Genomic DNA, 144179 nt, shown 5'->3' on the forward strand with positions numbered 1-144179 from the left:
TGGCCCAGAAGTTGTAGTTTATATGCCGTTTGAGCACGTTTTCCATATCTTTCAACTTTCTGGTTTAAAAGCCCACATTTGCACTTGTTTCCCACATTTCCTATAACTAGTCTAATCCGGAATCAGATTTGCTGTATCCAAGACTGTTTGTAAGCTTCTGAGCCCCCCAAGCCTCTCTGTGTCAGAGGGAAGCCTTCTAGCTTGTCAGTGGGAGTGATAAGCACTAGGTAGCCTATCACAAGAGGAGCAGTTTCTGGCCCAGAAATTGTAGTTTATTGGCCGTTTGGGCAGTTTTTTCCATCTTCTTCAACTTTCTGGACTAAAAGCCCATGTTTGCACTTTTCCCACCTTTCCTGTAACTAGTCTAGTCCAGATACAGATTTGCTGTATCCAGGACTGTATGTAAGTGTCTGAGTCCCTCAAGCCTTTCTGTGTTGAGGGAAGCCTTCTAGCTTATCAGTGGGAGTGGTAAGAACTAGGTAGCCTATCTACCACAAGAGGAGTGGTTTCTGGCCCAGAAATTGTAGATGTTCTTCATGTTTCACTGTTGCAGTCATCACACTTGGGTTATCTGCCTGCAAGTAGCCCTCAGTCAGCCTGAATACCAGAGTCTTAGTATTTCTGTGTCAGATGATGTCACTTCTTCCATGATGTCAGGTCATCAGAGGGTATAAAACAGGCAGCCTTTCTTGCCAAGTTAACAATTGTCTTGCCTGTGGAAAGCAAATACCTCACAGAGATGTTCATTCTTACTGCGTCACCTGCTTAGGCCCAGACCACGACTTCCCTCGCTGTCAGTTTTGTGCCTTGTTTAATGCCTGAACCATTCGTCGTCAGGCTATCTTTGTTGCTAAATTCTTTTGCTCTCATTCTCCGTATTCTGAAATGGCTTCAATAAGCTATCTGACTACCGATTTTCCAAAAAACATAACGATAAAGATAGAGACAGACCGCATAGGTCCAAAACTATCGATGATGCTTCCGTTAAGCTAGTCACCAGTCCGCCGGTACTTAGTGAAGCACCTTTGCAGTCCCTGATGCCCACTTCTTTAGATTCGCAGGCCTCTGCTGAGACCCATTCGGAGTCCAGTATGCAGCGAGATGCTTCTTCGACTATCGAACCTGTGGATGTCTCTACCTTGGATGGGTCTGGAGCCGCTGTGCAGGCACCGGCTTCTGAGGGTGTATTCTGTCCTACTGATGTTCAAATCAATCCGATGACTTCATTTTTAGCTAAAACTACCGAATTTCTTAGGCCAAGAGTACGCACTACGCCTAGAAAACCGATGACCAAAGCACATGCTCAAGCTCCCATGCCACAAAAATAAATGCTTATAATGGCTGAAGACCTTATCATCCTAATTAGAGGAAGCCAGCCTTCCCCTGCTAAAAGATAAATAACTGAGTTTCCTCCTGTTTCTACAGACCAGGAGTCTGATGACTCTGACCCTTCTGATTATCAGGACATGCCCTTACCAGCCTATGAGGATTCAGATGCAGAGGAATCCACTCCCTCTGCCTCCCCTCCAGAGGATTTTTCTTTTGGCGAAACCTTGCATACTTTAAGACAGCATTTCCACTGGGAATGCCAAGACTACCCTCAGTTCAAAAAGAGACTCAGAGAATTTTTAGAGTTGCCTCAGCAAAGGCCTGTAGCTATACCCCCTGTCCTGGATGTTGTAGATGATGTTTTTATGGAATCCAGTCTTACTCCAGATACATTGCCCTCCACCCCTAGGAAACCTGACAGGTATTACAGAGTACCTGATTCCCACAAATTTCTCTTCAAGAATCCTACTGTGGATAGAGACCATTTCTCAGTGACCTAAAGATGTTAAGGCTACTACAGTCAAAAATCCTACCCCTTCAAACAGGGATTCCAGAGCTTTAGACAGATGGGGTAAGAAGGTATATACCTCTGTAACTCTTGCCATCAGGTTATTGAATTGCCAGTTTCACATGTTGAAGTACCTGCAACATATTATGGAACTAATTAAACAAAAAAATGGTATTATTTCCAGATTGTGCAGGAAATAAAGATTTACAAGAGCTAATGCATTCTGCAAACCAAGTTAGTAGGCATAATATGCAGTGTGGCTTTGATGCCCTAGAAGCATCATGCAGGGCTGCAGTCACTGGGTCTGTATTGAGAAGATATGTTTGCCTGAAGGAACAAATCTTGCCAGATCATGTCAAATCAAATCAAAATTACTAGATGCTCCTTTAAATAAGGACTGTTTGTTTGGCAACAAAGCAGAAGAAGTTCTTAAAAATATGGAAGAAAAAGCTAGATTCAGTAGGCATTGGCCTTCAAAAAATTGGTCCTTTCCAGCCCCTTTCAGGCCTTCCCAGACCAGACCCAGGGGAAACAGACCACCCAGACTACAGTCTCAGGGTACGCAGAGATCTAAACAATGGAGTGCCCCCACCTCTAAAACATTGAGTGGTAAACAACCCCCTTATGGAAAAAGTTCACAATGACTTTTCAATTATCCTTCCCAGCCCTGCCAAATTACTTGTGCCCCTAGGAGGAAAACTTGCCCTTCATGCAAAAAACTGGATGTCCATTACTCAGGACCGATGGGTCCTAAACATTGTATCTCAGGGGTTCAAATTCTGCTTCCATTCACTGCCAACCCCAAGCGGGTTTCCAGACCTTCCTTCAAACCAGTGGGCAGAGGCACAAAAGCAAGTACTTTCACTGCTCAATATCAGAGCTGTTCAACCTGTTAAAGTAGAACAAAGGGGTCGGGGTTTCTACTCCAGACTGTTCCTGGTGCCCAGAAAAGAGGGCTCTTGGTGCCCAATCCTGGATCTTTCAATTCTCAACACCTTTCTGGTGATCCCAAAATTCAAGATGCTTACCCTGCAACAGCTTCTCCCTATGCTGCCAAGGATGCCTGGTTAGTCATGCTAGACTTAAAAGAAGCTTATCTGCACATCCTCATAAGGGAGTCATGCAGGAAATATCTACATTTCAGGGCAGGTTCTATGCACTATCAGTTCTCTGCCCTTCCCTTTGGCTTATCTACTGCGCCCAGAGTAATCACAAAGTGTCTGGCTCCAGCCATTGCATACTGCAGGCAGAGAAATATCCAAATTTTTCCATACTTGGATGACTGCCTGATTCAGGTGGACAGTCAGGAATTGCTACTTCAGCAACTGGCATTTGTAAAAAGCCTTCTCACTTCATTGGGGTACACCATCAATGAAAATAAATCACAACTGGTACCCAGTCAAAAGATTGTATTCCTGGGAGCAAGCTTGGACACAACTTCCCAGATGGCATTTCTCACTTCAGAAAAACAGGTCTATCTGACAAACTACTTCAAACAAATGGCCACCAGAACCCAGCTATCTGCAAGAAAAATACTGCAAGCCCTAGGGTTCATGGCCTCATGCATTCTGCTAATTCCATATGCAAGACTGCATATGAGGAAACGTCAATGGTACTTAAAAAGTCTTTGGTGCCAACGTTCTCAGGACCTGGAAACTGTAATTCCTATCATACCTTGTCTAAGGGCAGTTTCTTTGGTGGGCAGAAGCATGCAACCACAACAAGGGACTGCCTTTCACTCAACCCCTCACCACCCAAACCCTGACAACAGATGCATCAGACTATGCATGGGGGGCTCACATGGCAGGCAAATGCATTCAGGGCCACTGGAGCCCAGGACAGATTCTCCTGCACATCAATCAAAAAGAGATGCTAGCTGTACAGAATGCTCTGACAACCTTCAAACACCATAGTTATGTGGTACATAAACAAGCAGGGGGGAACCCATTCTTACCCACTCTGCAGGTTTGCCATGGCCCTGTGGAACACAGCCTTGAGCAACCAAGTGCATCTACAAGCTCAGTTCCTGCCAGGCAAACAAAATTCACTGGCAGACGACTTAAGCAGAAATCTCCTAGACCCACATGAGTGGAAATTGGAGCCCAGCACCTTCAACCTTCTGATCCAGAGGTGGGGGACACAGGAGGTGGACCTCTTTGCCTCCCCCGAGAACCACCAGTGGAGCAAATACTGCACCAGGAACCCTCACAGCAGGGCCTAAAAGGTGGATGCCCTATCCTTTCAATGGGAAAGCCTCTCAATTTATGCCTTTCCACCTCTGCCCTTCTCTCAAGGGTACTACTCAAGATAAAACAGGACAGGCCAAGGGCAATTCTTATTGCACCAGACTGGCCATACCAGCACTGATACCCACTCTAACGCAGCCTGACAACAATGCCACCCTGGCATCTTCACCAGACTCCTACCCCGCTGTCTCAGCAGGAGGGACAGATTTTGCATCCACAATTGCAAACCCTAAACCTTGCAGCCTGGCTTATCCCTTGAATACCCCACCAGCAACCCTCAGCAAACAGGTGCTGGGCATCATTCTTGAAGCCAGAAGGCCTAGTACTAGGAAATCCTATGCTGAAAAGTGGAAAAGATATTGTTCTTGGAATCAGACTCAAGGGAAGGACACAGCAGTGCCATCCTTACCTCTAATCCTAGATTACCTAGCAGAGCTACTCCATAGAGACCTATCCTTCTCCTCCATAAAGATTTATACCTCTGCCATCTCAGCTCATTATAATACTGAGCCACTTCTATTTCCTCATCCTCTCATCAAACAGTTCCTGAGAGGGGCTAACAACTTAAGGCCCCCTAGGATAGCACCCACCCCTGCCTGGCACCTTATCTTTGTACTGGAAAAGCTCACGGTTCCCCCTTTTGAACCTGCTGCCTCAGCAGAGTTAAAATTCCTCTCTTGGAAAACATCCTTGCTTTTAACCATAACTTCAGCAAGAAGAGTGTCTGAGTTACAGGCACTAATTGATGTGGAACCCTTCATTATTTTCTATGCTGACAGGGTTTCCCTCAGGACTAACCCATCCTTTATGGCTAAGGTGGTGTCCAGTGTGGCCCTAAACCAATCCATCCATTTGCCAACTTTCTTCCCTAACCCTCAACATAAAGGGGAAAGGATCCTGCACTCCCTGGACATGCACAGACAGCTCAGGTTCTACCTTGACAGGACTAAGCCTTTCAGAAAATCTGACCAGCTGCTAGTCAGCTTTGTTACAGGGGCAGAGGGTAAGGCCATTTCAAAACAAACCATTTCCAAATGGATACCACACTGCATCCATTTCTCCTACAAGCACCATGGAAAACCTACCCCACACGGGATCAGACCACATTCCACTAGGGCTACTTCCACCTCTACAGCATTTCTTAGGGGAGTCCCTACCAGGGATATTCTGGAAGTTGCAACCTGGAGTTCTGTACACACCTTTACCAAGCATTACCACTTGCCTATCTTTTCTAAATCCAGGGCTGGATTTGCTACAGCAGTCTTGCAAGACCTACTAGCCAGCCCTAACACTTCTTGACTGCCTCCACCCTTACTCAACTTTGGGAATCAACCCAAATGTGATGACTGCAACAGTGAAACACGAAGAACATAGTATAGTTGTGTACACCTACCATAAATGTAGATGCTCGAGTGTATTCACTGTTGTAGTCCTGGTTTCCCTCCCTCCAGCCCCCTGGCTTTCTCTATCTTTCTACCTCTCCTCTCTATGGCCATTACTAATGGCATTTGGTATTTACTTTTTACAGGTGATGTTTCCCACCATATACTACCTCCCTGTTTGGGGGCTCCTGACATTTGGGGCAAGAAAAACTGATGTAATGGCATTGGTTGCCTATTTTATATCCCTGACAACCTGACGTTATGGAAGAAGCGACAGCATCTGACACAGAAATACTAAGACTCTGGTATTCAGGCCGACTGAGGGCTACCTGCAGGCAGATAACCCAAGTGTGATGACTGCAACAGTGAATACACTTGAACATCTACATTTATGGTAAGTGTACACAACTGTACTTTTATTGGCTGTTTGAGCACTTTTTTCCATCTCCTTCAACTTTCTAGTTTAAAAGCCCACATTTGCACTTGTTTCCCACTTTTCCTATAACTAGTCTAGTCCAGAAACAGATTTGCTGTATCCAAGACTGTTTGTAAGCTTCTGAACTCCCCAAGCCTCTCTGTGTTGCTGGAAGCCTTCTAGCTTATCAGCAGGAGTGGTAAGCACTAGGTAGCCTATCTACCACAAGAGGAATGGCTTCTGGCCCAGAATTTGTAGTTTATTGACCGTTTGGGCATTTTTTTCCATCTCTTTCAACTTTCTGGCTTAAAAGCCTGTGTTGAGCTTGTTTCTCACCTTTCCTGTAACTAGTCTACTCCAGATACAGATTTACTGTATCCAGGGCTGTTTGTAAGCTTCGGAGAGGTGTGAAAGTCTGCTCTTCAATTTTTTTCCTTAGATCTGCTAGTTCTCTCTTCTCCTGCACTTTTACTAGCTTATTAGTCATGCACTTTACCATACAGGCTTCTTGTAGCAATTATTGTAGCACACAAAAGTGCTACCAGCACTAAACGGTCTACAAGGAAACAGCTCCAGTACTTATTATTAATGCCCACCTCTCCAGGCATGTCTAAAGGTCAGTTCCCTGTGCTTTCTCCTGTTAAACTGGTGAACTTGAGTATCCTGAGGCAATATAGCAACTGCCTTATCTACACCAACAACCCTCTCCTCTTACCTCCCAACACTCAGACTTGCGAGAGATGCACTTATATATCTAAATTGGAAGCCTCGCACTCTCCAGCCAGGACCAGAATAGCTGGTCAAGAGGAGAAGGTCAACACTTGCACCACATCACATGGAACACATAGCCCTCCAGAACACACACCAGCACTGCCTTCACTTAAAAACACAAACCACACACCCACTTTCGTGGAGGCTCTCAATAAAAATCTACCCAAACAGCAGAGACCTCCAATGCAGAAATGCACTCTACCACCACAGCACAACACTAATCACGAGACACATAACTCTTTTGAACAGTGGGCCACTCAACCAAAGCCCCTAAGGCAGAACAGCATGCCCTGCACACTAGTCATAGTTGACTCGATAGTGGGGCACACTGATGCGCCACACACTAGGCTGAATAAGGAAAAAGTAACAGTCAGCTTCCTGTCAGGTGCCAGGATCTGCCATATAATGCACTCACTCAGGTCCCTCAACAACAGGTACAAATATGACTCTGTCATTGTACATGTGGGTGTGAATGATCTGAGATGTACCTCCCTTGACTACATGAGAAGAGACATGGAGGAGCTCTCAGATTATGTAGCCCTGGCAGGTACAACCCTAGCCCTGAGCAGCATCCTACCATCACTCAGAATGATACCACAGTACAAGCAGAAATGATTGATTTCAACAATTGGCTAAGTTTCTGGTGTCATTCTAAGGGGCTCCAGTATCTGTCTGCCTGGGATGATATGATTGACAGACCTCGATGCTTTGCCAGAGATAGCCTGCATCTGTCACCCCCTGGGCTTCTGGATACTGGCCAAGGTTCTTGCCACCTCTATAGTGCCATTTTAGGCAGTGTTCCAAAGACCAAATTACCACCATAACAGCTACAAACAAATGCAATCTGAGGGTCATGCTGCTCAGTGCTAGAAGTCTAAATCTCAAAATGCACTCACGTGAAGCACTCCTTAAAATGGACAACATTGACATTTGTGCTGTAACAGAAACCTGGTTCAAGGCAGCAGAAAACAGCCCTGCACTACCAAGCTATAACTCATTCCACCCCCTTCGTCCCCAGAACTTGGATTTTGAAGTCTGATAGGGAGAAGGGATATGTGACTGTATATTTATTTTTATTTATTTATTTATTTATTTTACATTTGTTGACAAGTAAAATCAGACTGGATGCATGTCCATTTAGCGGAGGCCCGGACAGAAAATCTCCACAGTTAAATTCAAGCAGCATTATAAGGTATACAGAAGCTTTCAAATTACATAGAAAGTAACAGACTTAAAATTGACAAGTAATATATTATTCAAGCTTAGTTCAGGTTAACATAGCTAGTACTAAACTTAACACAGATCAGTGTCAAGGCAAAAGAAGCTTCAGGTTTAACATACTTACAGAGACTGTACACAAAGTTTCAGTTTTAGGTTTAGGCATTCCAGAATGATAAACACTGAGTAGAATAGAATAGTGAACGAGTTTGCCAAGTAGGTAAGTAGGGGGTACAGTAATGGGGGAGACAGAGTAGGTTGATTGGATATCAGGTTAGGTATGAGAAGCAGGAAAGTGAAGTAGCTAAGTATGTAGTAAGAGTAGAGGTATAGGGTGAGAGTAGTAGCTAGTGGGTAGATAGCATAGTGATCTGGCAGTGATATATGAGTTAAACTAAGGGGATGTATTAGAGTTGTAACTGGGAGGAAACTAGAAAGGCTGCATTCACTGGAGATGACATCCTAGTGTCATTCAAAAGATTCTAAACTGCCCTTTAGTATTAATGTCTGATTGGCACAGCAATTCATTCTCCTTTATTTTCCTGTTTAACAACCATTTGAGAAATTCCACATAGTTCAGTTAAACCTAAAAGTTCTTCATTAAATTATCATACTAATATATTTTTGAAAAGCTAATGTTCCTTATTTCAGATTTAGAAAATGAACAATGATAAAGTAGGAAACGGGATGGGTAGAACTAGATATGAAAAGCAAAATATCTCTCTTATTTTTTTTAACACCTTTATTGAATTATCACTTGTGACAGGAAATTTACATTTATACAAAAGTAAGCAAACTGTATTAACAAATTAACATCAACAAACACTGTACTTCACATATATTGATATATGTCATATAACCTAAGCAACATTACACAAATTATTCAGTTCTTGCCCCTTTTTTAAACAAGAAACATCTTTATTAAACCATCACTTATGACATAAGCAATCATACATTTATATATACCATTAGTAAATGTTTCTGATTCCACCTACATGCCATTCCTTGTGATTCCACGATGAACAATCTTGGCTCTTGAAACAAACTTCTCACAAATCCAATGCAATCAAAACATTTTGTCATCTACATCCTTACTATCTCTCCTTCTTTTAATGGAATGAGTGGTTTGCTGGTCTTATCATAGTAGGACTTCTGGGACAAATGCTTTTTCAACAATTAGGCTTTCACTGCTTTGTTGTTTTTAGCACATGGAACCAATAAATCGTTACTGACTGGTAATGTGGTTCTGGTTTGTCTCAACATAAGTCTCTGGGCAGGTGAACTAAGATGACCATTGCAAGGAGTGTTTCTGAGATTAAGCAAGTTTGGAAAAATATCAGTATTATTACATTTGGATTTCTCTAACAGCTGTTTTGCACTTTGAACTACATATTCAGCCAAGCCGTTTGACTGTAGTTACTCAGGACTTCTCGTAATTTGAACAAAGTTCCACATTTCAGCAAATTTCTTGAACTGCTGACTTGTAAACTGTACACCATTGTCAGAAATGACTGTGTGCGAACTACCATGGACAGAAAAATGTCTCTTTAACTTAGTAATGACAGTATTGGAAGTTAGGTTAGGAAGTAGGTCAATCTCAAACCAATTTGAATAAGAGTCTACTAACCCCAAGTAATGCTGACCATTCCACTCAAAGATATCTGTGGCCACTGTTGACCATGGATTCTGGCTTAACTGAAGTGGTTCTTTTTGATGCAGTTTTGTACTGTTATATATAGAATAAGATGATAGTACATTCTCAATATCTTTTGACATAGATGGCCAAAGTATTAGACTTCTCACCCTTCTTTTAGTAGAATCAGTTCCTGGGTGGCCACATTGTAAGATCTTAATGTACTCTTGTCGCAATGATTTTGGAACAATCACTTTTAGACCTTTCATGGTGATACCATTTTCCATCAAAATCTCGTCTCTGTAGGGAAATACTGCTGTACATCTACTGGTAAACAAGTTTGCTTTGAAAGTCATCTCTGACGAATAAAGAGATTGAGCTTTTGAAGAACTGGATCTGAAGCTGTGTGACTTCTAAGTTGATCAAGATGTGTGGAAGAAAAACTTTGCACTTCCATGACTTCAAAATCAGATTGCCCATTGTCATGCTGTTCTGTGTTTTTTCTGGGTGATCGGGATAAAGTATCGGCAAGATAAAGAAGTTTGCCTTTTGTGTAAACAAGATTGAACTTGTACTTTTGCAATATGAGCATCATGCATTGCAATCTCACAGGAGCTGCGTGCATAGGCTTTCTCAAAATAGTGAGTAGAGGTTGGTGGTCAGTTTTGATCTGGATAGGTCTGCCATAAATATAATCATGGAACTTCAAACATGCAAACACAATTGCCAAGACTTCTTTCTCAATCTGGGCATGCTCCATCTCAGTTTGTGCTAGAGTTCTCAATGCATAGGCTACTGGTCTACCCTCTTGAAGAATTACTGCACCAAGACCAAACTTAGAAGCATCACAGTAAGGAATAACTGGACTGTGAACATCATAGTGTCTTAAAGTAGGTGGACTAGCAATTTTCTGTTTCAGGGCATCAAATAATCTTTGGTGTTGTTCTGATCAGGACCAGGTAACATCTTTGCATGTCAGCTCTCTTAGTGATAATGAAAGTTGACTCAAATATGGAATGAACTTGCCTAGATAGTTTACCATGCCAAGAAAATGTTGTAGTGCTTGGACATTATCTGGAGCTGGCATCCCGAGAATTGCTGTCTGCTTGGAAGGATCTGATAATAAGCCTAAACTGGTAAACAAATGACCAACATAAGTAACTTCTTATAGTCTGAATTTGCACTTCTGAGGATTCAGCTTAAGATTCACTTCACAAGCTCTTTCCACAACTATTTTGAGGTTTCTATCATGTACGACTTCACCACTGCCTCCTACTAGAATAGCAAACATTTGTTCCATCGCACACTGAAAGACTTCACTGGCAGAATTTATTCCAAATGGCATTCTCAGAAGTCTGCACCTTCCAAATGGCATACTGAATGTGGTTAGCAATGAAGATTTTTGATCAAGCAAAATTTGCCAAAATGAACTCTTTGCATCTAAGACAGAAAAAACAGTGGCATTTGGCATGAGGTCAGCAACTTCCTCGACTGTGCACATAGGATGATGAGGCCTTTTTAATGCTATATTCAAGTCTCTTGGATCAATACATATTCTGACATCATCTGAGCTTTTCTTATGAGCTACTACCATGGAGGATACGCATTCAGTTGGTTCTTCTACTGGACAAATTACTCCTAGCTGCACCATTCTGTTAAGCTCGGTTTTGAATCTGTTCTGCACAGCTACTGAATGTTTCCATACTGGTCTGATAACTAGGCTGAACTCTGGGTCTAACTTCATGGAGTACACAACTGGAAGTTTGCCTAGTTTGTCTGCATAAATATCAGCATACTCAGAAAAAATAGTTTGGGTGAATTTGATCTGTTCTCATTCATGCTTTCATGGTGGACTTCCTTGTTAAATGAAACCAGTCCCATTTTCAAACTGTCTTTAAGGCCTAGTAATGACTGCACATGTCTCCTGACTATGTAAAACTGCAAGTCATAGCTGTTCTCAGCAGAGTAACATGAAAGCACTACTGAGCCTTCAGTTTGAATCTCTTCACCACCATAAGCAACAAGCTTCACAAACTTTGTCAAATTAAGTTGTTCACCAGCTTTTACTCTAACAAATGTTTCTGCTGACATAATATTGCACTTTGAACCAGTATCTACTTTGAGCTCTACAGGACTCCCATTAATCCGAACAGTGCAAAATATTTCAGTTTTTGCCCATAAATCTACTGCATTGATTGTTTCACCAAACACAGACACACTATCAGCATAAAAAGTAAGGTTGCAGCTTTCTAACTGATCAACTTGCCTCTTTGAATGCTTTCTTTTAATAAAAGAATGTGCCTTATTTTATTTGCAAAACTTTTTGAAATTATTCCACTTTTTGCAAGAATGGCACTGCTGACCAAAAACTAAGCATTTTTCTCATTTCAGTTCATGGTTTCCACCACAATTATGACAGTTGACTATAGTCACCCCTGTGATTTGCTGTGTGTGCCCTATGCCTTACTGAAGCTGCTCTGGGTTTCATAGGAACCACACCCTTAGGCCTGCATCTTTTAACCTCATGCTGGATAGTATCTACATTAGCTTTGGAAGGTACTTGGAAGCAAACATTTCTCATTTGTAAGCATATTGATGTGGTTTTCTGTAAGCTTGTATATCTGACAAATCTCAGTGGCCTTGTTTAACATTAAATTACTGTCTCAAAACAAAATCTGTCTTACTGTGTCATTATTAATACCACACACAAACCTGTCTGTTATCAACTTATCTCTTAAATCACCAAATCAGCACGTTTTAGCCTTATTTCGCAATTTGGTTATATATGCTGCAAAAGTTTGACCAGGCTTTTGATCTCTTATGTAAAACCCCCATTCATTTGAGGGTTACACATTTCTCTAAATTTACATTTTAAGCATTCAGTGTCTTTCCCACGTTTCAGCCTGTACCACGATATGGTGGTCTTCCCTCTCCCCTGCAAACACAGCAGGTGCATACACAAATGATATTTCTATGGCTGCAGAACCAGCTAAATTAAGCAGAATAAATGCCTTTGTATTTGTGTCTGTCAGAAAAAGCAACCTGTATGAAAATATTGTATTCCTGCTCAAACACTCTTCAATTTCCTGCAGTATTGTTATCAAATAGAAGCGGTGTGGGTTGGTGAAATCCATCTGCCATGCCAACAAACTATAGTACAACACAATGCAGTCTTGGTCCTTGCAATTATGTATGAATATGCACACACACTAAATACTTGTATTAATAATCAAATGCACAGAAAACTCTTTGAAAGACTGTACTTTGCAAATTATTCTTTGAAATGACTGTACTTTGTGAAATTACTGTACTGTAATACTGCACACAGTTGCCAACACTTTGCACACTTCGGATATTTCAAATAGCTTTAGTTAATGTGAAAAAGTAGTACATAGACAAAATACAGTAATTTCCTTTCTTTTATACATTTTGTGCAATTCAGATATTGTTTCAAACATTTTCATAATTATTTTAAATATTTTTATCAACATCTCGCAGTTTTGGACATTTCATTTGATTAGAAATTCATTTTGAGTGTTCTGAGTGCTTTGCTTTATATTCATTGGGAGAAAAATCATTTAAGTGAGTTTTAGTACCTGGAAATTGTTTCTGACCTGCTTACAAGTCATTTGAACAGTAGGTATGATCCACTGCTGTATATTCCTCCATTTGTAACTGCTTGCCTCATGGTTTTGACTCTGGATCCCATTCTGACACCATGTCACTTGTTTTGTATATCTGAATAAGACAAAGAGGCTTGGATGTTCATTTAATAGTTTATTACATACAAGCACACCAGGATGGACAGTACAGGAACATTAAGTTTAAATGAATTGAATGACTACTACACACATGCATGCTATCACTTTGGCTGCTCACTCAAAATGGCACTCTTGGTTGCACGTGCTCAGTACTTATATGCACGTGACCACTGACTGGAGTGCTTCTTAAAAGTATATCACACACTGTGATCTACACTGCCCACCCAGCATCTCTGAAAGTGCATCCTGCAGGGAATTCTTAAAATCCACCAACCCACTGCACTCCCAGAAAATATGTTCCCAAGTACCTCTTTCTTCCCCATCACACCTCCAACATTTACTGTCTACCTGAGGAAAAATTCTCTAGAGTGTACTTGTGGCATAGAAATATCTATGTAAACATTTCCAAGCATAAATCCTAAATCTTCTAGATTTTGTTGCATATTTGGGAGACATGCATATATCTTCCCATTGTTTCTTTGTGAATTGCTTGTCCAATCTCTCAATACCCAATCCATTCTAACCTTCTCTAATTGATTATTATAGTTATCATGCAATATTTTATATGCTCTATGAATTATTCCTTTTGTAATGGCCACTTCTGTTCTAGATTCTACTAAAAATTCTACCAGTGCTGGTCTTTCATTTAGGACCCCCCCATTTCTTTCTATTTGTCTACACTCAGATATCAATCCTTGATAGGGAAGGCAATCGCTAACCTGCAGTTCAAATAAATTATTGCCCTCTTCCCATTCTTTTACCTTTCCCTTTCTAGTTATTTTCTCCCAATACCTTGGTTCCTTTGCCAGTTTTCACCAATAAATTCTAGACTCTCTTGCCTATTGTCTATATCCTTAATTGCAGTTATCCTTGTTGGCAGAATCTCCTTTCTGCATTCTCATGTCGGGTTAATTCATAGAATACTTTCTTCTACTTTATGGATATAATATTCTGTATGATTATTTTTATTCTCCTTAAAAGCCTGCATCCAAAATCCCAGTTTCTCCTTGTTTCTTGAGCTTCTGCCCTGTTTCATCATCATCCCTTTCCACTTTGAATTATAGTTTTCTGCTTATGCTATGTATAGGAGCCCTAGCTGTGTAGTTCTGAAATACCCCTTCAAATTAGGTAATCCCAGTCTGCCCCATTCTACTGGAAAAATCATCTTATCCCAGTTGACTCTTGCCATCTTCCCCTCCCAGATAAAGTCCTTCAGCTCTTTATTAATTGCTCTCCACAACTTCTCCTCTGGTTGATAAAATATGCCTGACCCGTGTATAAGACTAAATGGACTAAAAACATTTTGACTGCTTGTATCATAGGTTCATAGGCTCATAGGTGTTTACTAGTCTAACAACCACAAGGGCCTTTTTAAGACTAGTCATGCATCCCAAATCTGACAAGTTCTGATACCCTTGATAAGTGTAAGCATGGGCCTGGGAGATGAACAATGTACAGGTTACCTGTGTCCATTAGAGACATAGGTGCCAAACCAGGGATGAATTTTCGATTTCCCATCCAGTTGTCCAGGTTGCACTTGAAATAGATTAGGGAAGAACTCTGCTTCACATGGATGGGGAGCCTGTTCCATAGATGTGGTAGTTTCTGGAATACATACCTATCTCTCCAGCAGGTCCTGTTTATATCACAGGCAAGGTTTAAGTCTTTAGAATGGGTAATTCTGGTGCTGTTTGTTTTGAGGATATGCAGGAGATCTATCAGAGTGGGGTCTGATAGTGCCCTGTATGCCAGGGATAGATCTCCCGTCAAAAGCCTGTAGGAGACAGAATGCAAGGATAGGGCCTTGAGGCAGCCTGCATAGGCCATGTTACTTATGCCTTGTATTCTTTTAGTAAGGAACCTCTGTGGACATTCCATTTGCTGGATATTCTTGGTTAGGTACATACCAAAGTTATAGGTCTGATGAATGACAAATACAGTGGAACAATGACTTCCTTGGACTTAAATGCCATACCTTTGTTTATAGGTTGGGCAACATAAAATCATTTCCTCACCACTGTAGACACATGATGGTCAAAGGCTAGATTACTATCTATGTGTGTCCTTAAGTCCCTGACTACTGGGTCAACTCTAAGGAGTATGTTGTCAATATGATAGTTACCAGAGATGGATGACTTTCCAAAGAATACTATTATGCATTTCTTGGCATTTAGTTTTAGACCATGGCTGTGACACCAGTTGTTTGTTTGTTTGTGTCAGCCCCTCTTGGAAAACATTTGTGTCAGTGTGAGATTCAATGACAGTTCCTAATTTGCAATCATCTGCAAATTTATTCAGCCAGAGACCACTGACATTGGCTTTGACTTCTGAGAAGTAAATGCCAAAAAGGAGCGGTTCAAGGACTGATCCCTGAGGGACTCTATTTGTGACTGGCCACTTTGTAGAGGTAGACTCCCCAATTCTAACTTCCTGGATCCTGTCTTTGAGCCAGCTGGCTATCTACCAGGTGACATACAGATTTGTACCTAATGTCTTGAGTTTGTCAACAATGCCGGAGCGGGGTATTGTGTCAAATGCCTTGGCCAGGTCAAGGTAAGCAGTGTGAACAATTTTGTCCTCATCCACTGCTTTGGTGACCTTCTCAAAGAAGTCTACCAGGTTGAGTAGGCATGATCTGCCCTTGACGAAATCAAACTGGGTTTGGTCCAGTGTCTGTAGGTTTACTATATCTCTACTGATCACCTCCATGATAATTCTTTCCATGGTATTACATATAAGACTAGTGAGACTTATGGGTCTGTAGTGTCCAGGGTCTGTAGCTAGCCCACCTTTGTGCAGACGGATGATTGCTGGCTTTCTCCATTCATGAGGCATGAAAGCTGTTTAGTGACTACAGTTAAATAGTAATTCCAGAGGCCCTGCTAGATCATGTTTCATGCTATTTTGAAGGCATCCTGGGATATTGTATGGGCCCATTGATGCAGTGTTCTTGGTCTTAGAGAGAACATTAAGGATCTGTACTTGAGTGATAGTAGGGGGAGTTATATTTGATGATATTTTCTGATGGAAGTTTGGGGGGCAGAGAAAGGGGTAAAGTTGGAATTGAATTTATCAGCCAGGAGGTTTGATATGCCTTTTGGCTCAGGATAGGTGGCTCCATTTACAATGACTTCTGCACACAATTGTGTATTACCTTTGAGGTTGTGGACATAGCTAAAGAATGCCTTGTAGTTGTCCTTGTCCTGGGAGATCAAACTTACCTCAAATTTGGCTTTGGAGACTTTATTAGTTCTCAGAGTTGTTTGCTTAGTTTAATGAGAGTGCTTTTATCCTTCTGGATGCTGCACTTCCTAATTTTTGCCATGAATTTCTTCAACCTGTTGTACAGCCGATTAATTTTGTGATTCCACCAAGGTGACTAGTTTTTTTGAAATAGTTCTGTACTTCTTCCTGGGGCGGTACAGCTGCCTCTATGTAGCTATTAACATGATTGTACAGGGTTTATGTGAACAGTTCTGCATAGGCAGCAGTGTTCTCAGGGTTTATGGGAGCTTGAAATTTAGCCAGGTTATCACTTAATAGCAGGAGGTTAGCCTTAGAATAGTTCCTGAATATTCCAGGTTTAGCTGGGGGTCCAGGTTTTATTTTTACTTCAAAGGGGACAATTTTGTGGTTTGACCTTACCAGGGAAGGCATCACAGTAGGGGGTGTGCAGCACTGTCTCATATTAGTGAGGACCAGATCCAGTATGGTTGCACCCTTGGTTGGTGTATTGACTATCTTGTCCAGAGAGTTTGTGTTTACAAAATCCAGGAATCTCTGGGAATGTAAGTTTGGTGTCATATAGGAGTCCCAGTTAATAGTGGGGTAATTAAAGTCACCTATGAATATGGTATTGGGTTGGATGGTTAGTGTTTCTAATAAGTTTAAATACATGGTATGGGTTTCCTGGATCATAGAGCGGGAGCTATAGCTTGCAAGGAAGTGGTACTGGATTTTGCCTATGGTGATTTGAACATGGAGTGGCTCAAGTGCATTGTTCTGTTTGACCAACCTTGAAGTATATTTATCTTTAATGTAAATAGAGACAACTATACCTTTAGTCCCTGCCTGTAAAGTAGCTGGCCTAAATCCATGGAAGGCATTATAACCTTGCACTGTTGGTGTGCTCTCTCTGGCTTTAAACCATGTCTCAGTCACCACGCAGACGTCATCATTCTCTAGGATAAAGAGAGCTTCTAGGAAGTGGAGTTTTTTGTTTAGACTCCTGACATTAAGCTGCAATACCTTTAGATTTTCTTGGTTTTGATTTGCTATGTCGGAAGTACTTTCAGTTTGGCATTGCCTAAAAAAGACACTATGGGGGAAGACAGTGTTTTAGCTAATATTTGAAAGCTTAGAGGGGTGAGGTGCAGACCATCCCTGGCAAAGCAGCATGGTCTGTTGACCATCTTCTTCCATGCTGACAAATATTGCACTCCTTAGAATGACACCAGAAACTAAGTCAATTATTAAAGTCAATCATCTTTTGTTCATATTGTGGCATCATCCTTGGAAAAGGTAAAATGCTGCTCAATGCTAGGCTCATACTAGCCTGAGACGCATATTCCGAGAGCTCCATGATGTTTCTCTCCATATAGTATAGGGAGGTAAGTCTGAAGTCATTTACTCCCACATGGACTATGACTGAGTCATATTGGTAATCCTGTTCCAATGACCCGAGTGCCTGCGTAATGTGGCAGATCAAATCAAAACGAAAGAGCGATCACCATAGTTCAAATAAAACCAAAACATATAATAAAAAATAAAACAAACAATACAAGGTAAGAACTTTTCCGGTCCTCAGACTGCTTATTCAGACCTGTGGTGTATCTGAGCCCCTGATAAGCAACTGACTGTGACTTTCTCCTTACTCAGCCTGGTGAGAGGGACATCAGTGTGTCTCATGATGGAGTCTCCAATGACTAGAATGTTGGATTGTGTGGTGGCTTGCCTTATGGGCTTAGAGGTAGAGGCTTCATGAAATGTAGCTCTATGTATTGATGTGGGTGTTGTTTTGAAAGAGCACATTAGTGGCTGCTGAGTGTATTTGTTATGTGTATTTCATCTAGGAGCTCTTTGTGGTTTATCAAGGTTACATTTAATTGCCTCAGCATATGTGGGTTGATATGTCTGCTTTGAATTGGGCGTGATGGGTGCAGCGTGTGTACTACTGACAACCTTATTGACATTGGGGGTACTTTTATGTGAGAGCTTTGCCTGTAGTGACATTGTGTAAATACATCCTTCACATAGCATATCAATTTGTTTGAGAATTAACTGGATATCAGTAAACATGAGGCAATTTGTACATTGCCTGAGAATGCCCATATTCACCAAGCTGGTAATAGAGACAGTAGAACAGTAGGAAGGTTACTATCCATATCCATATAACAAAGCTTCCATTTTCTCAGTTTTCATATTATCTTTTGTTTAGTCTCTTACCACATATCCTTAGCTGCCACACTAGAATCATTTTTAATCCATACTCCTAAATACTTCATTTATCATGTCCCCATAAGTACGGATATTGCTGAACCAATTTGTGTGTGGGAACATCTCTCTTATTGGACTCTTCACAATATATAATATTAAAATTCAAATTTCTAGCAAAGGTTTACAGGTCTACTAACATGGAAGAAATATGTCATTTTTAAAGGGTACAAAACATAAACCTAAGAACATAATTTTTAACATATCTATAATCAATACAGAGATTTACCAGTTCACCAATCATTATGATTTTACATTATGGGAAGTAGCCATTAACCCTGGCAAAAATGCACATGGTCACAGAGAAGGTATGTAGACACCCACATAGAAGGTATTCCATCCAAAGTATAGCAGTGTCATAGAAAACTAGAGAGTCCTTGTGATTCACTTTTATGCCCTTAGTCATTATTAAATGAAAGCCAGCTGGTGGCTGTAATCATTAATTATACCGTGATACTCACTTAGAAAATAATGAATCTGTTTCATTTTGTATACAAGTAAAATCTGACTGGGCCTTTGGCCCTTTTCCAGGCTAGTCCTATTCACTGCTAGTAGTCTTTTATGATTCAGTAAAGTTCATGGAAATGTTTCCAAAAATAATAGTGCTTTGTTTACTAGCAATGTGCTTAAAAAACAAAAACAAATCCTTAGTTGTGTCTAACAATAGCTTAATTGTTCTTCTTTTTGTATGGAATGTTATACTTTGACATGCCCTTTTACTTAATATAGCAGCTGACTTAGAGTAATGAAAGATGACAGATTCCAGTTTGACTGCTTGCTCTATTTATGTAGATGTCTGAAATGAATAACATTCTAAGTTAAACTACGACAGTATTTTTAAAGATATTTTGTAACTGTATATATCAACACCATTTACTTATTTGAAGGGAAAATGAAGCTTGTTGCACCAGTTAAACTTTGCTGTGATTGCTGTACCAAAGACATTGCCTTCTGTTGTGAGTCTAGTAGAAAATAATGTAAAAGAAGGGTGATTTCTGAGGATCTGAAGTCACATATAGGAGCAAAAAAGTAATACTCCTGATGACACACCTGCATTTATGGACGTAAAACATGTGTCCTGCATTATGATAAAATCTAAGAATTGTAAATAAAGCATTAAACTACACAAAGTAATTTCCTGTTTGGTCTTACAAACTTTGTACATGCTAGTCAGAATGAACTTGATGGAACTTGAAGTGCTGTTGACATAGCTATATGTTGTAAAGACCCCCTTATGTTTCTGTGACCGATCTTTATATTTTATTTCATTAACCATGTTACTTCCTCTTCTCCTTTGCAGGTAAAATCCATTCAGACAAACTCCACAGTGCAACCACAGGAAACATTTTCTATTATAGTACCAAAACAGTCTGAGTAGTATATTTTGGCATAGAGGAGGAAAGAGGAATGCCTAGAGAAAACCTTTGTGGGCACCGGAAGAACATGTACCCTCTATCCAGGCAGACTCAGGAGGCTAGGCTCAAACCTTAGACTGTTGGGCTGAAAGTCGGATACATTAACTTTAGTGACACCATACCGTCCTTGGCCTTTCCACCATATGGAGTCCTCTTTGCCCATTCGCATTACTGATGGAGGTCTACACAGAAACTATTGTGATGAACTCTGCAACAAGGTTACATGCTAAGAAGAGCAATGGAGAAGAAGTCCTGTTCCTTTTCCTTTGCTTAATAAGTAAAGATGATATGTTTCTATAGAAATATACATTTTACAATTTATATGAAGCTGTTATATCAAATCTATCTTTATTGGTGACTTATCAGTGATTACATGAAATCTGAAAAAACAGGTAAAGTATGTCTACTTTTATTAAATACATTTGTTTTTCAGGTAATACCCACTAGACAAAAAGGGGATGAATCAGTAAAGATAGGGTCTTCTCAGTGAAATGTTGCATACAGCTGTAAATGTTATGACTGGTCAAATAAGAGCTGTGTCATTGCATTTCATTCTTTGCTGAAAGAGAGTATTACAGAGGCTTATCATATGTAACTAAATGAGTCATAAAGTTTACACACTGTTTCATTCATTTGTCTGCTTACCCCCTTTATCCAGTTCCGCATCACAAGAAGCTGGAACCTGTTCTACTGCAACTCAGTGGGTGCAGGGCAGAGAAACCAATCTTGAAAAAGGTGCCAACCTACTGCATTATAGAAGACTTTGAGTCTCCTGAAAATTGAATGGTAAGGTTTATTCCTGTGGTGACATCCTTCCTAGGTATTACTTATGAGAGAGATAGCTTGACCCTAGTGAGAAGCACTGGATATGAAATGTATGGGTTTGTATGCCCAGTGTCTAAAGCCTTCTCAGCCATGTTGGCCATGTTCAGTGCACATTTGGTACCACTGTGTTTGTAAAATTAATGTGCTTATTTTCTAGCAAAGATAATTAATTCCAATGATGTGTATTACCATTCAACTGTTGTTGAATTAATATCTACACCTTTCCTTCAATCAGATTTAATGTGTGCTGAATTATGAATTTTAAATTGTTACATATATGTGTGATACAGTGGTTCTAACTGAACTAAACATTAGTTATACATTGGTCACACTATTTTTTTACTGCATACCACAGTGTATACATTATTCAGCCCTGCATTCAGTGTAAACATATATATATCATGGCTATCACTTGCTTTGATCACTAGTACTTGAATCACAGCTTCTTGAAAATAATGACTCAAGGTTACAGTTGCTCAGGACTTCCAAGATGGCTGTATATTGAGTAACAGCTTAATTCTAGCTCTCGCAGTGTGAAAACAGAAAGGTAGCAGAGAAGGCCAGTGCATCTATACTTCTGAATAAATTTCAGTAACTGCCTAGTAAGTGCACTACCTGGATGCCAGGAAAAAAAGAAATACAGAAAATCAGCTACAAAAGATGGGGAAAACACTGGCTGGGAAAAGTACTGAAGCTGTTCATCAAAAAGCATTGCAACCTCCAAACATGGCTTCCAGTAATCTAGAGAAAAGTGTAAAACACCACTACACATACCTAATTTAAAAATAAATGAAACACTGCTGGAGTATGTCAACTCAAACAACAAAAGGCTGGAAACAATGGAAGAAGCTTTAAACAGGTACTCAGATGAGGTGATAAAACTGCAAAACTCTGAGGTCGAAATGAAGAAAAGGCTGATTGAATATGAGACTGTACAAGAAGAGATGTTTCAAAAAATAATAGAATTAGATGACAGAGCACGTAGAGAAAACCTGCGATTTTCTGCTGTACCAGAGACTGGAGTGGTATTCCACAATATGAGTTCTTAATTGAAAGGGCACACCATGTGTATGCTCCAAACCTGGATATGAGAAAGCAACCTAGACCTTTAATAGTAAATACACAATCTTACCAGCAGAAGGAGTTGATTCTGACAAAACTGTGGCAGAAGGATGAAATACTAAAAATGAGAGACAGCAGAGTTTGTGGAGAATGACTACTCATTATATCATAGGCAGAAGAGGAGTAAATTTATTCCATTATTCAGGGAATGTTGAAAAGCAGGTGTGAGATTCAAACAGCTGTACACAGCTAGCTTCAAAATATTTTTCCTTGGAGGTAAGAATTAATTTTTTGATTAAGTACATGCTAAGGATGTAACACAAACATTTGTCCAACAAAAACTGGGATGTGAAGCAGAAAGTTATCCTGCTTCTTGTTTTTCTTGTAATAAAGACCAGAGTGAGAATGTGCCAATGAAACCTTTTCCAGTGTTTCAATGGAAAATGCTTGAAAGAAGGAAAGAAACATAAGAGTCAACTAGAAGAATTGAGAGTACATTGGAAAGGAAGTAGAGACAGGTTTTGGGAGATGATGATGAGCAGAAATAAAGCCAGTAACTTGGAAATTGACAAATGTGGCATTACAAAGCAATAGTTATATTTGTAAAACATGACAGAACAAGAAAATCTGGAAATATTGGACTGTTTTGGACTTCATTAAACTTTTAGGGGACTCTAAAGCATATGCCCTACTTCATGTCATTAATGTAGGTAAAATACTTAGAAGAGTGGAAGAGGAGGGAGAATGTTAGCTGTAAGGAAAATAAGTTTTTGTAATAGAGCATGGTTTTCTTTGCATGCTTTAAGTAACATTTTCTCAGTTTTTTTAAAGTGTAATAGGGATACTAATGTAAGTAGGTGCTTCTGTTTTTTTTTTCTTTGTTTCTTTCCCCCTTCTCTCTTTCTTCTTGTTCAGTTTTAAGAAATGTAGGCACTGCAATGTAAAAAAATAATAGAAAAAAATCTGGTTAAAAGAGCACAACAAAAGAAAAATCAGTGTGCTTTTTTATTCGTGCATAGGGGAATGACTGGGTTAAGTTCCTTAGCTTGATCTAGTAACAAGTTTTAAGCGAAAGCAAATGAATGAAAATGAATATCAAATATTATAAGCCTTTTTTCTAGTAAAGAAATGTATGCTTAGCAATTTTATATTTTGTACTCAGGAGACAATCTGATAATAGAGAAATAGCTAGGAGATAATGTTCTCTGAAAGCATCCATGTGCTTTTTCCAGCTGAGGGAGCTATAAAGATAAGGCAAAACCAGACAGCACTTAGTAGAACCACAGGCTGCACCACACATCTTAGCATGTATAACCTTTCTTTTAGGTTAACGTATTACATCTGAGTGACAACTCTAGGCGCATCTGCAGTTAACTCCTACTGAGTCCTCTAGGCATCAAGTATTGCTTGTTCATATTTGCATCAATAATTCCGAAACCATCCTATGTACAGGGTTTTAAAAATTTCATCTTAAAGCTTACACAATGGCAAACTCAGCTGCATTAATATCTGATCTCTGTTTAGTGCAGGCAAATAGATATTAACTGCTGTTTTTATGATATTAATTTATGTAGATATAATGTTTACATTTTTCTAAATATTTCAACAACCAAGTTAGACAGAACTCCTTAGTCTCATATGAAAGCTGTCAGCTAGATGAATAAAATGCTGCTAACATTATGTGTGTAACTTGAGTGGTTGCTGAGATAATGTAAGCTGCTTGCAAAATACTACAAATGTAATAGGTACTGTGTTTACTGTGAGTTACAAAATTCAGTTTAAGATATAGAACCTAAAGAATACTACCACTATAAAAACAGTTTGTGCTAAAGAGTTTGCCATTTATAGTTCTTTCATAATCCTATGGTTCCAAAACTATGAATATTTGTTTGAAATGTGAGGACGTAATTTGATTCTGTCAAAAGGCTTAGGCAACACCCATTGGAAGTTACATTGCAAACTTCCTAAGCTCCATTGGAGTGAATGAGTTAACTCAAGTCTGTGAGTGTGGCTGTCAGTCTGGAGGGTCAAACCAAATATAAAAATATAATAGAATATAAAATAAAAATATAATATAAATAAAATATAAAATATAATATATTTAAGGATGTACATAGTTTTTATGTGTTATTAAGTTAATAGGTTTTAGAGGGTATTGGAGGTGTTTGTTTTTTTTTTTTTTTGACTGAGGGCTTTCAGTAAAACAAAACGTTTCATAAGATATGACATATGCTGAAATGGATATGACAGGAAACAACTGTATAAAAGATCAACCTGCCAAACAGTGTATGCATGTAACAGAAAAGCTGGAACTAGACATTTAACAAAAAAAGCTGTTATACATAAAAGGTAAGAATAATAACTTTGTAAGACAATGATGCTTTCTGTAATGTCTTTAAATATCCATGTTCTCACAGATAAATACAAAAAAGAGAGAGTAGTGAACATATTAAAATGTAGAGTGCAAATAGCTATGTTACAAAAAACACACGTGGAAAGAACTAAACATGTGAATTTGGTAAATAAATGTTTTCAGGATGGTTATTCATCAGAATACCTGAAGAAAAGGAAAAGAGGAGTACTTATATTAATTAAATGAGGAGCAGCAATAGTGATAGAAAAGATAATGATGGTAGATTTATAGTACTAAATGGCTACTAGCAAGGGAGGAGGATTACACTGGCATGTATTTCTATTTCATCTAAAATTGTTATAATGAAGCTTAGGAAAATTTTGGGAGAAACAATCAGCTAGGAATATTACCTATAGGTGGGGACTGGGATTTGATTTGCAACAGTGAACATGTGTCTGGGGGCCCAGAAGGAAAATGTAACAAAGGAAGGTAGATTTTTGAAGAAATTTATGAAAATATTTGGCATGGAAGATGTAAATTCATTACTAGGAGTTTGGAGTGAAGTTATACATTATTCCACAAGACACAAAAAACTGGGCCAGGCTAGACTAGACAGAATTTACATCTCACATGTGCATGTAATTGATGTTTTCATAAGCACCCAATAACTATTTCAGATCATGTGCCAATAATAACTAAAATAAAAACACAGGGTAATGAAATAAAAATGAGGTACTGGCACTTTCCCACCTATCTGCTAAAAAGAAATGAATTTAAATAATGGGTAGTGGAAATTATTCAGGAGCTATTAGACAAGATAGAAATTTCTTCTGAAACTGTAGCTAGGAGTAGGCTAAAATTAAAGTGGAGTTTAAAAATTGGTGGAAGTAAAATAAAGAGATATGGTTAAGAAGTAACAAGAATTATTTAGAGGGAGTGACGAAGGTTAAAGTATTGGAGAATAGGGGGAATCTCACAGAACAAGAAGAGGAGCAGTTGCAGAATGCTAAACAGAAAATAAAGGATTACCTGAATAATATGCATGAGCTTAGAAAGATTGCAGTTAAGCAACTGTTTTTTGATAATAACTCTAGACACAAAAACTTTTAGCACAATGACTCAGGCAACAAAAAGTAGAAAGGGTTTTCGCCAAGCTTAGGGAGCCTATAACAAGGAATTTGGCGTAATAGTTAAGGTGTTTGCCTTACAGACACAAGGTGCAGGATTTAATTCTCACAGGGGGTAATTGGATAGACTTAAAATTGCCCAAGGGCAGTTAGCCTAGTACTTATTTAGAGCCTTGCTGTAAAAGCTCATCCAGACTCTGCTACAGCTTGCTGTGAGGCAAAGGTTAGTTTGCTTTTGATTTCTTGTATTTTGTATTAGTTTATTGCCTTTTTCTATTTTGTATACTGTGATTTGTTTTCTTTACACTGAGTTTTACTTGTATTCTGCTTTCAATTGCATATTAAAACTTGAGAAGAGATCATAGCTGTGTCTCTTGTGAGTCAGACAGAATTTTTCCCACCCTCCCACTGTGTTACTGCTGTGTTCTTTTATACCGCTGTCTTTCTAGTTGCCTGCCCCTTACGTTAATTTGACCATATATCTCCTTCCTCTCTCATTTCACTGGCTGGTGTGAGTAAGCACACATTTATCATTTTGTGAAATCACCCCCCTTTAACATTTATTGGCCATCCTACTGTATTCCATAGTACCAGAATACAAAAGTGCCCACCCCCTTTCAGTCTATCTTGCTCTTTTAAAAATAGTGGTGCTGTACTTTGACAGCTAAAATTTAAGTTATCCACTTTCATATTTAACTGCTTAGTATACACTGTAGTGTTTAGGATAAACCGTTTTCTTCATCTTACCTTTAAACATCTATTGCAAGACCACCAGTAATTTGAGAGCCTGCATTCTGCCTGTCAGTAGTCATCTTGGAATTAGTGCTTCTGTTTTCTCCTGCTGGGAGAAGAAGTACATGGACATTATTTTCTGGAGACTGATGATCACCAGGAAGCCTAATAACTGCTTTATAGATGACAGCTTAGAATCTGTGCTTATATTCTGGTTCTAGTGAGAGTAGGAGCAGAGTGCATTGATTCCCACATGTTTCTAGTTGGAGAGTGAGTGTCTGTGCTTAATGTTGCCAATTGGTCTGGTTGCTATTCAAGGCATCCACCAGAAAAAGGCTACAAGCCCACAGACCCCTAGCATCATCTGGGACAAGACTGTGGATCACCAAACAGGCGGTGGCCTGCCTCTCTTCTTGGGATTGGTGCTAACATTTTGCTTCTGGTGAGAGAAAAGCAAAGTAGTACTGTATCTCAACAGAGTGAAGCTGTGGTGAGACCAGCATTAGTAGTAGCCAGGCAGTAGCCATTCATGCAACTCTCCTCTTTTTATCATTCTTGACATGCTGAATCTTTGTTTTCAGTAAGTACTGCTTGATTTGTTTCTAACTTCAAAATGCCTGCCTAAGTACTTCATCCTTAAATTTTCAGGGTCAACATATTTCCCTTCAAGTGTTTGGCAGTGCTGTATATAGACTCAGACACTTTGAGTGACATTTTTCCTTTAAAAGCACCATTGAAATTTCTCCAATACCTAGTTGCGCACAGGGCAACTAGTTTGCAGTGACAAGCACTTTCCCCATAGTTGCAAAGCAGATGCACCTAATAGTGATTGATATGCTCACTCCAATTGTCTAATCAATAAAAAAAGCTCTGTTGCAAGGAATATGAACTTTCCTACTGTCTCTATTCCCAGGTTGGTGGATATCGGCAATGTAGAAATTGCCTCATGTTTACTGACAACCAGTTAATTCTCAGACAAACTGATATGATATGTGAGAGATGTATTTACACAATGTCACTAGAAGCAAAGCTCTCACATAAAAGTACTCCTAATGTCAATAAGGTTGTCAGTAGTACACAGGCTGCATCCATCACACACAATTCAAACCAGACATATCAATCCACATATGCTAAGGCACTTAAATGTAACCTTCCTAAACCACAAAGGCCTCCTAGATGAAGTGCACATAACAAATACCCTCAGCAGTCACATATGCACTCTTTCAAAACAACACCCACATCAACACATAGAGCTACATCTCAAGAAGCCTCTACCTCTAAGCCCATAAGGCAAGCAACCACACAATCCAACATTCTAGTCATTGGAAACTCCATCATGAGACCCACTGATGTCCCTGTCACCAGGCTGAGTAAGGAGAAAGTCACAGTCATTACTTATCAGAGGCTAGGATATGCCACATTACACAGGCACTCATGTCATTGGACCACAATTACCAATATGACTCAGTCATAGTCCATGTGGGAGTAAATGACCTGAGATGTATCTCCATAGACTATACAAAGAGAGACATCATGGAGCTCTCAGAATATGTGTCTCAGGCTGGTATGAGCCTAGATTTGAGCAGCATTTTACCTTCTCCAAGGATAATGATACAATACGAACAAAAGATGATTGACTTTAATAATTGGCTTACTTTCTGGTGTCATTGTAAGGGGGTGCAATATTTCTCAGCAGGGAAGGAGATGGTCAACAGACCATGCTACTTTGCCAGGGATGGTCTGCACCTCTCCCCTCTAGGCTTTCAAATATTAGTTAAAACATTGTCTTCCCCATAGTGCTTTTTTTAGGCAATGCCAAACCAAAAGCACTTCCAGCGTAGCAAATCAAAACCAAGAATATCTAAAGGTATAACTGCTCAATGGTGGAAGTCTAAACAAGTAACTCTACTCCCTTAGAAGCTCTCTTTACCCTAGAGAATGCTGACGTCTGTGCAGTCACTGAGACATGGTTTAAAGCTGTGGAGAGCACACCGACAGTGCTAGGTTATAATTCCTTCCATACATTTAGGCCAGCTACTTCACAGGCAGGGACTAAAGGTGGAGGTGTCTCTATTTACCTCAAAGATAAATATACTTCAAGGCTGGTCAAACAGGACAATGCACTTAAGCTGCTCCATGTTCAAATCACCATAGGCAAAATCCAATACTACTTCCTTGCAAGCTATAGGTCACCCTGTATGACCCAAGAAACCAATACCATGTATTTAAACTTATTAGAAACACTAACCATCCAACCCAATAACATATTCCTGGGTGACTTTAATCACTCCACAGTTGGCTGGGAATCCTATACGACACCAAATGTACATGCACATATATGTGCATACATGTGTATATACACAATGTCACTGGAGGCAAAGCCCTCACATAAAAGTACTCCTAATGTCAATAAGGTTGTCAGTAGTACACAGGCTGCATCCATCACACACAATTTAAACCAGACATATCAATCCACATATGCTGAGGCACTTAAATGTAACCTTCCTAAACTACAAAGGCCTCCTTGATGAAGTGCACATAACAAATGCCCTCAGCAGTCACATATGCACTCTTTCAAAACAACACCAACATCAACACATAGAGTTACATCTCAAGGAGCTTCTACCTCTAAGCCCATAAGGCAAGCCACCACATAATCCAACATTGTAGTCATTGGAAACTCCATCATGAGACACACTGATATCCCTGTCATCAGGCTGAGTAAGGAGAAAGTCATGGTCAATTACTTATCAGGGGCAAGGATCTGCCACATTACACAGGCACTCAGGTCATTCTCAATGGTGGGAGTCTAAACAAAAAACTCCACTCCCCTAGAAGCTCTCTTTACCTTAGAGAATGCTGACATCTGTGCAGTCACTGAGACATTGTTTAAAGCTGTGGAGGGCACACCAACAGTGCTAGGTTATAATGCCTTCCACACATTTAGGTCAGCTACTTCACAGGTAGGGACTAAAGGTGGAGATGTCTCTATTTACATCAAAGATAAATATACTTCAAGGTTGGTCAGACAGGACAATGCACTTAAACTGCTCCATGTTGAAATCATCATAGGCAAAATCCAATACCACTTCCTTGCAAGTCATACTTCCCCCTGTATGACCCAGGAAACCCATACTATGTATTTAAACTTATTAGAAACACTAACCATCCAACCCAATAACATATTCCTGGGTGACTTTAATCGCTCCACTATTGGCTGGGAATCCTGTGCAACACCAAATGTACATGCACAGAGATTCCTGGATTTTGTAAACACAAACTCCCTGGATCAGGTAATTAATGCACCAATCAGGGGTACAACCATACTGGATATGGTTCTCACTAATATAGGAGAGTGCTGCACACCCCCTGCTGTAATGCCTTCCCTGGTAAGGTCAGACCACAAAATGGTCTCCTTTGAAGTAAAACTAAAAACTGGAATCCCAGCTAAACCTGGAATATTCAGGAACTATTCTAAGGCTAACCTCCTGCTATTAAGTGAGAACCTGGCTAAATTTCAAGCCCCCATAAACCCTGAGAACACAGCTGCCTATGCAGAACTGTTCACATAAACCCTGTACAAGCATGTTAATAGTTGCATAGAGGCAACTGTACCCCCCCAGGAAGAAGTACAGAACTAACTCAAAAAACAAGCCACCCTAGTGGAATCACAAAATCAATCGGCTGTGGAAGAGTAGGAAGAAAAGAATGGCAAAGATTAGGAGGTGCAGCACCCAGCAGGATAAAAGCACTATCGTCAAATTAAATAAACAACTCAGAGTATAAATAAAGTCTACCAAAGCCAAATCTGAGGTAAGTTTGGTCTCCCAGGCCAAGGACAACTACAAAGCATTCTTTAGCTATGTCCGCAACCTCAAAGGCAATACACAATTGTGTGCAGAGCTCATTGCAAATGGAGCCATGTATACTCAGCCAGAAGACATAGCAATTCTCTTGGCTGATAAATTCAGCTTCAACTTTACCACTCTCTCCCCCTCAACCTTCCCTCAGGAAATATCATCAAATTCAACACCCCGTACTATCACTAGGGAACAGGTTCTTAATGCTCTTTCTAAGACCAAGAACACTGCATCAATGGGTCCAGATAATATCCCAGGATGCCTTCTTAATAGCATGAAACATGACCTATCAGGGCCTCTGGCATTACTATTTAACTGTAACCTCCAAACAGGTTTCATGCCTCATGAATGGAGAAAGGCAACAGTCATCCCTCTGCAGAAAGGTGCGCCATCTACAGACCCTAGAAACTACAGACCCATAAGTCTCACTAGTCTTACATGTAAAGTCATGGAAAGAATTATCATGGAGATGATCAATAGAGATATAGTAAACCTCCAGACACTGGACCCAGCCCAGTTTGGTTTCATCAAGGGAAGTTCATGCCTATTCAGCTTGATGGACTTTTTTGAGAAGGTCACCAAAGCAATGGATGAGGGCAAAACTGTTCACACTGCTTGCCCTGACTTGGCCAAGGCATTTGACACAATACCCCACTCGGGCATTGTTGACAAACTCAAGAGGTTAGGTACAAACCCGAATGTCACCCAATGGATAGCCATCTGGCTCACAGACAGGACTCAAGAAGTTAGAATTGGGGAGTCCACCTCTACAAAGAGGCCAGTCACAAGTGGAGTCCCTCAGGAATCAGTCCCTGGACTGCTCCTTTTTGGCATTTACTTCTCAAAAGTCAAGGCCAACAGCAGTGATCTCTGGCTGTCTAAATTTACAGATGATTGTAAATTAGGAGCTGTCATTGAATCTCACACTGACACAAATTTTCTCCAGGAGACACAGACAAACAACTGGTGCAATAGCCATGGACTAAAACTAAATGCCAAGAAATGCATAATAGTATCCTTTGAGAAGTCATCAATCCCTGGTAACTATCATATTGACAATGCACCCTGTAGAGCTGACCCAGTAGTCCGAGGCTTAGGGACAAACATATATAGTAATCTAGCCTTTGACCATCAGGTGTCTACAGTGGTGACAAAATCATTCTATGTTGCACAACTTATGAACAAAGGTATGGCAACTAAGTCCAAGGAATTCATTGTTCTACTGTATTTGACATTTATCAGATCTATCATTGAGTACAATGCCCCCTTTGGTATGTACCTAACCAGGCATATCCAACAATTGGAACATCCACAGAGGTTTCTCACTATAAGAATACATGGTGTAAGTAAAATGTCCTATGCAGGCCGCCTCAAGGCCCTATCCTTGTATTCTATCTCCTACAGGCTTTTGAGGGGAGATCTATATCTGGCATGCAGAGTATTGGCAGACCCCACTCTGATGGACCTCCTGCATATCCACAAATCAAACAGCACCAGAAATACCCGTTCTAAGACTTAAACCTTGCCTGTGATATACGTAGAACCTGCTAGAGAGACAGATATATATCCCAGAGACAACCACATCAATGGAATAGATTTCCCATCCATGTGAAGCAGAGATCCTCCCTAAACTAATTCAAATGCAACTTGGACAACTGGATGGGAAACCAGAAAGTCATCCCTGATTTGGCACCTATGTCTCTAATGAACACAGGTAACCTGTAAATGGTTTACCTCGCAGGCCCATGCTTACACTCCACCCTTCCTACACTAACCACTGATTCAAATGCCTTACTTATAGAACATCTTAATATCTGAAGTATTAACAACAAAGTCACCCATCTCCACACTCTCCTTGAATATCACTCCTTTGATATTTTCTGTCTAACTGAAACTTGGTTAAAACCTTGTACTAAAGATAATGAAATAATTCCTCCAGGTTACAATATACTGAGACTGGACCACACTACACATAAAGGTGGGGGAGTAGCACTGCTGTTTAAGACTGGATTACACATCTCCTCAGTACCCTATAACCCACTGGAGGATACTAAGACTGAACTCCTTATTTCTAAACTACAATTAAACCCAAACAAGTCAATCTATATTATCTTTATCTATCTACCTCCTGGAAATAACTCTATCATAATAGAAAATATCCTTAGTTGGGTGTCCTCTACTTACCCACAAGAAACTATCATATTAGGAGATCTTAACCATGACTGGTCTTCAATCAATACTAACAACCCTTCCTCGCACATTAATCTTTATGGCTTTACTCAGACAATAAACACCACTACTAGAATCAATAAACCTAACAACAAAGAAAGTATATTAGATTGGATTCTTATTAACAAACAACAACAAACTTATCTAGTAGGTACTTTACCTGATGATGTAAGTGACCATACTTTAACTTACATCATAAGACAAAAGAGTGTCACTACTAACACCCCAACCTACAGGATCTCACAAAGTAATAAACACTTTAACCTACTATTATTTAAAACTGAACTAAATGCCTGCAACTGGAACCCTCTAAAAACTCTCCCACTTGCAGATGCTGTTAAATATTTTAATGCCAAATTCTTAACAATCCTTGATAAGCATGCACCAAAATGATCTATTAGAGTCAAATCTAAGCCTGCCCCCTGGCTTACTAAAGAAACAAGACAAAAACTACTACTAAGAAACAAATCATGGGCAAAGTGGAGAGCTAGCAAATTATCCTCTGATCAGCAAACCTTTAGACACTTAAGAAATAGTACCAAAAAAGCCATACTTACAGACAAAATGAACTACTATAGTAAACTGCAGCAAATGAATCACAACAATCCCCAAAGGTTCTGGTCAACCTTAAATAGACTACTTCACCCAGGTCAGACTACTACACCCTCCCCCTCTGGGTCTGAAAAGAATACAACTCATGAAACTGCCAATGCCTTTAATTCCTTTTTTTCTGATACCATTAACTCACTAGCCTCTCACCTTACCATTGACAATTCTAGCATCCCTAACCACACATCTTCAAATCTGCCTACTTTCCAATTACAACCCATCTCTACCACCTTTATCCAAAAACTTATCCAAAAACTTAAACCTTGTACCCCCTCTGCTGATCAGCTACCATCAGAATACCTTCAAAAAGCAGCTAATGTAGTAGCCTATCCCATATCCATCCTTATAAACAGAACCATTAGTGAAGAAACCATTCCTGATATCTGGAAAATCTCATATATTATCCCCTTACATAAAGGAGGCAACTCTAACGAGTACTCTAATTACAGGCCTATAGCACTCATCACCCTTAGCAAAAATTATGGAGAAATGTATTCACTATCAGTTAATGGGTCACTTAACTAAACATAACATACTAACTAATTGCCAGCACGGTTTTAGGCCATTTCATAGTACCACCACAGCTCTCCTTTCCTTTACTGATTTCATCAATAAAAACCGTAACAATAATATTCTCTCATATTCTCTCATCAGCACTCTTTATTGACCTGTCAAAAGCCTTTGATATGGTCAACCACCCCCTGCTCATAAAAATCCTAGAATCTCTTTCTTTAGAACCCAAGGCTATTCATTGGTTCACTTCCTACCTCAGCAATAGGAAACAGGCAGTTCTCTGGGATAACAAACTCTCATCTCTTCTGCCAGTCTCACTTGGTGTCCCCCAAGGCTCTATTCTTGGACCTCTTCTATTCTTCTTATTCATAAATGACCTACAAGTAGCTATACCTCAAGCTACATGCATACAATCATGAGCGATTCTACACTCATATGTTCTGCTAAAACCATTTCAGAATTACAAACACTAATGCAAAATGTATTTAACGCAGTTGAGGCATGGTTCTTAAAATGCTGCCTCCTTTTGAATGCTAAAAAAAACAAACTCTTGCTCTTTAAGCCTACTATTAGGTCCTCCCCAATAGAATTCTCTATCTTATCCAAGAATGGCACCCTTATATCCCCTGACTCTACCACCAAGCTGCTAGGTGTCACTATAGACAATAACCTTACCTTTGATAACCACATTAATAATACTGTCAAAACTGTAAATAGAAAACTGGGCTCCTTCTACAGAATTAAAATGTTCTTAACTCCTATAGCCAATGCTACACTTGCCCACTCTCATCTTATTTCCACTCTTCTCTATGCTTCACCTATATACACTAACCTAAAGAAAAATAATCTCTCTAAACTGGCTAATACGTACAATAGTATTGCTAGGTTTGTTACTGGGAACCAATTTAGAACTCATCACTGTCTGAATCTACAGCAACTTCACTGGCTTGAACTAAAAAACATGTTGATACTCTCCCAACTCACCTTTGTCCATAGGATATTTTACCAACCTAATAACACACCTATACTTTCTAATCTATTTACTCCTTACACTAACCTAAATTCATTACGCTCTTCAAACAAACTTCTAGTAACCTTAACTAAGTCTAATAACATTGCTGGTGACTCTCTATTCTCCAATACCATTGGTAAATATTGAAATCTTCTACCTACTACTCTAACTTCCATTCCCTCCCCTCCCCTGTTCTCTTTAAACAAAAGCTGAAAAAACACCTTAAAATACACTGGTTATGCCCATGCTTCAATCCTGACTAAAAATTGTGACTTCCACAATTTTTTTTTTCTCTCTCTCTTTAACACCTTCTTTCTATTCGCTCTCTACTACCTACACTTTGAGAAGTTTCCCTAACAATCTACTTCTTTTACAAGTAGCATCTATTACAATCCATTAAAGAATTTTTAATGTAAAAGAAATTTCCTGAATGTGCTCTACACTTGCCACAAATATTTTACTGTTACAGAATCTTTCTATTTTTGTATTTCTATAACTACAACTTAATTGTTTTCTCTACAGGGTATGTATGTAGAATTCTGTAATGTAGTCTTGAATCATGTTTTAACCTGCTACTTATTTTTTCTTTTTATGTATAATGTAACTGTGTTTTGTCTCTATCTGGAGCTTTTCTCCCCGGGCCTCTGCTGAAAATGGAAATATATCCAGTCAGACCAGCCCGGTAAACAAATGTAAAATAAAATAAATAAAAATAAATAAAGGGTATCTGAACTTGTCAGAAATTTGAGATGCATGGCTAGGCTTAAAAAGGCCCTTGTGGTCATTAGCCTAGTAAACACCTATAAACCTATAACAAGATATTCTGGAGAGGCACTAGAAATATTTTAAAAATGTTATGAAAGTCTGTATAAAACAGAGAAATATGGAAATCAAGAAAAGGTACAAATGGAAATGTTTATGAAAGAACAAATATGCCAAGGTTAGAGGTAGATGAGGCTCAATTACTAACAGGATAGGAGATGAAATAAAAATGGTGATATATAGCCAAAGCACAGAAAGTCCCCATGAGTAGATGGTATTCCTGTGGAAGTTTGGAAGCTAGGAGGGGAAAAACTGATAAAGGTCGGGAAGGTTTTGTTTAACAGTATTTTAAGAAGAGGAGAAGCACTAACATTCGGGAAGAAAGTGGCGGTGGCTGTAATACCTAAAGAGGATAAATACCCATCAGATCCAGCTCATTTCAATCCTAAACCATGATTATGAAGTGTTTATGTCTATAATACCTAAAAGAATGGCAAAGGTGATTCCAAAATTGATAGATATGGATCAGTGTGGTTTTGTGGAGTAGAGGAAAACATTTGACATTAACAGAATGTTGATGATCCAGAGGGAAGCAGAATGTAAGAAAATACCACTGTTGTTGGTAGGTCTTGATGCAGGCAAAGCATTTGACAGAGTAAGCTGGAATTGTATGAGCATGGCAATGAAAGCATTTGCATTCCATGCTAAAATTATTAGTTTAAGTAGGAGGATATATGAGGGACCAGAGGTGAAAAGTAAAGTGGGTGGGTTCCTGTCTGATAATTTCTGTTTGAGTACAGGAACCAGCCAGGGGTGTCCTCTTTCCCCATTGTTATTTGCATTATATTTAGAACCATTGACAAAGAAATTCAAGGATATACTTGGCATGGTAGTCAAGAAAAGCTGACTTTCATTGCAGATATTATTTATACCTGATAAAACCAAAAAAGTACATTTAAGTGTTGTGGAACATTTTGAGACTATTTCAAATATTTTTGGATACAAACTTTTAAAAATCTAAAACAAAGGCAATAGCTGTAAATTATGTACCCACACAAGAACTGGTTCAGCCATATCCATATTTATGGGGACATGAAAAATTGAAGTACTTAGGAGTATGGATTAAAAAGAAATTGGATTTGGTAGCTAAGGATATGTGAGAAGAGACTAAACAAAAGATAATATAAAAACTGAGAAACTGAAAGCTCTGTTTTATGGATATGGATAGCAAGATACAAGCAGTTAAAATATTTTTTGTCCCCTTAGTTTTATACACAGGTCAGGCATATTTTTATCAAACAGAGGGGAAGCAGTGGATAGCAACTAATAAAGAGCTGAAGGATTTTATCTGAAGGGGAAAATGGCAAGAGTCAAGTGGCATAAGCTGATTCATCCAATAGAACAAGGCAGTCTGGGATTACCCAATTTGAAGGGGTATTTCAAAGCTACACAGTTAAGGTTCCTATACATAGCACAAGCAGAAACTTATAATTCAAAGTTGAAAGGGATAATGATGAAACACAGGGGAATCTCAAGAAACAAGGAGAGACTGGGATTTTGGATGTAGATTCTTAAGGATAATAACAATAACCATATAGAATATTATATTCTTAGAGTAGAATAAAATATTCTAAGAACTAAGCCAATGTGGGAATGAAGAAAGGAGATTCTGGCAATAGGGGTGACTGCAATTAGGGATACAGACAATGGGTAAGAAGGGGCTGGAATTTATTGGAGAAAACTGACAAATGAACCAAGGCACTGGGACCAAATAAGTAGACAGGGAAAGGTTATAGAATGGGAAGAGCCCAAGTATGTATATGGACTGCAGGATAGAAATTGCCCTCCCTATCAAAGATTAATATCAGAGAATAGGCAAAGAGAAAGAAATAGGGGGATCCTAAGCAAAAGATCAGCATTGGTAGAGTTTTAGTAGAATCTAGCATACAAGTTGCCATTAAGAAAGGAATAATTAGTAAAGCATATAAAATATTACCTGATAACTATAAGAATCAATCAGAGGATGTTAGGAAGGATTGGGAAAAGAGATTAGATAAGCAATTCAAAAAGGAACAATGGAGGGCTATATGTATGTTTCCCAAATATGCAACAAAATCTAGAAGATTTAGGATCTTTGCCAAGCAGACTTCAAAGAATTTTTCCTCAGGTAGGCAGCAAATGTTGGAGGTGTGATGTGTTTTCTGGGAGTGTGGTGATTTGGCTGGCTTTGGGGATTCCTTGCAGACTGCTCTGTCAAAGATAATGGGTGAGCAAATTAGAGTGACTGGGGAGATGATTTTTTTTTGAGCTATGATACAGAATCGTAAGGCCTTGCTAAGCCTAATTATGATGACTGCCAAAAAAGTAATTACTAGAAAATGGAACTCAAAGTCTAAACCAACTTTACTAGAAGTAGTGAAGATAGTAACAGAGATAAAACAACTGGAATTGGGATATTTAGAAAAGGGTAGAAGCAAACTGCACAGGAAAAAAATGGTAAATGTGGAATTGATACATGCAGAGGCAGAACAAGTTTTAAAAGAAGGCAGAATTTCAGTGAGCTATGTAATGGTTGACTAACAATGACTGTATATGTTAAAAGTGATGTGTAATGTTTCCACCTACAGTTGTGTTGGCACAGTTTCGAATGTGTGATATTTGCAACTGAGATTGTGTCACTATAGTTTATTTTCATTTATATAAATGTAACATGGCATATGTCATACATGATAATTTAATAAAGATGTTTCTTGTTTAAAAAATGTTAATTATTTCCGCTATAATTTTATAATTTGTGTCTGTTGATGTGGAATATAACCTGAAAATAATTTTTGATAAAAGGATAAAAATACTCCCATATTCTCAGAGGTTTTAGATTTTAAACCTGGGGAAGAATTTAGCTGATTTATAAAATTATTATAATTATGTGAGAAATGATTTTTAAAAGTGAACCATGGGAGTCTGCAAAATTATATCTTTCTTTTCTAGATTTTAAGAGTTCTGCCTAATCAGTTTTTAAACATAAATGGTCCCATTCCAGTAAAAGCTTTGAACATACTGCAGCATATTTTTCATAATTAATATTCATGAGCTGATCTAAAATAGTGATTTGGTCACCTAGTAAATATAGTTTCTTTTTGTTCTTAGTTTTGGCATGCTAGTATATTTAAATTAAATGCCTGCAATGAATGATTTAAATGCTACCAAAGTTATAGTAAAATGGGTGTGCTATGACTATTTGTCCAGTATATATTAATGACCTCTTTCATTTCATAGAAATAAATTGAAAAAAAAAAGAGTTGTCTGTGTAATAATCTGTTCTTTAATTTGCATCTCTTTATGTACTGATTCAAACAATTTATATTAAGTGATATTAAATTTAATGTGACGGCTTCTCTACCCTGACCAGTAATCAAGCAGCCTCAATCCTCACCACTGAAACTGGTTACAGATGGTCACTAAAAACAGGAATAGATTTACACAGTATTTTAAGATGCAGCTCTCTGCATCAAGGACAATTTCCCCTAAGATCACACAGGGAACACCCTCCAGACCTGGGACCAGACTCTCTTTCTCTCCAGATCCCAAACAAGACTCACCTTGGAGCACTGTGTCCCAGTTCCAAGAAACTGAAACACCCACACCTGGGTATTTGATTTTCACACACACACACACACACACACACACACACACACACACACACACACACACACACACACACACACACACACACTACTGGGAAAGGCTGGCACAGATTCAATAGCTGTGTGCCTCTCTAAAAAGATTATAAGGTACACACGCTACCACCAGTCAACTACTGTTAGGCTGTTACAAGGGTATCCAATTATAGTGAGTAAAATCAATACTAGTATAAATGGTATGGTGTAACCAAAGCAGACAGACTTTTTGGAATGGCCATGGGGTCAGTAAAATAAGCACAAGAACTCTCAAGATGTTAAAAGTATTCTCTAAAAGACCGGCCACAATGAAAGGTATAAAATATTTAATAATAAATAACTACAGAGTTCCAGTCACAGGAGAAATAAAAATAACACATCTGGACAGATTCAAACAGATGTAGAAAAACACTACTTATCTAATATCACTGTATTTCCTGTCTAAAGAATAACTGTTCCCTAGCTAGCTTAATTAATACAACAAGGCAAGATTAGATGCTGAGATGCTTACTTCCACAAGACAAGGTAATGAGCTTCAAACTAAACTGAACTGAACAACTAACTCATCTGATCAGCTGACTGTGATAACTGACATAGATCTTTATATCAGTTTCCAAAGAAAACAAAACAAAACAAACTGCTGTGAGAGTTACATCCTTTCAGTGCTGGTTACAGAATGACATCACATTTGATCACCTGACTGGTACAATACACATTCAGAGCTTTGTTAAAATCTGTTGCAGTATTTAAAAATTATAAAACAATTTCAAAAACTTCTACTTTTACCTTTCAGAATTATTTGTTTAAATATACATTTAATCAGTTATAATAACACTGTTGACACACTTCCAACACAAATATTCACACAAGTCAATGTGACAGTGAAATGACACAAAATCATCCACAAAAGTCCAGCTAACTATGGTGGCATATGTTATACATGCACTGCTCTATTCTCCCTGACACAGATGGCAATACCTTACATCATCACATCTAACATAAACTAATATAATTCTAAAAACTAATCAGTAAAAACTAAAAGAAAAACCTAGCCAAGCTTGACTTCCCACTGTGTGATTCCTTGAAATCTATTGCATTAGAGGTAACATGAGATATATGCAAATGACCTCTTAAGGACAACAGGTGTTTCAGTTGTATTGCAGTTCTGAATGTCTAAAAACTGTAATATTTTTAATAAAACAAATTATTAAGGTCTCTCAATTTTAATATGCATGTGTTTAGAAAGTAGTATCTCTTTATACTAAAAAATGACCCATAGTGCTGAGAGAACCCAATTCTTAAAAAAGAAAAACTAATTTAATAAAAGGAAAATAATAAAACTGAAAATGAAAACAAAAATGAGAAGCAAAGTCCTAACTGAAAATGAAAGAAGAAATGTTCATAGTATGAATTTTCCCATCATGTGTCTGACAATAAAAGTGTTCAAAGCTGTGAGTTCAATTGATGCCACTTCTGGGGATAAATATGAAAGATAAATTTCCTTATAATTTACTACAGGAGTTGCTGGAAATATAATCCTGGAAATGATTCCCTTGACCCATAACTGCTTCGGTATACCATAAAAGGATCTTTTATTTACAACATCCAGAGGTAAATCTTGGAAAATCAAAATTGGGATTTGATAAAACAATGGATTATAAATCCTTTGGGATGTGAAAAAGCCTTGTTCATGTCATATAAGGTCTTACATTTTATGATGATTGGATGTTTGCATCAAGGTTTTAGGGGACCAACTCTATGAGCAGGGCCTTGGAAAATAGATGATATCTCAGGTAAATTAGTTTTTATAGCCAAAACTTAAAAAATCTTTTGTATTATCTCCTGATTTGGTTTCCCACTATCCATATAATATGGTAATCCCATAAATATCAGGTTCAATCTTCTGGATGTCATCTCAAGATTTAATTTCCATTCTTGCAATAAAGTTAAAGAGTCTTTGAGATATTTATGTTCAGTTGCATATTGCTCATAATTATTTGCCAAAAAAATGATCCATGTCAGATTTTAGTTGGCTATCCTCAGTTTAGTGAGTTGATCTTTCTCCTGGAATAATTATTTTTTGGCATGATTCACATCTTATTTAATCTTGATCAAGGGACCAATAGCTGAATTTAGGGAGTCCAGTTTTTTAATTATTTCTTGTGTTCATGGAGGAATTTGTAAAGAGCCTGCTGGATCAGTTATGTTGGCATCACATTCTTTAAATTCTGAAGCTGAAATAGGAGCCATCTTCTCCAGTAAGCTTGCATTACATATATCAGAATATGGTTCAAAGGCTCCTTGCAAGCTAGTACATCTCATTTATATATGTCATTTCATAGATGAAGCTTTAGAGATTATAGGAAGCCCCCACAGAATTTATGTAAAGCTATCACTCTTTGTCAGGGAGTTTGTAAGTATACAGAAGGTAATCCTTATCAGAGTCATAGCAGAGTCAGAAAAGTTATTTATCATGTTATTGTTTGCTGACTCACCAGATAAAAGAGATGCTGATATGGCAAAATAAGATGAAACAGAAACAGAAATGATTGCACTATCTTCCAAGTCAACTGCATTAGGAGAATTACCAAATAGTGAAGCTTCTCCCAGTATTACAGATGGAGATGGTGATAATAGAGCTGCTGAGCCATCCACAACAGGATTTGATCTATCCTGTGCTGGTAAATTTGAATTTGATTTTGGGCAAAACTCTGCATCCTTTTTGGAATGATTGTAGGAAGACCTGTTGATTTGTTATGAAGGAAATGTGTATTCATGGTCAGCATACCAGAGACTAAAGAGATATATGTGGACTTTCTTTGCAGTTCTGCTATGGTAGCTGTAAAGGTAACTGTAACAACAGCAGAATGGAGATTAAAAAAAAATGATCTCTTTCTTTGTGTTAAATTCTTATTAATCCAGTTAAAAAAGAAACAGCAATAACAAAGTATATAATGCAATTTGAATCAGCTGTGACCAATGTGAATGACGTCAGCACATCATTACTTCACAGCTCATCCATCCCAACAGGTGTAATCCAGTGGCCATAAACCGTATTATAAACAGAGCAGTTAAAGAGTTCCTACTAGACCAGAGAGTTTGGGGTAAACTCAAGGTTATAAAGGGGGTATGTCTGGGATTGTTTGTTACTTCTTGAATGCTGCTTGAGCTGAGGTGCTAAAGTGAAGTGTATTTAATAAATTGTTTTTGGGTCAGCAGCCTGATGGTTTATTTCATTTTTTTTATTTTTGTGTAGTTTATATACTCAATATTATTTCTGGTTCTTAAGAAAACACAGGACCTCAGACCAATCTTTCACCTTAGTAGTCTTAGTCTGTATGTACGGAAAATCAGGTGTCTGATTGTCATGGAGCACTCAATCTTTCCTTCCATACTGGACTTTCAGGATATCTACCTCTACACAAAGATTGCCCAAAGTTCCAGAAAGGTTCTCACTTTCCATATAGGAGCCAGTCATTATAAGGTTTGTACCCTGTTCATCAAATGTAGTGGCTGTATCTCAAATGAGATTTTGGAGGATCCACATCTCTTCTTACCTGGATGACTGGCTTATTTTCTCTTGCACCAAGTTATTGGAAGAAGTAAGGAATTAATTACCGCCATTAAGTCTACCCCTGTAAATATCAGGTACCACTGCAAATTCACAGTTAGAGATGGCTCAAAACCTGGACTTTATAGGTTGCTATCTAGACACTGTAGAAAAGATTAAGAAACTACCTCAGGGGAGGATACTTTCTCTTCAGTTAGTGGTTCATTTTCTCTTAATATATCTATCTAACTCCTTACATGATTCCCAAAGTACTAGGGCTGATGATAGCTACCATAATCTTATAATTCCAGGCAAGATATTACATGAGGATATTCCAGTGGACCCTCAAAATACAGTGGACACACCTGGGTGAAGATATGGTTAGAACAGTTCAGTTATCTTAAGGATACAAAACTGACAGTGATGGTTATATACCCAAAATCTCATTTCCTGATGTCCCACCATTCACCTTTTACTAATGGCCCCATTTACCATGGATGTATCTGCCCTGGATGGTGGGGGGGTTACTGTGAAGGGTAGACAGTCCAAAGAACTTAGACTCAGTGCAAGAGGACTATCTGAACATCAGTGTTTTGAAGATGAGAGTGATTGTCCTTACATTTCAGGCCTTCAAGTACCACCTCCTGCATAACAACTTAACAGTGGTGTGGTACATAAAAACAAGGTGGCACAAGGTCCTATCCCCTTTGTCAATAGACTGCAAGAGTTTGGGAATGGGCAATATCCTTGCAACACTTTCTCTTAAACCTGATCACATTCCTGATCACATCCACTGTTTAGTAGTCAGGCTCAACAGATATACTCTGATGCTCCACTAGTGGTCGATCAGCCCATAATTAGAGGAAGCCTTGCTGTGATCTGTTTGCAACCCTGGCCAACAGCAAATGAAGCAACTTCTTTTCTTATCCTTCCACATGGACTGACTATAAGGGATGCTCTAGTTCATCAGTGGCTACCAGGGCTTTTTTGTACCTTTTCACCATATCCCCTAGTCACTAGATTTCTACAGAAAGATATATTATGTTGAGGTCTATATCAATACATGGAACCATCAGTTCAGTGAATGGCATTTCATCGGAAATGATGTTCACTGAATTCTGCTAATGTGCGGGGTGTGCCCCCCCTCCACTAATTATATATTCCAGCTCCGAGATTGACTGCGCTATAGTGGGGAAAGGCCAAATTTTCCGATCCTCACTGTACAGCGATCTCAGTATTAACAGTTCAATGAATGGCATGTTTGATGAAAGTGCACTGAAAATGCCATTCGTTGAACTGATTTTTTGCTGAACTGATAGGGACCCATTGTGTTGAGCAACAGTGATCCTCATAGTTCTATTCTAGCCTCGACAGCTATGGTTCTCATTGCACTGTATTCATCTCAAGAAGAATCCTATGATTCAAGATCCATTTCTGGATCTCCTATCCCATCCATCTATCTGGCATGCCTCACATAGGTATTTATGTATTTATTTATTTATTTGCATTTGTTTACTGGGAGGTCTACTGGGCCAAGGTGAGCCTGTTTTCAGTAGAGGCCCAGGGAGAAAAGCTCCAAAAACAAACAACATGATAAAGCTACAGAATCAAAATACAGAAATCAAACGGCGATGGTACAGAACACTACATTACAGAATAGGGGATACAGTAAAGTAGACAATACTAGTTATACAGATGTTAGATTTTAAGTGTGCAAGCTAAACAAAAATACAATTAATGACATGGAATAATAGCGAATGTGTGAACAATACAGTATTGCAGTTTTACAGTAGAAAAAGAAAGATGAAGAGCAGCAGATGTAAGATTCTGAAAGTAAGGTATAGCCTTAGAGCAGTTGCTATATAGGCATCAAGAATGAATAGAAGATATGGTAGGAAACTGATATAGTAGATTATGTGTGACTGGGTGGCACATGTTGGACTTAGTAAGTTGGAAGCACTGAATGTAGGTATGAGGAGTCTGAGCCATAAGTGAGATGGGCAGGAAAAGTAGGAAGGCTAGGAATATTGTTTTTTTATAGTCAGTGCTGGTACATGTACATAGCCAGTGGGAGAACATGTGTTGTTTCTGCAACATCCAGCCCATCCTACTAATTGCATGGTTTCTCCAATTCACTTAATGGTCATGGACCCTTCATACGTACCAGATTGATTCAGTTCCTCATTATTTCCCAGGAACCCTCCACTCAAAATCTTTAGCAGGGCAAATGGAAAAAGTTCTCCTTATGGCCAGTTCAACAGAGTTTATATCCCTTCTCAATTCCTATTCCTTTTGTATTAATACTTTTGGCTTGTCTGTCTGATTTGGGTCCTAACTTCTCCACTATCAAAGTGTACTTGGCAACCATATCCACCTTCCATCAAGTTTTTTTCAGTCTTCAATCTTTGGCATCTCAGAAGGCATGTTAAAACCTTCCTAAAGAGACCTTCCTTCCTTGACCTCCAATTAAAGATCCCATTCCTCCTTTGGATATTAACTTATTTCAGGAGAAGCAGTCTCATTTGCTTTTTAAACCAGCCAGTTCAACTCATATGAAATTCCTTACTTAGAAATCAATTTTCTGTGGCTTTTACATCAACAAAAAAGTTTCCAAATTGCAAGTCCTTTCCTGCCACTCCCCTTTTCTTGTTTTGCTTACAAAGATAGAATCACTTTTCAAAGTAATCCTTCATTTATGCATAATAGCTTCATAAGCTAACATCAATAAATGATTCACCTCCCCAAGCTTTTTTTCTCACTATTCCACTTGGTGGGGGGATGCATCCTTCATAATCTTGACATGCAGAGAAAACTTAAGATTTTATTTACAGTGAACATAGCAACACCAGGAAACACGAACATCTAATTGTATCTTTGACTCCTGCAAGAATGGGTCAAAATATGACCAAAGTTATCTGGTAATTAATGCAGATGACTAAGGCTTTGAGCCATTTATGAGCTGATTCCTGTAGTCAGGTGTACAGGGTTTGAGTCCTTTTACCTCCATTTGTCTTTGTGACTCTGAACAAGCCACTTAACCAGACAGTGCTTCTTGCTTGCATCTGAAAAGGGACGTGTCCAGTGGACTTACCCAGTGACAGCTGATATAATACCTGACCCCATGTAGAAAATGGGACAAAGAGGGTTAATGATGATGATGATGGTGATGATGAAAAAAAAGTTAACCTGTACAAATAGCTACCAACAGTATTTCTTTTGTGTATGATTCTTCCAACAGAACATTTCCTGTCAAACTAAAAACACATTCCACTAGACCAATGATCGCTTCATCTGCATTTTTCAGCAATTCTTCTGTGTATGATATTTGTGTTGTAGTGACATGGACTTCACTGCATGCATTCACAGGACACTAAACGATGGATATGATATCTAGGTCAGTGTCACCTTATTCCATGGTACTCTGTCATAAGGCCACGCAAGATGTTCAGCTGGGAATTCTGTCTCATGTGTTGAAATGGACTGGCTAGGTAATCTAAGATATGATAGTTATGTACTTACCTTAATGTTGGATTTTAATTATCCATGGCCATCTACTTCAACAAACAAACCATCCATGTCCCTCCAAATTGTCACCATTCCTTCAACTAATGTAACTTTCAGACCTTTGGAGGCCTGTCCAGTCCTCTCCTTCCAAGTATATACAAACTGGATCATGATAATTAGGGACTTTTTATTTATGATGACATAGGGCAAACTTAATATGGACACCTGAAAGTGGAGTGGTGCATTGTGGGAGACAGAAGAGGAGCTCAAGTTGTGAGCCAGAATCTATTTGCTGATCAGAGCTGCATGGTGGTGACCAGTTCCATGTCCAGATGTGCATGAGTTTAGATAATCAACATCCAGTGTTACGTTAAGTACATAACTGTTGTACATATGGCAGTCAAATGAGAGCACATTGTCTTCAAAAATTGCTCAGTTCCCTAATGACCATGTCAGATTTGAGGCTGATGTTTATGTGGTATGTGTATGGATGTGTATGTTCCACAAAGGATACAACCCTACACTTTTTAACATCTAGCTTTAGGTTGTGGCCAGGGTACCATAATGCTATACTAGTTAGGCCTTAGTGGAGGATTTTGAGTGTTCACCAGAAAGCTGATGATAGCTCTGAGGTTGCAATCATCTTAACATCAGCTTTAACCTCAGAGAGAGATAGAGAGAGAGAGAGAACTAAATAGCAAAAATAAAAAAATAAAATATGCAGCCCTATCACTAATCTTTAAGATATCCCACTCTTAAGAGCTTTATAGAGGATAGCTTGCTCTCACTCCTGTTTGATTGGGTTCAGTCAGTGAACCATTTCAATATCCCCCTGGGTTACATAAAGGTTTAGACTTACTTGATTAGTATGTCAATAATGCCAGAATGTGGAATGGCATTGAGGGCCTATTTATACTGATAAGATCCCACCCAATGCCTCAGTGAATTTATAAAGAAGTCCACTAAGTTTAGTAGACAGGCTCTTTCTTTTACATGCACAGATTGGTGTGGGTCCAGGGGCTACATACTGCCAATTTCTCTGTTCATTAATGAAACAGTGATGTGTTCCATTACTTTATAAATAAGTTTGGTAAGGCTTATTGGTCTATAGTTGTCAAGATAGCTTTACTGTCACTGTTTCTAATTAATAAGTAAATACATGCATATTAAAATAAAATAAGGAGATTGCAAAGCCAGATATTATTACCACTAAAAGTATTGTCATTTTTCTGTCTTTGGTTGTAAATTGAGATTAAGTTATTTAGAATCACCTATACTGGTATGGTTTTACTTATATATGGAAACCGATTCTGTTGTGATTTATATACCTAGTTAATTTTTCTGCAGATTACTTTGCCTGTATCATTACAGCCTTGGGGCAGACGATAAATACAACAGCGCCTTGCTATGTATTTGTGTACTTTTTCAAGTCTTGTGTTATTATACAGTAGACTTTGTAAGTAATGCTGGTCTTAAAGCAAATTGCTTCCATGTCCTGGCCCTATTAAGCAGACAGTTATATAAAATCGTATGCACCTGCTTTGGAGTTTCATTTGTGTGTTTTTTTTTCATTTTATACCCTCTTAATATAATGCTATCTTTATACCAGTGGTAATTTAGAAAGGTTGTAGCAATTAAAATAGTAGAAAGTATTTCATAATTAGTGGTTCCCCTATCAAATGCTTTTATCTTTACAATGAGAAATGAATAATTATCTGACTACTCTAAATATAACAACTTTTCTGAATGTTTTGACCACCTTTTGACAATGATGTTTATATTTTAGTGGTGGTACATTTTTTGTGGATTGTATTTGCACATGCTTTGTTTATCACATCTCCAACATTTGCCATCTATCTGAGGAAAAATCTTTGAAGTCTGCTTGGGGTATAAAAATACCTATGCAAACACTTTCAAGCAAAAATCTTAAATCTTCTAGTCTTTGTTGCACACATGGGAGCCATATATATGTCCTTCCATTGTTTCCTTGTGAATTGCTTATCACATCTCTCTTCCCAATCTTTTCTAACCTCCTCTGATTGATTACTATAGTTATTGTGCAATATTTTGTATGCCCTCCCTTTTTAACAGCAGCTTCTGTTCTAGATTCAACTAAACCCTCTACCCGAGTAGGTTTTTCACGTAGGATTCCCTATCCTTTTCTTTTTGCCTGTACCCTAATAGCAATCCCTGATACAAAATGCAGTCTTTAGCTTGCAGTCCTGATGTATTCTTGGCCTCTCCCCATTTTATTACATTTCCTTCTCTAGTTATTTGCTCCCAATAATTTGGTTCATATGTTGTTTCTGGACTAATGATCACTAGGGCCCTTACAAGCATAGCCACTCACTTCAAGCAATCTGCATCCCAAGTAGCACATGGGGATGAATGTTAGCAATCAGGTAGATAAGGATTTGTGTGTGTGTGTGGGGGGGGGGGTGTTAGTTAGGATAATACTTTTCTTATCGATGGCCTTTGTCCATAAGAGACATGGGGGCATGATCAGGGGTAAATATGTGACTTCCCATCCAGTTGTCAAGATTTTGTTTAAAGAAGTTCATGGATGAACTCTGTTTTACATGAACTGAGAGTCTATTCCATAGCCTGGGGATCATTTAGGACACATATCTGTCTCTCCAGCATGTTCTGTTTATGTCACAAGCAAAGTTCATATCCCTGGATCTGGTGTTTCAGGTGTTGTTTGTTTTGCCCACGTGCAACAGATCCATCAGGGCTTGGACTAAGGAAGCCCTGTAAGACAAGCAAAGATCCCTTCTAAGTAGCCTGTAAGAGAGTGAATACAGAAACAGAGCCTTTAGGTGATCAGTGTATGAGAACATATTCATGCCCTGAATTCACCGGGTGAGAAACCTTTGGGGGCATTCCAACTGTTGCAAGTGTCTGGTAAGATACATGCCAAAGAGAACATTGTATTCATTGATAGGTCTGATTAGGGCTGAAAAGAGTGATACTATAACTTCCTTGGACCTGGATGCCATACCCTTACATATAGGTTGGGCAACATAGAATGATTTTCTTATTATCTTAGCTACATGTTGGTCAAAGGCCAGCTTGCTGTCTACATGCAGTGGATATTAAAAGTGACACACCCCTGCTAAAATGTCAGGTTTTGTGATATAAAAATGAGACCACAATAAATAATTTCAAATCTTTTCTCACCTTTAATGTGACCTATAACCTATACAATTCAACTGAAAAACAAACAAATCTGTTAGGGGAAAAATATAAAAAATAAAAAAAATTACAAAAAGCTGGTTGCATAAGTGTGCACACCCTTAAACTAATACTTTGCTGAAGCACCTTTTGATTTAATTACAGCATTCAGTCTTCTTGGGTACAAACCTGCCATCAATTAAAAAGACTCTGATTAACCCCAAATAAAGTTCAGATGTCCTAGTAGGATTTTCCTGACATTTACTCAGTTGCTTGCTACAGCAAAAGCCATGGTTCGCAGAGAGCTTACAAAGCATCAAAGGGATCTCATTGTTGATAGGTATCAGTCAGGAGAAGGGTACAAAAAAATTTCCACAGCATTGGATATACCATGGAACACAGTGAAGACAGTCATCAAAAAGTGGAGAAAACATGGGACAACAGTGACGTTGCAAAGAACTGGATGTCCCTCCAAAATTGATGAAAAGACAAGATGAAAACTGGTCAGAGAGGCTGCCAAGAGACCTACAGCAACACTGAAGGAGCTGCAGGAATTTCTGGCAAGTACTGGTACTACATGAGACAACAATCTCCCATATTCTCCATATGTTTGGACTATGGGGCAGGGTTGCAAGACGGAAGCCTTTTCTTACACAGAAAAACATCCAGGCCCGGCTAAAATTTGCAAAACAATACATCAAGTCTCCCAAAAGCATGTGGGAAAATATGTTATGGTCTGATGAGACCAAGGTTGAACTTTTTGGCCACAATTCCAAAAGGTGCACTTGGCGCAAAACAACATTTCTCATCACCAAAAGAACACCATCCCCACGGTGAAGCCTGGTGGTGGCAGTATCATGCCTTGGGGTTGCTTTTCTTCAGCTGGAACTGGGGCTTTAGTTAAGGTGGAGGGAATTATGAACAGTTCCAAATATCAGTCACTTTTGGCCCAAAACCTTCAGGCATCTGCTAGAAAGCTGAGGATGAAGAAGAATTTCACATTTCAACATGACAATGACCACAAGCATACATCCAAATCAACAAAAGAATGGCTTCACCAGAAGAAAATTAAAGTTTTGGAGTGGCCCAACCGGAGCCCAGACCTAAATCCAATAGAAAATCTGTGGGGCGACCTGAAGAGGGCTGTGTACAAGAGATGCACTCACAATCTGACAGATTTGGAGGACTTTTGCAAGGAAGAGTGAGCAAATATTGCCAAGTCAAGATGTGCCATGCTGATAGACTTCTACCCAAGAAGACTGAATGCTGTAATTACTTCAACAAAGTATTAGTTTAATGATGTGCACACTTATGCAACCAGCTTATTGTACATTTTTTATTTTTTATATTTTTCCCCTAACAGATTTGTTTATTTGTCAATTGAATTGTACAGGCTATAGGTCACATTAAAGGTGGGAAAAGTTTTGAAATGATTTATTGTGGTCTCATTTTTTTATATCACAAAAACCTGGCATTTTAACAGGGGTGTGTACACTTTTTATATCCACTGTATGTTCCCAGATCCCTTTCTACTGGGTCGACTCTTAGAAGCATTTTATTCATGGAGTAATTAACCTGCATTGACAGTTTCCCAAAGGGCATTAGAATGCATTTTTTGGCACTGAGTTTTAGGCCATGGCTTTAGCACCAGTCATTTGTCTATGTTAAACCCACTTACAAGATGTTTGTGTCTTGGGGGACTCTATAATAGTTCCCAATTTACAGTCTTCTGTGAATTTGGTGAGCCAGAAGCCTTTAACATTAGCCTTTATGTCTGAGAAGTAGATGCCAAACAGGAATGAGCCCAGTGACAGAGACTTGTAGTGCTCCGCTACTGACTGGTTTCTTGGTGGAGGTGGTCTCACGATCCAGACTTCTTGGGTCCTGCCTGTGAGCCAGCGGACAATCCAGAAATGTATGTAGGGATTAATGCCTGAGAGGGGTATTGTATCAAATGCCTTAGCCAGGTCAAGATATGCAGTATACCCTCATCCATTACCTTGGTGACCCTCTCAAAGAAGTCTACTAGGTTAAGTAAACATGCTCTTGATTTAGCAAAGCCAAATTGGAATGGGTCCAGTGTCTGTAATTTGCCAATATCCTTATTTATCATTTCCATGATAATTCGTTCCATGGCTTTGCATATTAGTCTTGTTAGACTGATGGGTCTGTAATTCCCCAGGTCAGTTGAAGGTTTGCCTTTATGGAGGGAAATGACTGTTGCAGTCCTCCATTCATTTGGAACATAGCTTGTTTCATGGCTGAAGTTGAAGAGTACCTCAAGTTGTCTTGATAGGTCATGTTTTAGACTGTTCAAGAGCCAATTTGGAATGTTGTCAGGACCCAAGGTTTTCTTGGCTTTAGCGAGTGCTGCCAGCACCTGGTCCCTGCTGATAGCTGGGGGATCTATGTTGGAGGGGATTTCACCTGGTGGAACTGGGGAGGAGTGGAGGGTGAAGTTTCAGCTGAATGTATCAGCCAGGAGATTTGCTGTGTCACTCTGATTGGTATAGGTGGTACCATTCACCACCAGTTCAGAACACTGTTACTGTATGTATTACCACCTCTAAGGTTTTGGACATATCTAAAGAAGGCCTTCTGATTGTTCTTAGCCTGCAATGCTATCCTGACCTCATAGTTGGCCTTGCTGGACTTAATTAGACCTCTTAGTTTTTTGTCTAGCTTTGTAAGAGATCACTTGGCTTTAACAGAGTTGTTTTTCCTGATTTTAGCCATAAGTTTTCTTCTTTTATTATATACCCTCTTTATGTCAGGATTCCAGTGAGGTTTGTTTTCAGTGTTATTTCTGGTAGGTATGGTAGCCTCTATGCAGCCATTTGCATGTTTGTATAGTGACTCTGAATAATTCTGCATAGGTAGCTGTGTCTCTGGGTAGGGAGGAGCCTTGAATTTTGAAAACTATCACTTAGGATGCAGTTTGCCTTTGAATAGATCCTAACTGTAACTGGGTTATCTGGATTTTCTGGATTGATTTTTACTTCAAATGAGACAGCTTTGTGATCAGAATTCACTATTGAGGACATGCCCTGGTGGGGGGTGATGGTGCAACACTCTCCCATGTTGGTGAGTACCACATCCAGTATGCTTGATCATCTGGTTGGAGCATGCACTATCTTTTCCAGGGTGTATGTGTTAATAAAGTCCAGAAAGCATTGCGCCTGTGAGTTTGAGTCAGCGTACATTTCCCAGTCTATAGACAGGCAGCTAAAGTCACCTATGAATAGGGTGTTTGGTTGGATAGTAAGTGCCTTTAGTAGGTTTAAGTAAGACTCTAGGGACTTAGACGATGACCTGTAGCTAGCCATGATATGATGAGGGAACTTACCTATGGTGACTTACACATGGATGAGCTCCATGGTGTCATCCTGTTTAACCAAGCTGGAGGTATGTTTGTTACTAATGCAGACTGAGACACCTCCATCTTTTGGCCCCAGTCTGTGCTGTTGTTAATATAAATGTGTGGGAGGAACTGTAGCCTTGCACTGATGGAGTACTTTCTATGGCTTTAAACCAAGTCTCGGTCACAGCACAGGTTTCTACATTCTGCAGAGTAAGGATGTTTTGAAGAATGTGGAGTGTTTTGTTTAGGCTCCTAGCAGTGAGCAGTAACCTTAAGGTTGCCTGTAGACTTTTTCACTATATTGGTAGTTTTGTCTTTTTGGCATAGCCTAAAAAAGGGTCTAAGGGGGTAAATAAAGTTTTAGCCAATCTTCAAAAGCATGGCAGGGGCAGGTGTAGGTCTTTTGACCTTGTTCTCCCATGCTGACAGATATCAGTCCCCCTGTAAAGTCACCGGAAACTAAGCCAGTTATTAAAACCAATCACTTTATGTTCATACTATAGCATCATCCTTGGTGAAGGTAGAATGCAGCTCAATGCAAGACTCGTACCTATCTGTGACACATATTCCTAGAGATCCATTATGTCTCATTTCATATAGTCCATTGAGGTCATTTACACCCACATGGACTATGATAAAATCGTATTGACACCTGGGGTGTAGTAACTTGAGTGTGTGCATGATATTGGGGATCCTGGCTCCAGATAGGCAACTACCCGTTATCTTCTCCTTGTCCAACCAGGTGAGTGGGGCATCTATGCATCTCACAATGGAGTCCCCAATGGCAAGGGAATTGTTATAGGTATTAGGTAAAATGTATCCTTGCTTATGGGCTTTGCAAACTCGTAATCCCTTGAAAATGCACTGAAATTCATAATTTCCTGCAAGGTATTAAAACTCAAACTCATAATTCCTTCAGCAGTCTGTTAGTTGGTTAGAGGATTCAGAGACAGGCCTGATCAAGTTAATTGACTAACCTGCCAACTCCTTACTTAACTAGGGCATTACACACCATACCTCTCACCCTCTTAGTGCAATAAATCTGGACAAAACTTAAAATACTGGGGAAACATTGACCCATAAATAGGGACAGATTTTAAATATTGCTCTTTTAACTTAGAAAGTGGCTAGAATAACAGGATTTGTGTTAGCAGGGGTCCAGGGAAGTAAATAGTGTGGGAAGAAATAGCCAGGGAATTGTTTTGGCTAGGCTTGTATAGGCCCTAGGGCCGATAGCCTAGTACCAACCTATGAATCTATGAACCTATAAGCATGTAGTTTCTGAAGGATATGAAGTCTGAAATTCATATATATGTCATTATTTAGTGACTTTAATCCTCAGTGATTTGCCAGAAAACCACAAATTTTATGTGAAATAGATGAAAGCTATGAGGCTAAATCTGGACAGTTGAGAGGTATGTTACATACAAACGTATGTGTGTGCACACACACACACACACACACACACACACACACACACACACACACACACACACACACACACACACACTTTCTCTCTCATATAGCAACAAACAGCGACACACACAGACACACACACACACACACACACACACACACACACACACACACACACACACACACACACACACACACACACACACACACACACACACACACACACTCATTCCTTCTCCCTCACACAGCAACACACACAAACACACGCACACCTTTTCTCTCATACAGCAGTGAATGGCCAGTTTAAATTCCACACACACACCCCTTCTCTGTCATACAGCAGCACACACACACTTTATCTCTCATACAAACAGAGCAGCTAGTTTAAATTACATACCTACACATACACATACACACACACACACACACACACACACACACGGACGCATGCATGCATGCATGCATGCGCATGCGTGTACACACACACACAAACACACACACACACACACAGACACACACAGACACACACACACACACACACACACACACACACACACACACACACACACACACACACACACACACATATTTGACTTCAGTGGCGTGCAAGATTTTCTCCATGCTGTAGCACACTTCTACATTTTGTAGTTACATAAAACATACACTGTACACTGAGCACAGCATTCATTACTTCTTCTGCCCCCATTTACTTGGTTATTAATGCTGTGGGCAAGGCAGTATGTGTTTCTCTTTGCTCACATGGAATTTTCAACAGCCATATCTCTCTGCAGCTAAATGTAATTTCAGGTACTTGTCCCCAGCCAAATGTACCACAAGGAAATGTCTCACTGCCTAGGTGCCTGAACCTGTCAGTCCAAACCTCACTGAGAAGATCAATCACCAGATTCCCCCAGACTCCTTCTGCCACCCACTGCAAATACTCTGCACAAGGGCCTCCCTATCATGGTAAGGCTTCATCATGTTAACATGGTGCAGTTTGTACCCCTGCCTTCTGGCTAGCAGTTTTACCATGTAATTAACATCACTGACCTTCCTTACCATTTTGAAGGGTTCTTCCCAAGCTGTCTGCAGCTTCTTGTGTCTGACAAGAATTAGCACCACAACTTGCTGCACCACAGCATACTCTTGGGCTTGAGCATTCCTGTCATGCTATAACTTTTTCTGCTGTTGGGCTCCTGCCAGGTTCTCCTGGGCCAAGCCCTTGAGGTCCCTAAACCTTGTTTGTCCTGAGGTTAGGACATATACCACAACAGACACCTTGTGGGATTCACACTCACCCTTCCTCTCATCACGAATCAAATCCAAGGGATCCCTCACCCTATGCCCAGACAGCAACTCAAAGGGTGAAAAACCTGTGGATTCCTGGGTACCTCTCTGTATGAAAACAGCAGATGGAGCAATTATTTGTCTCACTCTCTCTTAAAATGGTCTGCAAATGCCCTTGGCATGTCTTCAGTGTAGAGTTTAACCTCTCCACAAGACTATTAGTCTTGGGTGGTAGGGGGTAGTCTTTAGGTGCTTCACCCCACAGCACTCTGACAGACAAGCTAGCAGGTCTGACATGTAATTGGCACCTCTGTCAGTCAGTATTTCTCTCGGAGAAACCTACCTTGCTGAAAATATCTAACAAAGCATTTGCCACCTTCTCTGCCACAATGGAGGACAGAACCCCCACATCAGGGTATCTAGTAGCATAATCTACTACCACTAAGATATATTTCTTCTCTGTGGAACTTGGGGTACTCAGGGGCCCCACATTATCCATAGCTACCCTCTGAAATAGCTCTTCAATCACAGGCAAAGGCATCAAAGGAACTTTGACCTCATCTCCTGCCTTGCCTACTTTTTGGCACTTCTCACAGGTTCTGCAGTACATTGTTTCAGCCCTTGCAATCCCAGGCCAATAAAAGTTCTGCATAATATGCCTGTTGGTATGCTTTATGCCCATATGACCTGCAAAAGGAATGTCATGGGCTATGGCTAGAAGTGCCAGATGGAAGACTCTGGACACTATCAATTGCTGTATTACTTCACTCTCTAGCCCTCCCTCAGGGGTCCACTCTCTATACAATAACCCTTTGTTCTAGTACACAGACTCCCCTTGTGCTTTGAGAATCAGGTGCCTCCTTAGCTACCTCCCTCAAGCCTTGTAATGTAGGGTCTGAGAGGTGAGCCTGTCCCAACTCTACATGTGTGACCCTTCCCAGCTCCCCTTCCACAGGAAGTCTGATGTCTTCTGACAGCTGTGTCTCACTGTCAGCCTGGGTACTACCACTCACCTCTTCCCTTGCAGTTACCATGTCCAAGGGAACATCAGTACCTATAAGCAGCTGTGGCTCACCTTCAGTCTCACTGCAGCAGGGTAGCTCCATCCCTGAAATAGCCACATCACCAGCCCTGGATTCAGATGTGAGGTCTGTCTGGATCTCCTCCAGGCTACCAGGCCCACAGGCCTGTCTCCAAGCCTGAGTGTATAACTGCATGCACACAAGGTTCTGGATTATCAAAATGATTCCCTACCAAGACATCTGCAGGGACATCTTCAAACACACCTACTTGCTTGCTTGCTTTTCCACCCTCCCAGTCAAGGTGAACCCTGGCCAAAGGTATTTGGAATGGGGTCCCCTCCTAAAGCTCTGATTAGAGTAGACTGCCCAAGCATGTACTGCTCCTCTTTAACCACTGCAGGCTTCATAATGGTTATGTCAGAGGCTGTGTCTGTCTTGGCAGTGGCCTGTTTTCCATTCACTAAACTAAAGAAAATAAATAAAACTGTTGTGAAAAATGAAACTTTGTATGTTTACCTTATGGCTACTGAGAGTACACACGCCTTTAGTCACAACTGCTTAAAGGCTACAGAAGTTCAATTAATTTCCACATCACTGCTCACCAGTATGTGAGGTCCATCCTGTAGGCCAGTGATCAAGGAGCCTCTATCCTCACTACTGACATTGGTGGGAAATGTTCACTTTGAGAAAAATAGACACACACACACACACACACACACACACACACACACACACACACACACACACACACACACACACACACACACAGTGTTTTCAGATGCAGTTCTCTGCACTGAGTTCAATTTCACTGAAGAGCACACAGGGAATGCACACGCCAGTCCTGGGGCTAGGCTTTCTCTCCAGGATCCAAATAAGACTCCCCACTGACCACTGTAGAGCTGAGTCCTTAGCCAGGTGTTTTAAGCCAAGTCCTCCACCACCACCCTTTCTATGAAATCAGTGCTCTCAGTGTCCCTGTTCAAGGTAGTTGTCACACGCACTCTCTTTGAGATTTGATTTTCACACACACACACCCAGCTGACTTACCCACTCTGCCTCCACCCAGACTATAGCATAGATCTGCTGCCACCAGAACACCTGAAGCCAGCTACTTTAAGGCTCTTAGCAGGGTACCCAATTACACTTATTAAAATTAATACTTATGTAAATGGTAGTGTTTAACCAAGCAGCAAGACTTTCAGAAATGTGGAGCCACAGTGCTACTAAATAAATGCAAGTACTCTCAAAGGTTAAATATTTTCTAAAAGACCAGTCACAATGAAAGGCTTAGATATATTTAATAATAAATAATAAACAAACATGAAAAGACTGAATACTTTACAATAAACACCAGAGTTTCAATCACAACAAATATAAAAAACAACACCAATGGAAAGACTCAGACAGATACAGAAAAGATAACATTTAGCTACTCTCATTATATTTTTCTGAGTGAAGAATTACCATTCCCTAGTTACTTACTAAAGCAAGGCAAGATGAATGTGGATGAGTGTCTTGTCAGGTCCAAAAACAGAGTACACACCTCACATCTCTCAATAGTATTCAAATACAGTTTCAGTGCTGGCTACAGAATGACATCACATCTGGTCACCTGACTCTGTGGTTCCCACACTAACCCCTCACTAGAAACTGAGCCAGGATCTGGCACTGATGTGTCACAATACACACATAGAACATAAGCTAAGGTGTATTACATATAAGGTATATTGCAGCATCTAGAGACTGTAAAACAATTCCAATACTTACACCCTTCCTGCAGAAACTAACAAGCCATTCTCTGGCACCCCAGGGTAGCAATTAGTTCACCACTAAGGACAACAGAGGACAATAGGGTAGGATCCAAGTCCAGGGTTTTCAGAGACATGGTGTCTCTGGCTGCATCAGACCTGTGAGATAAAATCTTTATGGCCTAAACCAAGTCATTTAATTTCAGGCTATTTTAATTAAGGTTACCCGGGCTGAGCTAAACCCCTTCCCTTCCAGTATCCTCTGCTAACCCCCTCCCCCACAGCTGGACATGGCAGAGTCTTGCCATTGCACTATGTGTACCATGCCTGCATATCCCACTTTCTTTATGTCCCTATTGCTACCATCTGCCAAGGGTATTGAGAACAATGCTGGGAATATCACTAGGCTTCCATTTGCCTATCTCAAAATCCAAAGTCTGATTGCAAAAAGACCTGATTCTACCATTTCATATTTTAGTGTAGTTCATGTATTATTTTGGTTCTTTAATCATGCTAATAAACATTTCTCAGCAGCTCTTAGCACAGCAGTTATGTTAATTAAGAAATACTATGTTTTTCTGAACTGGTAACATAATGCAATCCACACAGACAAGCAATGCCACGTTCTTCCCAAGACCAGGGGGAATATGTGCACTCTGTACTTGTACAAAGACCCTGGGCAGCTCATCATAGTATTGCTCTGCACTTTGGACAATTTTGATAGTGTCCTGTTGCTGGGTTATGGTGGGTGCCAGATGATTTTTGAACATGCGTCCATGCCCATGTACATACAAAGCTGTTGTTTTGCTCCTTTAGTGAACCTGTGTGAGTGTACATGAATTCCTCAGATGCTGGGAGCAACAGAGCTCTTACCTGGTGTCTGAGGGAGAGCAAAAGTTTCTTGTTCTTCCTTCAAGGTGAGTTTGAGGTAAACCAGTTAGGTCATTGTGATGGCCCATTGTGCAAGATAGATTTATTTATTTGCTATATTTTGGCAAGTGGACCAGTTGGCAGACCATTTTCAGCCATGACCTAATTCTATTTTGTAGACATTACCATGTCAGTTAATACAATCTGAGTATTACAAGTATTTACATAGAAGCAAATATATTTTTTACGATTGTCACAAAAATGTTTGAACAAAGGAAATGACATGATTACAGAATAGTCTGAAACACTATTTATAATTGGCAAATTTTACAAAGGAAACAGTGAAGCACTAAGTATTGGTTGAAAAACTATGCCTATATGCTATTCACAATTATTCATTTATGAAATGTATGTTTAAATAAATAATTTATCACTGTATGAGCACAGAGTACAGGTTATGTGTAGATGGCCAGTGTTGAACTGTGACTGTTTTTAGACCTTTTCCTTATAGCAAGAGCAATACTATGGTTTCAACAAGCATTCTTTTAGCTTGCTTTAAAATGCTTCTGTTGTGTTTTCTTGTCTGCTTTTGACAGGACATGCTCCAAATTGCTGATGCAAGTTTTTTTAAACATCTTAATTAAATTATCCCATGACATGAGCACACATACATTAATAGAAAACAAAACATAGTAACATTTCCATTGTTATTTCCATGCAGTATACATATATGTTTTCTTTTTACCGAATTTAATTTAGTCCTGCATTATATAAATTGATCAATTATTGACTTTCCTTAAACCTCAGTCCTCCTCCTGAACAGTATTTTGCATGTACTTTTCTGCCAAATTATTTATTTTTTTTATAACATGATCTTTGCTTTTCTAAAGATACCACTTTCAGTTTCTTCATCTCCTTAATAATATACAATAATTCATTTACAGTTGGTTTAGATTTTATTTCCGTTTTCTAGTAATTGCTTTTTTGACAGCCAAAGGAATTAAACTCTGTAAGGCCTTACTATCCATAGACTATTCATATCATATATCCCAGCTCAAAATAATAATCTCCTTAGTTACAACCTCTTACTCGTCCAACCATTGGTGACAAAGTATTCTGTAGGGAATTTTTAAAGTCTGTCAGCTTGTTACATTCACAAACATGTTCCCAGTTATCCCTTTTTCCCACCATACTACCAGCATTACATCTCATTCCCTAGTTATTTGCTGTAAATACATTTGCCAATTCCCTCTAGTACATTTCTACCCCATCAAGCCTATTTTCTTTACTCTACTTGCAGTCATGCCTATTGGTAAAATCTCCATTCTCATGTTGACTTACTTATTAAAATATTTTCTGCTACTTTATGAATATAAAATCCTTATCTCATTATTTCTCCATCTCCATTCCATCACCATCCTTTTCTACATCAACTTAGAACCTTCTGTTTGAGCTATGTATATGAGCCTTAACTGCATAGCTCTAAAGTACCCCTTCAAAGCAATTTATCTGACTTAATTGTCCTGTTCCTCTCCCAAATAAATTCCTTCAATTTTTTTAGTAGTTATCATCTATAGGTTATTCTCTGGTTGATAAAAAAATGCCTGACATGCATATAACATCAAACGGACTACAAACATGTTCACTGCTTGTATCTTATATTCACATTCATAATCAAAAGCTTAAATTTTCTTACTTTTTTATATTATCTTAGGTTTAGTTTCTTCATACATATCCTTAGCTCCCATAACAAATCTGTTTTCATCCATATACCCAAATATTTCATCTTATCAGGTCCTCATAAATACACATATTGCTGAACTAAATTATGCATGGCTATATTGTTTATAGATAGCCTTTGCTTTATCTTCAGTTATTTTATATTCTGAAAAAATTGAAACTGTCACAGAATGATCCACAGTGGTAAAATATAATTTACTGTGCTTAACAAATGCAAAATAATATAATCTGCAAATAGCACTAACTTTTCTTAACTACCATACCAGTTATACCTTTGAATTTGAGAATCTTTTTTTTTTTTGCTAATGGATTTAAATATAAGGCAAATAACAAGTAATAACGAAGATACCCCTGCCCAGTTCCTCCGTACAAACACAGATTGTTGGAGAGTAACCCTTCCATCTTAATTATTGCCTCTAATCTTTCATATGTCTTTCTTATTAACCCTATTATTCTATCAGGGAATATTAATGCAGCCATTTCCCTACTCATAAAATCCCATCTGACTCACAGATGCTTTCTCTGCATCAAGACCCAACAATAGTGGCATGCTCTTAAAGTCTGTTTCACTCTGGATCACCATTGTTCTATTAATGTTGTCAAAAGTTTGCCTCCACTCTAGAAAACCACATTATCCATATCTATCAATTTTATCAAAATCTTTGCAATTCTCACTAGTATAGACACAACCATTTTATAATTATGGTAAATGGGACTATATAATGATAGGTCTGAAGGGTCTTTACCCACTTTTTGTAATACAGCCATGACAGCTGGTACTTGTCTCCTTTTTTTAAAATATTGTTAAATAAAATCTTCCAAATCTTTATCCCTTTCTTCTTCCTAATATCCAAATATCCAGAGAAATTTCATATGTTTCTGGAGAGTTTCCTGTTGATTGCTTATATTAGCTATTAGTTGTTGAGCGTCATCTTCCTCTAACCTTGGTATAATTAAGTTTTTCATAAATATTTCCATTTGTTCCTTTTTTGGTTTCCCATTCCTCTACTTTATACAATTTCACGTAAAATTTGTGAAATATTGTTAATATTTCAGTAGGGTTTTGGGATATTATTTTTTTGTCACAGAGTTCCTACATTTCTCAATGGCACTTACTATTTTCTGTTGCCTAAATCACTGTGCTAAAAGTTATCCAAATATTTCCTTATTTTCCCTTTGGCACTTTGCAAATGTTCTATTTATCATGAGAGATTTTTCCTCATTCTGCAATATTTTACTTTTGTCATCAGTCCTCCTAAATAATTCCTGTTAATTATTTTCCATACCTCTTTCCCACTTATTGCTACCATATTTTTAAATACCATTTTCACTTTATCACACTAACTAGCTACCCCCATCCATAGAAATGTTTATCTTCCATAATAACTCTCAAATAATTTCCACTACCTATTCCATAAATTCATCTCTTCTAGCAATTAAGTAGGAACGATCCAGTTTCTCATTTTACTTCATTATCCTGCATATTTATCTTAATTTTTATTGGTTCCTGATCTGAAATATTTATTGGATTTGTCTTCAAGCTTTTAATTAAATACATACTGTGAAACATGATTTCTATCCAGTCTAGCTCAGTTATTGTACCTTGGGGAATAACATGTAAATTCTGTTTGAGTTCCTGCTACTGAATTCACATCTTCCAAACTAAATATTCTTATATACTTCTTCAGAAATATACCATCTTTTGTTATATTTCCCCCGGTCCCTCGGTACATCTTCACTATTGAAAATCATTTTCTCATCTTAAGCTTAATAGTAGTTTTAGGTGGAATATAAATATGTGCTGGTATAATCCTCCTCCTCTGTCAATAATTTCTTATCACTACAAATCTACCATTATGTCTTTTTTTTCTTCTTCTATTACTACTGGATCCGCTCTAGCAATCAGTATTATTCCTCCCCTTTCCTTTATTTCTGTACGTCTGCCAAATGTTGATCCTAAAATCTTTTCTTTGTCAAATCCAAATACTTATTTGCACCCAGGTATACCTCCAGTGACATTATTATTTGCATTTTACAGTTCTTAATGTAATTCAGTACTCTTTGCCTTTGTATATACCTATAAGGTCATTTCCATTCCATGTTTATATTGCCAGATTATACAACTGTTCTTTTGAATGTACAATTCTGTTTAGCTTATATCTATACAGTAATGTTTGGCAAGCTGTTCTCTTGTGTATTTGCTACTTCTTATTTCCTTTTGAGTGTTTGGCAAATTTTCAAGACTTTTACCATCAGTAAAAACACTCGAGCAAAAAACTAAATAGATTTTTAGAACCTTGTCCCTTTGTAATTTAGAATAAACACACAAAACTTTGTACACTCTTCATAAAATGATATTTATCCCTCCAAATAGCAATAATTGCTCCAAACTGATGGCTGCAACCACAGGTATTACCTACTCTAACATTAAATTTACCCAAACTAAGGCACATGTTAGAGCCTGTGTTCCCACTTATACTAACTGCTATCTGTTCTTCTTTTATCTTTAATCCCCATCCACATGTAAAAAATAATTGCATGTTTTCAGTAAACATTAACTTTTAGCCTAAAGAAAAAGTGCATACATTTAAATGATAAGGATGCCGGGGAGGCAACTGCTTGTATAACTTATTTCACTTCTTACAATTTCAAACTTCATTTATGTTTCACTGATCTGTTTGTCAATGTATATTTAAATGTCAGCTGCAATGTACCTTGTACATTTTACTCAGAACAGACTATTTAGACCTTTTATGATTAACTGTGTGTACCTGCAGACTAATAATCTCCAAGTAAAATAAATTGGTAAGGGAAAATGGAAAAAAAACTGATAGTATTCCCCAAATGAGTGAACAAATCTTTGCAGATTTATATTTTGGAATTCACCTACCAGTTTTACACAGTCAACAAAATTATATCCTTTCTCTCCACTTCTTCTTGCAAAGCCACATTTCATATATCTAATCCTATATCTACTGGGATTAATGCTTTACAGTCTTCCATTTAATCACCATTTTCACATTGTCCCTGGTCTTCTTCCTAATCATCTCCATCTCCAAACACCAGTCTCTGGTTTAACTCCGATGTACTCCTGAGTATTCTAGTTAGCTCCTGTGATGTTTTTCTGCCACTCAAGCATTTACCTGGGAACAAAGGAAAATAATTCACTGGCAGAGTCTCTCTATGAGCTTTGTTATTGTTTGAAGAATGAGAAGTAGACTCCAATTTTGCTTGTTGGCTTGCTTTCTGTTAACTAAACTTGTTTGTTTCCTTCTTAGCTTGTTCTAAACTCAAAAATATATTTGGTCTGCCTGGCATAATATTCTGAAGACATCTAAATACAGAAACTTCAAATCTCACACCTGCCTGTCAACATCCCTGATTGTTGGGATGAACTTGCTTCTCTTCTGCCTAGTGTGCAGTGAATAATAATTTGCTCCACTCTGTTTTCCTCACTTTTAATGCTTTTTTCCTCTGCCATGGTTTTGTCAGATGTAGCTTTTACTGCTGGTATGATTAACCTGAAGATTCATTAAAGTGCTACCATATCATATTAAGGGCCACTGCTAAAGGTCCTGTTCCTGTGATGTGGCATTTTGCGACTAATTATTGGCTAATTTAAATGTCTATGAATGACAGTTAACTACTGCAAAATGCAGATAAGCACTCTCCCCTGTAGTTAATTGTAGTGGTCAAATCATGTTAGCACAGGCATCCCAACAGTCACTCTTTCACATACAAGCACACAGTAAAACATGCACATGCCACATATCCCATACCTGTCCCTGTCCCTTTTGTCAGAAGTTTCATGATGTCTCCTTTTCCCTTGCCTAGATAATTCAGGGATGATTACAGTCACTCCTTAATGACATACATTTAAATTTCACACTTCATATCCTTCAGTTGATGAATGCTCCAGCAAAACCTGTTTATGAGGTTGAGAGGTACGCCTAACATTTCCTGTCCCTCTCCCTGGTATGTTAAATCATGTTGCAGGCATTACATAATGCCCAAGATCCTCCTTATATATTAAAAAATGTTAATTCTGGGTTTCTTTGTGAAGAGTTTGGGATTCAAATCCCTTTCCCCCTCTGTATTTTTTTCTTTTAAATATTTTTTAAATAAATCTCCAGTGACTACTATCCTCTATGGGAGGTGGGAGGGTACACCTTTTTTTTTTAAGCAAGAAACATCTTTATTGAATTATCATGTATAACATAGGCAATCTTACATTTAGGTAAACGAAAATAAACCATACCGACACAATCTCAGTTGCAGACATTATACATTACAAACCAAGAAGACACAACTGTAGTTGCAAACATTATACAGCACTTATAATATAAGCAGTCATTGTCCGTCAACCATTACATAGCTCCTTCAAATCCTGCCATCTTTTAAACCTTGTTCCTCCTCTGCGTATATTGACCCCACACTTCCCATTTTTTTCCTATGTAATTTTTCTGCTACCATTTTCTAAAGATCCCAGTTCCAGTTGTTTTGTCTCTGTTACTACCTTTGTTACTTCTAGTAAAGTTAGTTTAGACTTTGATTTCTATTTTCTAGTAATTGCGTTTGGCAGCCTTCATAATTAGACTCAGCAAGGCCTTATTATGTCTAGGCAATTCTGATTCTGTACCATAGCTCAATAAAATAATTTCCTTAGTTACATAAATTTGCCCACTCAGCATAACTGACAGAGCAGTCTACTGGGAATCTTTAAAGCCTGCCAACTCATTACACTCCCAGAAAATATATTCCCAGTTACTCATTTCTTCCCTATCACACCTCCAACATTTTTGTCTACGTGAGGAAAATTCTTTTGGAGTCTACTTGGGGTATAAAATTACCTATGTGAATACTTCCAAGCAAAGATCCTAAATTTTCTAGACTTCGTTGCATATTTTGGAGACATACATATATCCCCCCATTGTTTCTTTGTGAATTGTTTATCCAGTCTCTCTTCCCAATCCTTTCTAACCTCCTCGGATCAATTCTTATAGTTATCAATCAATATTTTATATGCTCTACTACTTATTCCTTTCTTAATGGCAACTTTTGTTCTAGATTCTACTAAAAACTCTGCCATTGCTGGTCATTCATTTAGGACTCCCTCTATTTCTTTCTCTTTGTCTCTTTCCACCTTGAATTATAGTTTTTTGATTGTGCTACATATAGGAGTCTTAACTGTGTTGCTCTGAAATACCCCTTCAAAACAGGTAATCCTAATCCGCCCTAGTCTGTTGGAAGAATAAGTTTACCCCACTTGAGTCTTGCAGTCTTCCCCTTCCAGATAAAATCCTTCAGCTCTTTATTAATTGCTATCCACAACTTCTCCTCTGGTTGATAAAAATATGCCTGATCTATGTATAAGGCTAAAGGGACTAAAAACATTTTAACTGCCTGTATCGTACTATCAATGAACATATAACAGAGCTTCCCTTTTCTCAGTTTTTATATTGTCTTTTGTTTAGTCGCTTCCCACATATCCTTAGCTGACAGACCAGAATCATTATTAACCCATACTCCTAAATACTTCCATTTTATCATGTCCCCATAATTATGGATATTGCTGAACCAATTTGTATGTGGGTACGTAATTTACCACAATTGCTTTTGTTTTAGCTTCCTTAATTTTGTATCCCAAAAAGGCTTGAAAGTGCCTCAATGTGTTCCACAGCACTGTTTTGATTGCATTGATTCTTGACTGTTTCTGGTTGGAGAGTGAGTGTCTGTGCTTAATGTAACTGATTGGTCTGGTTACTATTCAAGGCATCTACCAAAAAAAGGCTACAAGCCTGCAGACCCTTGCATCATCTGGGACAAAACTGTGGATCACCAAACAGGCTGTGGCCTGCTTCTCTTCTTGGGATTGGTGGTAACATTTTGCTTCTGGTGAGAGAAGAAGCAAAAGAGTACTGTAGCCCAACAGAGTGAAGCTGTGCTGAGACCTGCATTAGTAGTAGCCAGGCAGTAGCCATTTATGTGACTCCCCTTTTTTCTTCATTCTTGACAAGCTAATTCTTTATTTTCAGTAAGTACTGCTTGATTTCTTCCTAACTTCAGAATATTTGCCTAAATACTTTATCCTTAAATTTTCAGGGTCTGCGTATTGGTTTCCCCTCAAGTGTTTGGCAGTGCCATGTACAGACTGTAAAAGGCTTCAGTACTTAATATAGTGAGCTCATATCCAGGCTTGTCTAAAGGTCAGTTCCCTGTGCTTTCTCCTGTCAATCTGGTGAACTTGGGTATCCTGAGGCAGAGTAGCAACTGCCTCATGTACACAGACAACCCTCGCCTCAAAATCTCCCAATACTATGACTTGTGAGAGACTCACATATATAGCCAAACTGGAAGCCAGACATTCTCCTGCCAAGACTGGATTAGCCAGTCAAGAGGAGAAGGATAACACCTGCACCACACCACATTCAACACATAGCCCTCCAGAACATACACTACCACAACCCTCACATAGTAACACAAAACACACAACTACTTTCATGGAGGCTCTCAATAAAAATCTGCCCAAACAACAGAGACTTCCAAGGCAGAAATGGAAACAACCACCACATCCCAGCACAAACCATGAGACACATAGCTTACATAAACAGTGTGCCACTCAACCAAAGCCCATAAGGCAAAACAACTTACCCAGTACACTAGTCATATGTGACTCAATAGTAAGGCACACTGATGTCCCACTCACTAGGTTGAATAAGGAGAAATATACGGTCAGCTGACTGTCAGGTGCCAGGATCCACCACATAATGCACGCACTTAGGTCACTCCACAACAGGTACAAATATTACTCTGTCATTGTCCATGTTGGTATGAATGACCTGAGATGTACCTCCCTGGATTACATGAAAAGAGACATAGAGGAGCTCTATGATCCTGTAGCATAGGCAGGTATGACCCTAGCTCTGAGTAGCATCCTACCGTCACCCAGAATGATACCACAGTACAAACAGAAAAATTATTGATTTCAACAATTGGCTATGTTTCTGGTGTCATTCTAAGGGGATCCAGTATCTGTCTGCCAGGGATGACATGATCAACAGATCTCAATGCTTCACCAAAGATGGCCTGCACCTGTCATCCCAGGGGATTCTGGACACTGGCCAAGGCTCTTGCCACCCCTATAGTGCCTTTTTTAGGCAATGTCCTAAAGATAAAATTACTACCATAACAACTAAAAGCAAATGAAATCTGAGGGTTATTCTACTCAACACTAGAAGTCAAAATCTCAAAATGCACTTGCTCAAAGCACTCCTTAAAAATGGAGAACATCAACATCTGTGCAGTGACTGAGACCTGGTTTAAGGCTCCTGAGAGCACCCCAGCACTACCAGGCTATAATTCATACCACACCTTTCGGCCCCCAAGCCTGGACTGAAGCACTAAAGGCAGTGGTGTCTCCATATTCATAAAGGATATGCACACCTCCAGACTAGTAGCCCAACATAACGCATCAGAGATACTTCAGGTACAACTAACACTGGGTAAAACTACAATCCAGGTTATAGCCTGCTATAGATCCCCACCATGTCCCAAGACTCCCACTTCACATTCCTAAACACACTGGAAAATATTAGGGTACAACCCAATACCCTTATACTGGTTGACTTTAACTACCTCTCCATTAACTAGGAAAATTACTCATGCACCAACACACTTGCTCAACGTTTTCTGGAATTAATTAATTCCAATGCCCTGGACCAACTCATTCTTACCCCCACCAAGGGTAGAAACATCCTTGACCTGGTCATTACTAACATGAGTGACCGTTGCTCTACACCAGTAATCAACTCCTCCCAAGCTAATCATCATGGATATCAACATCCCACCCTCACCCCCCCCCAAAAGGAAACCACCTTAAAAAACTTCTCCAAAGCCAATTTTGGGCTTCTAAAAACAGAGGTGGCTAACTTCACGACACCCATGCAAATTGAAAATAAGTGCATGACTGCTGAATCATACCCCAATGCACTGCATGAGCACATACACAAGTGCATGGAATGGGCCATATTAAACAGAACCAAGATGCTCTCGTCCAAAAAAAGGAAGCCAATCTGGTGGTCCCCCACCACAAACAAACTCAACAAAAGAAGAAAAAATGTTGCAGAAAAGGGTGAAGTCCCAAGATTGGAAAAACTCCTTTGTTAGCCTCAGCAAAAAACTAAGAGCCATCATCAAATCCTCTAAAGCTAGCTATGAAAACAAAATTGCTGCAGATTTTAAAAACAACCACAAGGCATTCTATAGTTATGTCAAGAATCTACATGGTAATACTCAGACATGCTCTGAGTTACAGCACAATGACAATACATATACAGAACCAACTGATATTGCCAACATATTGGCTGACAGGTTCAGTGCGAACTTTACCCCCTTTTCACCCCCTAAAGAGCCTATCACAATACCTGAGGAATGCCAAGTCACTATTATCATGGCTACACAGGTAAAAACCGCACTGTTCAAAGCCAAGAATACAGCTTCCATGGGACCTGATAATATCTTTGGTTGTGTTCTGTATTAATTACAAAGTGAACTGGCACCACACCTGAGTACCCTGTTCATTCACAGCCTCTTTTCAGGCTTTGTTCCTACCAAATGGCACACTGCTGCAGTCATCCCACTCCACAAAGGGGGAGTGACTACAGACCCTGGGAACTACTGCCCCATTAGCCTGATGAGTCTGATATGTAAGGCTATGGAGCGCATCATCATGGACCTTATAAATAAGGACATAGGGAATCTCCAAACTCTGAACCCCGTGCAGTATGGGTTTGTGAAAGGTAGATCATGCCTGCTCAACCTGATAGACTTCTTCGAGTCTGTCACCAGAGATGTGGATGAGGGCAAGATAGTTCACACAGCCTACCTAGATCATGCCAAGCCCTTTGACACTATCCCTCACTCAGGAATCATAGATAGACTCACTAAACTAGGCATAAACCCCTATGTAATAAGATGGGTTGCCAACTGGCTCACTAATAGAACCTACACTGTGAAAGTAGCAAACTCCAAATATGACTACTGCCAGTTACAAGTGGTGTCCCACAGGGATCAGTCCTAGGTCCTCTCCTGTTTGGCATCTACTTCTCTGAAGCTCAAGCCAACACAAAGGGAGTCTGGCTGACCAAGTTCACAGATGATTACAAACTGGGAGCCATTATTGATTCTCCAACTGATGTAGACATTCTACAAAAATGCCTCACTGACACCACTGACTGGTACCAGAACCATGGCCTTAAGCTCAATGCCAAAAAGTGCACTGTCATTCCCTTTGGGAAAAATTTGGTGCCCATGAACTACCACATAAGCGGTAGTCTACTAAACACCAAAGGTGTGATAAGAGACCTGGGGACACAGGTTGACAGCAACCTGTCCTTTGATAACCAGATTGCCACTGTAGTCAGAAAGTCCTTCTGTGTGGCACATCTTATAACAAAAGGTTTCTCATCCAGGAAGAAAGAGGTCATAATCCCTCTCTACTCATCCCTCATTAGACCTATTATAGAATACAATGCCTCATTTGGTATGTACCTCACTAGACACCTACAACACCTGGAAAGGCCACAAAAATACCTCACTAAGAAAATCTTAGGCCTTAGACACATGCCCTATATGGACAGAGTAAAAAAACGCCAGCTATACTCTGTCTCTTCTCGCCTAATTAGAGGCGATCTCTGCTTGACCTACAAAGTCATGTCTGACCCAGAGCTGCTAGATGTGCTACACCTAAAGAAATCTCAATCTCTGCATGCCACACACTCCAGAGACCTTAACCTTATTACCACAATATACAGAACATGCTGGAGGGACAGGTTCCTAACCCAGAGACTTCCCATACTCTGGAACAAACTTCCCATTCACATCAAGCAGAGCACCTCACTGGCCCTCTTTAAGAGAAATCTTGACGAGTGGGTGGACAATAGGAAGTTCACCCAGGGGATCACTTCAGTGGCCTTGCTTGACAAGGGAACTGGGAACTAATTTTTGATGGCATGATGCCAGGGAATCCTCTTGGGATAGGCTTATATAGGCTCCAGGGCTGTTAGCCTAGTACACACCTATAAACCTATGAACCTATAATGTCCCTTTCTGGTTTTGTCAGCTATAAAATAATGCCATCTGCAAATGGAGCCAGCTTTTCTTGACTACCATACTAATTATATCCTTGAATTTCTGAATCCATTATTCTCTTTGCCAAGGTTCAAATATAATGCAGGTAAGAAAAGAGGAAGAGGACACCCCTGCCTGGTTCCTCTACTCAAGCAGACGTTATCAGAGAGGGTCCCACCCACTTTAATTTTATCCCCTGATTCCTTGTACATCCTTCTAATCAGCCTTACAATTTTATCAGGGAATGCAAATGCTTCCATTGCTGTACTTATAAAGTCCTGGCTTACCCTGTCAAATGTTTTCTCTCTATCAAGACCCACCAACAACAGTCATATTTTCTTACATTCTGCTTCCCTCTGGATTATCAGTGTTCTGTTAATGTTGTCAAATGTTTGCCTCCCTTCCGCAAAACCACACTGATTCATATCTATCAATTTTGGCATCACTTTTGCCATTCTTTTAGCCATTATAGACATAAACACTTTATAATAATAGTTTAGTTTTGAAATGGACCTGTATGAAGCTGGATCTGATGGATCATTACCATATTCAGGTATTACAGCTACCACTGCTTTCTTCCAGGATGTTGGTACTTCTCCTCCTTTTAAAATAATGTTAAACAAAACCTTCTGGATCTTTATCAGTTTTTCCCTCCTAGCTTCCAAACTTTCACAGGAATACCATCTATTCCTGGGGACTTTCCTGTAGATTGGTTATACATCACCATTTTTGTCTCATCTCCTCCTTTCCTAGCTCTTAGTAATTGAGCCTCCTCTACCTCTAACTTTGGCATATTTAATTGTCACATAAACATTTCCTTTTGTACCTTTTTTGATTCCCATATTTCCCTGCTTTATACAGACTTTCATAGAATTTCTGAAATATTTCTAATACTTGTACAGGATCCCTTCTTATCTTCCTTGTTATAGGCTCCATAAGCTTGGTGACATCCTTTCTACTTTCTGTAGCCTGAGTCGTTGTGCTAAAAGTTTTTGTGTTCCAGAGTTATCAAAAAACAGTTGCTTAACAGCAATATTTCTAAACTCATGCATATTTCAAGGTAATCCCTTATTTGCTGTTTAGCATTCTGCAGTTGCTCCTCTTCTTATTCTGTGAAATTTCTCCTATTTTGCAATACTTTAATATTTGTCAGTCCTTCTAAATAATTCTTGTTATTTCTTAACCATGTCTCCCTTTCTTTTATTGATACCCTATTTTTAAACTCCACTTTAATTTTATCTCATCCCTAGCTATATTTTCAGAAGTAATTTCTATTTTGTCTAATAGTACTTGAATAATTTCCACTACCCATTCCTTAAATTTCTTTCTTTTCAACAGATAGTTGGGAAAGTGCCAGTGTCTCATTTTTATTTAATTACCCAGAGTTTTATTTTAGTTATTGTTGGTGCATGGTCTGAAATAGTTATTGGGTGCATATCAAGACCTTCCATTAAATGTACATGCTCCTGTGAAATGTAAATTCTGTCTAGCCTAGCCCAGTTTTTGTATCTTGGGGAATACTATGTGCATTCACTTCAAATTCCTAGTACTGAATTCACATCTTCCATGACAAATATTTTCACAAATTTCTTTTAAAATCTACCCTTCTTTGTTATATTTCCCTTCTGGGCCACCGAGATAAATCTTTACTGTTGCAAATCAAATTCTAGTCCCCACCTATAAGTAATATTCCTTGATGAAAGCTGATTATTTCTCCCAGAATTTTCTTAAGCTCTATTATAACAGTTTTTGGCAGAATATAAATACATGCCAGTGTAATCCACCTCCCCTGCCAGTAGCCCCAAATCTACCATTATTGTCTTTTTATCCTCTTCTATTACTAATGAAGCTCCTCTTGCAGTTAATATAAGTACTACTATCTTTCTTTGCCCCTGGTATTCTACTGAATAACCATCCTGAAAAACTTTCTTTATCAAATTTACATGTTCAGTTTTTTTTCAAGTGTGTCTCCTGTAGCATAGCTATTTGCACTCTACATTTTTAATATAGTTCACTACTCTTTCTTTTCTGTATTTATCTGTGAGACCATTCACATTTAAAGACATTATAGAAAGCATCATATTCTTGAGAAATTATTATTCCAACCCTTTATATATAACAGTTTTTGTTAAATGTCTATTTCCAGCTTTTGTGTTACATGCATGTACTGTTTGGCAGGTTAACCTTTTATAGAGTTGTTTCTTGTCATCTCCATTTGAGCCTATGTCACATCTTACAGAACTTTTTGTTTTATTGAAAACCCTCAAAGAAAACACACACACACACACACACACACACACACACACACACACACACACACATACACACCCAATATCCCCATAAAACCTATTCATTTAGTAATAATGCACAAAACTATGTACATCTTCAAATATTGAAGTTTTACCTTCCTAATAGGAACAAATGTTCCCAACTGACAGCCACACACATAGACTTGAGCTAACCTAAAAGAAAGGTTATCCATGCTAAGATGCATGCTACAGAATGTGGGTCTATTAAGTGCTGTCTGGTTTTGTCTTATCTTTATAGCTTTCTCAGCTGGGAAAACACTTGAATGCTTTCAGAAAACATTTTCTCCAAGACATTTTTCTTTATTAGATTGTCTGCTAGAGACATGAGAACCAGACACAAAACTGTTTTCTAGAAGCAAGCCTTATAGTATTCAATACTCTTTTTCATTTACTCAGTTTCTCTTAAAACTTGTTACTAAATTAAGCTAATGGCCTTAACCCAGTCATTCCCCTATGCAAGAATGAAAAAAGCACACTATTTTTTCTTTTGCCATGCTTTTTTAACCAGATCTTTTTTTATATACACTGCAGTGCTCACATTCTTAAAACTGTGCAAGGAAAAAGAGAGAATGGAGAAAGAAAAAATGAATAACAGGAACACCTATTTACATGAGTATCTCCACTGTACTTAAGAATAACTGAAAAAAAATACTTTATAATGTGTGAAGAAAATCATGTACTATTTAAGTAGTACTATTAAGAAAAAAGTTTTACTTACTGTTAACTTTCACCCTCCTCTTCCCCCCTCCTGAGTATTTTTCTGAACATTAGTGACATGAATTAGCGCATATGCTTTAGAGTCCCTTACAAATTTAACAAAATCCAAGAAAGTCCAATATGTCCAGATTTTCTTGTTCTATTCCTGCTCATCTTCATCTCCCAAACCTTGCCTCAGCTTCATTTCAATGTACTCTTGATTCTTCTAGTCAACTCCTGTGCTTTTTCCCTCTCCAGCATTTTCTGTTGAAACACTGGAAAAGGTTCAACTGGCACAGTCTCTCTCTGGTCTTTATTTAAAAAAAGAAGAATTTCTTCTGTTTCACAGCACACTTTTTGTTGGAGAAACTTTTGTATTTCTTCCTTAGCATGTTCTTCATCAAAAATTATTTTGTTTCTCCAGAGAAAAATATTTTATATATAAAAATTATTATTATATTATTATTATTATTATATTTATATTTTATTATATTTTTACAGCAGTTTTAATCTCACACCTGTTTCTCTGCATTCACTAAATAATGGAATAAATTTACTTTTCTTCTGCCTGGTGTACAATGAGTAGTCATTCTCCACAACACTCTGCTCTCTTCCACTTTTAGTACTTTGTCCTTCTCTTACAGTTTTGTCAGAATCAATGCCTTCTGCAGTTAAGATTGCATCTTTACTATTAAAGGTCTAGGTTGTTTTCTCATAGCCAGGTTTGAAGGATGCACACAATGTGCACTTTCAATTAACAGTTCCTGTTGTGGAATTCCAGTCCAGTTGCTTATTTGTGCTTTCATAAAATGAATGCAAACTGCTTCTTCCAGCCTCTCGGGTACAGCAGAAAATATCAGGTTTTCCCTAAGAGGTATATCCTCTAAATTCTATTATTTTTTGAAACATATCTTCTTGTGCATTCTCATATTCAGCCAGCCTTTTCTAAATTTCAGCTTCTGAGATTTGCAGCTTTATCACTTTATCTGAATATCTGTTTAAAGCTTCTTCCATTTTCTCCAGCCTTTTATTGTTTGAGTTGATATACTCTATCAGTGTTTCATTTATTTTAGTCAGGTCTGTGTGCAACTGCCTTATACTTTCCTCTAGATTACTAGAAGTCATGTTTAGAGTTTGCACTGCTTTTTGCTGAACTACAGTACTTTTCACAGTCAGTGTTTTTCATTGCCTTTTGTAGCTGATTTTCCTTCTGTATTTTTTCCTGCCATCCAAGTAGAGCACTTACTAGCCAGTTACTGAAATTTACCCCAGAAATCTAGGTTTACTGTCTTTTTCTGCTAAGTTTCTATTTTCACACTGGGAGAGCTAGCATTAAGCTGTTACTCAATGTGTAGTCATCTTGGAAGTCCCTTAGAGTACAGGTTTTGAAACTGGTTTACTACCATGGAGGTGGGAGGCTACAGGATTCAAAGCTGGTTTAGTGCCTTTTACAGCAGTCTTTTTATCCATGGTGTCTAGTGGTTCTTTGCACCTTTTTTTTTTAATATACGCCTTTAAGGCACAATATATTCAACATCCATGTTATATAGTATTCCACCCACCCACTGATTCCAGTAGTGGTTAAGTGTTGCTCAGGGACAAGTGTAGATTTAGCTCCAATGTCTTGTGTTCACTCCACTCATGATCCCCACTGTGTTTAAATGTCACTGAAGTATAAGAATAGATGTGTCCCTGGTGTCTAGTGCCCCTTCACCCTCAATCCCTGTAGTGTTTAAGTGCCTTTCAGGCATAAGTACAGATTTATCCTTGGTGTCGACTGTTCCTTCTACTCCCAATCCCCATAGTGTTTAAGTGCCATTCAGGCACAGGGATAGATTTATCCATGGTGCTTGGTGATTCCACCACCCAATGTTGTATGCTCTTGCACATTAATCTAGTGCTGTATGGTGGCATGATGGGCACCCCAACCCATCCACATATAACCACACATACACAAACACGCATACATATAAAAAAGCTCCCTTAGCACCCGATCCCACTCACAGATATTCATCCATTCACACAAACATACACACTTGCCTAACTTGCCACCAACTTTCCTACCACTGACTCCCAAGAGACATACACTCACACATTTGTCCCTCACATACACACACACACACACACACACACACACACACACACACACACACACACACACACACACACACACACACACACACACACACACACACACACACACACACACACACCTCCTACCCTACCTTTCCACTAAACCTCTGCCACAGTGGAAAAGGCCATGTTCAGTACCACAATGTGGAAGAAGCAGGAGTGCTACTCTATATGTCTAAGTAATTATATGAATCACTTGGTGCATAGATGCCTTTCAGCAGGCAGTTCTGTATGGAAATCATATGGGTAATTAGCATATGCCTCTCCCCCAGATTGCCTCATTAGCATCTAGCATGGCTTAGAGACAGCACACTGCAGTGCTGAATGCCTTCATGGAAAACCATCATGGTAGGGCTGTCTATGAATTCAAAAAGGGATGTGTACACCATGAAGTAACCTTTAAGAATCCCCCCTGTATCTTTATTAACATAGACCATGGCTGCGTTCTCATTGCCAGATTTGGAACATACATGGGATTATATGCCCTCTCAATTAATAAATCCTGCTGTGGAATACCACAACAGCTGCTTATTTGTACCTTCATAGAATAAATGCAGTCTGTTCCTTCCAGTTTCTCTGGTACAGCAGAACATTTCAGGATTTCTGTATGTGCTCTGTCTTCTAACTCTTCTATTTTTGAAACAGGGCTTGAGAAGCCTCATGCTCAACCAGCCTTGTGTTATTCAATCAGGTCTTGAGAAGCCTCATGCCCAGCCAACCTTGTGTTATTTAAACAGGTCTTGAGAAGCCACATGCTCAGCCAGTCTTGTGTTATTTAAACAGGTCTTGAGAAACCTCATGCTCAGCCAGCCTTGTGTTATTTAAACAGGTCTTGAGAAGCCTCATGCTCAGCCAGCCTTGTGTTATTTAAACAGGTCTTGAGAAGCCTCATGCTCAGCCAGCCTTGTGTTTTAAACAGGTCTTGAGAAGCCTCATGCTCAGCCAGCCTTGTGTTATTTAACTTTATATATTCTTTCCATGCTTCAGTTATGTTTTTCACAGTTTTTCAGTTTTCACTTTGGGAGACTTACAATCATCCTATTGGTTAATGTGCAGATATCTTAGAATTCCTGCTGTGGCCTGCTTTGAGAATTTCCCTATTATTGTTTTGAATCTGGCCTGTTGAGGGTATGGTTCTCCTCATGTTCATCTCTTAGTGTGTAGTTTTGTTGTCTGATTTGAATTTTTGCTCTTAATGGAGGGCAGTGTCCTAGCTTAGTTATTTTGTAGGTCTAGGGGGGAGAGTAGTAGAGTTGCCCTTTTATTAACAGCCAGCCATTTAACATGTAGAAACTGGCAGTGATGGGTTAGTCTGTTAATAAAGTGAATCCGCAAATTGTATTTATTGCTATTTGAATTTTTTGTGTTGCTATTATAATGGAACATAGTTAGTAGAAGACCATGTTAAATTTTTGAATTTAGTAGAGTCCTAGATATGGCAAGATGAACACTGGGTGGGAGAAGATGAGAAACGCTGTAGCACAGTTTAAGCTGTCCCAGGGTTTTATTGATACTGTTGTCAGTATATTTTGAGAAAGTTGGAGGTTGGTCTAAGTTAATCCTAGACATTTTTCTTCTGTTACAGGTGGCAAGCATCTGCCATTGTTGTTGTTTACATGTACATAGCAGATGCTTGGCAAGAGCTTGGCAGGATGGCAAGTGATACCACTGTTGTCATTTGTTCTGTTGAGCAGTGCTGGCATCATTATAGCAACTACCCTGATATGCTTTGACAGTGGGAGGCAGAGGTTAGGGAGAGAGGGACATAGTTGTAATGTAAACACTTTTTCCCGTTCTTCACAGGGCTATTAGTTTAATGAGTTCTTTCTACTTTCTTTTACACTGGCTGACAAGCAACTAGTCAACATGAGAGGCAAGATAATCTGTCACAGCAGCATGAAGCATCTATCACATGCATGACTGCACTGTGCAGCTGTAAATTTATGTGTAACGTATGTGTGTACTAATGGGTTCTTGTTTTCTCTTCCTTCTGCAGGTCCAGTTGTGGTTGTGGCAGAGGAGAAGTAGCAGACACCTCTCTACCATGTATGAGGGCTCTGATTATGGGTTGCTAGTGGCCACCAGGTTCACCTTTTAGGACTATTTGAGGCTGGGTTGCTAGTGGCCACCAGATTCACCCTGTTAAAAGCAACCTGGAGGACTCATTGGTGGCCACCATAGCCACTCTCAGGAGTGAGGAAAGGGCCAAAGGCTTCTCATCTGATAGTGACCCAGAAGAGTCTCCAGTAGTGTAGATTCATGTGTTGTCTGAGCTGATCTGACAGCTGGATGCCTGCTGCACACCATGGTGCACCTCCTGATATCATCATCATCAGCTATCTTTTCCCCACTTTCTTTATGGTGTTGGTGTGTCCTGTCAATTGCTGCCAGCTATCTCTATTTAATGCCACTCTCCTACCTCCTTTGACACTTATGCTTCACTGCCACAAGTCTTCTCTCACACAGTCATTTACTTCTTTGCTAGATGCTCTCATTTCCTCTTGCCTTCTTCCTGTCTGTTCCAAATCTTTTTCACCAGATTGTCTTCTGCTTTTCTGCACATGTGCCCGAACTACTGTAATCTTTTCTCTTTGAACTCTTCTGTGATTGGAGCTATTTTGGCTTCTGCTCTCATATCCTCATTTCTTTGTCTGTCCCACAGTGTGCAAGTTAACTAAACAGCCTTTGCCACCATAGCAGGCTAGCAATTTGAATCAGACGCAGGTGGGTGACTCTGCTGTAGCCAAAAATGGGTCTTCAGATCACTCATCTTTTTCCCCTCCTGAATGGCTGGCTAAATAGTAGTACCCAACCATCGGACATCAGGGAGCACAGCCTCCAAATAACATCAAACTGTGTGGTTTGACCTGTGGGCCATCCTGGCATCCATCATGTACACTGTCCTAGCCTCATGCGTGGAGTCCCCCCACTTTATTTCATAGGTTCATAAGTGTGTACTAGGCTAATGGCCCTGGAGCCTTTACAAACCTAGCCCATAGAAGTGCCCTGGCATTGTGCCACCCGACATTAGTTCCCAGTGCCTCTATCAAGTAGAGTTACTCGAGTGATCCCCGGGGTGAACTTTCTATTTCCCATCCACTCATCAAGATTCCTCTTGAAGAGGGCCAGTGAGGTGCTCTGCTTGACATGTATGGGAAGTCTATTCCAGAGCATGGGCAGTCCCTGGGTTATGAACCTGTCCCTCCAGCATGTCCTGTTGATTATGGTAATGAGGTTGAGGTCTCTGGACCATGTGGTGAGGATGGATTGAGATTTCTTTAAATGTAGCATTTCTAACAGAGCTTTGTCAGACATGGCTTTGTAAGTCAACCAGAGATCGCCTCTTAGTAGGCGATATGAGACAGAGAATAGCTGGAGTTTTCTGAGTCTGTCCATGTAGGACATTTGTTTAAGGCCTAGGATCCTCTTCATGAGGTACATTTCTGGCTTCTCCAGCTGTTGCAGGTGTCTAGTGAGGTACATGCCAAATGGGGCATTATACTTTATGATTGATCTAATGAGGGAAGAGTAGAAAGAAATGATGACCTCTTTCTTCCTGGATGCAAAACCCCTTGTAATAAGATGTGCCACATAGAAGGACTTTCTGACCACAATGGCAATGTGGTGGTCGAAGGATAGGTTGCTGTCAGCCTGTGTCCCCAGATGTCTTATAACGCCTTCAGTGTTCAGTGGGCTCCCATTGATGTGGCAATTAGTGGGAACTGAGTTTTTCCCAAAGGGGATGATGACGCATTTTTGGGATTAAGCTCAAGGTCATGATTTTGACACAACAGAAGTCATTGGTCTCAGTGAGGTCTTTCTGTAGGATGTCTGCATCACTTGGGGAGTTAATAATGGCTTCCAACTTGCAGTTGTCTGTGAACTTGGTCAGCCAGAGTCCCTCCATGTTGGCCTGGACTTCTGAGAAGTAGATGCCAAACAGGAGAGGATGCAGGACCGATCCCTGTGGGACTTGTGACTGATTGGCAGTGTGACTTGGAGTCTGCTACTTTCACATTGTGGGTTCTATCTGTGAGCCAATTTGCAACCCACCTAATGATATAGGGGTTGATGCCTAGTTTGGTGAGTTTATCAATCATTCCTGAATGAGGTATGGTATCAAAGGCCTTGGCCAGATCGAGGTAGGCTGTATGAACTGCCTTACCTTCATCCACAGCTCTAGTGACTGACTCAAAGAAGTCAACCAGGTTGAACAGGCATGATCTACCTTTCACAAAACCAAATTGCGTGGGATCTAGAGTTTGGAGATTCCTATATCCTTGTTAATTAGGTCCATGATGATGCACTCCATAGCCTTACATATCAGACTTGTCAGGCTAATGGGGCGATAATTTCCAGGGTCTGTAGTTGCTTCTCCTTTATGGAGAGGTATGACTGTAGCACTGTGCCATTTGGTAGGGACAAAGCCTGAAGTGAATCTGTGAGTGAACAGGGCACACAGATGTGGTGCAAGTTCACTTTGTAATTCATGTAGAACACAGCCATGGATATTGTCAGGTCCCATGGATGCTGTATTCTTGGCCTTGGGCAATGCAGCTTTAACCTGTACTGCAGTAATGCTGGGTGCCTGGCATTCTTCCTGTTTTGAGATTGGTCCTTTGGGGGGGAGGGGTTAAGTTGGCACTGAATCTGTCAGCAAATATGTTGGCAATATCTTTTGGCTCAGTATAGGAGGTACCATTGTGCAGTAACTCAGAGCAAATCTGTGCATTGCAGTGGAGATTCTTGATATAACTATAGAAGGCTTTGTGGCTGTTTTTAGTGTCTGCCACAATTCTGCCTTCATAGCTGGCTTGGAGGTTTTGACGAGGGATATCAACTTTTTGTTGAGGCTAATAAGGGAATTTTTCCAGTACTGGGACTTCACCTTTTTCTGCTACAGTTTCTTCCTTCTGTTGTAGAGTTTATTAATGGCAGGGGACCATCAGATTGGCTTTCTTTTTTGGAGGAGAACTTCTTGGTTCTGTTGGGTATGACTAGTTCCATGCATTTATGTACGTGTTCATACAGTGCATTGGTGTATAATTCAGCAGTCATGCATCTATTTTCCATTGGCATGGATGCCATGAAGTTAGCCACCTCTGTTTTAGGAGTCCAAAGTCAGCTTTGGAGAAGTTTTTCATGGTGGATAGCTTTGAGGGGATTGTGGGTGAGATGTGGATTTCCATGGTAATTAGTTTGTGGTCAGATCTGACCAGGGAGGAATTGACTATTGGTGTAGAGCAATGGTTGCCCATGTTAGTAATAACCAGGTCAAGGATGTTGCTTCCTCTATTGGGGTAAGAATGAGATGATCCAGGGCATTGGAATTTTTGAATTCCAGGAAGCGTTGGGCCAGTGCATTGGTGCATGAGTAGTTTTCCCAGTTGATGGAGGGATAGTTGAAGTCACCTAGCATGAGAGTGTTGGATTGGATCTTAGTAGTTTCCAGGGTACTTAGGAATGTGGAGTGGGAGTCTTGGGACATGGTTGGGGACCTATAGTAGGCTACGACCTGAATTGTCATCTTACCCAATGTTAGTTGTACCTGGAGTATCTCAGATGCGTTATGTAGGGTTACTAGTGTGGAGGTGTGCATATCCTTTATGAATATGGAGACTCCAATGCCTTTGGAGCTGGGGTCAAAACGTGTTGAATGAGTTATAGCCTGGTAGTGCAGGGATGCTTTCTGCTGCTTTAAACCAGATCTCTGTTACAGCACAAATGTTGATGTTCTCCATTTTGAGGAGTGCTTCGAGTGAGTGCATCTTGAAATTTAGACTTCTAGCATTGAGCAGCATGACTCTCAGATTGCATTTATTTATAGCTGTTATGGTGATAATTTGGTCTTTGGAATACCACATAAAAAATGCACTATAGGGGTGGCAAGAGCCATAGCCAGTACCCAGAAACCTAGGGATGACAGATGCAGGTCATCTCTGACAAAGCATCGAGGTCTGTCAGTCATGTCATCCCAATCAGACAGATACTTTATCCCCTTAGAATGACACCAGAAACTTAGCCAATTGTTGAATTCAATCATTTTATCTTTGTACTACTGTATCATTCTGGGTGATGATAGGATGCTGCTCAGGGCTAGGGTCATACCTGCCTGGGCCAAATAATCTGAGAGCTCCACCATGTCTCTCTTCATGTGGTCCAGGGATATGCGTCTCAGATCATTCACACCCACATGGACAATAACAGAGTCATACTTGTACTTATTGTGGAGTGACCTGAGTGCATGTGTTATGTGTCGGATTTTGGCACCTGATAGACAACTGACTGTAGCCTTCTCCTTATTCAACCTAATGAGTGGGACATCAGTGTGCCCCACTATTGAGTCAACTATGATTATTGTGTTGGGCAAGCTGTTTTGCCTTAGGGGCTTAGGTTGAGGGGCACACTGTGTAGGTGAGCTATGTGTCTTGTGGTTTGTGCTGTGTTGTGGTGGTTAAGTGTGTTTCTGCCTTGGAGGTCTCTACTGTTTGAATAGATTTCTATTGAGAGCATCCACAAAGGTCGGTGTGTGGTTTATGCTTTTATGCAAGGGCTGTGATGGTGGGTGTTGTGGAGGGCTATGTGCTCCATGTGGTGTGGTGCAGGTGTTGACCTTTTCCTCTTGACCAGCTATTTCGGTCTTGGCTGGAGAGTGCTTGACTTCCAATTTGGAGATATAGGCGCATCTCTCACAAGTCTGAGTGTTGGGAGGTAAGAGGAGAGGGTTGTCTGTGTACATGAGGCAGTTGCTACACTGCCTCAAAATGCCCAAGTTCACCAGGTTAATAGGAGAAAGCACAGGGAACTGACCTTTACACATGCCAGCAGTGATGATCATCATTACTAAGTACTGGAGCTGTTTCCTTATACGATGTCTAGTGCTGATAGCACTTATGTGTGCTACAATAATTGCTACAAAAAGCCTGATGAAGTGCTAGGTAAATAAGCTAATTAAAGTGCAAGAGGGAAGAGATCTAGAAAGATCTAAGGGAAACATTGAAGAGCAGTCTTTCTGGCACTGGTAATATACTTTAAATGCAGTGCAAGCTAGCACACTAGAGTGTGTAGAATATTAAAGCAAATACAGTTAAAATATATGCAGTTAAATGAAAAAATGACTTACATTAAGTGCAGAAAGCAGTATAAACAGAAAAAATCAAAATGGAGGCACTTAAAGTCTATCTCCTTTCTGTTGTTCTTGTAGTCTGCAGGATGCCAAAACAGGATCAACAGAGCTTAAACAAGAGCAAATCCAAGCAAACATTGGCTTTTAAACCAGAAAGTTGAAAGGGATAGAATGTCATTCCTTATAATTTATTTGCTGTCCAGTCCTTCCTATCACCAGGTATCCACTCTCTCTTTCTCTGGGTCCTTCATCTGCTGACCCTACTACTTGTGTCAAAACTGCCATTGCCTGTGTGTATCCTCTCTGCATTTTATGTTTGTCTACTCCTGAAACCTTCCTTTCCCTTTCTCTCTCTCTCACACAACCATTCCTCACTACTTTCCCCAGTTACTTTTCATCTTTTTAAAACTCTTTCATACAAATCTGCTTTTCCCACCACCTGTCATTCTTTACGGTTATCTTTGTTTATTTTTCCTAGATTCCCCTCTCCTCTTCTTGTATATGATGAACTGGGTTGGCACGTTGCATTGCTGGCCCTCCTTGGACTGTCTGCCCCTACATGTGTGGTAGTGATGTGGTGCTTCATTGTGCATGTGAGTTTGTAGCCTCAGAGATGTTCAGACACACTAACACTCCTTTCCTGTGACACTTCAGGCACTGTAATCATACAAATTTTGTTAGTATTATTCCTCTATTTCAATTAACTAGTGCTACTTCTGCCTGTAATACAGGTGCAATAATCACTATGGAGTCCTTTTTTGGACTACCAGTGTTATGCCAACCCTGATACACATCTGAGCAGCTACAGGCCATGTCATGCTACAAGCTGCATGATATTTAGTGCTGCACAGGTTGAAAGCGCTTATCTATGAATCCCAATGCACATTAGAAGAGCAACCATTACATAAATAAATAACATATTTAAACTTTTCATTAAACAGAAGATCTAGTTTTAAGGCATTGGTATCATACAAAATGTGACTAGCTAACACTTAAAAGAAAAAGGCCAAAATACCATTCCAAACATTATATGTCAAGGTATAATAACAATTACCTATACTGAAGGTGTGAATTATGGAGTATCTTGCTGCTTGCTCTTCCCTTAGAGCACTAGGGCCTTACCCTGTTGATCTGACAGCAATCCTTGCAAATAAGTACTGCGCATCACCCACATCACCAATATTAATTACATTTTAATTGTATCATGTATACATAATTGCTCTGTGTTTCTCATATAGGTACTCTTTATTGGTGCTGATGACCTACTCAAGACAAGGATAGTGTGATTGGTATTGCTAGTTTTTTTGTTTACTGCAGTGCTCTTATTGAAGGTATCCACACAATGGAAGCATTGCTTCAAGTTGCCAGAAACACCTTCTGCAACATTACATATATCTTTATATGAGCTTGGTTATATGCTCCTACCTCTGTTATTCATATGCGCCTAATGGGTGCCATTAGTCATGGTTGCAGGAGTATGTAACATCTGCTGAAATGAAGATGATAATGTTTATTAGTTATGTGTCATGCTTAGCTATGCTTTTGTTTTGGATTGTCCGATATCATGCTGAGTTGTCATAATGTGCATCAACTATGCATCCATTAACTAAAAGGGTATTGATAAATGCATGACACAAACCCGGATTCAGGAAAATTAGTGTCTTTATATATGTATCCCACCATGGCACCTTTAAAGGTGTCAGTGATCTTACCATTCCCACAGTGTTATGTGTCCAGGATGCACAGTGCATTCTATTACTTGGTCTCCAAAGGATGACCCATCCATTCCCATCATGGGGATGCCATACATGGCCTATATATCTCACATACCAGGCAAACAGTGTCTCTGTCACCCTTGTATCTAGCCTCAATTTCCTGGGTAGTTGAGGTTTACAGGATAGCTGTGGCCTTTATAAGACATGATAAATATTTTTTTTCTGTTTTCCTCTTGCTGTGCTGGGGCTCAGACAGCAGCATGCAACATCACTGCAACATAAGGTGTTGTAAACATATTTAGGTATTTTATGCAAAGTCGCAGCTCACTGTATTTCTGGGTAATGCATGATATTTCAGCCTGCTTTATTAGCATGTGTCTACTTTTGTTGAGAAATAGCATTTCCTATTCATATTTTCTGAGTTGCAAGATGATTGCAACTATACTTGTCATAATATTACTAGCATAATATTACTAGTTGACATTGAGTCACATTAGGTAATAACATCTTTTGAGACCATTTATGAATCAGAAAATGTTTGCATGTTAATTCACTGTGATGAATGGCCTTTCAACAAGACAATAGCTTTCTGAGTTCAACTCATAGCATATCATAGCATTAACCTTCTAAACTGTACTGTCATTCTTCACAACAATGTCCACTCTAAAAAATGTTCCACAACCTAAAATAACAAAAAATAGGTACAATAAAGTACAGTTGTATAAGTAAACTTATCATAACAGTAGATGTTCTTCATACTGATCAGTGTTGCAGTAGTCTAAGTTATATGGGTTATATCCTGCATAGGATAGGATATAATAGTCGGTCAGCCAGACAGCTTCCAAAACATCAGGGCACCTTCCATGCACCCTCATGAGCTTTTCTGGCTCCGAAGAGTGTGCTCATCTCCAGGCTTCATAGGATCAGTGGTCAGTTTATGCTGTTCCATTGCTGGCCAGATAGGTTTCCTTTGAGGAGAAACCTTCCGTATATTATTTTTAATGTTTTAATTTACTTTCCTGTGCAAGAAAGTACATTTTAAACGAGGAATATGTCTTTTCATTGACTGTCATATGACTTTGCTGTACTTTTAAGAGGAAGAACACTTTTGTGTTTGTCAATTTACACATTGATTTAAACATTCTAAAACCTTTTGTCCTGTGGAGAAACTATGCTTGAATTACTTTTGGGGGCTAGTAAAGTGCATTAGAGTGCTTTTTACTGTGTTTTATTGGGAAAGTGGCTTTATAACACTTATGAATTTTTACCGGTTTGTGCTGCTTAGTTCTCCCAGGAAAGAGGCACCATTTTCACCTTGACTTTGGAACACACTACCAGCATCAAGGTCAGTACTTCTTCCAGCTATAAAAAGAAAAAAGTTAACTAAAAAGCCTTTGCCACCACAATACTAACAATTTGCCTCAGACCCCAGGTGGGTGACTCTGCTGTGGTCAAAGATGGTTCCACAAACCACTTTTTCCCATGGATCCCTCTGGTGTTGCCTATACAGTCACTACAGCCTGGTAGTTATCCATGTCCACTGCTGCTGTTGGGGTCCCCTCAGTGGGCAAGGGAGAGTCACCTTTGTCACTGCTAGGAAAAGGGGCAGGAAGGGTGCTCCTGCTTAACCACAATATTATGCCCATCCCTGGGGATGCTGATGTGCCATTAAAAATCCTGCTTGCCCTAAACTTCCTGTCAAAAAGAAACAGAAAGATAAACATATAGCAGTTAAAGCACAGGGTAAAAAGTCATCAGCAGAAAGTGAATGGTGCTTTTATATCCTCTGCAAACACATCTACTCAATCTAAGTAGTATAACTATTGAAATTCTGTTACTCTGCCACATTATAAATTGACGTGAAACCTTATTCATTAGCCAAATAGTTATACAAAACCTCACTGAGCTAGCAACCATTTTTGTTGGGCAGAAGTTCATAGGCTGTTAATAGGCTAACAACACTAGGGCCCTTAAAAGTCTAGCCGTGCACCCCAAACTCATTTCGATCCTCAAGTATCATGGGCATCTATATGGAGGAGGCATGTTACTAGGGAGGTTAACTAAGGGATATGGGGGGTGTTAGTTGGAAGAATACTTTCCATATTGACAGTCTTTATCCATAAGGGACATGGGGACCAAACTAGGGATAATTTTACATTTTCCCATCCAGATGTCAAAGGTTCATTTGAAAAGAGTCAGGGATGAACTCTGTTTTACACGGATGTGAAGTCTATTCCATAGTGTGAGGATCCTTTGGGACACATATCTGTCTCTCAAGGATGTTCTATTTGTGTCACAAGTGAAGTTCAGATCCCTGGGTCCAGTTTTTCTGGTGCTGTTTGTTTCACAGATGTGCAACAGATTCATCAGGGCTGGCTGTGATGAAGCCCTTTAGGAGACTGAATGCAGAGACAGAGTCTTTAGGTGATCAGTGCAGTACAGGGTATTTGTGCCATGAATTCTCTTGGTGAGAAACCTTTATGGACATTTCAACTGTTGCAAGCGTCTAGTTAAGTACATGCCAAAAGGGGCACTGTACTCAGTGATACATCTGATAAGGTCTCAGTAGAGTGTTACTATTACTTCCTTGGACCAGGCTGCCATACCCTTACCTATAAGTTGGACAACATAGAATGATTTTCTTACTATTTTAACTATGTGTTGGTCAAAGGCTAGACTGTTGTCTGCATATGTTCCCAGATCCCTTACTACTTTGACTCTTAGGGATGTATTATCAGTGGAGTAATTAACTTGCACTTGACAGTTTCCTAAAGAGCATTGTAATGCATTTTTTGGCACTGAGTTTTAGGCCATGGCTTTGGTACCAATCATCTGTGTGTGTTAAACACTCTTGCAAGATGTTGGTGTCTTGGGGAAATATAATAGATCCCAGTTTACAGTTATCTGTGAACTTGGTGTGCCAGAGGCCTTGAACATTAGCCTTGTCTTCTGAGAAGTGGATCCAAACAGTAGTGGGCCCAGCACTGAGCCCTGGGGGTACTCCCCTGGGAACCAGTCCCTTGGTGGAGGTGGTCCCACCAATCCTGACTGTATGGGTCCTGTCTGTGAGTCAGTCTGCAATCAGGGTATTGTAGTCAATGCCTTGATCAGATCAGGATATGCAGTATGCACTGTTTTACCCTCATCCATTGCCTTGGTGACCCTCTCAAAGACGTTTGCCAGATTAAGTAGGCAAGACTTTCCCGTAACAAAGCCAAATTGGGATGGGTCCAGTGTATGTAGGTTGCCAATGTTCTTGTTTATCATCATCATCATCCCCTTTTTCCCATTTACATGCGGTCAGGGTATCATATTAACTGTCGTCAACTCTCTTGATTCAGTGCCACTCTCCTGCCTTCTTCAACACTCATGCCTGACTGTCGCAGATCTTCTTTCACACAATCCATCCACCTATTTTCTGGACGCCCTCACTTCCTCTTAACTTCGTCCTGTCTGTCCCAAATCTCCCTCACCAGATTGTCTTCTGCTTTTCTACATATGTTAAACAAACCATCGTAATCTGTTCTCTCTTTTCTTTCTGTAATTGTAGCTTGCTTCTGCTGCTTCTGCTCTTATGTTCTTCTTTTGTCCCGGTGTGTGCACATCCTACCACCACCTTTCTCAGGCTCATCATTTTCATCTAGCTTCTTCAACTGTTCTGCCTTTGTTACCCCTTTACTGCCCCACATTGGTAGTTTCAGTAGTTTCAGGATCTAGAACTCTAGAAAGCAAAGGAGGGATGGAGAATGGAATGCAAATCTGAAGGGATGAAACTAAGCACAGAAGAGACAGTGAAAAGACAGTGGTGGCAGCATCAGAAGAAGGAGAAAATAGAGAATAGAGATAGAGATATAGGAACACACACACACAGGTAAGTATCAGCTAGCTGGGAGAGGGAGGAGGAGAGGGAAAGGAGAGGGGAAAAGAATCAAAAGCTAGAATCAGAGACTGGCATAGAATGGTAGTATGAGTATCAGGTGTAGTATATGACAGAAGAATGCCAAAGAAGCTGAAAAGTAAGTGGTTCTTGTTTATCATTTCCAAAATTTGTTCCATGGCTTTGCATATTAGGCTCGTTAGACTGATAGGCCTGTAGTTCCCTGGATTGGTTGATGGTCCGACCTTGTGGAGAGGTCCTCATTCCACGGAATGTCACCTCTTTGGAAGCTGTAGTTGAAAGAAGCTGTGCTTGAAGAGTGCCTCAGCTGCTCTGCTGTGTCAAGAGGAGGCCACAAACAAAACCATGAAATTGTGTTTTGACTTTTGTGTTTTTGACTTTAGCAAGTCCCTCCTAATAGTTAGGGGAAGTATTTTGGAGGGGATTTCATACAGAGGACCTGGAAGAGTGGGGGGGGGGGGGCAAAGTTTGAGCTGAATTAAACCTCTTGATTTCTTGTTTAGTTGTATAAAAGAGCACTTGTCTTTAAGAGAGTTACTCTTCCTGATTTTGGCCATGAGTTTTTTCTTTTATTATGTACCCTGTTTAGTTGAGGATTCCACCAGTGAGGTTTGTTTTTATTGTTTGTTTTGGGTTTACTTTTAGTAGGTAGAGCAACCTCTATGCAGCCATCCACATGATTGTATAGGAATCCTGTGAATAATTATGAATAGGTAGCTGTGGTCTTGGGGTTAGGGGTAGCCTTGAATTTTTACAATCTGCCACGTAATAGGATATAGTTCTCCTTAGAATAGTTCTTTAACTGTTACTGGTTTAGCTAAGTTTTCCAGGTTGATTTCTACTTCAAAGGAGACAGCTTTTTGATCAGACCTCACTAGTGAGGATGTAACACAGGAGTTTGGGGGGGGAGGTTGAAACGCTTTCCCATGTTGGTGACTACCAGGTCCAGTATGTTTGATCCTTTGGTTAGTCTGTGCACTACCTGTTCCAGGGAATTTGTTTAATAAAGTCCAGGAAGCACTATGCCTGTGAGTTTCAGGCAGTGTAAGTTTCTTAGCCTATGAAGGGGTAATTAAAGTCACCCATAACAGGGTGTTTTTGATTGGACAATGAAAGCTTTTAGTAGATTTAGATAAGAATCGTGAAACTATTGGGGCATAGATGGTGACCTGCAGCTAGCCATGATATGGTCTTATCTATGGTGACTTGCACATGGATGAGCTACATGGTATCATCCTATTTAACCAACCTGGTGGCATGTTTGTTTCTAAGGTAGATCAGGATACCTCCACCTTTGGCTCCAATCTGTGCTGTTGTTGGTCTAAATGTTTGGAAGGCACTGTAGCCTTGCACTGCTTGAATTCTTCCTTAAGGCTTTAAACCAAGTCTTGCTCATGACATTCGCTAGAGTGAGGAGGGCTTGAAAGGTGTGGAGTTTTTGTTTAGGTTCCTAGCATTGCACAGTAACATCTTAAGGTTGGTTGGGGACTTTTTCACTATGTTGGTAGTTTTGGCTTTTTGGCATTACCTAAAAAAGACTCTAAGGGGTGAATAAAGTTTTAGCCAATATCCAAAAGGATAGGGAGACAGGTGCAGCCCATCATTAGCAAAGCAATGTGGTCTGTTGACTATATCCTGCCATGCTGACAGATACTGAATCCCCCTGAAGTGACACCAGAAACTAAGCCAATTATTAAAATCAATCATTTATGCTCATACTGTGGCATAATTCTTGGTGAAGGTGGAATTTTGCTCAGTGCAAGGAACATACGTATCTGTGACACATATTCCAGGAGATCCATTTTGTCTCTTTTCACGTAGTCCAGTGAGGTACATTTCAGGTCATTTACACACACACACATGGACTATGATAGAATCATATTGGTACCTGAGGTGCAGTGACTTGAGTAAGTGCATGACATTGCAGATCCTGACTCCAGATAGGCAACTAACCTTTACCTTCTCCTTGTCTAACTTAGTGAGTAGGGCATCTGTGTGTTGCACAGTGGAGTCTCCAATGACAAGAATATTAGGTAAAGTATATGCTTGCCTTATGGGCTTCACTCTTGGGGGACCATTGGGTGTAGGCTTTTCTGGAAATGAAAATATTGAGAAATAACACTGACATCACAAGAAAAGCAGTAGACATTTTATTGCTCTGATAACAAACAGCAACTCTATTTTCCTATTTGTAAATATGGAAGCATAATTTCAGAACTGTCATACTGTCAGTTCAAAAGAACGCTTAACTAGCAGTCTGAACCTTTTACATTTTATGGCCAATTGTAATAGGACGGGCTTATATTATCTTAAGATTTTCTGATTATTACAAATATGTCACTTAATTTTAATTGGATATTCATAATTTTTCTAAGAAATGGCAAACATTTTATGTTTTACATCAGATGTTCTTAACTTTTTGAACAGTTTGTCTTAGATAAGCTTTATCTAAAATAACAAATGTGCGATAAAGTCTAGAAATGCATGTTTAGTAAAACAATACATGATGATAGATTTGGCCTTGCAGAAACACTGAACTTGCATGTAAGTCAAATTATAGAGTACATATGTAAGCATGTATAGATATTAAAGAAATCAGGAAACTCGCATTTCAGCTCTACTGTGCAAATCACAAATAAAAACTTCTTACAGATTATCTTAAACAAATAGTCTTATATAAAAGATGCAGTCAGTGATCCTAGAATAGCTGAATTAAAACTTTAGGTGTCTCTGCACATTATTTTGTCTTGGAATTTGTACTATCACAAATAGAGGCTTTCTAGTCTTTCTGCTATCTGATGCAGAGACAGACTGAAAAATAATACGACTGCAATTCTTATAAAGAATTCAGTCTGAGGTTACAAAATTGTAAGCATTAATGAGCACACAATACAATCTTTGATAAACTAGCTGTACAACTTATCACAGGACATGCTGATCACTCGAATGCATTATAAAATTGCTTTCTAAGCAATGATGGGATTTCAAACTACATTTCTACTACAAGGGTTATGTGAGATGTTTTGGTATTTCTTTTAGTGTGTGTTTTAGTGATGGCTGAAGATCAGTGTTACTGTTAGGTAGCTTTGGAGGTCTTTGAGATTTGATAAGATTCCTTTTAAATGCCTCAGCATAAGACAATCTGTGTGTGTGTGGTGAGTGGTAAGTGTGACGGATGTGGTGTGGGTATTCTTGTCAACCTCGTCTGTATGCAAGATTTGTGCCTCAAAGGAAGTAGCATGAACAGCATTAAAACTGTTTAGGCTTTTTATATCTTTAATATGTATTACTCAATGCAGTAACTTAGGTGACCTCTAACCTATTTCTGGTGTTAATATTTATCTGCCATGTTATATGCCACTAGAAAGAATTAGAGTTTAGCTTTAAAAATATTACTGTTTTCTTAACTGCAGTCATGTTGTTGGCATTGTTGACAAGATGTAGCATTACACTCACCCTAAAGAATTATAGTTTGACTTATCTGATCTCTTTGGTGACTATAATCATGCCTTTGACATTGTTAACAGAGGTAGTATTACTTGTACTACAGCTTCTCTCTCTCTCTCTCTTTCTGTATCTCAGCACATTTGTACATATTCAGCTACAGTCTGTAATCATCACATATCACTGGATTAAAGCTTTCTGTCATTTTTATAACCTCTACAAAACCATTCTCAATATGCCTGTTCTGATGAATATCTGTGACTGGACTCCGTGATCAGATGAGGCCTTTACCAGTGCTTTGTAGAGTGGCAAATAGAATTGCAATTTAAGGTGGTTCTCACATCCATTTGTTTACAATCGTTGATTTTATGGCGTTTTCCTCACAGTGACTTAAAAATCCCTATCTTCCACTCTTATAACCTTGTTTCGCAAACTGGAGAAATAATATATATGTATAGTATCAGTTGATCGTACACAGGCTCTTCCTTGATGGTCTTTTGTTAGGTGTTACTTCTCCACCAATCAGAATATGGAATTTTTCTATCTAGACACATAACAATACTCACCATGATTTAATGTTCTAATTTCATAACTAGGAGCAATTGTAGAGTGTAACAGTTTGCCCCCAATCTCCAGAAAGCACCCTCACGCAAATCAAGAAATACAACAGATTTTACACTACAGTATTAAATAAGTGACATGAAATACATACATGCCCAACTTAAATAAAACATAACCAACAACTTCAGTTAGAAGATCAGTCATCTACAGAGGGACGCAGACAGGCTATAACTGTTGCATCAAGGATGATCCTTTGCATTATACAAAACAGGCATTTACTTACCACATCAGTTGATCTATGAGAGAACCCTCACTAATGTCCCTTGTGTGGGTTGAATCAAAGCAGTAGCACCTGGGCTAAAAGAGCCACAGAAGTGCATAAGCATGGAATTCAGTTGGCTAAGTCTTGGAGTACTGATTTACCAAAAGCAGCCCAAAACCCAAAATGGTAGTGATTGGTGATAGTGCACTCCAAGAACCATGTGATCATGGCACAAAATTCCACACCTGAGACATTCTTGAAGAAAACACTGGAGGCATCTACTTTTCTAGTGGAGTGGACTTTAGCCACAGCTTTTGCTAAGGGGTTGTTAACCAGCTGGTTAGATAAGGTAATGTGGTCAGCAATACACTTGAAAAGTGACTGCTTGCAACCTTGTGACTTTCCATCCCTGGAGCAAAAATGAACAAGTGGTCTGTTTTCCTAAATTCATACATCTGACACAGATAATAGTGAGGTGGTGATGCACATGCAATGTAGGAAAGGCCTTTTCTTCCCTTGTTTATGTTGCCACAAAGAAAACTGAAAAGTTGATGGGCTGATTTAGTGATTCTTCCAAAAACACTATCAGGCGAAAATGCAGGTATGTCCATAGGTTCACCCTTTCCTAGAGAAAGACTACATAAGCCTCTCTACACATGAGTGCCTGCAGCCCTGAGGTTCCACCTTGCAGAGCTGATACCACAAGGGGAAGTGGTTTTCCATGCAATGAACTTCAATACTTATGTTCTTGCTAGCTCAAAAAGTGAACAGATGAGCCTCACTTCCAAGATGTTCATGTCCTAAGGACAGGAGAAGTTTTTTTAATGAGGATAGAGATGCAACAGTCCTTTCAGGAACTGCCTGACCAGATAGTATTGTACCACAATTCTGACTTCCACACTGCATGATATGCAGAGATACCTGGCACATACACTGATTAAAAGTAATTGACACCTAAATTATTCAGGCGTCTGAATGTCAAAGCTTGGCCAAGAACACATACACATTAACTGAATGAGGCAATATGGTTTACTGCTTCTACCAAACTGACGACATTTCTCAGTACAGTATACGTCTACCAAGTGCAGCTGACAATATCAATCGCTGCCCAGTAGCAAATATTGCAGAATAAGGGAATCTACAGGAGAATCAAGCAATGTGATCGAGCTAGTCATTTTCTCAACCATGGGAGATCCACTCGGCTAGGACTGAGAGCATTTCCTGCACCATGACTCAGTAGCCTACTGGATAAAGCATTTACCTCTTACAGGGATTGTGGGTTATAATCCCATCTGGGGTGATATAACTGGAGCTAGGACTAAACCTTGTATTTAAGGGGTAAAATAAAACATTTCAAGGCTTTACCAGAAAAGATCACTGAGAATCTGCAATAGACTGCTGTGAGAGAAAGGTTAGATTGTTTTTCCTTATATTTCTTTCTTTCTTGGATTTTGTATTGCTTAATTGCTTTCTTCTGTTTTGTATATTGTAGTGTATTTTCATTACATGTATCTTAATTGCATTAAGTTTTCTATTGCATATTTAAACTAAGACAGAAACCAGAGCTGTGTCTCTTGTGAATTGCACAGAAATTAGATGTAGACATTGCCTCATGATGACTGCTAAACAGCTACTTCTCAAACATAATAATAGGGTAAGTGAGAGATGTATTTACACAATGTTACTGGAAGCAGAGCTCTCACATAAAAGAAATCCTAATGTCAATCAGGTTGTCACTAGTACATATGCTGCACCCATCATCCACAGCACAAACAATCACTTAGACCCACATATGCTGAGGCACTTAAATTTAACCTTCCTGAACCCCAAAGATCTCCTAGATGAAGCACACATAAATGCCCTAAGCAACCCCAAATGCACTGTTTCAAAACAACACCCACACCATCACATAACAGACTATCTTATGGAGCCTCTAATTCTAAGCCCATAAGGAAAACCATCACAAGACCCAACATTATGGTCATTGGACAGTCCATTGTGAGACACACTGATGTCCCTCTCACCAGGCTAAGTAAGGAGAAAGTCACAGTCAGTTGCTTATCAGGGACCAGGTTCCACCATATTATGTATGCACTCAGGTCACTGGACCACAAATACTAGTATGACTCACTCATAGTCTATGTGGATGTAAATGACCTGAGACCTACCTCCCTAGACTATATGACGTGAGATATGGAGCTCCTGAAATATGTGCCACAGGCTGGGATGAGCCTAGCATTTAGCAATATTCTACCTTCTCCAAGGATGATGCTACAATATGAACAGAAGATGACTGACTTTAATAATTGGCTTAGTTTCTGGTGTTATTCTAAGGGGGAGCAATATTTGTCAGTATGGAAGGAGGTCAATAGACCATGTTGCTTTGCCAGGGGTGACCTGCACCTCTCCCCTGTTGGCTTTTGAATATTAGCTAAAACATTGTCCTTCCCTTACTGCCTTTTTTAGGCAATGCCAACCTAACAATCCTTCTGACATAGCAAATCGAAACCAAGAGAATCAAAATGTGCTACTGCTCAGTACTAGGAGTCTAAACAAGAAACTGCACTCCCTACAAGCTCTCCTCACCCTAAAGAATGCTGACATATATGCAGTCAATAAGTCGTGGTTTAAAGCAGCACAGAGCACCATGGCAGTGCAAGGCTATAATGCCTTCTGCACATTTAGATAAGATACTACATAGGCAGGACAAATGGTTGCGGTGTCAATTTAAATAAAAAATAAATATACCTGAAGGCTGGTCAGACAGGATGATATACTTGAACTTCTCCATACTCAAATCATCATAGGCAAAATCCCATACCACTTCCTTGCAAGCTATAGGTACCCTCTGTGACCCAGGACCCATAACATGTATTTAAACTTACTTGAAACACTCACCATCAAACCCAATACCATTTTCATGGGCGACTTTAACTAACCCACCCCTATTAACTGTAAATCATGTATGACACCAGTTTTGCAGGCACAGGGATTCCTAGATTTTGTAAACACAAACTCCCTGGACCAGACTGTCAATACACTGACCAGGTGTGCAAACATACTGGATCTGCTCCTCACTAATATGGTTGAGTGCTACACACCTCCTAGTGTAATGACTTCTCTGGTATGGTCAGACCAGTAACTGGTCTCCTTTGAAGTAAAAATAAAACCTGGACCCCGAGATAACCCTGGAATGTTCAGGAACTACTCTAAGGCTATCTTCCTACTGTTAAGTGATAACCAGGCATAATGTCAGGCCCCCCAAACTATGAGAACACTACAGAATTCCTATATATAAGAATGTTAATAGCTGCATAGAGGTGGTTGTACTCACCATGAATAATTTCACAACTAGCTCTAAAAGCAATTCACCATGGTGGAATCACATCAATAGGCTGTATAACAGAAGGAAGAAAATCATGGCAAAAATTACGAGGTGCAGCACCCAGCAGGATTAAAGTACTCTCACTACACTAAACAAACAACTTAGAGGACAAATAAAATCTACCATAACCAAATCTGAGGTAAACCTGGCCTCTCAGGCCAAGGACAGCCACAAGGAATTCCTTAGCTATGTCTACAGCCTCAGAGGCAGTACACAATTGTGTGCAGAGCTCATTGTGAATGGAGCCACCTACACTGACTCAGAAGATATAGCAAACCTACTGGCAGACAAATTCAGTTCCAATGTGATTCTTGTCTCTCTCAGCATCTTTTCAGGAAATACCATCAAATATAACTCCTGCTATCCATCACTAGGGAACTCCTCTCTCTAAGGCCAAGAACACTGCATCAATGGGCTTCACAATATCCCAGGCTACTTTCTAAATAGCAGGAAACCTGGTCTATCAGGCCCTTTGTTATCACTATTTAATAGTAGCCTCCAAACAGGCTTTGTGTCTCATGAATGGAGAATGGAGAATGGAGAACCACAACCATCATCCCTCTGCACGAAGGTGGGCCATCTAAGAGTACTGGAAATTACAGATCTATAAGTCTTGCTAAACTTATGTGCAAAACCTTGGAAAGAGTTATCATGGAAATGATGAATAATGTCATAGGAAACCTGCCAAGACTGGACTCAATCTAGCTTAGGTTTGTCAAGTGAAGGTCATGCCTACTCATCATGGTAGACTGCTTTGAGAAGGTCACTGAACCAATGGGCAAGAGCAAAACATTTCATACTGCTTACCTTAACCTTGCAAACGAATTTGCCACAATACCCCATTCAGCATTGTTGGTAAACTCGAGAGGTTAGGTGTAAACCCTTATGTCACCCAGTAGGTAGCCAGCTGGCTCACAGAGAGAAACCATGACATTAGAACTGGGGAGTCCACTTATACAGAGAGGCCAGTCACAAACAGATTCCCTCAGGGATCAGTCATGGGACCACTCTTTTTGACATCTACTTCTCTGAAGTCAAGGCCAATGTCAAGGGCTTCTGGATGATCAAATTTGCAGATGACCACAAATTAAGAGCAGTCAAGAATCCCCCACTGACACTAATGTTCTCCAAGAAGGGCTGGCACAGACAAATAATGGGTGCCATAGTCATGGATTAAATCTAAATGCCAAGAAATTCATAATAGTATAATTTCAGAAGTCAGCCACCCCTGGTAGCTACTATATTGACAACACAACCCTAAGACTTGACCCAGTAGTCAGGGACTTAGGTCACATATTGATAACAATCAAGAATTTGACAATCACGTGTCTACTGTAGCGAGGAAATCATTCTACATTGTGCAGTTTATAAACAAAGGTATGTCATAAAGGTACAAGGAAGTCATTGTTCCACTGTATTTGCACAAAGGTGGAGCGTCCACCAATCCAGGAAATTATAGACCCATCAGCTTAACTAGCCTGATCTGCAAGGCCATGGAACAGATTATCACGGACCTCATTAACAAGGACATTAGCAACCTTCACACACTCGATCCCACACAGTTTGGTTTCATCAAGGGGAGGTCATGCCTGTTAAGTTTGGTTGGCTTCTTTGAGACAGTCACCAAAGCCATGGATGAGGGGAAAACGGTGCACACCACCTACCTTGACCTGGCCAAAGCCATTGATTCTATTCCCCCACTCGTGTATAATAGATAAACTCTCTCAACTAGGCATCAATCCATATGTTACCAGATGGGTCATAAACTGACTCACTGATAGAACCCACATAGTCAAAATAGGGGAAGCCACCTCAAGCAGTAGACTCGTAATGAGTGGTGTACCCTAGGGATTGGTCTTGGGGCCCCTGTTGTTTGGGATATATTTTTCTGAGGTGCAGGCCAAAACCAGTGGGTATAAAAGACCAAGTCTCCAGATGACTGCAAGCTGGGTGCTGTCATCAGTTCCCCTAGTGATGTGGACATCCTCCAAGAGAGTCTCACCCAAACAAATGACTGGTGCCAGAAACATGGCCTCAAACTGAATGCCAAAATATGCATCATCATCCCCTTTAGGGAGAGTGACTTCCCCATGAATTATCACATTAATAAAAAGGTCCTAAGCATGCAATCAGTTGTGAGGGACTTGGGCACCCAGATTGATAGCAAACTGAATTTTGACTACCATATGGCCTCAGTTGTACAGAAAGCTTTCTACATGGCCCACTTCATTATTAAGAGTATCTCATTCAGGGATAAGGAGGTCATAACATCCCTGTATTCTTCTCTTATAAGACCCATTATTGAGTACAATGCCCCTTTCGCAATGTATCTCACAATGCCCATGCAGCAGCTGGACAGACCAGAGGTTCCTCACCAGGAGACTCCAGGGCCTCAAAAATCTACCCTACACAGATAGGCTAAAAGGCATGTCCCTCTACTCTGTCTCATACAGGGTCCTCAGAATTGACCTTTGTCTGGCATACAAAGCAATCTCAGATCCTGCCTTGATTTGACTGCTGCATTTCCGCAAGTCAAGCTCCACTCGAGTAACCCACATAGGCAACCTCAACCTGGTCTGTGACATCAATGGGACTTGTTGACAGGACAGATTGTGTCCCAGAGACTTCCCCTTCTATGCAATAGACTCCTTCTCCATGTCAAGCAGAGTACCTCATTAACCCTTTTTAAGTGCAACCTGGATAACAGGATGGGAAACAGAAAGTACATCCCTAGGTTTACACCTGTGTCCCTGCTGAGCAGGGGCAGGGGCATCCAGTGCTGACTTGTTGGAACATGGGCTAAATTCTTGGCTAGACTTGTAGGGGCCTCGTGGTCAATAGCCTAGTAACATCCTATGATCCTATGATCCTATGGTATTCAACAGTTATTAGGCCTGCCATTGAGCATAGTGCCCCCTTTGGTAAATACCAAACCAGGAACATCCAGCAACTGGAATGTCTACAGAGGTTCTTCACTAAAGGAATACAGGGCATAAATAATATGTCCTATGCAGACCACCTCAAAGCCCTATCCCTGTATTCTGTGTCCTACACTCTGTAGAGGGGAGATCTATGACTGGCATACAGAGCATCGTCAGATCCAACTCTGATGGACCTCCTGCATATCTGCAAAACAAACAGCTCCAGATTTACCCATTCTAAAGACTGAAACCTGAATGGGAACTGGAAATTCATCCATGGTTTGGCACCCATGTCTCTAATGGACACAGGCAGCCTGTAAATAGTTCATCTCCAGGGCCCCTGCTTGTCAATGTTCCATCTCCTAAAACCATGCTTACACTACCAAGAAATCCAGAACATGTCAGAAATTTGGGATGCATGGCTTGGCTTAAAAAGGTTGCAGTGACTGTTAGCCTAGCACACACCTAAGAACCTGTGAGGAACCTTAAAGCATAAACCATCCCTGTTTGGTCATTGGCAGGTGATGAAATTGAGTTTTCCCCATGAACATTATAATGAGATGGATTCAGTGGAATGACAAAAACATGAACAGGAACCCTGTGTGCTAGGGAAGATTGTCTTCATCACTACTGACCCCTACCCTGCTGAACTAAGCAGAAGAGGGGAAAACTGAATTGTGCTGAGTGGCAAACAGGTCAGAGTCTGGAGTGTCCTACTTTTGGGAGACCCTGATGACATGTGGCTTCCTAATCTGGAGCTCCAGGAGGGGAATGGAGACTCAGCTCAGGGCATCTGTCAGGTCATTCGTTTCCCTGAAGAGGTGAAGTGCAAAGAGTAGTATGCCCCTTTTTATGTCCCATTAAAAGATAACCATCACTACTATGCATGGGAAGATATAACTTTGTGCCTGCTTGTTTAGATACCACACAATAGACCGACTCCTGACTGGATGATGGGAAGCTATGTTAAGCAGTTGATATTCTCCAAAACTTTCTGGACCAGAAGCATGTCTCTGAATATCAACACTTTCATGTGAAGCTCCCCGGGAAAAACAAACCATGTGTCCTGTGGAAATCTAGGTAAGCTCCCTGGGTTTCTGTAAGTACTATTATGATCATCATAATAGTGAGAGTGAATGTTTGAATATGGGAAATATGTACTAAAACTTAGTTTAAAGCATTTTGGAGTACTTCCTTTATTCCAAGGTACAGCAATCTTGAAGTTAGTATAATATAGCTACCTAAAATGTTGATGGTCAGATGGGCAAAGACTACTCCCCTTGTAAAATTCCATTAATAAACTTTATAGTAAGTTTCCAGATTTGCTCTATTTTTGGACAGCCTACATTAAAATTTCATAAGTGCAAAACCTGCATTTAATGATCATGTATTTCTAATAGAGTGTCAAGCTTCTCAGCTCACAAGAAACGTGTCTATCATCAACACATACAGAGAGCAGTATAATTTGTGATATCCCATTTTGCTGGCAGTTAAAGTATTGTACATGTTTCTTTAAGTGCAGAGTTAGAATATTAATGCTTCATTGTTTCAGGTGTAGTAATGTCAGATATTACACTTAGCAGTATCTACATGAGGTCAGGTTACCAGGAGTAAAGTTAAAAGGTAGTTTTCTGCAATCTCATAGGCAGTATAATTTAAAAAACAAGTGTGTGTGGGAGCAGATCCTTCATACTGAGGGGTTCATGGGGTGCAGCCCCCTTGCCAAAAATGATGTATTTTAATTTTATTCTGACAATTGTATGCCAAATGTTTATTGCCTTTTCAACATATTGAATGTTATGTTGATTTTGTGATATTTTGAATATCAGCATTGTGTGGTTGGCTATTTTATTATGAAGTTGATATGTGATGGTTTCAGCTGCAGAAAGAGAAAATCCAACATTAGATTGGTAAAGACAGTCCACCACTCCAGGGATTGACAGCAAGGTGGCAACACCAACAGCATGACCATTAGCACACAGTGCCACTGTAACAAATTATACCTCAAAGTTAAGTGAAACACCTGCATCCCCAATTCTGCTCATGACAGATCAGAATCTGAGCCTAGATTCTGCCCTATGCCCTCAAACAAGATGGCAAGACCAGAACCTCTTGACTCTTCTCCAAATGTTGGAACAACTAACACTGCAGTGTTCCTCTTTCCTGTGATAATGGCCAACATATCAAAATGTCGGCAGTAGAAAATGCCAAGTGCCGACAACCCAAAAAAATCTTGAAGATCGCTCTTCTTCTTTTTGTTCATTTTGCAGGGGGCAAGCCTCCTGCATGGCCCCAAACATATATAAACCAACTCCATAATCGATGATCATCATACCTAGATAAAAGGGAATATTTCAGGAAATGGCCACCCTAGATGAAATAAATGGACCTTAGTGCTCTCACCTTGAGGGAGCAAATGGGCAGCTAGGCAGTTGGGAGGGCTAGATAGTCAACACAGAGATTGGGAACAACAAAAAAGCATCTGCACCATTTGATACTAAGGAGTGATGGACATAATATTCTCTGCCTCACTTCTCTGACATCAAGATTACTTCTTTGGCCCCTTTAAATAGTAGTAACTTTGATGAAATGGACTGATCCCTAGAGCTCCAGAAATTAGCTAAATATGACTGTGTCTAGAACCCAGTGGATGCTGTGGGTGTTCTCCATGTATTTGTCCACCCCTTCATAGTCAACCCCCCAACCACAGTCAGTACTGTGGTGGAGAGCTGGAGGGGTTCAGCATTTCTGTGCAACCTTACTAGCATTGGAAGGCAAGACAATATGATATTAGAGAGCCTTGCTTGGGCACAAAGGAGGCTTCTTCTTTCTTTGGGATGACCATGTCGAAAAGAGGAAGGGTTGAATGTCACAGGAAGGAGATAATAGAGGCATTCCATAGAGGTAAGGGCTTTCTTCCTCTTCCAAAAGCCGCATCACCCCAGAAATAGCAATCTAGGATTTGTGTTTCTCCTTTATAAAGGACAACCACAACCATACCATCCTGCAAGGCACACAACTGTACCCACAGTCCTAATTAAAGTGTAAGTACAGTTAATATTACAATGGAATCCATAGTATTCCTCTGTTGAAGCCATAGCCAGGGTCTCACAGAGAACTACCTTAAGCTTAAACTAAGGGAACTCAGCAGGCTTATACATGTAGTTCAATGGAGAACCCTAGTGAGGTAGCTCCCTGTCCTGAATAACCCTCTCCATGACCAGATAGAGATTGATTTTTAGAGTCAGACTAGTTGCCAAGAAGTCCATGCAGATCATCAGAAGATATGGAAATGCCCTGACCACTTGAGTTTGAGCCCATGGCCTGGTAGCAATTTTGACATCAGACTTACCTCAAGACAGTTCAGGTCTGGAAATTCTCTCTTGAGTGATTGTCTATGTGATGATGATCCAATCTATGCCTGGGCATAAGAGAAGGACCTGCCCCCCCCCCATTAGTTTGCATTTGAAGAGCTCTTGCCCACTACCATTTTAACAGTGTCCAGTAACTTCTCCCTTTTAAAAATTAGTATCTAGGTTGAACCTCTCTCATTTGTGATAGTTCTGTTACCAGTCTCATGATGCTCTGTGTGACAAGACAGACAATGCTGGTGTTAGTCTTGGCTTTTAATTTGACAGACACATTGATGTATTGTGTTATGTAGGCATGAAAATACAGGACTTTACCAATGAGAGCAATGAACAAAATCCCAAATGGTGAAACAGCAAAATGAAACCATTTTGCAGGTGGCATATTGGGAGTTCTGGCACCTGTTCGCATTGGCAGGGGAAGATGAGCATGCCCATCCTGGGAAGGGGGCGGCCAGGGTCTCTTCTCAGATGATGTGTCTTTTGATCATGGTGAAATAAGTTATCACACCCTTTGAATATCTGAGAGGAGAGTACTATGGCAATCTGTGACATTCTGTGGATGATCTTTGTATGTCACTAAGCAGCTGATGAGGTAGGCTACATATAGAAACATTATTCTCAAAGCAGCAGTATCACACTGCACTGGGATTCTGTGATCTTATCACCAGCTCCAAGTGTCTTCCAGATTAAGAAAGAAAAATCTCAAGCTTGGTAGGCCCAATGATTGAGAAGTCTCAAAGAGTGGTTAACTGTCATCTGTGAGAGACACCAAAAAAATGGGCTTTAGGGACAAGTGCAGTAATGTAGCCAATGTATTATGTCACAGTGTGCACTGGTCAATGTGTGTAGATGTCTGTAAACATGGGATTTTATAGAAATGGGATTTTATAGAAAAAATACTAAAGTTTGATTAATGGAGAAGAAATACCCAGCCAAAGACCCATCAGATGAGGTCCTCAATTTTAGTTCAAGCAAACAATATAGGAAACATTTTGTAATATTTATTTATTTATTTAGTTGTATTTGTTTACCAAGAGCCATGAAAGTCCAACTGGACAACAAAATCTATTTTTCAGCAGAGGCCTGGGAGAAAGGCTCCAAAAAGCAGCAATCAGCAGATATATTTATAGACAATTCAGAAATTTACACTCAATATATGCTGCGGTGGTACAGCGGTAGCGTTGTTACCTCACAGCAAGAGGTTCTCCTGTTCGATTCTTGGCTGGGCTTGGGAGTGTCTTCTGTGTGGAGTCTGCATGTCCTCCCCACAGTTGGGTAGTGTTTGAAAGACATGCATGCATAAATGGGCGTGCCTTCATTGAAGGTTGGGCGTCGAGCTGGCACCTCAGCATTTTGTAAAAATCTACTGCCGATCATTAGCGGACCGGAGTTCCGCTGTGCTGACCCTTTACCAGGAAAAGCCGAAAGACAAACAACAACATTCAATATAAGAAAGTAAAAATTATAGCAGAGTCATAACATTTATATTCATTATAGTGCCTGAACTTTTCATAGCTCTTGGGAGAGTAATAAAGAGCAAGCAATGAAAAAGAAAAATGAAAAGAAAAGACATGCATTACTACTCTTTTTACATTCATATCGATAACTTAAAATATGAAGCAGAAATCCAAGAAATTCCAAAAACATACTTAAAATTTCATCAGTGAAAAGGGATTAGCATTATTAACAACCATAAGTTGGCCTAATAGTTAAGGTGTTTGTCTTACAAACACAAGGTACAGGGTTTGTGTCTCACAAGGGATAATTACCTAGGTTTGCAAGGGCAGTTAGCCTAGTACTAATCTATGAACCTATAAACTATTCTTAACATTTTATCAGGCAGTTTCATGGAGGCTGAGAGAAACAGTCAATGTTTTTAACAGCTTGGAATATATGAGGTTGTGATAACTAGGTAAGATCCATCTCGAAGAATAGGCAGATTTAACAAATGAGCAAAGCAGTAGCTACAAATGAAAAGAAAGGCAGGCCTAACATCTTAAGGAGGAATAGATGAGAAGTAGAGGCAACAGTTTGGAATGAATAATTTAATTTTTAACTTGAAATAAGAAAAGTTATTGAGATGGATAAGAGTAGAGGAAGATTGTTCCAACGTCTAGAAATGTAGTTATAGTAAAAATAATTTACAGATGAAATGCTGGATTTTTGCGTGTGAATTAGACATTTTTGTTAGCAGTGAAGATCTCTGGTGGATAGGTATTACTTCGTAAGGGCCATTATGGATGGGCAGTTATTAGAATGGTAGAAGGTCTTTTTGTTACTTTTTAGCCAAGTATAGAAAAAGTAGTTGTGTAATTCTAACTAATTTAATCGTTCAATGGCTGTACAGTGGTGGGATTTATTAATAAGACTCAGTGCAGACATTGGTGTTTTATTGTAACAGTCTAACATTGTTCCAACTGGGCTAAATGAGTGGTGAGTACATATGTGAGATTGGGGGATGCACATAATAGGGTTAGTAATATGTAAACAGGTGTTGCAGTTTTGCATAGAAGCCATGTTCTGTGAGGTAGGATTTAGCTCTGTACAGAAGTTCTAGTTTTCTTTGGGTTTTATTGAGAGTATACTGAATGTGATAGTCAAATTTCAATTTGTCACTTATAATGACTCCAAGCAGTTTTGTGAAAGAGACTAGTTCTAGCTTTGTAAACAAAAAACTACACCTGAAAAAATAAATCCAAAAAACAGTATAGATAAGTTAGTGACAGAATAAATAAGGGCAGAATCATCTGCATATTTTATTAGAATCAATTGCCTAGTGTCTGCAACTAAGTCACTGATAAATATATCGAACAGTAGAGGTTTCAGTATGGATCCTTGTGGAACATCTATCATTACTGGTAGGAGGGTTAAGTAAACATTTTGCCACTTGGCACATTGAATTCAGTTTTCAAGATAGTTATTGAACAACTAGATTTTATTTTTGGATAGGTCCAGTTCAGCAAGCTCATGTAAGAAGGTTTGATGTGAGAGAGTATCAAATGCTTTGGTAAGATCTAGAACTAATAAAAAGACAAGAGTGCGTCTTCGTTTATGCTATAATATATAGCTAATGAATGATAATAGAGCTGTATCTCTCCTGTGCTTTGGACAGAAGCCATGTTGTATTGAAGAAAGCATATTGTTTTCTAGTAGATATTGCAGGATTTGAGTGTGAACATATTTTCTAGCATTTTGAATAGAGGAGGAAGAATAACTATGGGTCTGTAGTTAGACAAGTCACTAGAGGTACCTCCTTTGTCTGATGATAAGATATATGTTTGTTTTCATGTAGTGGGGACATGAGATTTAAGTATAGGACATTGGGTCCAGTACATCTGATACAATTTTAATATGGTTAGTTTGGAGGTTGCAAGGATAGGAGGTTTTAGTTTGTGAAGACACTTTCTGATGATCGAGGTTGAAATTGGTCTAAGTGAAAAGGTAGTGGTAAAATTAGCATCCTGGGTGGGGAAGGTGAGTGAAATAAACTACTGGATTTAATTACAGAAGCAACAGCATTTATGAAATGAGAATTAAATCTTCAGGCAATATCTGTGTTAGTTTACAATGGTAAGGGGTTTAGTTTGAAGGATTTACCTGGTTTTAGAGATTTTTATGGAAATCTAAAACAGTTTAGGATTGCTCAGCTAAGATTCTTGAAGGTTAGAGAAATAATCTTTCTTTTGGTGTTTATTAGTGATTCTTTGAGGTTGCATAAATGGTGATAATACTGGCAGTTGGTTTGTATTTTATTGGGCTGCAAGGTTTTCCAGGTTTTATCCTTTTTTGTTATAAGTTGTTTTGTTTTCAGGATTAGCAAGGATGCGTGGATAACTTCTATCCTTTTTGTCATAACAGTGGCTTGTTGGGTTATCATTTTTTTATATAAATGTCATAAAATTTTAATATGGGGTTTCCAGTTGAAGACTTTGTAGTGCATTCCAATTACCAAAGATTCACAATATATATGAATGTTATTTCTTTAATTTGGCAGATTTCTAACTAAATTATACTGGAGAGTTTGATGATTTTTTTTGTCTGGTAAGATTCCATCTTGTGTTATTTTCCTGGAATCAGTAATTAACATCCAGTCAAGTGTGCTTTTCTTATTGCAGGGCTTATTATATCTTGTAGGGATGGTAATAAGTTGGGTAAAGTTAAGTACAGGTGAAGATGAATTTGGGTTAGTGGTGGTCCAGTTGATGTTAAGGTTTCCTAATATGAATGTTTCATAATAACGTTATTTGTGACTCAGAACAGCAAGTTCTCAGCCGTGGATATGCAATCATTATTGGGGGGAGGGGTGCAGAATAATGGTGCACAGAGTTTTGTGTGCCTTTATTTTAAGGGATGGTTATTAGCAATTATACAATAACCCCCCCCCATTAATATTCTAAAACGTGCACACTGATTGGCCAGCATGCCCATTGTAAATCCTACAATATACCAACGGAAAAAGGTCCGGTTGCCCAAAATTTTTTCCATTGGTATAAAGTGCTAAAATCATTTTTCTTTTAACAAATAAAAAAGAAAAAAAGAAAAAAAAATGGAGCAATGGAGACTTTCCTTTTTCTATTGCTTCCGTTTTAAAGCATTGATGTACTGAGTATGCGTGGGATGCAAGTCCCATACGCATGCTCAGTACATCAAAACAAGGAAGCAGTGTACCATAACCAGCGGAAGAACAGTAATGCACTGTTATACAAAGACATTATTTACGAAAAGTCAGTATTTTTTTTTTGTTAAATAATGTCATTATATAATAGCAGTGACCGACTCCATGGTTGTGGTATATTGAAATTTACCCACAGTTGGCTTTATTTAATCACTCGGGCTTCGCCCTCATAATTAAACCACACCAACCGTGGGTAAATCTTCAATATACCACACGACATTGTCAGTTCTTGCTTAATTATTCACTACCAAAATGTGAGGTTGTATTTGAATATAATGAAAGTTCTAAGTTATTTGGGAATAATATTGCAACACCACCTGTTCTTTTGCTTTCTGATGTTCTCTAAATATGCTGTACCCTTTTGGTAGGATTTCTGGTTTCAGCTAAGTTTCAGTAAGTAAGACAATGTCAGGAGAGTGTAGTACTGTCCAGCAGTGGACTTCAGCTATTTTATTGTGAAGACTTCTAAGTTGATGTTAAAAAGTTTTAGGCCTAATTCATTGGTGGAAGTTTTACATAGTGTGTTATAATTTAAATTAAGTGCCAAGTAAGTACAGGTGATTTTGTTTTGTTGTTAAGGTAATAATGTTCATAGCTGTAGAGATATAAATGATTGTAGACTGGCATAATTAAAGCTTTATTTGTATGACTTTATATTTTGGTGGGGCATTGGTAATATGACTTTGTTTGAAAAGGTTAAATGCTATGGAGCAAGAATGATGATAATTAACTCAAGATTAGCTTGACCCTAGTCTTGTACTTGAGTGCTCTTGTTCAGTTGTAGAAAACCAACACAATTTGACTGGCAACAGCAGGTAGCTGACTAAAGATGGACAATACTCTTTCAGAGACAATATTAAAAATATAGAAGGGGTGTAGGGTTCAGTAAACCAGTGTGCAGCCTGGTCATTAGTAATGCTGTAAACTTACTTTCAATAGATTTAGGATTATTCTTTCTCTGATGGACAAAGCAATTAAAAAAATACTGAAAACCTCTTTCAGTATGTTGTTTTTGTAGGGGGCAACCCCTGCATCCCCTGAGTGGTGGACAGACTCCCCCCGCAAACACACACCCTAACTTATATATGCCAAATTTGTGGTCTCGCAACAATAGAGCACTGCACAGGCTGCAATGCTGAAGTGAATTAATAAAAAGCTTGTTTCTTTAAAAATAATATTGCAGGTTCTAGCTGAAATAAAAGTCTTATGACTTAACAAAAGTTCACAGCAATTACCTTCTATACAGTTAGATGCAGCTGGGTTACAATCTTTTTCAGTAGGTCTTTCTCTGTCTCTCTCTCGCTCTTTCTCTCTCACTGAGCCACCCAGAATCTCTCTCGCTTCCTGATTCCTATAACAGAAACAATTTCCAGCTTCTTCCTGGTGTCCTTTGTCATGCCTTCACTAACACTGTTATCCATTTTCCAGAGTTGCTGCTCCAGACATCATACCCTTTTGCAAGAAGGGAAAATAGCACAGTCTGTGTGAGATTACTGTAGTCCTCCTTTAATACAACAGTAATTTATACCATTAATTGTTTACCCTACTTTACTTAATACAGTAAATCTATTTATGCTCATAAAGCAATGTTCCCATTTAAAGTGATGGCAACACTTCTTTTAGCTAATAAAGCAAAAATTCCTCTATATTCTTAAAGAAACACTTATTAGGGCTGCAAACTGATCAACAGCTTAACTTCAGCTCTCCCAGTGTGAAAATAGAAAATGAAAGATAAGGGCCAGGAACTCTACCACTATTAATAAATTCAGTTACAGGCTAGTAAGTACACTGCCTGGATGCTAGGAAAGAAGAAACGTAAAGAGCCTGAAAGAAAATCAACTGTAAAATTTAAAGAGAAAACACTGACTAGGAAGAATGATGCAATAGCTCAACAGAAAGCAGTTCAAGCTCCATCTTTGGTGCCAGACATGGTTTCCAATAATCTAGTGGAAACAATAAGCCAAATATGCTTAGAGCTGATTAAAATAAATGAAACATTGAAGGAGCATATGAACTCATTTAACAAAATAACATATGGAAGAAGCTTTAAACAGATAATCAGATGAATTGATAAAACTGCAAAATCAGAGCTGGAATTGAACAAAAAATGGCTGGCTGAGTATTTGAGTGCTCAAGAAGAGTTGTTTCAAAAAATGGTAGCATTAAAGGACAGTGCCCACAGAGGAAACCTGAGATTTTCTGCTGTACTAGAAAATCTGGAAGGAATAGACTGTATTAATTTTATGAGGGCACAAATAAGCAACTGAACTGGTATTCCACAACAGGATTTATTAAAGGAAAGGGTACATCGTGGGTAGGCTCCAAACCTGGCCATGAGAAAACAGCCAAGAACTATATTAGTAAAGATACAATCTTACCAGGATAAAGATTTGATCCTGACAAAACTGTGGCAGATGGGCAAAGTATTAAAAGTTGGAGACAGTAGACTATTTGTAGAAAATGATTATTCGCTGTACACCACACAGAAGTACATCTATTCCTGCAATTAAGGAATGTCAAGAGACGTGTGAGATTCAAACTGATGCATCCAGCTGTCTTCAAAATATTTTTTCCTGGAGGATTAAAGTCATTTTTGATGCAGAATAGGTTAAGGAGGGAAAAACAAGTTTGTCCAACAAAAAGTGAACCATCTAGCAGAAGGGGATTCTGCTTGTCATTCTTCTGATAGTAAAGCTCATAGACAGACTTTGACAGTGAAACCATTTTCAATGTTTCAGGGGAAAATGCTTGAGAGACACAGAAAAGCACAGGAGATGGCTAAAAGAATTGTAAGCACCTTGGAACTGAACTGGAGTCTGGAGTTGGGAGAAGAAGAACAAGAAGAAGAAGACAAGCAACAAAGAAATGAGTGAATATATTTGAGATTACAAAGCATAAATTGCATTCATGAAATATGGCTGTACAAGAAAAACTGGAAAGAATGGACTTTTGGTGACTTTGTTAAACTTGTGAGGGACTGAAAGGCATTTGCCTCACTTCATGTCATTAATGTTTGGAAAGACACAAAGGGGAAGGGAAGAAAAAGGGAAAAGATAACTGCAAGTAAAATAAGTTTCTGTTCTTAACAGTATTTGTATAAAACTTTTTATGATGTAAGTTACATGCTATATAGTGAAGTATTTTCAGTTATTGCTATTCGTGATAAACAGACTACAGTAAACAGATGCCTTTTTTCTTTTGTTCCTCTTTTTTTATTAAGAAATGCAGGTATTGCAATGCAAAAAGTGAAAAAGGCTGAGCAAAGGAATGATTAAGTTAATAGGCTGTAATCTTGGGTTGTTGAGGTGGAGGATGCTATGTAAAAGTACACGGATCATAATATATGTACAGCTGATATTTTTTCTCTTACTTTTACATAGGTGAATGTCTGGATTAAGACCCTTGGCTTAATCTAATAAGTTTTAAGTGAAAACAAGCAATTACAATGCTGAATGTACTGAACCATTTTCCTTTATCAATAAATATTCAGCATGCTTGTAGCAACCTGCAGCTGAGAGCTATATATGTTTTTTATATACTTCTCTTATGTTTCCATGGTGACAATCTAATTATAGCACAATAAAAAGCAAGCAGACTGGTTTCTTTAAGGTTAAAAGTTAATGTTTTCTGAAAGCATGCAAGTTCTTTTTTACATCTGCGAGGGGAATAAAGATAAAAAATGAATGGACAGCAAATAATATAAGTAGGAGCATAGGCAGAAACATGCATCTTAGCATGGATAACAATATATTTAGGTTAGATAGTGCCTGAATTTGCAGCTGTCTGTTTCAAACAATTGTTTTTACTAGGAGAGTTAAAATTCATTATATGAAGATGTACTTAGTTGTCTGTAGTTGTATTAAGTTAATAGGTTATGGAGATGTTCTAGAGGTGTTTTTTGAGGATTTTCATCAAAACAAAAAGTCTTGTAAAATGTGACATAGGCTCAAATGGAGATGACAAGAAACATCTGTATAAAAGATCAGCCTGCCAAACATTAGTGGGTACATGGATCACAGAACCTAAAAATAGACAATTACAAAAGCTGTCATACATAATAGGTGGGAATAATAACTTCTTATTATAATGGTGACACTTTCTATATTATCATGGAATGTAAATGGTTTCACAGGTATAGACAAAAAGGAAAGAATGATGAATTATATTACGAAATGCAGACTGTAAATAGCAATGCTACAGGAGATGCATTTGGAAAGAATTGAGCATGTGAATTTGATAAAGGAAGGATTTCTGGATGGATATTCATCAGACTATCAGGGACAAAAGAAAAGAGGAGTACTTATATATTAATTGCTAGAGGATCTCCAATAGTGATAGAAGAGGAAAAAAGGATAATACTGTTAGATTTGTGGTAGTAAGGGGCTACTGGCAAGGGAAAAGGATTACACTGGCATGTATTTATATTACACCAAAAACTGCTGTTATGGAGCTTAAGACAATTTTGGGAGAAATAATCAGCTTTCAGCAATGGATATTACTTACAGGTGGGGGCTGGAATCTGATTTGCAACAGTGAAGCTGTATTGTAGGGGGGTTAAGAGGAAACATATATTAAAAGAAGGTAGATTTCTGAAGAAATTTGTGAAAATATTTGCTATGGAAGACATGAAATCAATAGTAGGAACTCAGAAATGACATATTATTCACCAAGGTACAATTACTGAGCTAGACTAGACAGATATTCTATTTCACAGGAACATGTGCATTTACTTCAGAGCTTTGATACATGTCCAATAACTATTTCAGATCATGTGCCAATAATAACTAAAATATAAATGCAGGATAATGAAGTAAAAATGGGACACTGGAGCTTCCCCACTTACCTGTTAAAAAGAAAAGAATTTTAATGAATGGATACTGGAAATTAGTTAGATGTTATTAAGGAATATAGAAAATACTTCATAAGTTATAGCTAGTAAGTGAGATAAAATGAAAGTGGAGCTTAAAAATAAAAAAAAGATATAGTTAAGAATTATTTAGAGCGTCTCACAAATATTAAAGTATTGCAGAATAGAGGAATTTCACACAACAAGAAGAGGTGCAATTGCATAGTGCTAAAGAGAAAACAAGGGAGTACCCGGATAATCTGCATGAGTTTAGAAAGATTGCTGTTAAGCAACTGTTTTTGATAGGAACTCCAGAGCACAAAAACTTTTTGCACAATGACTTAACAAGAAAAGTAACCAAAGATCCTGTAGAAGAATTAGAGGTATTTCAGAAATTTTATGAAAATTTTATAAAGCATAGAAATGTGGAAATCAAGAAATTTTTTCAGGGGGTGCATGGCTAAGATACCAAGCTGTAAGCAACATAAAAAAATTGCTCTGCTTCTTTTCATTTTATTTTGACTGATTATTTAATCTTTTATTAAAGAAACTGTTTTCAAAGTATTATTTTTATAACAATAAATAAGGAGTGAAGAATATTTAACAAGAAAAATAGTTTTTTGGGACTAAATATTGATTTTATCCTGTCAGAAATTTATTCAGTCAAGTGCAGTCATGAGTCACCTCAAAGCCTGCACACAGGAAAATGGAATGAAGAGAGAACTGCAGTTCCTTATTTCCAGAATACTGGAAATAGTAGTTAAAACAGATACAATGGAGAGCAAAAATGGATACTATAAAACAAGAAAATAAGAATCAAATTGATTTACTGAATGAAATAATAAATAAATATTCTGATCAAATTACTTCCATCAAGGAATCATTAAATGGTGTAGATGGCAGACTGAGTGAAAATGAAAGCCAAGTTGAATACCTAATGAAACAGAATACTATTGTCTTAGAAAAAGTGGATGATTTTGAAAGTAGATCCAGACGAAATAACATAAGAATATATGGTGTTTCTGAGAAGGAAGAAGGAAACAATATAATACATTTCTTAAATACTTGGCTTCCAAAAACTTTGAACATGCCCGAGTCACTTTCTTTCGGAATTGAAAGAGCACGTAGGTCTCTTTCTAACAACACTGCAATAAAAAAATCCACCTGAGGTCTATAATTGTCAAATTCATTTCTACACAAGATAAAGGCTTGGCCCTGAGAACAGCTTGGTCTAACTCTCCAATAACTATTAATGGAAAAGCAATCAGATTTGACAATGATTATACTTCTACAATAATCTAAAAAAGGAAAGCTTGCATCCCAGTAATAAAAAGTCTCAAAAAATCAAACATCAAGGCTCACATTTTGTTTCCTGCAATTATCAGATTTTTTTGTAAATGAAGGTAAAAAAACATTCAACACACTGAATGAAGCCCTGGACTTTTCTTGGAAAAATAATCAAGAAGCAAGAAGAAATGGATTGGTCCCAAGTTAACTTGAAAAGATATGCAATTAAAAATGGATGGTCAACAAAAGAAAGTAATAACAGAAAGTTCAAGGAAAAGTAATACAAACTTATATTTCTTTGTTTGGTCTTGTTCTTTTTTTGACTGTTTTTGGACTAGTTTTGATCTTTATTAGTATGTTACAAAATCACTTCTTCAACAGACATAAATGATTTCCAGAGACTCAAAGGTAAACACCTTTTTTCTTCTTTTCTTGTTGTTGTTTTCCTTCATAAAATAAATTATTGAATAGCAGTACAAATAGTAAAAATAACAAACATTGTGCTGATGTGTACTTATAAGATATAATAATTTATTGCCAAAGCATTTTTGCAGACTAGACAGATTGTTTCAGGCTGATAATATGACTGATGGTACATACTAAAGTTTAAAATAATTATTTGTTGTAATATTAATATACTAGGATGTTCTTGTTCAAAATGGAAAATGTTGATGTTATAAAACTATGCTTGAAGCAAGAAATGCTCACTGACTGCCAATTCACTGTATAGTAGTGTTTTGAATAGCTATAACTGAATTCATACTATTTCCATAGATGATTGATTTCGACTTTATATAATGCATAATTTTCTCTTTTTTGTGTTTAAAAATTGATTTTAAACATTTAAATGGATCATTATTTCTTTCAGAAGCTGTTCTGTATACAAGTAAAGCCATTTAGGCATTTCATATTTTTTTTAATTTTAGGTTCATAGGTGGGTACTAGGCTATCAGCCCAAGGGCCTAAGTAAGCCTAGCCAAAAGGTTCCCTGGCTTATGCCACCCAAGAAAGTTAATTTCCTGTGCCCCTGTTGAGCAGAGCCACAGACGGGATTCCCCAGGGTGTATTTCCTATTTCCCATCCACTCATCAAGATTTTTCTTGAAGAGTGCTAATGAGGAACTTTGCTTGACATAGATGGGTAGCTTGTTTCAGAGTATAGGAAGTCTCTGGGACAGGAATCTATCCCTCCAGCATATCCTGTTTATTGTGGTGACAAGGTTTAGGTCCCTAGAGTGTGTAGCTTGGAGAGATTGGAATTTCTTTAGGTGTTGCATGTTCAACAGCTCTGGGTTTAACATAGCTTTATATGTTAGGCAGAGATCTCCTCTGAGTAGGCAATATGCTACAGAGTGAAGCTGGAGTTTTTTGAGACGGTCAGTGTAGGGCATCTGTTTGAGGCCAGTAATCCTCTTTGTGAGGTACTTCTGTGGCCTTTCCAGCTTCTGCAGATGTCTTGTGAGGTACATTCCAAAAGGGGCATTGTACTCTATAATGGGTCTAATGAGTGCCAAGTAGAGGGGAAAATGACCTCTTTTTTACTGGATGAGAACCCTTTTGTGATGAGGTGTGCCACATAGAAGGATTTCCTGACTACTGTGACGATGTGATTATCAAAGGAGAGACTACTGTCCACCTGTGTCCCAAGGTCTCTTATCACACATTCGGTGTTAAGTAGACTGTCGTTTATGTGGTAGTTCATGGGTACAGAGTTTTTACCAAAAGGGATAACAATGCACTTTTTGGCATTGAGCTTGAGGCCATGCCTCTGACACCAGGCATCTGTCTCAATGAGGACCTTCTGTAGGATGTCCACATCATTTGGGGTCTCAACTATGGCTCCACGTTTGCAGTCATCTGCGAACTTCATTAGCCAGAGGCTTTATGTGTTAGCCTGAACTTCAGAGAAGTAGATACCAAACAGGAGAGGTCCCAGGACTGAACCCTGTGGTACTCTACTTGTCACTGGCTTGAAGTCAGATTTGGACTCTGCAACTTTTATAGTGTGGGTTCTGTCATTGAGCCAGTTGGCAACCCATCTTGTGACGTAGGGATTTATACCTAGTTTAGTGAGTTTAGCTATAATTCCAGAATGGGGGATGGTGTCTAAAGCCTTGGCGAGGTCAAGATAGGCTGTGTGAACCACCATACCCTCATCTACAGCTTTGGTGACTGCCTCAAAGAAGTCGATCAGGTTCAGATGGCATGATCTGCCTTTCAGAAACCCGAACTGGGTGGGGTCCAGAGTTTGGAGGTTACCAATGTCTTTGTTTATGAGTTCCATGATGATATGTTCCATGGCCTTGCAGACTAGGCTTGTCAGGCTAATAGGGCAATAGTTCTCAGGATCAATGGTGGCTCCCCCTTTGTGGAGTGGGATAACTGTTGCCGTGCACCATTCAGTGAGCACAAAGCCTGACATGAGACTATGATTGAACATGGTGCTTAGGTGGGGCACCAGTTCGTTCTGAAGTTCATGTAAAACACAGCCTGGGATGTTGTCCGGTCCCATGGATGCTGTGTTTTTGGTTTTAGAGAGTGCAGCTATTACCTGAATAGATGTGATTACAGGGACTCTGCATTCTTCCTGTATAGATATGGGCCATTTAGGAGGTGAGAGGGGGGTAAAGTTAGCACTAAACCTGTCTGCCAGGATGTTGGCAATATCAGTTGGTTCTGTAATTTTCGTGCCATTATGCTTTAACTAAGAGCAGATCTGGGTGTTGCCATTGAGATTCTTGACAGAGCTATAGAATGCTTTGTGGTTGCCCTTAGAATTTTGATGATTTTATTTTCATAGCTAGCTTTGGAGGATCTTATAAGGGATCTCAGCTTCTTACTGAGGCTGACCAGGGAGCTCCTCCACTCATGGGATTTTACTCTCTTTTGCAACAGTTTCTTCCTTCTGTTGTAGAGTTTGTTTATGGCAGGGGACCACCAGATTGGCTTCCTTTTTTTGGAGGATAGCGTCTTGGTTCTGTTTGGGATAGCATGATCCATGCACTTGTGTAAGTGCTTATTGAGTGCATTTGTGTAGGATTCAGCAGTCGTAACTGTATTGTCCATCTGCATGGGTGTCATGAAGTTCGCCACTTCTGTCTTAAGAAGCATAAAGTTGGCTTTGGAGAAATGTTTTACCATGGTTTCCTTAATGGTGGGTGGGGGCAGGATGTGGATATCTAGTGTGATTAGCTTATGGTCGGGTCTGACCAATGAGGAGTTGACTTCAGGTGTGGAACACCGTTCACCCATGTTGGTAATGACTAGGCCTAGAATATTGTTGCCCCTGGTGGGGGTGTGGATAAGTTGATCCAGGGCACTGGAATTTATGAATTCCAGAAAGTGTTGAGCAAAGGAGTTGGTACATGAGTAGTTTTTACAGTTAATGGTGGAGTAGTTGAAATCACCCATTATTAGGGTGTTTGGTTGAACCCTAATATTTTTCAGTATATCAAGAAAAGAGGAGTGGGAATCCTGGGGCATGGTGGGGGATCTGTAGCAAGCTACAATTTGGATTGCAGTTTTGCCCAGAGTTAGTTGCACTTGGATAACCTCGGATGCATTATGCTGCACAACTAGCCTGGAGGTGTGGATATCCTTAATGAATTTGGACACACCTCCACCTTTGGTGTTCTGGCCCAGGTTAGATGGCCAAAAACTGTGGTATGAGTTATAGCCTGGTAATGCAGGGGTGCTCTCTAGAGCCTTGAACCAAGTCTCATTCACTGCACAGATATCGATGTTTTCCATTTTAAGGAGTGCCTTGAGTGAATGCATTTTGAGATTTAGACTTCTAGCATTGAGTAGCATTACCCTCAGTTTTTACCCTGTTCCTGTTATGGTGGTGAATTTGTCATTTAAACCTTGCCTAAAAAAGCACTATAGAGGCGGCAAGACCCTTAGCCAGTATCCAGAATCCCAGGGATAACAGGTGCAGGCCATCTTTGGCAAAGCATCATGGTCTGTCGACCATGTAATTCCAGGCAGACAGATACTGGATCCCCTTAGAATGACACAAGAAGCTTAGCCAATTGTTGAAGTCAATCATTTTGTCCTTATACTGCGGTATCATTCTGGGCAATGGCAGGATGCTACTCAGGGTTAGGTCATATCTGCCTGGGCTACAAGATCAGAGAGCTCTTCCATGTCTCTTTTCATGTAGTCCAGGAAGGCACATCTCAGGTCATTCACACCAACATGGACAATGACAGAGTCATATTTATACTTGCTATGTTGTGACCTGAGTGCGTGGGTTATGTGGCGAATCCTGGCACCTGACAGGCAGCTGACAGTAACCTTCTCATTGTTTAGCCTGGAGAGTGGGACATCAGTCTGCCTGACTATAGAGTCACCTATGACTAGTGTGTTGGTTACGTTGTTTTGCATTATGGGCTGTGGTTTATTGCCACACTGAGTCTGTGGGCTATGTGTCATTTGGGTTGTGTTGGGGGGTGGAGGTTGCTTGCATTTCCACTTTGGGGGTCTTTGTTGCTTGAGCAGATTATTATTGAGATCCTCCATGAATGTTTTTGTGTTTCTATGTGTGGATTTTGGTGGTGTAGGTTTAGTGGGACTATGTGATGAGTGTGGTGTGGTGCAAGTGTTTACCTTCTCCTCTTGACTGTCAAGTTCAGTCTTGGTTGGAGAGAGCTTTACCTCCAGTTTGGCTAGATAAGTGCATCTCTCACAGGTTGTGGTGTTGGGTGGTAGGAGTAGAGGGTTGTCTGTGTACATGAGACAATTGCTACATTGCCCCAAGATGCCCAAATTCATTAGATAGACAGGAGAGAACACTGGAAGCTGACCCTTGGACATGCCTGAATAAAAAACTACTTTCCTCTAGACAAGTAAGGAAAGTGGGTATAAGAGCTCTTTTTCTCTAAGCAAGTGAGGAAAGTAAGTACAAAAATTGATTTCCTCTAGGTAAAGAGGAAGGTTGAATGCTGCAGTAATTTGTAGCTTATTTAGTGCTAACAACAAGTTCTAAACAAGTGCTGAGCACGAATAAGGAAATTCAAGTGCCAAAACTAAGAATCTGTACCTGGATCTTGTGGTAGGTAGGCTACCTAGTGCTTACCAGTCCCACTGATAAGCTAGAAGGCTTCCCTCCAACACAGAAAGGCTTGGAGGGCTCAGAAGCTTACAAGCAGTCCTGGATACAGCAAATAAACTAGTTATAGGAAAGGTGGGAAACAAGTGCAAACATGGGCTTTTAAACTAGAAGTTTGAAAGAGATGGAAAAACTGCCCAGCCAATAAACTACAATTTCTGGGCCAGAAACCACTCTTGTGGTAGATAGACTACCTAGTGCTTACCACTCCCACTGAAAAGCTAGAAGGCTTCCCTCAACACAGAAAGGCTTGGGGGGCTCAGACGCTTACATACAGTCCTGGATACAGCAAATCTGTATCTGGAGTAGACTAGTTACAGGAAAGATGGGAAGCAAGCGCAAATGTGGGCTTTTAAACCAGTAAGTTGAAAGAGATGGAAAAACTGCCAAACGGCCAATAAACTACAATTTCTGGGCCAGAAACCACTCTTGTGGTAGATAGGCTACCTAGTGCTTACCACTTTCACTGATAAGCTAGAATGCTTCCCTCCAACACAGAAAGGCTTTGGGGGCTCAGAAGCTTACAAACAGTCCTGGTTACAGCAAATCTGTATCTGGACTAGACTAGTTACAGGAAAGGCAGGAAACAAGCTTAGAATTATTTTTTGTTTGGAAAGTGGAAATGGAGAATGGAGAAAAAGAAGATAATTCAAAATTAAGGACCTAAGTGGCTTGCTCTTCACAAATGTTCTCTCTGTATTAGGTAGAATGAGCTAGTGACACTAGACTGGCATAGAGCTGGGATAGAGCAGAACAGATGGGACTGGTAGGAGTGTCTGAAGTGAAAATATCATCTCACTGTACTCGGTTGAGTGAGCAAATGAAACAGACCCAGGAGGAGTGTTCAAACACAAATTTACAGGAGGGGCGAGCAATTCCGAAGCCACCAAGATTAATGCCAGAACAAGAACAGGGAGGGAGGGCAGAAAACTAACTGCAGAGAGAGAGAGAAACCACAGTATTCTATGAAACAATTAAATAGAAAAATAAATAACTACAGAGAGACATGAACCACAAGATTTAATGAAACAAATAGACAGAAAAATAAAATGCAGTACAATTTTTAATACTGCACATTTGTACTTAACTCAGCTAGAAATGCAGTTGATTGTAGGTATGTAGCAGAAGCAAAACAGCTCAGATATTAGGTCACATATATGCAGTTGCAAGCACTTTTGCAGTATCTGAAAACTATTAAACTGTATTTCCCACCTTGAAATAAAGTTCCTACCTTATTTTGTGCCTCAAAGCCGAATCGCAAGCTCTATAGCACCGAAAGAGTGAAGCTGTAGCTGTACAAATGAACGGAAGTGTCACAAAGCTGAGGATGACTTTTGAACTTTGGAAATGGAACACTGCAATGGAAAGGACTGCAAAAAGGCTGTAAAGTAAGATAATCTTATGTTTTAATCTTTTACTCCAGCCACATAAAACACAGTACAATCATTAACACATACACAGTATTAAATAGCATTTTCGTCAAGGTTCCATAGACTTCATCTTCTGAAGTCTATGGAACCTTGACAAAAACACTGTTTAATACAGTGTATGTGTTAATGAGTGTACTGTGTTTTATGTGGCTGGATTAAAAGATTAAAAGCTTGTGAATACCATTGCTGACTTGGACTTTCCCTGGGTACTTTTGGTTTTGATTCTTAGTTCTTTTTGATACTTGGTATAACATTCGTTTTGAATAATCTTATGTTTCTATATAACTTAATAGTGAAAATGTATTATTTACTTTAATTCAGCATATTATAAAAGCTTTATAGTTACTATTAATTATCAAAGTTCTCAAACATTAAAAGAACTGTAAATGTAAGAAGTATTTAATTTATGTTGTGCTAAAGTTGAAGCAGGAGTATTTATAGTGCAATCCACACTTTTTAAGGTTTTAGGAACTAGCTGTATATCTGTTGTGATATAATTAATTAAAGGTAAAGTTTTACAGATATAATATTTATAAAGGTTATAATGTTGAAGGGTTTCTGTATATAAAATTACATTTAAAGGTCCATATTAAAAGGCTAGAAGGGCACTAATAGTAATAATAGGTTTAAATGTACATAGACATTAATATGTTAAAAGTTAAACCATAAGAATTAATATTTATTTTTAAAGTTTTCTCTAAGGATATGAATTTTATATATACTAATTAGGGATAGTTTTTATTAACTATTCCTTTGAGTGGAAGCTGAAATCTCAGCATAAGGAAATTAAATACCTAATGAAATACAGTCTCAACCTGATAAAAGTACACTGACATTCTTTGCATAGATATAGTTTAAACAAAACATTAATATTCAAATATTTAAATAGAGGTTAAGAACTACACTTAAATTATACTGTTGTGAGATAATTTCTTACTTATGTTTAAAACTGTGGAAGATATAGTTTTTATATAGAATATATTATTAATTTAATAGTTAGCAGGTGGGTGTGTGATGAAACTTTTGAGTGAAAATATTTCTACTGTGTCTACTCTTAGAAATTGTATAGGTCTTTTAGATTATCTATGCACACATGGGCACATACAGTACTTTGCATCAAGATATCTGATATAGATAATGGATTTTTAAATATTAAATGAATGATATTAAGAATAGAATAAGTTGAGTGATGTAATAACCTATTATGTAAGTATGGTTGATTTTCAGAATGTAAATTCTTGTTTAAAATTAAACCTAGTATTGATATTTTAAACTCATATGGAAGTTAATGCTATTTTGATTTATTATTGATAGACTGATTTGTTTCATTTGACATTTAATAAATTTGAATTAGAGAAAAAGTTAGTTTTCAATAACTAAATCTAAAAAGTTATTAGAAAAACACTGTGTGGAATAATATAAGTTATTAAATGAATACTTTTAGATGTAGGAGCAGAGGATAAAAGGAGCATTACCAAGGGATGACAGAGGGTTATTTAAATGACTACTTCATTAAACCAGGAATGTTACATTCCATGTTAGGGCTTGCAATTATTTCTGTTACATTGTTATTGAATGGTTTTATAATTTTGTCCATAACAAGTACTGGTAAGCTTAAGTATAGGCAACTACATTAAAACTGTTATTTGACTTCACTAGACTCACTAGTAGCTAGAAATGACAGTATATAAATGTATCTCATTGAATGTTAACAGCTTAAACAATCCTGTGAAGAGAGATAGCCTATATAAATATCTTAAAATAAATAAAACCATATTGCCTTTTTACAGGAAACACATTTGTTAAAGAAAGACTTGGACAGGCTGATAAGTAAAGATTATTTAATACTTGTGTATTCACATTATAATGTTAAAAGGAGAGACACTATAATACTGTGGAAGAAATCTTTGACTATGCCTAAAATAATTGATTTCTACACTGATAAAAATGGTATGATGGGACTAGTGGTACTTGAAATAGATAATAAATTATACATGTTTGTTAATATTTATTGGATACCTGGAAATGGATCTAAAGTAGCTGAAAAATAGCTATATACTATAACTTTAGATACTAAAGGTGAGATGATATTGGCTGGTGATTTCAATTACATATTGCCAGAAAAGGATACCACTAAAGACAAAAAAATTAAAATAACAGCTACTGCTAAACAACTAAATAATTTTATAAATATGAAGAATTTTAGAGATATCCAAGAACTAAAACTGGCAAATACATTGAATTATACTTATTATTCATATACAGTGGATATAAAAAGTGCACACACCCCTGTTAAAATGCCAGCTTTTTGTGATATAAAAATGAGACCACAATAAATAATTTCAAAACTTTTTCCACCTTTAATGTGACATATAACCTATTCAATTCAATTGAAAAACAAGCAAATCTGTTAGGGGAAAATATATACAAAAGTAAAAAAAAATACAATAAGCTGGTTGCATAAGTGTGCACAACCTTAAACTAATATTTTGTTGTGTGTACACACCCTTAAACTAATACTTTGTTGAAGCACCTATTTATTTAATTACAGCATTCAGTCTTCATGGGTACACACCTGGCATCAATTAAAGACACTCTGATTAACCTCAAATAAAGTTCAGCTGTCCTAGTAGGATTTTCCTGACATTTACTCAGTTGCCTGCTTTAACAAAAGCCATGGTTCGCAGAGAGCTTACAAAGCATCAAAGGGATCTCATTGTTCAAAGTTATCAATCAAGAGAAGGATGTGATAAACTGAGGGGCTGCCAGCCCAGCTAGATAGAATTTTGTAAATAATTCTATGTCATTGTAAATATTAATATGATCCACAGGCTTGTTTGACAAATGTAAGAAAACTGTGTTATGTGCTGAACTTCAAAAATGTAACCACAGTGCACCCTTCAGGAAGAAAGCTGATAAGTAAAAAATTTTACAACTGTGTATAATCTCAAGCTTGGAGACAGGATGTCTGCAGCTATAAATTCTTTCTATTGTCCTAAGGCAGAGATAATTACTAGGTTTCACATGTAAAATGTTTTTTATTGCTGTGGCTTCATGGCAGATGGAGATAAAAAAATGTTAAATTTTGAGTTCTGTTAGCCTGGGAACTAAATCAAAGAAGTGACATGAATGATGTAATCTGAAATGACTCAGCAGTAATGTGTATTATCAATTTAAGGGCTATCTCAGAAAGAAAGTATAGCATTCTGTATTTGTGTCTGAATCTGTATACATCAGCTCACCAGCAATTGCTTTGCTCTGTAAGTAGGATCTTAGATCTTAGCATATCTCATAGAGATAGATATAAATAGCAAGACTAGTCTAGCTGTTTTCTATATTTATGTCAGACTGTTCTACAATGTTGTTTTAAAGTATTTCATGTGATTTCTGAACTCTCTAATGTCATTGTGTTAACAAGTATTGTCTAGTGTTTTTATTATTTATTATTAAAAATATTTAAACCTTTCAATTGTGGCTGTTTTATGTAGAGATCATTTAAGTTCCTAGAGTACTTACATTTATTTGGTGATACTGTATAAGCCACTCCTAAATAGCCTTCAAGTCTCAGTCACATTTACCAATTGGATAATAATAACATTGCACAGTAGAACTGGACACCCTTTGGTAGAGACCTTTATAGTAGCTGATAGTAGTGGTTGGTGGCAGTCAGTACTATCGTATAGTCTGGGCAGAAGGGGGCATAGCTGTAGAACCTGTGCCAGCCTTCCACAGGAGTGTATGTGTGTTTGTATATAACTCAAATCTCAAAGTGTGTGTTTGTGTGTGTGTGTGTGTGTGTGTGTGTGTGTGTGTGTGTGTGTGTGTGTGTGTGTGTGTGTGTGTGTATGTATGTGTGTGTGTGAGCTACTTGGGCAGGGACACAAAGCATTGGTTGGACAGAGACTTTGCTGGAGATTTTGGCTTGACCACTTGGCTGAGATCTGAAACCAATAGGTGTGCCAGTGGGAAGTCTTATTGGGGATCTGGAGAGAAAGGCAGAAACCAGCCCCAGACTGATGGTGATCTCTGTGTGCTCTTAAGGGAAATTGTACTTTACTGTGTGTGTACTTGTTATCCTCCAAATGTGGACACCCCTCACGGTGGCTAATGGTGAGGATTGATGCTCCTTGATTACTGGGCCAGTGCACGGGCGTCACATATTAATTGGCAGTGGTGGGATATCCACATCAAATATTAATTGTTTGATAGTGGTGAGTTAGCCACATCACATATTAATTGACTTGTACTGATGTGGACAGTGAATTCCTGTAGCTTGTGTATAGTGATCACTGAAGGTGTGTTTGGACTCTAAATCAGCCATGCAGTGAACATTCAGAGTTCAGATCACAATTGTTTTATTTATTTATTTATTTATTTAAATTTGTTGACCGGGAGTGTCCGACATGTTTTTAGGTGTGCTTTTAATAAAGTTTTGAAGTTGGTACATGATGGTACGGAGGTAATTGTGGGTGGGAGTGAGTTCCATAATTTGGCTATGGCGCAAGAGAATAGTGCTTCACCAGCAGAGTTATTGGCTTTAGTGATCTGCAAGTGATTTTTGTTGCTGGATCTTAGTGGTCTGGTGGTGTGATAGGGTTGGAGTAGATTCTGGAGGGATGGGACATTTAGTGGATGGTTTACTAGTTTGTGGGCGAGTGAGAGTTGATACCACTGAAGGAGGTGAGGGAGTTCAAGTCAGTCCAGTTCAGCAAGTGAGAGACAGTTGTGACTATGGTAGGATGCCCCTGTGGCGAATTTGGCGATTTTGTTGAAGCAGGTCTCTAGCTTGTTTAGATCACATTGCCTTAGGTTGGTATATACTGGAGAGGCATAAAGTAGGTGGAGATAAGGTGGGAATTTGCAATTGAAATCTTTGCTGCTTTGGTGAGAAATTGTTTATTTCTGTATAATGCTCCTAGTTTTTTGTGGACTTTTTTTTTGGTCATGGATATGTGAATGTCAAATTTTAGTTTATTGTCTATTTCCACTCCTAGCAATTTGGTGTGTTCAGTTGGGTATATAGTGTATAGTATATAGTGGTGTTGTCTTTTGCTGTGATGTTAAAGTGAGAGTTGTTTTGAGTATGTTTGGTGGGTTGGAAGATGAGTAGTTTAGTTTTGTTTGGGTTGAGTATTAATTGGGCATTGGATAACCATGTTTCAACAGAGGAAAAGGCTTCCTGTGTGGCTTTTTGCAGTTTGGGTAGGGACTGGGCTGAGCAGATGATGGTCGAGTCATCTGCGTATTGGATGAGTGTGCCATGTTTGGTGGCAGAGGCTAGATTATTGGTGTAAACAGAGAAAAGTAGGGGTCCAAGGATGGATCCTTGGGGAACCCCTATGGAGACAGGTAGTTGGGAAGATATGTCATTCTGCCATACAATGGATTGTTGGCGGTCAGACAGGTAACTCTGAAACCAGTTGATGACTGATTGTGAGAAGGATAGGTTATTGAGGACAGAGATAAGTTGTTTGTGTGGGACCATGTCAAATGCTTTAGATAGGTCTAGGAAAGTAGCAGAGGAGAGATAGCCATTGTTTTTATGCTGAAGGATAGTGTTAGTAAAGGAGAGTAAGGCAGTGGTGGCTCTATGGTTTGGTCGGAAGCCATGCTGAGTACTGGAAAGGAGGTTGTTAGTAAGGAGGTAGTGTGAGAACTGAGAGTGTATGCATCTCTCTAGTATTTTGGAGAGTGGAGAGAGAATAGCTATGGGGCAGTAATTGGTTAGTTCTGCAGAAGGTCTGCCTTTGTGGAGGGGAATTATATGTGAGACTTTCCACAATGTGGGAACGTAACTTTCTGACAGAGATCGGTTAATCAAGATGGATACTGGGTAGGCCAGAGCATCAGCTGCGATTTGTAGGTATTCACTTGGGAAGTTGTCTGCTACTAATTTGGTGGGTTTAAGTTTAGTTAAGAGTTTTTTTTATGTTGGAGGTAGGTACAGGAGAAAAAGAAGGCAGTGGGGAGATTACTAGTTGAAGGTGTGGGTTGGAGGGGAGGGGGGTTGTGTTGTTTAGCTAGTGATAGTATGGTTTGGGTGAAGTGTGTGTTGAATGAGGTAGCAATATTTTCTGAGGATTGAGGGATGTTAGGAGGAGGGGTACTGACTTTACCTGGGTGGAGGATGGAGTTTATGGAGGACCAAAATTGTTTGGGGCTGTGTTGTGAGGAGTCTAGGGCAGACTGGTAGTATTGGAATTTGTCCCATTTTATTAGCTTTGTGACTCTATTGCGTAGTTCTAGGAATTTCTGTCTAGCTACGGGGGTTTTGGTTTTGCACCAGTGCTCCCAGGCTTTATCCCTGTTTTTCATTTCTGACTTAGTGGTTTTCTGTAGCCATGGGGAGAGTTGTGCTTTGGTTCTGGAAAATCTTATGGGGGCATGGTAATTAAGGATGATCAGGAAGGTAGTATTAAAAAATTCAACTGCGTCATCTAGACTGTGGTATTTTAGAGCATGCCAGTTACATTCTTTGAGGGATGAGATGAATGTGAGTGGGTTAAAGTTTATTTTTTTACGTATTTGACGATAGATGACAGGTTTAGCTTGGTACAGGTATTTTTTGAGTAGGAATGTTGGGGAGTGGTCACTGAGGCTATCTGATAAGCAGCCTGTTATATATGACTGGGGGTTCTTACTGACTAGTATCCAATCCAGGGTAGTGTGCTTGCTGGAGTTTTATTTATCCTTGTTGGTGACTGGACTAGTTGGGTGAAGCCATGAAGGTGTACATGATGGGTTGGATTGTTGCCAGAACAGGATTGCCAGTCAATAATGAAATCACCTAAGATGATAGTTTCTTGGGGGAGATGGTGGGTAGACCAGCTGAGGAGGTTTTCTAGTGGAGGGATGTTTTGGCCAGGTGGGAAGTAGCATCCAATTTTGTTGATGGTTTTGTTTTGGTTAATTTTGAGGTTGGTATATATTATTTCTTCATTGCCTATTTGTGGAGCTGATGATTTTAAGATCTGGATGTTTAGATGCTGTTTAAATATTATAGCTACACCACCTCCTTTTTTGTTTAGCTGGTCTACTCTTAGTATGCCGTAACCTGTAGAGAGTATTTGCTCACTGGTAATGTGAGGTTTTAGCCAGGTTTCTGTCAGGATGACTATATCTGGGGAGTATAAGTCTATGGTGGCATGGGGTTCATGGACTTTGTTGGATATACTTCTAATATTTAGGCTTAGTAGAAGGAAGTCACTTGGCTTTCTATTGGCTGTAATATGGGAGAAGTTGTGGTTTCTAGTCTGATTATGAGGATTGGGGTTGGAGATGGTAAGGCCAGGGTTGGGGTGGATGTCTCCACTTAGGGCTAGTTTTGATATGCATGAGATTATTAGTTTTCTCAGTTTTTGAATGTGTTTGTTTATAAGGGAAACTTTATGATTGTGCTCTGTGGGTAATAGTTATGGTGGGAGGGTTACTATGTTAAGTTGTAGGGATGCTTTACGTTTGAGTAATATAGTTGGTAGAATATGTGGGGGGTGCATAGGGATAGTTCTTGAGCTGGTGGGAGGGGAGCTGAGTATGGGTGAGACATGGGTGGTGGTGTGAGTAGTAGTACAGTGGTAGTGGTTGAGTGGGGGAATGATGGAGCTTTGGTAGGATGTAAGATATGCAAGGAGAGTGCATGCAGTGAGCAAAGAAAAGGTATGCTTGTACATGTCAGTTGAGGAGGTGTGATAGTAGAGGGAATATGGAGGAGGTAGTGTTGGGTTAGCGCTGTGGTTGGCTATTGGAAAGATGGGAGGGGTTTGAGTGCAATAAAGGCGGGACCACTGGGGGCGGGAAGGAATAGGGGGCAGGGTGGGAGCGGCGGAGTAGAGACCCTGTTAGGTTCTTGTATGAGGGCTGGAAACAATCACAAAGCAAGACAAGTATGTGTTAAGAAACAATCACAATTGACCAAGGACTGCTCTGAAACTGTAAGTCTTTTCTTAATTTCTCAGGTGGAAAACCAGGATAACCTTGTATCAGTAGGCTACTGTGGTCATAGTTTAAATTAACAAACACACAGTATTGATCAGTTATGGATACTATTTGCTAACAGAAGGGAATAAGAGAAAGTGGAAGATGTGTGTGGTGGTGGGGGGGGGGGCTGGGGCTGCTTACAGCCAAAGCACAGTGCTCTCCAGGGGAAAATGAAGATTGGCTCAAACAGGTAGACACATACTCAAAGTTAACTGTAGCTGTTTGCAGACAGTTCAGACCCGGACTGCGCTTTTCTTATAGGAATGTTAAAGGTGGTACCGCAGTTGAACACTTAAGAGTGGTGCTAGGTCTACAAAAGAAGAGTACTGAGAGGAGTAAGCACTTTTGAGATGGTAAATATATATTATAAAGATTATAAAAAACACACTGAGCAAATAGCTACCACATGCAGGACAATGTCCTGAACCACTACTTAGTATATGCAGATACTGAGCCAATTGGAAGAACATTAGAAAACAAAAACCCAGACAGTTATGCAGCCACAGATAAAAATATAGCAAGCAGCAATCTGTCGTGGTTCTCTAATGTGATTCTATCCACCAGTAACAGCACAAACTTATAGAAATAATTTAGACACTAGTATGAGCTGTCTACACACAACCCAATTACATGAATAACATTCGTGAATAAGGTGCAGCTAAGCAAATAGACCATACATACTATTATACTAGAAACAACTTGGTGCATGCCATAGTAACATCAATAATAAAGCATAAAGCATATTAGATGTCTAACAAAATTCAACATAAACATATACAGTTGTAAAATGTCTAATACAATTCAACATAAATAGGCATTTACAGTTGTAAAACACTTACTGGAGAGACACTGAGCCTTCATGGGGCCTGTAGCAGAGTGGATTGTAGTTTTACAAATGGTGCCTGCCACAGGTAATATTTATTAACTCTGGGATTGTCTTAAGGTAATAAACAGGGAAGGGGAGGGGAGAACAAGGGTGTGAGCAGGCAGTTCTTTGTACTGCTGCTAATGAGCCAAAGCAAGACACGTATGTGTTAAGAAACAATCACAATTGACCAAGGACTGCTCTGAAACTGTAAGTCTTTTCTTAATTTCTCAGGTGGAAAACCAGGATAACCTTGTATCAGTAGGCTACTGTGGTCATAGTTTAAATTAACAAACACACAGTATTGATCAGTTATGGATACTATTTGCTAACAGAAGGGAATAAGAGAAAGTGGAAGATGTGTGTGGTGGTGGTGGGGGCTGGGGCTGCTTACAGCCAAAGCACAGTGCTCTCCAGGGGAAAATGAAGATTGGCTCAAACAGGTAGACACATACTCAAAGTTAACTGTAGCTGTTTGCAGACAGTTCAGACCCGGACTGCGCTTTTCTTATAGGAATGTTAAAGGTGGTACCGCAGTTGAATACTTAAGAGTGGTGTTAGGTTCAAAGTTAACTGTAGCTGTTTGCAGACAGTTCAGACCCGGACTGCGCTTTTCTTATAGGAATGTTAAAGGTGGTACCGCAGTTGAATACTTAAGAGTGGTGTTAGGTTCAAAGTTAACTGTAGCTGTTTGCAGACAGTTCAGACCCAGACTGCGCTTTTCTTATAGGAATGTTAAAGGTGGTACCACAGTTGAATACTTAAGAGTGGTGTTAGGTTCAAAGTTAACTGTAGCTGTTTGCAGACAGTTCAGACCCGGACTGCGCTTTTCTTATAGGAATGTTAAAGGTGGTACCGCAGTTGAATACTTAAGAGTGGTGTTAGGTTCAAAGTTAACTGTAGCTGTTTGCAGACAGTTCAGACCCGGACTGCGCTTTTCTTATAGGAATGTTAAACGTGGTACCGCAGTTGAATACTTAAGAGTGGTGTTAGGTTCAAAGTTAACTGTAGCTGTTTGCAGACAGTTCAGACCCGGACTGCGCTTTTCTTATAGGAATGTTAAAGGTGGTACTGCAGTTGAATACTTAAGAGTGGTGTTAGGTTCAAAGTTAACTGTAGCTGTTTGTAGACAGTTCAGACCCGGACTGCGCTTTTCTTATAGGAATGTTAAAGGTGGTACCGCAGTTGATTACTTAAGAGTGGTGTTAGGTTCAAAGTTAACTGTAGCTGTCTGCAGACAGTTCAGACCCGGACTGCGCTTTTCTTATAGGAATGTTAAAGGTGGTACCGCAGTTGAATACTTAAGAGTGGTGTTAGCTTCAAAGTTAACTGTAGCTGTTTGCAGACAGTTCAGACCCGGACTGCGCTTTTCTTATAGGAATGTTAAAGGTGGTACCGCAGTTGAATACTTAAGAGTGGTGTTAGGTTCGAAGTTAACTTTAGCTGTTTGCAGACAGTTCAGACTCGGACTGCGCTTTTCTTATAGGAATTTTAAAGGTGGTACTGCAGTTGAATACTTAAGAATGGTGTTAGGTTCAAAGTTAACTGTAGCTGTTTGCAGGCAGTTCAGACCCAGACTGTGCTTTTCTTATAGGAATGTTAAAGGTGGTACCGCAGTTTTATTTCTTTAGTTATCTTAGTTAGTCAGGGAGAGCAGGCAAGCATGTCAGCAGAGGAGTATGGTAAGGTAAAATTCATCTGCGGCTAAAGAGACTTGAGTTGGAGGCCAAGCATTTGGAAATAGAAGCAGCAGAGAGACTGAGTTATCTAGAGAGTGAGGAAAATGAGAAACTGCTATGCCTGGAAGCTGAAGAGAAGGAGAGGCAGAGGCAACATGAAAAGGAGATGCTGACACTTTGCCAGTGTCATGGAGGTAATGGGGAAGGGAGTAACCAAACCCCAGAAACAACAAAGGTCAGTAAATTTCTTCCAGAGTTTACAGGGGGATAATTTTGATAGTTTCATTCATATGTTTGAGAGGGTATGTAAACAGTATGATGTTGACCAAAGGGTCTGGGTATGATTCCAGACCCCCTTACTCCATGGTAAAGCTGTAACTGTTTTGTTCAAACTGTCTGACAATTATTTCTTAATTATAATGCTGTAAAGAATTGTTTGCTAGAATATTTTAAACTAACACCTAAAGCTTATAGGAAAAAGTTTTGTGAGCATAAACGCAAGGCAGATGAAAGTGTGTGTGTGAATATGTTGCTGAACTGAGCATTTATTTTCATAGGTGGGCGAGCAGATGTCAGGTCACCATTTTTGAAGGGCTGGCAGACCTTTTGGTGAGGGAACAAACCCTTAGCATTTTGCCTGAGGACATGAAGATCTCGTTAGCTGATAGACAATGCTCTACTGCAGATGAGTTGGGGAAGAAGGGAGACCTATACCTAGCAAGCAGGGCAGTCCTGCGCAGGAAAGGGACACCTAGTGCTGCTCATGGGTCTAAGGGAACCCATGGCGAGCAGCCCAGTCTGCCCCAACAGAATCTGCCAGTAGCAGGGGAAGCCACTAGTCCAGGTACATGTCCAGGACCTAGGGTTAAATGTTTTAAATGCAACCAGTGGGGCCATGTAACATACAGATGTACACAGAGGCAAGGTGGGGAACAAAAGGTGGGAGAGCCACTAAGTGGGAATGCCAAAACCAAAATGCTAACAGTAGGTTGTCTTGAGACAACAAGGGTACCAAACTACTATCCTGAAGATGTCCTAATAGGGAAGGATTTTGATATGGCAGTACCATATGGTCATGCAGTTACATGAAGTCAGGCTTGGAGACAAGCATGTGGGTCTGGTAGCCTGGGGGAGACCCAGACAGACCATATACTTGCAGCCAGGACTGGTGAGGTGATTACTTCAGGGAGGGAGCTACCCTGTATCAGTGAGACTGAAGATGAGCCACAACTGCTTGTTGGTACTGATATTCCCTTGGACAGAGTGACTGCAAGAACAGAGGTGAGTATTAGTACACATGATGACAGTGAGGCACTGCTGTCAGAGGATACCAGACTTCCTGTGGAAGGGAGCTAGGAAGGATTACAAAGACAGAGTTGAGACAGGCTCAGATCTCAGACCCTAGATTACAAGGCCTGAGGTAGATAGCTAGTATGGCATCTGATTCTCAAGGAAAGGGGGGATCTGTATACTGGGGCAAAAGGTTACTGTACAGAGAGTGGACCCCTGAAGGAGGGCTAAAAGGTGAGAGAATACAGTAGTTGTAGTGTCTATAGCCTACCATCTGGCACTTCTAGCCATTGCCCATGATATTCCCCTTGCAGGTCATATGGGCATAAAATGTACAAAGAGACATATTATGCAGAACTTCTATAGGCCTGGAATTTCCAGAGATATAACAGGGTACTGCAGGACCTGTGAGCTGTGCCAAAAGGTAGGCAAGGCAGGAGACAAGGTAAAAGCTACTTTGATGCCTTTGCCTGTGATTGAGGAGCCATTTCAGGGGGTAGTTATGGATATTGTGAGGCCTCTGAGTACCACAAGTTCCACAGGGAAAAAGTATATCCTAGTGGGTAGTAGATTATGCTACAAGATACCCTGAGGCAGTGGCTTTGTCCTCCATTGAGGCGGAAAAGGTGGCCAATGCTTTGTTAAAGATTTTCAGCAGGGTAGGTTTCCCAAAAGAAATACTGACTGACAGGTGCCAATTTTATGTCAGACCTGCTGGCTTGTCTGTGGAAGTACTGTGGGGGTGAAGGACCTAAAGACCACCCCTAGCATCCCCAGACTAATGGTCTTGTTGGGAGGTTAAATGCTACACTCAAGTCCATGTTATGGGCATTTGCAGACTAGTTTAAGAGGGAGTGGGACAAACATTTGCCCCATCTGTTGTTTGCTTACAGAGAGGTTCCCCAGGAATCTACAGGTTTTTCACCCTTTGAGTTGCTATATGGGCATAGGGTGAGGGGGCCTCTAGATTTAATTTGTGATGAGTGGGAAGGTAAGTGTAAGCCCATGAGGAGTCTGGTGTGGAATATGTCCTAAACTTCAGGACAAGGCTCATGGAACTCATGGGCTTGGCCCAGGAAACCTGGCAGAAGCCCAACAGCAGAAAAAGATCTGGTATGACAGGAATGCTCGAGCTAGAGAGTATGCTATAGGGCACCAGGTAATGGTTCTCATTCCTGTCAGACACAACAAGCTATAGGCAGCCTGGGAGGGAGCCTACAAGGTGGTAAGGAAGGTCAGTGATGTTAACCACATGGTGGAACTGCTAGGCAGGAGCACAAATTGTACCATGTTAACATGATGAAACCTTACCATAATAGGGAGTTTTTTGTGCTGAGTATTTGCAGTGGATTGCAGAAGGAGTATGAGGGAGATCTGGTGACTGATCTCCTCAGTGAGGTTCAGACTGACAACTCAGTGGAAGGGGTAGCAATGTCCCAGAAGCTATCTCCTGCCCAAGTTCGAGAAATCAGAGCAGTGTTACAGGAGTTTGGGGACATGTTCACTGGGAAACAAGGGTGCACCTACCTGGTGCAGCACCATGTGGATATAGAACCCCAAAGGATTATTAGGTAGGCCTCTTATAGGGTGCCTGAGAGAGTCAAACAGAATCTGAGAGTGGAGATACAGAAAATGTTGGACCTAGGGGCAATTCAAGAGTCCAGCAGTCCCTGGGCCTCCCCAGTAGTGCTGGTGCCAAAGAAGGATGGCAGCAACAGCATCTGTATGGACTACAGGAAACTAAATAGTCACACAGAGTCAGATGCTTACCCTATGCCTAGGACAGATGAAGCCCTAGAGCAGCTGGGTGGTGCTAAGTATCTTACCTCCATTGATCTTACCAAGACACTTGAAAAACTAGCTTGAGTTCTTAGGGGGGGAGAAATGTGATAAACTGAGGGGCTGCCAGCTCAGCTAGATAGAATTTTGTAAATAATTATATGTCATTGTAAATATTAATATGATCCACAGGCTTGTTTGACAAATGTAAGAAAACTGTGTTATGTGCTGAACTTCAAAAATGTAACCACAGTGTACCCTGCTGGAAGAAAGCTGATAAGTAAAAAATTTTACAACTTTGTGTGATCTCAAGCTTAGAGACAGTATGTCGGCAGCTAGAAATTCTTTCTATTGAACTAAGACAGAGATAATTACTAGGTTTCACGTGTAAAGTATCTTTTGTTGCTGTGGCTTCATGGCAGATGCAGATCAAAAAGAAATGTTAAATTTTGAGTTCTGTTAGCCTGGGAACTACATCAGACAAGTGACAAGAATTATGTAATCTGAAATGACTCAGCAGTAATGTGTATTATCAATTTAAGGGCTATCTCAGAAAAAAAGTATAGCATTTTGTATTTGTGTCTGAACCTGAACACAATGGCTCACCAGCACTTGCCTTGCTCTGTAAGTAGAATCTTAGATCTTAGTATTTCTCTTAGAGATAGATAGAAATAGCAAGATTAGTTTAGCTGTTTTCTATATTTATGTCAGACTGTCCTATAATGTTGTTTTAAAGTATTTTCTGTGATTTCTGAACTCTCTAATGTCATTGTGTTGAGTTAACAAGTATTGTCTTGTGTTTTTATTAATTATTATTAAATATATTTAAACCTTTTAACTGTGGCTGTTTTGTGTAGAGATCATTTAAGCAGAGATCATTTAAGCTCTTAGATTACTTGCATGTATTTGGTGATACTGTATAAGCCACTCCTAAATAGCCTTCAGGTCTCAGTCACACTTACCAATTGGATAATAATGACATTGCACAGTAGAATTGGACAACCTTTAGTAAGGGCCTTTTTAGTAGCTGATAGTAGTGGTTGGTGGCAGTTGGTACTACAGTATAGTCTGGGCAGAAGGGGGCATAGCTGGAGAACCTGTGCCAGCCTTTCCCAGGAGTGTCTGTTTGTTTGTATATAACTCAAATTGCAAAGTGTGTGTGTGTGTGTGTGTGTGTGTGTGTGTGTGTGTGTGTGTGTGTGTGTGTGTGTGTGTGTGTGTGTGTGTGTGTCAGCTACTTGGGTAGGGACATGAAGCACTGGTTGGACAGAGAAGTTGATGGAGATTTTGGCTTGACCACTCAGCTGAAATCTGAACCCTGTAGCTGTGCCAGTGGGGAGTCTTATTGGGGATCTGGAGAAAAAGGGAGAAACCAGCCCCAGACTGATGGTGATATCTGTGTGCTTTTAAGGGAAATTGTACTTTACTGTGTGTGTACTTGTTATCCTCCCAATGTGGACACCTCTCACTGGTGCTAGTGGTGAGGATTGAGGCTCCTTGATTACTGGGCCAGTGCACAGGTGTCACAAAGGCTACAACATTTTTTTCACAGCATTGGATATACCATGGAACACAGTGAAGACAATCATCAAAAAGTGGAGAAAATATGGGAAAACAGTGACGTTGCAAAGAACTGGACATCCCTCCAAAATTCTTGAAAAGACGAGATGAAAACTGGTCAGGGGTGCTGCCAACATACCTACAGCAACACTGAAGGAGCTGAAGGAATTTCTGGAAAGTACTGGCTGTGTACTGCATGTGACAACAATCTCCTGTATTATCCATATGTCTGGAGTATGAGGTAGGATTGCAAGACATAAGCCTTTTCTTACACAGAAAAACATCCAGGCCTGGCTAAAATTTGCAAAACAATAAATCAAGTCTCCCAAAAGCATGTGGGAAAATGTGTTATGGATTGATGAGACCAAGGTTGAACTTTTTGGCCACAATTCCAAAAGGTACATTTGGCACAAAAACAACACTTTGCATCACCAAAAGAACACCATCCCCACAGTGAAGCATGGTGGTGGCAGTATCATGCTTTGGGGTTGCTTTTCTTCAGCTGGAACTGGGGCTTTAGTGAAGGTGGAGGGAATTATGAGCAATTTCAAATACCAGTCACCTTTGGCCCAAAACCTTCAGGCATCTGCTAGAAAGATAAAGATGAAGAGGAATTTCCCCTTTCAACATGAAAATGACCCCGATTATACAACCAAATCAGCAAAAAATAGCTTCACCAGAAGAAAATGAAAGTTTTGAAATGGCCCAGCCACAGCTCAGACCTCAATCCAATAGAAAATCTGTAGGGTGACCTGAAGAGGCCGATGTACAAGAGATCCCCTCTCAATCTGACAGATTTGGAGCACTTTTGCAAGGAAGTGTGGGCAAATATTGCCAAGACAAGATGTGCCCTGCTTATAGATTTCTAACCAAGAAGACTGAATGTTGTAATTAAATCAAAAGGTGCTTCAACAAAGTATTAGTTTGAGGGTGTGCACACTTATGCAACCAGCTTATTGTACATTTTTTATTTTTCATATTTTCCCTCTAACAGATTTGTTTGTTTTTCAATTGAATTGTGCAGGTTGTAGGTCACATTAAAGGTGGGAAAAGTTTTGAAATTATTTACTGTGGTCTCAGAGGTGTGTACACTTTTTATATGCAGTGTATATTTGGCACTCAAACAAATATTGATAATGTTTTTGTGTCTAATGGATTATACTTGAAAGTGCAAGAAGTAGTAATAACATTTTGCCTCTTGTCTGATCATAATGCTATCCCCTTTAAATTTAATCTAAAACCTAATGACCTAGTGTTTTGGCAAAGAATTCCACCACATATAGTTAAAATTAAAGAGTTTAGAGAATAGTTTCTGAATGAACTGAATTTCTTTGTAGACACAAACAATAATGGTGAAGTTTCATTTGTAATTCTATGGGACACATTAAAAGCCTTTTCTATGGTAGAATTAAGAATTGGTATTTGTTAAAAAAGAAAGAATGGGATAACAAATTTAATCTACTTCAGATTAAAACTGATAGCTTAAAATTAAAGCCTTCTGATAGAGACACAAATGTGGAACTTAAAGCATTGAACCAAAAGTAAATAGAATATTAAATCATAAAATATCAATAAACATGGAGAAATGTAAATTGAAACTTGCGCTATAAATCCCAGAAATTTACATAGACTAGCAATTAGATCGAAAATATTAAATAATATTAATCATATTAAACGGGCAGCCACAGTGGTGCAGTGGTTAGCATTGTTGCCTCACAGCAAGAAGTTCTCTGGTTTAATCTTTGGCTGGGGTGCCTTCTGTGCGGAGTCTACATGTCCTCCCTGTGGTCGTGCAGGTTTCCTCCGGGTGCTCCGGTTTCCTCCCACATCCCAAAGACATGCTGTAGATGGATTGGACACTCTAAATTGGCTCTAGGCATGAGTGTGTGCATGTGTGTGTCTTCTGTGGAAGGTTGGGCGCCGGACTGGCAACTCGACACCGTAAAAAAAAACTCCCCTGCCAATCATGAGTGGACATGTGATCCACTGTGGTGACCCCTAACCGGGAAAAGTCAAAAGAAGAAGAAGATTAATCATATTAAAGAAGTTACATATCAAGTAGATAGTAAACATAAAAAAGCAACAGATTTAAAATATATTCTAAAAGTCTTCCAGAGACACTATGAAAAATTAATAACAGAAACCTAATTCTAGAGAATAGTGATATGACTGATGGCTTTTTAAAAAGTAATATAAATCAAAAAGTAACAAAAGAACAAAATGATAAATTAGATAAATCCATTACTCTTACAGAACTAAAAGAACAAATAAAAAACTTGAAAAATAATAAGGCTTCTGGTCTAGATGGTCTAATCTCTCAATTATATAAAATTATCCCAGATAATATCTTAACATTTTAATAAATGCATTTGATTAAGTTAGAAGTTCATTAAATATTCCATCTTTATGGAAATTCTCATTGTTATCCCCTATTTTAAAACAAGACATAGATCCTAAGCTAAGTGCTTCTTATTGTCCTATTTCCTTATTAAATGTAGACTATAAAATTGTAATGACTATTTTGGCAAAAAGATTGAATAATATAATGCCAAATCCAATTAATGAAGATCAAACTAGCTTTATCTCAAGAAGAAGGGTGCAGGAAAACATTATTAGACTTTTGTCTTTGATAACAACAACAACAACAACAACAGATATTGCTATGAAAGATAAAAAAGATTTAACAATACTGAGCTTAGACATTGATAAGGCTTTTAGTAGGATGTATTTACAAACAGTACTTAAAGTTTATAACTTTTCTCCAAGATTTATTGAGATTATAATGAAACTTTATTACAATACTTTTCATTTTGTTAAAATTGGTTCATTTATTTCTAGTTCTTTTAAAATATTAATGGGAGCACAACAAGGATGTCCTTTGTATCTGTTACTTGCTTTGTCAGTAGAACCCTTTGCTACATTTGTTAGAAATAATAATGAAATAAAAGGATTTAGTATTAATGGTAATTATAATTCTAAAATCAAACTATGTGCTGATAGTTTATTAACTGCTATTAATATTGAATCTTCAATAGAAAATATTATTAAATCAATAACATTTTTTGAGAAAATATTCAGTCATAATAGAACAGAAACAGTATTAATAAATAAAAAAAATAAGTTCCACTTTAAAAACGTATAATCAATTTAATTGGGAAAACAAACTACTTAAATACTTAGGAATTATTATAAAATCCAGGTGGAAGGATTCAGTATCATTATGTTATAAAAATCTAGTTAGTAGCATATCAAATCTAATTGGAAACTGGAACAAATATATTTCACAATGGAAGACAGACCTATATTAATAAAAATTATAATCCTGCCAAAATATTATACCTTGCTCAATCATTAATCTTCATGACACTGACTATACTTGTACAGAGCCTAAGAAACTAGCTTGTTTTTCTTTACTGTTTAAATGTTCCTAAAAAGGACTGCGTGAATACTTCTGTTCAGAACTTTACAAATTAGCTTGTTTTTGTTACTATGTTACATGCTTTCTGTATCTGAATATTTTTGTAATATGATGTAGTATGTGGAGCTTTTCTCCTGGGCATTCCCTAAAAATGGGCAATTATTGCCCAGTTGGACTTTCCTGGTAAACAAATGTAAAATAAATAAATTAACTAATCTTATTACCAGCTAAAAATCATTAAAAGGTTAAATTCTATATAATTAAAATGTTTGTGGTACTCCCAAAAGTCAAGAATATTCTAAGACTGGCATATAAGAAGCTGGGAAGAGAATGGCATTGGATTCCCAAATACTGATCTTTGTATTAAATCTGCCATATTAAATATTGTACGCCTCTAGCTAAATTCTACATATAGTTCGAATTGGAAACTATTACATGAAGTAATCCTAACTTCAAATGTTGCACCTGAAATAAGTCTTAATGTTCCATCCAACATTGGTATAGCATATTGGATTCTAAAAGACTATTATATAAACAACAAAAATACTAATGAGTACACTTTTGGTTTGTTTGTGTCTTTCGGCTTTTCCCGGTTAGGGTTTGCCACAGCTGAACTCCAGTCCGCTAATGATTGGCAGTAGATTTTTACGTGCTGGCTTGCCGGGCCTAATGTACAACCTTCAACGAAGGAACGCCCATTCACGCATGTCACCACACAGAAGATTTGGTATTAAACATATATTAAATGTATTTAAAAAAATAATGGGGAGTAATTATATGATTAAGCAAACATTGCTCTTGATGTTTCCTATAGCTTCTACTACAGGCTGTCCAGAATATTTTAATGTACATATAACAACTAATACTGGGCAAAATAATCTAAAATTCTGGTTTCAGTTTTTGGATGGATGCTGAAAGACTTTACGTCAGCCTAACGCAAATAAAAGTAGCTGGTTGGATAGACAGACTTTTAAGGAATTCATAAGTAATGATTTGCATATGCCATTTTAGTAATATTACATGTGAATATGTGTTTGTGTAGTTTAGCAGTGTGAAAGTAAGCAATGAATGTATAGGAAAATGCATGTGTTATAAACTGCAGATGTAATGTATCTTTAAATGCTGGTTTCAAAGCGAGGCAAGTTTTAACACATAATTTTTAGTGCATATATAAATGAGATGGCCACCATGATTCAAGTTTTTAAGCTTTTATTCTGAGGAAGTTTGTATTTTATAAACGAAGGAGCTAAATAAATAGTTGGGAGTGGATCAGTTTGTCTTTTGCCTTCATTTATGTTACTTCTATAGTTTGTGTGTGTCGCGGAATTTTGAAGGTAGAAAAGTACTTTGATGGAAGAACATGTGCAAAATGACAATGATTTTGAAAGTGCTATATGAAAAAAGCTTGAATCCTGATTTGGGTATGGCAGAAAACTCTGATCAATAAAATGGTTAAATGTAGACAGTTTTAAAATAGATGGGTATTTGGGATATAGTAATGTTTTTGATGCTACAGGACTAGAACTACAATATTTAGCAAATTCTATTCCAAATAAGGTACTAGTGTTGCTAAGTGCACCAATTAAAGTATATGAAAAGGCATTTTTAAAAACTGCAGAGATTTTACAGAAGCATATGATTCCAAAGACCATAGGTTACTGCAGAGCATTTATGATTTCACAGTAGAAATCAAATATAAAATGAAAGAATTTTAAAGTGTGTGGCAAAACTGCTTAGATTGGTAGATGATGGCAAATTTGGAAAAGGCCTCACAGATGCAATAAGTGGTAGGTTTGTGCATCGTTATATGCTGTGTAATCATATAGGAGGGGCTGTTTTCTAAGGCAGATGGAACACTTAAGCAATCATCAACACAAACAGTATGAATGCAAATTATCAGCGAAAGACACCCCATAACTTCCAGTAAGACATAACTGAGTGTGGTTTTAACAAAATAATAATTGTCTTTCAGCTTTTCCTGGTTAGGGGTCACCACAGCGGAACTCCGGTCCACTAATGATTGGCAGTGGGTTTTTACAGTACTGAGTTGCCAGCCTGATGCCAATCCTTCAGAGAAGGCACACACATTCATGCATGCACCTATCTGCATGTCTTTAACATCACTCGTCCACAGGGAGGATATGCAGACTCCACAAAGAAGTCATTCCAGCCGAGAATTGAACGGGAGAAATTCTTGCTGTGAGGTGACAATGCTAACCTCTGTACCACCGCGGCCTATTAGTGTGGTTTTAACAAACAGTCTGTTAAATCTAGTAAAAAACATGCATGTTTTCAGATAGCAGGGAATTTTGCACATATCTCATATATACTGGTTTGCACACAAAAAAATATATAGTGAAAGAGGTCGTATTACTTAAGTGATCAACTGGAAAAGTAATGGAAAAAAAAAAGAATGTCAGACACAGTTCGTAAGAAGGCAAGAATTGCTCCCAGAGTTTGTATAAAATGGTGGGCACAGTAAATGAGAAAGGGTTAGACAAGATGGGGGCAAACACATAAAATGGGCAGTGTAACTTGATGAATTTACATTTGCATAGCACAAGTCGAGGTAACAGAGAAGATACTTGAGGGTTTACTGTGATTTATCATGTCTCACTTGAGATAAATAATTATTAAAATGTCTACTAATAACAATAACTGCAATATGATGTGATCCCCCTCCAATAAATAGCTCTGTAATGTACTACAAAACAATAATTTTTGTAGAGTGGCAAACACTCTGTGTTCTCTTTTAATGTAAGTACTGTGTCTCTACATCACTAATTAGTGCAAGAACAATGCACAAATTCAGTGAATAGGGAAAAGGTGAGTCCTCAATTTTTTTTACATCTTCCCTTTTCATTGCATTTGTGTGTCCTTGGAGCTAGTATATATATATATATATATATATATATATATATATATATATATATATATCTATATATATATATATGGGTCTACTTCACTTACCTGAATGGCCACATCACCGACTTTCACTTCGCTGAGACGAAAGACATCCGGAACACCGACTTTCCACTTGAGGTAAGTAACTGCTTGGCCAACCCAAAAAAAATATATAAACTGAACAAAATTAAACCCACCAATGTGGGGGGCTTTACCCCCACACCCCCCCTAATTAAATATACCAACTCTGAGATTGCACTACTGCAGGGATAAGGGGCAAAGTTCAGCAGGATGGCCAAGCAGTTACTTACCTCGAGTGAAAAGTCGGTGTTCCAGATGTCAGTATTCTGGTTTGTCAGGCCTTTCGTCTTGGCAAAGTGAAAGTTGGTAATGTGGCCATTTGGGTAAGTAAAGTAGACCCATATATATATATATATATATATATATATATATATATATATATATATATATATATGGGATCTGTACAGCTCACCGAATGCACTTTTCACCAAAGTAGAAATCACTGAGCATACTTAACCGAAAGTGCTTTTCACCGAACAGCACTTTTAGATAAGTATGCACGTTGTGCCAGTTGTACTATGATGCGGATAAGGGAAAATTCCCTTTTCCCCACTGTAGTGCTACCTTGTAGTGAGAATATTGAAGTAGGGGGGTAGTAGATTTAATGTAGTTTTGTTTTTTTTAAACATACTTTACTGTAAGTGCTTTTTCAGTGAAAGCACTTTTGGTGAAGTATGTTTGGTGAAAATGGATTTGGGCTTTTGATCTTTCTATCAAAAGTCCTAGATCCATATATATATTTATATATATATATATATATATATATATATATATATATATATATATACATATATTTATATATATATGTAGATATAGATATAGATATAGATATATATATATACATTGAGTCTTATATTTGTTTTATACCTTTTCCCTGACTCTATTACCCAAAAAGGCATGTGCAGCACACATGGGCGCAGGAACCATAGAGCGAGGGGGGAGGCGAGCCCCCCCACTTTTTCAGATCACCTCCCAACTGTCCCATTCTAATTATTTTCATTTTTGTCCCGTTCTTTATTTTTGAATTATTGTCATTTTAACGCTTTAGCAGCTGATGTCATCACGTGCATGATGACATCAGCTCGTCACACATATTTCTGGGTTTCCAGCTGGTTTGGTTTTGAACGCGAGTGAGAATGGACAGTTTTAGCTGCTGCTGATGAAGGATTTAATTTTGGATGCTACTGAAGGTTTTATTTAGCTTGGCGCACATATTTCCGGCTGGTTTCATCTGCTGCTGAAGGATTTAACTTCGGAAGCCAAAAATCGGAGTCTGGTGGATTTACAGAGAATGTCGGAGGCTGGACTGGCTGTTGGGATGTACAAAGTAAGGTGTGTGCGTGTGTGTGTGTGTGTGTGTGTGTGTGTGTGTGTGTGTGTGTGTGTGTGTGAATGCCCCCAATGGAATACATCAGGTGGCTAGAGGTGCTCAGGCTCAAAAAGAGCCTCAAGTCCCTAGCCACCATCACTTGTGAATGTATACCTCAGTGGGAAAACAAAACCTTTTATTCTAGCAATTTTCTAAGGTTATAAAATCAGTATTTGAAATGTGTCCCTATTCTGGGGCTGTATTCCCCCATTATTGGCTTTGTTCTGTATTTTTGTGCTAAGAGGTTGAGAGCTATGGGGAAAACTGAGAACTGAATTCACTTAATGATATGATAGCCATTTAAGTTTGTATTCCTGTCTTTCAAGAAACTGCTGGTTTAGCTTAGTGGTATATTGCTCTGACTGTAGTGCACAGAGTTCTGGGTTCAAGACTTGGCAGTGAAATGCATGGTGGTAACGCAACATTTTATGCAAGCAACTTTACAAAATTATACAAGCAATGTTTAAAATGTGTGCCTGATTTTTGGCCTTTTGCCCCCCCACCAATTGAAAATAAGTTCAAGAAGCTGTGCAACATGCCTATGGCTTACACTACTGTGATTCTGTATTTATATATTGTGTGTAGAAGTAGACTGTTATCGTGGAAATGTTCTGAATAGGGCAGTTTAGTCATTATTGGTGCATGCATTTTGCTTCATTGCGTACTGGAAAAATGTTCAAACAATAAATTTAAAATGCAATTGTTAGTGGAAGTAGACTGTTATCATGGAAATGTACATGATAGGGCAGTTTTTATCTTAGTGGTGCATGCATTTTGCTTCACTGCCTACTGGAAAAATGTTCAAACAATAAATTTAAAATGCAGTTGTGTGTGGAAGTAGACCTTTATGATGGAAATGTTCTAAATAGGGTAGTTTTGTCATTATTGGGTAATGCATTTTTGTTTCATTACCTATTGGAAAAATGTTTAAACAATACATTTAAAATGTGCTCTAACTTAAGTCTAACAAGTGTACTGTATTATACAAGGAATATAATTTAATACAATCAGAAAGCTGAATCAAGGAATGCATACATGTATGAATGACCCTAAAATGTGTTTGAAAACAGCCCAGAGGAAAGTGTGAAAGGCTCAAAATCATGAGCAAATTTTAAGCTTTACTCTTGTTACCAAAGCAATGGATGAAGGTAAAACAGTTCACACCACATTACCTTGACCTAGCCAAGCCTTTTGACACAATCCCGTACTCAGGTATAATACAAAAGATGAATAATGTAGGAGCAAACACTTACATCACCAACTGCATTGCCAACGTGGCTCACAGGATGCAGGAGATCAAAACAGGGGAAGAGACCAGTCACCAATGGAGTCCCCCAGGGCTCGGTGCTGAGACTTG

This window comes from Protopterus annectens, chromosome 9.part0, assembly GCF_019279795.1.
Source record: "Protopterus annectens isolate FY-2018-M chromosome 9.part0, PAN1.0, whole genome shotgun sequence".
In the NCBI taxonomy this organism is placed as follows: domain Eukaryota; kingdom Metazoa; phylum Chordata; order Ceratodontiformes; family Protopteridae; genus Protopterus; species Protopterus annectens.